Raw genomic sequence first — 144,179 nt, 5'->3', positions numbered from 1 at the left:
CACAGAAGTCCCTGTCCTTCTGCTCAAGACATATGTGAGCATCAGATGCTGCTTCCTGTGAGTCCATTTCCCACAGGATTCTCTCAAATGAAAGAGCTGATCTCTGTGCTACCCCTCAGGGACTGCACACATGTGTATGAAAGTAGAATAACTGGTGTGGTTTCCTTTTTATTCTGTCAGTTTGGAAATACCACTTATCAATTCCAATTGTCTTCTGAAAAACAGATACAAACATAGCTGATCCTCTGGCTATTGGTTCTGCTATTTATTTTCTCCTTTGAGATCTGTAGAGCCAGCTCTGCTCTGCCTTTTCAGTATCACAAATATGAACTGAAGTGTTAATGAAGATGCATCTGCAGGGCCAGATGTTGGCCTCAGCAACAGCTGTACCCAGCTCCTTGCCTCTCTGCCACTGTATATTCTGAAATGATGATCTTTAAGAAGATAAAAATCGATGGGATGTGTTATATATTATCTTCCTCTGGCACCTGTCCACCAGGCAGTGCAAACAGTCTGCCTTTAGCCAGAAATGGTGTTTCCTGGTGAGAGAAAACATACCTCTTGCTTATATTAGCAACATACTTGATCTGTGTTCAGACAGTAAACAAAAAAGGTATTTTTAAGTCCTGCCTTTACAGCCTGTAAGAATCCACCTTGCAAACCCTATACTCTAAAAGTTCCTCTGTTTCTGAAAAGGCAAGAGGACAACACAGCGACAGCTTCTGATAGACTCTAATAACATAAATTAATTATATTTGCAGATGAAATGTTCCAGAAGGTGTGAAAGAGCAGACAATGAATGTAACAGGCCTTTGGATATGAAGCTGGAAAAGAGAATGTCTCAGGCAGAAACCCTGCTTGAGAAATCCCCAGAGTGGTTCACAAGGAGAATGTGAGGCAAAACCAGCATCCCTTGGGAAATACTTCCTTGCATAAAGCTTTTAAAGTCACATTTATTGAGCTAAAAGGCACTCTGAGATGTGATAACTCAGAATGGGGGAAATATATCGCTAAAGATAGACACACTTCAAATGTTGTTAGGTACTACTTGGCATTTCAGCTCTTGGTCCAAATGGCCATATTCTGTGTTTGTACTTACCTAGGTCTACAAGGCATTAACTCCAGAATAGGATTTTTGGGTAAATTCTTCTGCCATAACATAACTACTTCCGCAAATAGTTACTGCTTTTTCCGGTCCAAAGGAAATGCAAATTACTAAGCCATTTTTCAGTGTAATATAAAATTCATATAATTGTTATTTCTAGTTAAGGCAACACAGTTATTTGTTGTGCCGGCTCTGTAAATATTTATTTTGGGAAGCATTTTTTATTATCTCTGAAATAATATATTAACATTACATAATATAATAATATAATTATATTATCTGCTTATCTCTGAAATATCCTGAAAAGCAGCATCTCATCTGGGCTGTCACCATGGTTTTAGCTGGTGTAATCTAAGGTAAAAGGCAATGTACTTTTCGAGTCACTTGTGTACTTTGGCAACTTCTTTACATCACTGCTTGCTGCTTTGTTCGTGTATTTCTTTAAGCCATCTACTCTAAATTAAAAATACAAGAAGTTCAAATACACTCCTGCATCTCTGTACTCTGTTTGGTACAATGATTTTCCAGAAAGCTTCCTATTTGCTAAATAGCAGCTATGAAGCTTTTGTTATACTTTTAATTAACTCCAGTTCCTAGGTCCGTGTGTAATTCCAGCTGATTTTATTCTCTCTGTTTCTATAATATCCGGATGGCCACAGCACACAGGAGAGCTCAAATACAACATGTTCATAAACTAAGCCAGACCAAAGAAATATTATCAACCGATGAAGGTCTTGAAGGAAATTAAATGTGAGGCAAGAGAGTTTAAAACGTATAGCTTAGGGAGAAAGAGATGAGAAAGATGAGATATAAGTCTACAAAAATCAAAAGTGTGCCACCACTGAAGCAAGAAGCAGCAGAGGCACAGGGGTACAGAGCTAAGCATGTGCACAGAGTGGCTTAGGGGAAGATGTAAACAGAATGCCAAGGAACTGTTGGGGTTTATTTACATATAGATCCCTGCAAGTCCAAACATAATCTCCATATAAAAGCACGCTCTAAAATTGATTATAGCAGTTTTTTTGGTGAATATTCTGGAGCGAAATAGAGACCATAAAAGAAAACAATCAGTCTTCTTGACCTACTTGATGATTTGCCTTCTAATACCTTTTCTCCAGCTACATGTTATATTAGAAAAATTTAAAATTTGCAGGGAAGCACCTAAAATTGAAGAGGAATTGCTGTGATTACTGAAATAAATAAGCGTACTTCATATTAAAATTCTGGTTTAAATTTATCCAGCTGTACAAATAGAAGGAAAAATCACGAAATTTTATTTCTGCCTTGTAGTTGTACCTTGTATTATATGTGTCTCTTGTGAAATGATCATCATAATGCAAAGGAATTTTACCTGACCACCTTGTTTTTATCACCACCAAGTCTATAATAGTTTTGAATAAGTTTTTTTTGACCAGGTTGGATAAGAGTTTGACAAAGAGAACATGGCCTGTGACTGCTGAGAAGTAATCATGATATCAGCATAACTGGCAACAGCATTTCAGCCACGTGAGAAACAACAACACCCATGGGAATTACTAAAAAAACGGAATCATTAAAGAAAGTCACTTTTCCCAGGAACAGCTGCTATTATTTTAGAAAACAACACTTGCTGAAGGAAACTGGAATCTTGCCAGATCTGGTACTTAAAAAGAAAGGAAAAAAGAAGATAATAAAAGAAAAAATTAGAGCATTTGAAGATTAGACAACTGTGCAAAATGAGAAAACCTCCTTTGCAGCATCCTGAGGCAAGTACCAAAAAATGGGCCAATATTAGCATATGTATTCAGCACGCTTCTGGAAGCAAGGACGTGTTTAGAAAGATTCATGTGTACTACCTGTCTTTTGTACTAAGGAAAATACAAGACTGAAAAAAATGCAGAAAGGGTAACAGAGGACACCATTAAGCCGACATGGAGCAGGCCAGCTGGACTGTTATGATTTAATTAAGGAGAGCTTGACTCAGTGGGATTCACACATGGGAGGTTATTCCTATCAAATCTGACAGAATTTTTCACAGTGGTAACATACCACAGAGGGAAGCTGTGGACATAAAACCAATTTGACACTGTACTGCACACTGTTAAATTAGAAAGTTAATGATTAGGGTATATACAGCGTGAAAATCTTGCAAAAGGAAAGAGCTGACTTTGAAATCTAATACACGAACTAAAAAGATACAGGGTAGACCACATTTTAATTCATTCAGCTTCATCAAATAGCATGTATCAGCCTACTCCTAATATCTTTTGGTCAACTAACCATAGAGGCATAATACACCACTTCCAGCAAAACATGAACTCCCATCTTCTACCTAAAAATGCATAAATTGTATGCTATCTAAATGTGGCCAATTCTTTCTTTGATTCCAGGCTTGCCTTTTTGTCCTCGGAGCTCACTGTCGAGCACCTTTATCCAGAACCAGTTTTCCTATAATTCACAGAGCCAAAGAATTACTGAGGTTAGAATGGACCGTCTGGAGATCATCACCACATCACACCCACTCCCTCCACCCCCCAAATCCTGGGTAAGTTAGAGCAAATTGCTCAGGTTCTCAGCCAACTGAGTTTTGAACACATCCAGGAATGGAGACCCTGCAATGTCACTGGGTGACCAGTGGTCTTTCATTAGACCATGAAAGATTTTTCCTTATGTTTAGACCTGAATTTACTATATTTCCATTCCTGTCTATTGTCCTGTTGGACAGTCTGTCTGTTTGCTTTTCTTCCTCTTGACTACCCTCCCAGCTATTTGATTGATTTTTAATTCCACCCTGATTCTTCTCTACCAGCACTCTGAGCATCTCCTTTTAATGCTAACTGCTCTCCAGTAGAACTTCCTACCTCTAGTCACAGTCCTTTAAGTCTGGCAGTTTACCTGGTTCTCAGTTCCCATCAGTATCCACTTATCTAGGCCATAATCCATCCATTTGTCTGTAGGAGTATTACAGGATTAAGCACTGAAAGTCTTACTCAAGCCAGGGTAAACAAAATCCACCATTCTTCCCTCATCCAGTGACCTAGTCATGCAATTGTAGAAAGACATCAGGTTGATTAATCATGATTTCCCCTTCACAAAACCATGCTTACTACTCACAATTACTTTTTTTTTCTTCATATGGTTCAAAATGGTTTACAGGGTTATTTGCTCCTCATCCTCACAGGGACTGAGGTGACTCTAATTAGCTCTGGTTCTCAAAATCCTCCTTCTTACCACCTTGCTCTTTGTCACCATCTCCCTCACATCATTCAGCAGTGGGCCCTCAGTGTACTTACCATCCTCTTGCTATCAGCATATGTTGCCTTTCCCACCCTTCATTACATTCAACTCCAGCTGAGCTTTGGCTTTCTTATGCTATACTTGCCTGCATGTTGAACAGCTTCTTTATAATCCTGTGGGGTCACTTGTTCCTTCTTTCACCTTCTTTATACTTATTTTTTATATTAGAGTTGAGCCAGGAGCTTCTTGATCATCTGTGCAGGCTTTTGCCACTCTCATCTGATTTTCTGTACAGTCTGGAGCTTGGAGAAGGTAAAACTTTGAAGTCTCCTGAACTCCTCTCCAGAACCACCTTCTACATGGCTCTTATTTCAGCAGGTCCTGAACGGGGCAAAGCCCACTCTGCTAAAACCAGGGAACTTACTCTGGGGTTCAGAGGCTGCTTTCTGCCCAGTTTCCTCCTCCCAGAATCCTTACCTCCATTGCATAATCCCTAAATCCAAGGCTGATCCAACCTTCACACTCCAGACCAGTTCTTCTTGTTTATAAGCATCAGGTCCAGCAAAGAACTTCCTCTCCTTGATTCCTCAATCACCTGTACCAGGGAGTTACCATTAGTGCACTCCAGAAACTTCCTGGCTTGCTTTCCTGCTCTGCTGCTTTCAGCAAATATCCCAGAATGGTTTGGTTTGGAAGGGACTGTGGGATACCTTCCACTAGACCAGGTTACTCAGAGACCCATTCAGTCTAGTCTTGAACACTTCCAGGGATGAGGAGTCCACAGCATCTCTGGGAAACCTATGCAGTACCTCACCCTCCTCATAGCAAAGCATTTCCTCCTAATAGCTGATCTAAAGCTAGCCCTCCTTCAGTCAGCAAAAAGTCTTTCTTTACCCTCATAGTGCTGCTGTATGGCCCAGAGAGGAAATCAGTCAGCAGCTGCCCTTTATTTTTTCAAATGGTTACTGTGTCAGGGCTTAACAGGTGGGAGCACACCCTATGTTCAGCTGAATGCAGGGTCCTAATTATAACCTACAAGGCTGCTAATTTTCTTATACAATCTCCTGGTGCATTATATTAGCTGAGGCTGCTGTACTACCCAGGAAGTAATTTTAGAGGAACTCCAAGTCATTGCTTGTTGAAAAAATTTAGAGAATGCTTCTAAGCTCCCTACTTGGCTAAGAATGAAAAGTTTGGTGGTTTTGGCCCTGAAATTGTACTTAGCTAATGCTGAAGTTATTTGTGCAAGTCCATAATGTTTCTGGATAAAAGTTTAGGGTTGAAGGCAGTCACTCAAGATAATATCACAAAAATAACAAAGAATGGTGAAGTTAAAGAATGACTCATCTATTTTACCCAGTAATGTTTACAGCAATGTAATCTGTTACAAAGATCACTCTAAAATAGCCTAATATTTGGAAGGAAATTAAATGCAGGCTTTGACAGTTATCTGTTTGGAAGATCAGAGCTGGGGCCACACATATTGATTCTCTGTAATAACATTCTGAGTTCAGTTTGCAGACTCTCAGAACTCCCAGTTTGGCAGCAAGAAAGCAACACATTTATCACTGTCAGGCTGATATTGTGGTTATTTCATAGACAAAAAAATAGAAGATAATAAGCTTCTTACCAATAAAATGTAATAGCATATCTAAGTTAAGTGATGTCTGGAAAGCTGAATCCTTCATATACATTGGAATACATTTTATAACCCACACTCTCATGTGGCATATAGTTACACCCTTTGCAGGGCACATGTGTGAAAGCTGCACCCTGAGTTGGAAGGGACCCACAAGGATCATCCAGTCCAACTTCTGGCCTTGTGACACCCCAACAATCCCACCCTGTGCCTGAGAGCATTGTTCAAATGCTCCTGGAGCTCTGGCAGCCTTGAGGCCGGGACCATTCCCTGGAGAGCCTGGCCAGTGCCTGACCACTCTGTAGGGCAAAAACCTTTTCCTGATATCCAAACTAGACCCCCCCGACACAGCTCCAGCCATTGCCTTGGGTCCTGTCCCAGGTCACAGAGAGCAGAGATTGAAGCTGCCTCTCGTGAGAAAGTTGCAGACCCATGTGAGGTCTGACCTCAGTCTTCTCTTCTCCAGCTGAAGAAGCCAAGTGCCCTGAGCTGCAGCTCCTATGGCTTCCCCTTTAGGCCCTTCACCATCTTTGTACCCCACCTAATAGTTTTATAGGTCTCTGATAACTTTAGATCTCTCCTCTATTGTGGCACCCAAAACTGCCCCCAGGACTCGAGGTATAACCTGCAAGAAGTGCAAGTCCTGCAGCCCTGTGTCAGTATTCCTCCTCAGGGAAGGACATGCATAAATTCTCTTTCTGGAGCGATTTGTGAACGGAGGGAGAAAGCCAGCAGAGGAATGCTTCCATGCCACCGTGTTGTGGAGCACTTCTATACCACAAATGCCTGCAGCTGGTGATTACCTCTTCAGTATTTATGCATATGGCAGTACAGCTATTGCCCAACAGGCCTGAAGAGGGGATTTTGAAGTACTGCATGAAGGACAAAGAGCAAATCCCACAACTGATTGGTGCTGAAGATATCAAACTGTACATGTTTTACTCTGTGGTTACCATAGACCATATTAACCAGGCCATCCTGGGGCAAACCAGTCAGTCACAGTTCTAATGTCTCACAAAACATGAGTCCTGAGTTCTGAAAGGACCTGGGAATTGGGAAGGGGATATATTGTGCATAGGCTGTGAGTATAAGGCAACTAGATTTTAAAATTATCATTCTTATTTTTCTGCAGGCCTAATCCCTAAGCAAAACTTCATCTTGTAAGTGGATATTTTAGTACCTCTCAGTTCTGCTGGTACATCAGCATCTGTGAGCACTGTGAAAAATATAGAAATCTGCTCCACACAGTATCTCACTGTAGCATTTGTTGTTCTCATAACTTCCTGGAGCATGGACTCTGGAATAATTTTGTCAAGCCAGGCCAAATCTCCCCTAGGGACTTGCCTCAGGCTTGTTGTCAGGAATGCCAAGAGTCAGAACTGCCTCATGCCAAAGCTGTACCACTCATTCTCTACACAGAAGTAAGCAACTCCTTAAAACCTTGCAATTTCTGCATCCTCCCCATTACTGTTCTTCACGGCATCTGCATTGGGACATACACCGTGGAGTCAAAAGGCTGCAAAAAACTGCATTTTGGACTCTGGCCACACCATCTCTCCTTGATTAGCCTCTCTTTTTCCTCAAATCTCATTTACTTTATACCTCCCATTGTGGTCTCTACCACAGCCAGCGCCCAGAATAATATCAGGGAAAACTTTCCAGTTGTCCAAAATGTCTTGATGTCTCAGTTGGCCCCTTGTAACATTTCTATAACCACTCCCTTATTTCCCTCTACTTAAAGAACCTTGTGTGCCCTTGTGTATGTGTCTGAAGAGCACCTTTCTAACAGCTACTTACTTATGCACAGAGACTGAGTTTGTGCTGACTGGTGCCCCAGAAAACAGACAAGGACAACCTAAAGGTAGGCTTCACTGAGTGGAAATTAAGATTCAACTCCTTCAGCTCTTAAACATAACTGAACTAGAGTGAAGCATCAAAAAGAAGGAGGATGTATACTTCTTTAAGTAAGAACAAAATGCCCTTGAGCAACAAAACGATGCAGAGTGAAGGAAGCATGAGCAGAACAGAACGATTCACACATGAGAAACACTGGGAACTGCACAGCAAAAGGTGCTTGTTGTGCACAGGAGCATCCCATTACATGGGCACCGTGGGCTTGGCTTACCCCACTGTGCTGTCACCCTGGATTACACAGAATTTACGTGACAGGAAGTGTACAGGGAAATCCCAGACTGCTCTGACACAGAAAGATGGCACACAAAGGAGGGGCTTGCACCATGAGAAGTGGTTACCCAGTAAGTTTTTGGTTCTTTAGACAGACATACAACTTTAAATACTTCTGCTGGCAACGATGCTGACTGGGCTCTTGACAAAGTGGTAAACCAAATACAGCTTCTTCAAGAGTTAAACTCCTTAAAATCTCTAGGGTTTAGCAAGACAGCTTTGAAAAAGCCTGTGTGAGTTAAGCTTGCACTGTGTATAATGCATCTCAATTCCCATGCTTGCTATAGTGAGCAACAACTATTTTTGGAGAAGATAAACAAGTATCTATTCTCTCTTACTGCTCTTTCATCCACATTTTCCATCTCCTCTTAGAACCCCCTCCTGCCATATTATTGAGGTTACTGCCCTGTTTCCTCTGTCCCTCTTCCATCCAAAAGGGATTTCTTTCCATAAGCAAGAGTTGGGGTCTACACCCCAAACACACTTTTGCTTTAGCTCGTGATGTTTAGCAATTCTGCAAGAATTTGTCTTTTGGTAACATGATCTGTCTGCTTTCCAAATTAATGCTGTTCTTCAAATCTGGTCCAGTCCTTACTAAAGAAAGCTGTGTTTCTTTTCACACTTACTTCTCAGCCTGCAGTGTCTGGTAACTGTCTGCTAATATTCCTCTGCTCCTCTTCTTCCAGAAAACCTTTGTGAATCCTTGTCCCTGGCCTCATCTTCTTTTTCTCCAGTACACTTTCTTTTCTTCTCTTTTGTTGACCACTTAGGTTAACAGTCCTTTTAATGACCTTTTCCTCCAAATCTGACTTTTTTCCTTGTCCTCTCTTCAAACTGAAACGTAACTTTTATGTACTTGAATTTGCAGATAGATTTCAAGAAGGAACCTGGTTATACCCTAGAAATGGTGTGGATTAAATTGCCACAATGCTGATAAACAATTGGTTCTGAAGAAAACCCCAAAAAACCAAACCCAACGTTTAAACTATGTTTTCTGTCAATCTGGAATGACTTTTCATGCATACTCCTATAAGGATCTGTCATGCATGCAACACTACAAAATTATTTTACTAGCACCTTATATGCTGCTGCCATGCACACAAAATCTTGGCTGATGCCAAACTAGGACATGAAAGTAGGGAAGCTGTCCAGAATTCAAAAAGAACCTTGTCAATTTGGGAGGGAGAGTTTGAAATACAACAAAATTTCATAATGACACATTCAAAAAGGTACAGTCAGGGAGGGCAGAGCATATAGAGCAAAATGAGGAATTAAATGAGTGAGCAGTACTGCAGAAAATATCTGGGGTTATAGTGGTTCACAGGCCATAAGATGACACTTTCAAAAAACCAGAAAATCTCATTCTGGAGTATATTATCAGAAGTGCTGTGTGTAAGACAAGGGAGGTAATTATTCTGCTCTACTTGTTACTTGTGAGAGCTTGGTTCCTGCTGTGAGTACCACATTTAAAGAAGCAAGAACATAAAGAATATTCAACAGAGAGCAAGAAAGATAAGGTTTTTTCCAAAATCACAGTCCTGAAGATTTGTTTAGATGATAAATAAGGAGGCTGGGGAAAGGTGAGAAGAGTCTTCCAGTTTATCAAAGGTTATTACAAAAAAACCAGTGATCAATTGTTCTCTGTGTCCTCTGATGGAGGGCAAGAAGTAATCTGCTTAATTTGCAGCAAAGAGGATTTACATTACACACCAGAAACACTTGCCACTCTAAGGATAGTTAAGCTCTGGAAGAGGCTAACTGGAGAGTCAGTAGCATCCCTTAAGAACAATTTGGATTGGTGTGTCAGGGGTCGGACCTGCACTCATTTAAAGTTTTGAGTGAGGTAGAAAACCATTTGGTCATCTCTCTCATCTTCACTGTCATTCTACACTGCATCTACACACGCTCTGTGTGTTATGCTACTGGACCAGGCTGTGCCTCTGACCTCACACTGAGCAGCATTTTCATTGCAGACTAAGCAGGAATTCCTGTGAGAGGCTTGCTGAAATGTTCACTAAATTATACCAAGATGTATTCCAACCATCTTTAATATAATTTGTTATTTACACAGATGCTGACAAGGTTCATTAGGAGCACTATTTGATGACAGCATTTCATTATGAACGAGAACAGAAGTCGAGAGTAAATTATTACAGGACAGATCCTGCTAGAGCAGCCTGTGACTGTCAGCAGGTTGCTACAGGATTTTTGACACTGGACATCACTAATTTCCAAAATTCTTTTGTTAAGTAATACCCACAGAGCACTTCATACCCATATTTTGAAGTGAGATGTTTTCACATTTGAAAATTTCAACATATTGCTTTTTATCTATAAAGCTTAGTTGTTTGTGTCTTTTCCTTGGAAATCCTCTCTCTCCCCATGTGACACTGAGTGAGTTCCTAGTTCCTGAGCTGTTTTGACACACAACAACCTTTTCAAATGGCAGAAACCCATTAGCCTGATATTTTCTTTTGGTGACCTGCATGTTGAATTCACCTCCTTCCTAGATATGACAAGACACAATGTTATTCTCTCAACATATAATGTGGTTAGTGGGTTTTATTACACTGAGCCTAGCAGCTTTAGATTTGCAGAGGAATAAAGTATTTTTAAGGACAGAAGATTGCTGGAATTTTACATTTAACAAACTTATAAAACTGTCTAGTGGCCCAAGGTAAGTGCTTTGAGTAAATTCAATTTAGATAAACAGATAAATAATCTGCTTATACTGAGCTGTGATCATGACTTTGCATTTTTAAATTTTCATAATCCTTCACTTGTCTATTTCTGGGACTTGAATTGTTTCATGCCAGTAAGAACTAGAGTTGTAAGAATTTCAAAATATATTACATGTTTTCTTTCTGAAGGATCAATAATTGCTTGAACAACTCCTTTCAAAACCCCAGCTCTCACTTTTGTGCATTATTTTAACAGGCAAGCAGTGAAGCACACTGCAAGGTGAGAGACCTGTACTTCCAATGAATGCATGATCCAGCAACCAAAAGACAAAAGCTGGGAGATAATAGGCAAGAAATAACACCCATCAATTATTATTACACCAGGATAGAAATGCAAGAAAATATTGTTAATGCAGACTTAAGACAGCTACTTATCATAAAACAGATCTATCAGGAAAAAAACCAAAACCCCAACAAATCCCAAATCCCAAGGACTACAAAGCGAAGCAGTCTGAACCAAACGTGCATAAAACATTCTAGAACAAGGGGCTGGCCCAAGCAGAAGCCAGTTAAATTGCTGCAGCAGTTAATGATTGAGGAGCTCAGAATTTTATCCATCTCCATTGTTTTAAGATTGTGAGAAGTCTATCCCTTCAGGGGCTCTCAAAGACCTCAGTAGGAGCAAAGTAAATAAAAATGCTTATCCCCTTCTACTGTAAAAACACTAAAATAAAACAACAACAGCAGAAAACCCCACAAACAAACAAACAACAACAAAAAAACCCCAACAAACTCAAACCCAATAACAAAAATAACAACAAGAAAAACCAAGAAACTCCCTTAAACAGTTTTGTACTTTCCTCTGGGCCTAGGTAGGAAAGGATCCTTTTAAATGCTGGACTAGCCAGGTACTCAACTGCCAGTCTCTTTACTACATCAAGGAACAACCACTTTGTTCCAATCCAAAAGTTTTCCACTTTCACCTAGTATTTAAAACTATTAATTCAGATAAAACCAGCAGTGTCTCAGGAGTAAGAGTGGGACGGGTTGAGATGTGCTCTTTTTACTCTCACGCAATAACAGAGCCAAGTTCCAGTGTATTTGCATGATAAGAGCAGAAGTACACACCAAGATCTGCACAGACCTCAGGAGTCCTGGGAAAGGCAGACTGGGACACTCTGCTCCAGGAGCTGGAATTGCTCTGAGAACCCAAAGGCACTCTAATAGCCTGGTGACAGAGGAGAAAAGAAAAGGGGACAGAAAATGTTCTGCAGTATGTTTTGTCTTTCACTACCTGTACCTTCTTGTCATGCTTACCATAATTTAGATTTAAAGCCAACAGAGGCACCTTGAACCATGTTCCAGATTTGTCCAGCAGGTTAGGGAGATGGTGATGGTGCTGGAATGCACACAAAAGGAACATAACTTTTTTTTTTCCATTGAGTCAGCAACATGCAGCTGGTGTAAACCACTCGTGTTTGTTCCATGCCTTTAATCTGTCTGCAGTCTGTAGAAGAATACATCCCTAGAGTCTTTCCTAGACCTTGAATTTGAGCAGCTGTCACTTTAAATTTATTTCTTCCTCTGTCTGGGAGCTATTTTAGTGCAAATGCAAGCACACGTGCTCTGAGCAAAGCTCCCAAGAGCAGCCACCATGACAGGTACACTCCTACATATCTGTGTTATCTTCTTTCAACAGGCTTGAACCTGATGGCAAATATTTTTCTTTTTAGTGTATTTTTTGTCTTTTGTGTATTTTTTGGCCAGTTGTAGTGGTCCTTTTCCTCACTGCTTCCCAAACCATCTTCTATGGCATAAAGCCTTGGGTACAGCAGCTTTGTAGAGTTTAGGGTGGTACTGGGCTCACAGCAGCCAAAAGATCCTGGGGAAGGAGTGGCACAAGGACCTGTTCTAGGGATCAGACCTATTACAGGTTTTCTCCACTGCAATTTTTTGTGTCTGCATCTCTTGAGGTCCAGCCTGTTCAGTCAATTGTTTTTCAATTATGAGAAAAGGAAATCTTGGATTCAGGAGTCACACTGCCTCATTTCTGGCTTTTTCATTGTTCCCTGAATCCCTTCAACCAACTCTCCAGCTCTGCCTCTTTCTGTGCCTATTTGTCCTGTATTATGAGATAGTGACCTCTGGAAGAGCCTGGATTTCACTCCTTTAGTCATCCTCTCCCTTTACCCAGTATAAAGTGTGTTGTCATCATCCCGTGCTCCCCAGAATAATTCTAGTTTTAGAATTAGGAGGCCAAAGAAACAAGGGAAGCTTTAAACTCTAAGAAGCAACCCCACTTGATTTGTCTGATATTTTCAATAACCCATTAATCCTTTCATCAGCCTAGAAACCTGCATTCCTCCCCCATTCAAACAATACTCTGATGGGATTTGAACTGGGGAGCAGAGCAGGGCATGGCAAGGCTTAGGGAGAAGGGAGACTGGGAACAATTTAACCAGGTGGGAAAAAAAAGTGTAACTCATTTAACTGATTCACTCAAGACTTATTAATGACTAATCAATATCTACTTGACTCCAAACACTGAACTGCTTGAAGAAGATTAGAAATAACAAAAATTTTGCTGGGCTTTCTTGCTCTGTCTAAATCAATATTTTAGTAGCTTTCCCCTGTGGAGAGACAGAAGAGGAACCTCTGGCTAGACAAGCTTCCAGGAGCAGACATCCCTAATAGCCAAAGGGTGAGATTCCCCTGTCAAAATGGAGATGTTAATCGTGCAGACTGTCACCTTGGAGCTCATTGTCTGGGCTCTCTTGACAAAGAGACAGAAATAGGCCTTTCAAGGGTCACCTCATCTCCCTCAGATAGGACAAATGACTAGAATTTCAAAAGAGTTTATTTTCCTCCACTGGATATGGAAGAAGACGTAAAGATTAGATCAGATGCAGTTATCTGTGATGCAGACTTCTCAGATTAGGTGAGAAGAGTCTCACTAGACTTTGTAAACCTTGCCCACCCACTTCACATTTTTCCCATGTAACATGAAATATATAAACACTAGATATAATATTTAAATATTAGATATTTTATTTCTTCATTCTGAAGAAATAAAATTTCTTCTGAAATAAAATTCCTTAGTAGATCCCTTCCCATGCTGCAACTGACTTGAGCTGTACTAATTAGGGAAAAGGACACTGATGTCATAGGAACATTTAGAAGCCAGATAAACAAAGGCAGCTTTAAACTCCAAAAATCAACCCCACTTGACTTGTTAGATATGACACAATTAATGTTTGTTGATACTTACTATTAATTACCATCACCACATAGTCACATAAGTCATTTTAACAAGGTTAAACTTAACCAATTTACCTGTAAGTGGTCAATGCCATGGAAAGGGTGTCATATAGGCAGGGCCAAGAGCTGCAGTCCTTGATGATCCTGGTCCATGAGGTGAAGGTGTTCAGTTTTGAGAAATAATTTCCCCTTTCTTCACAACTGGCAAATCCAATGTTTTCTCCTTTTATAAGTGTTTCATTTTCTAGACAGTTCTAAGCCATCCACTTGTTTGCTGCAGCATGCTGGGGGTGTTACTTCCCCAGGCTACTAAATATATCTTGGCCTGTGACTTGTTTCTTTCTCGGTTGGTGTCAGCATTTATGTGGGTTTTTTTCCTTTTTAATCTCTTGATAAGCTGCTGCACTTGCTGCCCCCACCACCAGCTCACAGCAAAAGCAGTCCTTTCCCAGTTTTTCAGGGTGTGTTTAATCAGCAGTGTCTGATCAGCGATGATCAGTTTATTGCTGGGGGCTCTGCTCCAACCTGTGCCCATATTTTCAAGGCCTTCACTGCTATCCTGTGTTTAAATTGTGTTTATAGCTGGAGACCCCAGTTCAAGTTCACACAAGGTTCTTGTAGGAAGCTGCTGACACATCTAACAGGCAGGGATTGGAGTCTGGCACAGTTCATGTAAAGCCTGTGACCTGTTCCTAGCAACACCATTATTACTTTTACTGGGACACCAGGTACAGAAATGCTTGGAAACTGTTTGATAGCTGTACAATATGAATGTCCTCATGTTTGAATTCAAAACAAAGTGGTATTAATTATACCCTGCCCACAGGGTTCCTACTTCCAGGGGTGCAACAGGTTTCCAATTTGGCTACAGAATTTTTTGAAAGCCTCATCTTCTCCAGAAAGAGCTATCAGTCTCAAGTGCCTTGTCCAAAACCACAAGTACTCATTATACTAATGAAGAAACTGTAGCCTTATTTACAATTAAAGAACATCATTCTTCAAGCTGCTCTGTTTGAATCAGTGGCTTACTCCACTTGTTTTTCAGTGAGACTTCTATGTTTGCTTTAAAAATGAGCATAAAAAGTTCAGGGGTGGTTAAACAAGGCTGTTACAGAAAAGAATAAAGAGCCTCATCTGGAAAGTCTGCTAAGTCTTCAACAGCATAATTTCATATTTATGATTTGGAGTAAAACTATTTATGACAGTTTACAACACTGGGGACTAAGAAAACATGGATAACATTTCACATATTTGAAAACAAGAGATTTTCTTTTAGACTGAGTATACAAAAACAACCAAGATTTTCTTATCTGGTACTGTTCAGAAAAAAAAGAGCTCAAAAGCCAGCATTTAGACCAACATCCAGCTATGTGAGGTCCCATCTTAGAAATGCCCTCCTAAAAACTTTCACAGCGAAAGAAAACAACTGATTTCTTGAAAGAAGTAACTTCTGCATAATAAGTAAGGACCATAACTAACACCAGATACTACTTGATTTTTTCTGCATTAGAGAGTTGGTGCTTTATTGGTAACAATTCCCTGAGTCATCATTGGGAAAAAGTGAATTAGAATAAAAAGGCAAAAAGAGCAGAAAAGTCTGGGTCTCCTAACAAGTGAGAGAGCACCTCCTCCAATGCAACAAGGAAAGTCTAAATACTTTTCCAGCTGTTAAGGGTATGGTTTCATCAGGCTCCACTCAGTCTTCTGGACTTCTTAAGCAGACAACTACCAAAAATTGACAGTTCTGGACCATTTCTCTAACAGCAGTAACACCATTTCTTGCAGGATCTGGTGTGGTCATTGCCCACAGCAGGCACACACGAAGAACAGACGCTTTGTTACTAATGTTGCTCGGGTGGAAAAGGAATAGTGCCTGCTGATGCCTTGAGTCTACATGAGCCTTTTCTTACCCATATTCACAGTAAGCCACGATAATCTTAGATTAGCAGGGGAAAAGAGTGGTCACAGTGACCTTGCTGGATGTATTTGAGAAAGAAGCCCAGCTATGTGGCTGCAGCAGAAAATGTCTTGTACTGACAGAGAAAAGAAGTGTATGTAACAATGCACTTTTTCCAAAACATGCCAGCAAAGACAAACTTGCCCCCAGCTTTTATCGTGGCATGTTACATTTCATTACTGTTAAAACCTAGAGGCTGATGAAAGACCTTGTGCCATTTTCCCACTGCATGACCAAATTCCTATTTTGTTTCTGTTATTTCGTGCTTGTCCTTGTCACACAGAAGACGAACTTGACAGCGTGTCTCCATTTTGAAGGGGTTGTCCTAAGTTGCCAGTCAGCCAGAGAAATGTGAACTGCCACATCTCAAAGGGCTGAAAATCGTGAAATGAAGCATTCATAGTTCAAAAATCAATACCTTTAACTCTTTCATTTTCACAGAAAAGCTCCCTTATCTACAACTCTCTCCCACATTTTTTCATGTGCCGAAAGCTCAAATTCTTTCTTAATAATTTTTGACACTTTCTCTGAGACTGTTTTCTGAGAATAGGACCATCAGGGCTCTGGAGAAAAAAAGAGAAAGTGTGTCACATATGCAATTTCATATTAAAGGAAACAGTTCAGAAGAACTGTACTGATTATGTGAGCAATTGAAAATGAAACCACTGCAAAATTTCTAGTCTTTTGCACCAGGGAACTGTGGAATGAGATACTTGAAAGTAGGATTTAGGACTCTGTTTGCAGCAGCATGTACATGGCCTTGACAATTAGATTTGTGACATTTCCCTATCCTACACTAAACTGCACTTGGCAGTGGCATTATTTTGATTATTACACTTCACTGTGGCCTGAGTAAAAGATTTCATTAGAGTCCAAGCTTCAGTACACCCCACTGTTAATATAAGGGTGACTGCTTATGAGATAAGAAACAGGCCCTGAGAAGCTGTGAGAACATTGAAGGGAATGAGAAATTGCTAGATAAGTATCTGCCAAAAAAGACTGTAAGAAATGAGAACTTTTCTAGACAGGTTTCTTATATGCTGTGCATGGATTTTCAGCAGTGATTGCTATTTTATCAAAGTATTGGCCCAAAGGCTTCACCTAAAATTGTTGTTCTTCTTTGTTAAGTATTAAGTAGACCTTTGCTGCGATGACAATTAAAACAGATAAAATACTACAAAATACAACAAGTGATCATCTCTTTACATGCACTTATATTTTTGCCTAAGAGACCCTGGAGCTGATGGCAGGTGAGATAAATACGTGAGATAGGTGAGAAAAGTTGGGGCTGTTCAGCCTGGAGGAGAGAAGGATGTATGGAAATCTTAGAGCAGCCATCCAGTATCAGAAGGGGCCTACCAAGAAGCCAGAGAGGGACTCTTCATCAGGACCTGGCAAGAAATAGTGGGTTCAAACTGAAAGTGGGGAAATTTAGGTTACATATATGGAAGAAATTCCTCCCTGTGAGGGTGGGGAGGCCCTGGCACAGCTGCCCAGAGAAGCTGTGGCTGCCCCATCCCTGGAGGCATTGAAGGCCAGGCTCGATGGGCCTTGGGGCAACCTGGGCTAGTGGAAGGTGTCCCTGCCCATGGCAGGAGTTTGTAACTGGATGGTCTTTAAGGTCCCTTCTAACCCAAACCATTCCGTGATTCTGTTCTATGATTCTTTATCTTCATTCAAGAACAACACAAGAATTGGCTCAGGTCCCTTCAGTGACTGAGTATTTTTAACACCTCTTGGAACTCTGGAGAGAGACCTGTGAAAGAGGCTGAGCCACGTTGCTAAATTAGTGGGCAAAGGGCCTGAAATTTGTGTCAGGAAAAAAAAATAAGGAAAGACTGGCATAGTAAGTAAACAGTAAAAAGCAAAACCATGGTTTTACAAAAAATGGGTCTTGTCAAATAAGTGCAATACAATTTTTAAATACTCATTGGCCTGATTTATATAGAAAAGTGTGTTAACAAAAAACCCAATCAATTTCTGTGCCTTAGTTTTCTGCAACAGTGATGATACATAATAAAGCTGTAATCAAAGAATCATTGAATATCCTGAGTTGGATGGCACCCACAAGGGTCATTGAAAGAGTCTGGCTACAAAATATCTTACAACAGATAGAATGTGACCAGTGTGAATCTTTGGGATCTTCTGTACATCCCCAGGGGATTCCTTCTTCACCAAATGCTGCTGAATGAATAATGTATAAGAAGATGCAAAATTATTTAAGGGAAAACAAGCAGATGGCACATACTACCAGAAATGGGACACTTAGGTCAATCACACAGACTAAGCTCAACTGGTTTGGAAGGTGGAGAGCAACTGAGACACATCTACTTTACAACATCCAAAGGCATTATCTTATATGATCAAGAATGTAGGTCATGTGTCTGACTGGAGGAATCATATCCATAACAACCATGTACTGAAAAGGGCTTTGGACTAGTCAGTGAATGAGTCCATGGGAGCTTATGCCGAGCATGTCAGCTGGGATTGTCCTGGATGTGTAAGTGTTGCTAGGGAAGGATTGGGTTGGTGGAGTTCGGGGATGTTTGACTTGTTGATTTGTGTCAGCCATTGGCCACTCAAATTTACAAATGGCTAAAAAACCGTGAGCCATCTGTTGCCAGGAAGGAGGGACATAGCATTTCAAAGCATTTAAATGAGTTTTCTGGAACAGAGCTTGGGGTAGGTGGGTGGGTAGGAGAACAGAAGAGAAGCTGACATGATGGGCTTAGACAGGAAGTGTTTGGACAGTTTTGTCATTTTAAGTGTGTGTGTAGACATGGGCAGAAATCCAGTCTTGCTGAATATGCCGAGTTCTGTCCTGTAAGGGAGCTGGAGCAGGGGACGAGAAGGAAGTACATAGAAAATACAGGAAGATGTAGTTTCCTCCATGCATTTGAAAAAGGCCACAGGACTTGTGGTTGAGCTAACTTACCAGAGCAGAGGAAATGACCTCACTCAACTTCACAGGCATGAAGAAACTTGGGATCTTTCAGGATGGGATGAGCCAAATCATTATTTGCCCTGTGGTGAGCATCAGGTCATCTATCCCATTTGCCACCGTAATGCCACCATTGTTTAGCTGCATACATGGATTTTGAAGGCAGCCCTGTGCCTTTACATAGAGCAGGTACCAGCAGCCCAAAGCCCACTGGCACCTACGGCCAACAATATAGACACATATGGTGGAGTGTACAAACGTCCTCACACACACTGAGGTCAGGGAGCGTGGACAAGAGCCCCTGGGGTTAAAGAGGTTTTAGTACAAACCTCTGTGTAGGGGAAGGACAAGACTTTGCATAACATAAATTACCCTGTGGGGCGTGCAGCCCTCCTGTAAGTGCTCACTGCACAATGTAACATCTGGGCTGCACACACACCTGCAGTTTGCCCGTGACCTATTTATTATCCCTCACGGCTGCACGGTTCTGGCAGACACAGCAGCAGCAGTGCTTCACCACAAAACTCACTTGCTCTAGGGGTTCTGCTCTGGAAGTTGATCAATGCAGAGCTAACTGCACCATCAGTATTGATCAGGCTGTGAAGGCTTTGGCATTACAGCACTGCAATATCCTGTTACTTCCAGGCTGCCTTGCAGGAGCCTGTGTGCATATTAATGAATGAACCTACATGGCTTGACAGGTTCAGAGGGGGTGCCCAGCAGGGCACAATAAGGGCCGAAGCGAAGATGCTTCACAGGAATTTTAATTTTTTCTTAGATACTAAAAAAATGGAGCGATAAAACTCACAGGTCAGCGGTTCCTGCCATGAGCCCAACAGCGTATTTGACAGCTTTAAAGATGATATGGGCTGTGCATTTGTGAAAGCCTGCTTGACCCAGGGGGCCATTAGCAAGCTCTGTAAGCTGACTAGCCACTCCCTATGACTGAAAGTAAGTGCATTTAGTGACCTGGGCTGACCTGTCACACTTTGAATCTCTGGTACCTTCTAATGTTGTAAAAGAATTCAGTCACATAACACTCTTAGCCCTTTCTAGCTAATAAACATCTCTTTGCTTGTGCTGCTGGTCAGAATCTGATTCAGTGTAAGGGAGACATATCCTTGTGTGTATGAAGGGAGCCTGAGCATAAAATAAAACTGGTTTCACCTTTTTGTGTCATTTTTTTCCTTGAGAACAGAAGGAGATACTTGTGCCTGCTGTTTTCAGTGCAGTCACCCTTTAGGGTGAGATGCAGCTCATCTTCAGGATTACATTTACATTGTGACTGCATTGAAGCTACACGAAGAGATTGTTACACGTGCCTTTGGAAAGATTAAGGTAGCTTTTGTGATGCTTGGTGACTGCTTATATTTCTACAAAGAACTTTCTGAGTCTACAAGTAGCTGGACTAACTCAATTTACACACCCTTGGGGTTAGGCAGATCCTCTTTATTGTGTAAACACCCATCAGGAGCTTTGTGGATCATTTTCTCAAATGTCAGTACCTAAGAGTTGCATAATCGCCTTTTAAGCATATAAGAGCACAAGCAGATTCTAGGCTAGATTTTTCATTATTTTAGGCTTGTCCCTTATCTAGCAGGCACCTCAGGGCACTTCCACACTGAAGGTGAAAGATGAGAGCAAGTTCAGCAAAGTTAAGCTCCTTATCCTGTCACCACGTGGCCCTGGTGCTGGATGAAACTGCTCACAGTCGGGGTTCACAGCATCTGGGAAGAGCCAGGTTGAAAAAGCTGCTCTAGGCAGGTCCTGAGCCTCTTGTGTCAGCCCACAAGAACAAGCTCCTGGGTCCTCATTGAGCCTAAGGCTGTTTGCACCATAGCTGATGATGAGGAAGTTGGACATCAGTCAGCAAAGGCTTTAAGAGTGTGGATAATTTGGGGGTAGGAGTGGGACTGTATGGAAGGCCTTAAGTCCTAGTGCACAGAGCTGATTTGATTTGTAATTGCTTAGCACACCACTCCACACCTGAGACACTTCAGGTGGGGTTCTTTAAACACATACAGAAGGAAGTTCTTCAGGGTAGGGAGTGATGCATGCCTCCCTCGAGGGGGGCTAAGATACACTAGGGGCTTAGTTAGGATATTTTCAGTCTAGCTTCGCCCAGAACCACGCACATTGTTCCCACTGAAGCTGTGCTGAGTAGAATTTGAGCCCCAGAAAAGCTGAAGGATTTATCTAACAGGAAAACTATTGCAGGGTTAAAAGTCTAGGGTGGCTGTGATTGATGTGTTTTAACAATTACTACGTCAGGCTTGTTGTGCAGCACCATTCCTGTAATTAACGGGCAAGGACTTCCTAATTCTCCTCAGTGCAGCTCAAGTGGTGCCAAGACACTTGAAGTGGCCATAAAATATTGCCAAAGGAGCTGGAATGGGGCTGCCAGGGCCTGCTCTAATGTTATCCCATCTCAGTCCTGAAGCCTGAAATCACGGGTGATGCCCCAGCACTGATGCACTACCCACTACTGAGCTCCCAGGGAGCTCCTCAGGGTCTCACATTTGGTAGGAGGTTCACGTACGGCTCCTGCTGGGACGGCACATCAGTGACATGGCCACCCTTCACCTAACCCTGTGGCCCATAGGTGTGCCCAACTCCCCATTTATGTACCTACTGCCATGGTGTGCCTGGAGGATAGCATTTCCCTCCTGGCAGCATAAATGGGGTTCTCTCTTCAGGCCATGTCCTGCTTCCCACATGTCCCTCCACCACAATGAAGGAACGAGGGAGCTGAGGAGTGGGAGTGACAACAGACCTAGGGCTGCTCTGTTTGGTATGAGGGCCGGGTTAGTACCTCTGACTCTCTGTCAGGGCCCTGGTTTTAAAACTGAGCTTTCAAGCCTAGCATGTCTGTTTTGTAATATGCTTCAGACATCAGTTCTTAAACATGGATGAGCCACTTGCTGTCTTTTTGCAGACAACAGTGACATAGCTCTGGGCACCACTGGAAGGCAAACATTTTTAATATTTTCAAGCTGTGTGGCATTTTGAGAGATGTTTACTTCACCACATCTCTGTCGCCTTTTGATGTTAATACCTGTGTCAGAGTGATTTCCTGGAGGCAGTCCTGGGATATGAAAGAGAATCCACGGCGCAGTGTAAGATAGGCTCTTCTCACCGTGTGGCAGAGATGATTCTCTGGTACTTCATGCTGAAGGATTTCATTCATTAGTTCTCTAAGCCAGCCTAAGGCACCTGATGTACAAACATTCTAGAAGTAGGTGCCTAATGCCAACATAGTAGAACCACTTTGAAAAATCAGGTTTTCATGATACCTAAGCAGTATTATCACTGACAGTGGGTATTGAAGTGTTCTGTACAACAACATAACCACGCCCCAGATTTTTATATATAGAATCATAGAATGCTTTGGGTTGGAAGGTTAAATATGATCTAGCTCCAATCCTTTGTTATGGGCGGGACACCTTCCACTAGCCCAGATTGCTCCAAGCCCTGTCCAGTCTGGCCTTGGACACTTCCAGGGATGGGGCAGCCACAGCTTCTCTGGGCACCCTGTGCCAGGGCCTCACCACCCTCACAGGGAAAGATTTTTTTCTAACATATATCTAAATTGACAATCTCTTGGTTTGAAGCCATTCTCCTTGTCCTGTCACTCCAGGCCCTTGTAAATTGTCTCTCCACGTTTCCTGTTGGCTCCTTCAGGCACTGCAAGGCCACAATGAGGTCACCCCAAAGCTTCTCTTCTTCATGTTGAACAATCCCAACTCTCTCAGCCTTTCCTCCCAGAAGAGCTGCTCCAACCCTCAGATCATCCTGGTGCCTCCTCTGGACTCTCTCCAGCAGCTCCAGGTCCTTCCTGTGCTGGGATCCCAGGATGGGAGGCAGCTCTGCAGGTGGGGTCTCACCTGAGTGGGGCAGAGGGGCAGAATCTCCTCCCTTGATGGCCACACTGTGGGATGAGTCCAGGATATGGTTGTCTTTCTCTGCCAATGCTTGGATACACACACCCCCCACCCTGCAAAGGCAGAGCAGTGTCACTGGATCCTCCAGGGATCCCTCTAGGGATCCACAGGGAGGAGAATGAATCCAGGAAAGTAGAGAGTACAGCATGCCCATATCCAGAGCTAATGGAAAATTAATGTATATGCTATCAATATTGATTCCATAGCATGCTGGCTTAACCTGCACAAGGTCAGTACAATGTGATAATGCATTTATTCTGTTAGAGCTGTGCTATGCATTCTCTGTCTGTTCAGTTTTGGTGCAGCCAAGCCAGCCACTCAGGCATGTGTGAGTCCAACACAGCTTCTGATATGATTCCAGCCACCACATGCAGCCCTTCATATCCAGGATTTACTACTGCTGTGCTTGGAGCCATCAGCTCTACTTTCCAGAGTATCTATTTGCTTCACGCGGATTCAGCTATGTGTGATATCATAACACTGCTCAGCTGTTCACTCTTTTCTCCTTGTAAAGGAAGAAACCAAAGGACTTCAGGGTACACTCACTTACCAAAGCCAAACTTTTGATTAATGTGATATTTCTGCATATTTACAGGAGCCTTAACAGGACTCTTGGCACTGTCTTAAAAAGGTGCCTGTGTCATTTCCAAGCAATTAAATAACAGCAAAACTGAGGAATCTGCTCACTCTTTAGGACTCAAATGAGGATAATGGCTCAGCTCCTTCCTTAATACTTGTCTTACACAAGATCCACAAAACTGCTGCTAGAGGAGAACTGGGTAAGGAAGGAAAATTGTACCTGGTTTATTTTACCCAGTTGTTGACACAAGCAAGTCTTGAAACACATCAAATGAGTGCAGAAGAAGTGGAAATGAAAGAAGATCCTAAAAGGTATCAAAACTACCTGCAGTTAATTCCATGACTGAGCTTCATATATGAAATTCGGGAAATGCATTTTGGGTTCTATGTTCTTCCCCTTATGTGAGATGATTGGAAAACTTTTAATCAGATCCCCTCATATGATGTGCAATGACCCGAGTACTGAGCAGAAAGAAACTGCACAAGACTAAGTCTTAGAAACCTAATGTAAAATGAGATTTTTTTTTAATGACAGGATGTAATTAATACACAACATAACTCAGGTTTATTCTTATAAAAGCCCAGTAGTTTTGATCACTGATCTTGTATGCATAGAAACCAGACTTCCAAAGACAATATGCTCACAGAAAGTATATTTGGATCCTGAAAGACATAAATTGATCGAGTGGTAAAAAGCCCCAAAACTGTAATTTCCTTGTTAGCAAACTCTGCAGTGTATTTTGTCGTGCTCATTCCATTGTCAGCAGGAGGATTAAAGAAATTTTTGTTTCTTAATTTGTGCTGTTACTGGCCAACTCTTGTTCTCAATTTCCATTGTTGTGTGGTGTTAACAGTAATGCCTAAACTGTGGTGGAACGTGCAGATTCTGCCCCCACCTACCCCTGGTCCTCCAAATATATTTCCTGCCAAGGGTTTCTTCTCCTCCTGGATGCCCAAAATCAAGGATGTCAATGGTGTAATATGAAATAGCCAAATTTCGCGGTAGATATCCCAGCATTCCAGTTGTCCTAGAGGGTTCAAATACAGAAAAATCTTGATAAAAACAGGTGAGGTGCCTGACTCAGTCTTCTGAAAACACACGGAATGTGTGGAATGTATATCCTCCTAGTGCAATCCAGCCTCTTTCCAAACAATTCCAGCAAGAGCTCCTCCTCTCCTCTGAGAGTTTTTTTTCTATCAGCTCTCCATACTGGAATGATTCTCATCATTGATAATCATACTGGAATGATTACCTTCAGATTATGTTTTGTCACCGAAGGCACACAAGCATACAGTCCCCCTGCAGTAAGCACCTGCAACAAAGGCAGCGTTGGTAAATGTAATTTTGTGTTAAAACCAGCAAATTGGAGACATACTGCAGCTCTTGGTTCATTCTACTAGATGCAAGCCTTGGAAAACCAGCTGTGTATGGCCACTGATGAAAAATGAATGAATCAGACTGGCTTGCATGGGGGAAAATGCAAGCACTCAAAAGAAAAACAAATATTCAATTAAAATCTAAAAATAATCAAATGTAGAAGATTCCTGCAAGAATTTAATCTCTGTACTGAATTTTTGCCAGAGGCATTGAGAGAACTACTTCATGATGAATACAAAACAACAGTATTCTTCTGTGTGTTTAAGCTACCACTGTAACTACAGTTGATGAACGTTTTGGGAGCTGTTGGATTAGTCACCAAATTAAAAAAAACCACATCTAAATGTACTTGCATAGCACATTTGCATAAAAGAACAGTTCGTCCCCAAAGCTTAAGTTTTTTCCTCTTGTCTAGTCTTTAAAAGTGAATCAAGGATTCTCTTTCTTGAGTAGCACCTTTTTATTGCTAGTAAAACAAGACTGGTAACAAAAGAAAACTCTAAATAGACCACATGAGGCCATTGGTGGTTCATGCTTTGAGATATGAATTCTTTTATTAGAGCTTTTCTGTGATGTTTTAAGACTTGCTGCAGGTTCTCAAAAATGAATAGGAATTGTTCTATTCTGAACTGTCAGCAGTTTGGAAACTTAAAACATCCAGGACATGTCTCAAGAAATCCAGTTGTTCTCTTTGATCCTAGATTAAAGGGCCTGTTAGAAATTTCAGAGCTATGTAGTTTCTTACACAGTTCCAATTAACACGACACTTGAGCTTTATTCTGTGAATGTACAATAACGTAAAAAACTCCTTGGAATTCCCTCATCAGCTATATTCTATTTAAAAATACATGTATTGGTTTTATATCAACATCCTCAACCACATTCAATACTCCATTTATACCCTTAGGTTTAGTAATTCACAGAACTTCAGCTTCACAGATTCTTACCAATAAATCCCAAAATGCATGCATGGCTTGGTTTAAGAAAGATATTTTACTTGTGTTTCATACACAAAAAAACTGATAATCAACAGTGGCTTAAAAAATTAACACTACTCCACTTTTTCACAAGTGTACAAAAAAGAAATAATGAATTTACATTCAACAGTAAAGCTTAAAAGTCCACTCTAATAATAGTTGCATTGACATTCACATACACAAGCACAGAATAAATATTTCAGGATTCTTATAAGAGCATACAGCATACATACAGTACTTGAATTTTACACAAGGAGTGTTAGTAGGATCAGAAATTCATAATCTCATAGAAAAGTAAAACTAAAATCAGAAAAGGTTGTGTGGGAGGTAACACCAAGGTACTGCACAGAGCTAGCAGGTTAATAAATCCATTTGTGTGAGGAGTTTGCTTCTGCTTCTTCATATTAGGACAGTTTGTTCGCAAAGGTGTATTCAAAGTGCAGAATAATGCAAAAAAAAAAAAAAGAAGATAATCTTGTATTTATTAATACATGCAAGAGGCAGCCCCCAAGTCACCCGACAGAATAAAGCTGTTATTGGCAAGTGGCCGATATAATACAGATGTTTCAGGCAATTTTTCTAAAGCACTTTAATAGCAGCAATTGTAATTTATAATGGCTCTAGATTGACTTCTGTTTGGGTTAAAGGGCATCATATTTCTTTAACATTTACAGCTATATTTCTTTATAAATAAATATCTCAAATAACAAATAGCATAGCTAATGTTACTTTTTTCTCTCTTTTGCATAAGTGTCGTGGAAAAACTCTGACCTTTTCAGAGACATAATGTGCAAAATAATGTGGAAATAGGGACACAGAGCATCACAGTTACATTCCTGGGATGTCAGCCCAGCCCTTCTTACACTCTGAGGGCTAGCTTTACCAGGGCAATGCAGGGCTTTAAGGGACAATTTTTCCAATGGCTTGCTTGGTAAAGAGATATAATTTATGTTCTCTTAAAGAGCTGTAAATGTGAGGTTTCATTTGAAGCAGTGTGTACAATACGTCATGTATAGGAGTCAGTATTTCCACACAGTGACTTCTCAAGGTTTGACAAGTCTGCTCATCTCCTTTCAGACATTTTCTCCCCAGCCTGAACATCTCTGAACATTTGTGTTCAATAGGTGTTTCCTCTGTTGCATATTTACCAGCTCTTCTTGCATTTTATAATCTGATCTCATATCACCTAGCTGACATCTGCACACAAATATTTCCAATCAGATAGAGGGTGCACAACATTAAAACTTTTAAACCTGTCCTGTAAGTGTCATCAAGACAGGAGCACAGGAACCACAGTGCAGAGTCCAACCTCTCACTGGCTGTACTGTGAAGATTCTCCTTTTCGGCGTAGGAGAAAGGAAACTTGTGTCTGCTTTTTAGATTCTGAAAACAAGCCAGAGTGGAGAAAAAGAGTTAACACCAGACTTAATAAAGCTTTTAAGACAAAACCTGTTAAGCAATTTAGACAGACACTGAATTTCCTGCTGATTTTCTCAAGTCTGTACATACAGGAAATTTGTTAACAGTAGGAAGAAGTTGGGATTTGCTACATGGGAGAAATCTGCCATTATTACAAAAACTGGCTAAGAGGGTTTTTTCAGTATAACTCCCTCACTGGTCACTGTTCTCAGTGGTGCTGTTGCCCTTTTCTTTTTTCTCCTGAGTCTTGTTTCCCTTCTTCTTTTTCTTCTTTTTCTTGGTCTCTTCTTTCTTGCCAAAGGTTATGAAGTCACTTTTGTCAATTTGGCTGTTTGGTGGCTCCTGCCGGATGGAGATGATTGCAGGAGATCCCGGGATAATGAATTTGTCTGGCAACTCACCAGGACCACCTTGTTTGGAATTGCCGGGTCCAAATTTAAAGGTCCAGCTGTTGCTGTTCACACCAGCTCCCACTGGGGGGGACACCTCTCCTGCCTCAGGTTCTGAAAAAGTCAAAACAGCAAGAAAAGCTTAAAGCATCTTTAAACACAAGCACTCAGTGAGCAGCAGCTTTCTCTTTGAAAGCTCTGGCTTCAGCCTACAGTGACTCCCGGTTGCCGGGCTGCTCATCTGGGGGTTATCCACTGGTTCTTGTCCAGTCTGCTCAGTGTTAGCACACACTGACTCACTCCACGTCCTGCTGGGCCCAACAGGCTCTGGATCCCATTTTGTTCTTTTGGATTTGAAGTGTTTGGAGTAAGAGATCACTGTGATGCAGCCCACTGCAGTGTTCTATAGCAGCAAACACAAGCATGTGCATTACCAAGGGGTATGCTTGAGGGTGTTGAGTCTTTTGGGACAGGGTTAGAAGAGTGGCCAGGGCAGGGTGTGACAGTCTTGGCATTATGCACATCCAGATGGGTATTTTAGCAAACCATCCTATGCTGGATGTGTCCAGGAATCCTCATGTAGGGAAAGAGTATCTGAATGGAGGGTGTCAAGAGGGTGGGATGGAGCCAGGCTCTGCTTGGTGGCGCCGAGCAATAGGACAAGAGGTAACAGGAATGGATGCCCAGGAAGTTCCACCTGAATATGAGGAAGAACTTCTTTACTGTGCAGTGACTGAGCACTGAACAGATTGCCCAGAGAGGTTGTGGGGTTTCCCTCACTGGAGATATTCCAGAACCACCTGGATGCAATCCTGTGCCATGTGCGCTGGGATGACCCTGCTTGAACAGGGAGGTTGGACCAGATAAGCTGCTGTGGTCCCTCCAACCTGACCCATTGCGTGATTCTGAGTTGGTGCACCCCAGAGAGGAACCTGAGGCCAACCAGCACATGTGTTTGTATGTAGGTATGGATGCAATGTGGCTGAGCAGCAGACAGGGCCCTAGAGCAAAACCAGGAGTGAACTGAATTGCCTGGGCAGAGATACTGCAGGACTGCTTCCATCAGGGTGCACAATCTGGTCTCAGAAATATTCATGGTCTTCAGAGAATCATAGAATACCCTGATTATCTCTCTAGATCACAGTATTTTATACAGGCAAATATAAAATGAAGTTCTATCCCCAGTTTTAGGCTTGCAGTATGAAGCAAGTTTTAATTTTATTTCCATTATTTTGATTAGATTGAGTTAATCAGATTGAAATGTTTGCGTGTGTTGCTCTGACAAGGACAATTTTCTAACATAATAAAATGCAACAAAATTAGGTTTTCCTATGAGAGAAAGCCTTAAGACTTGGTTGTTTTCTTCCCTTTTAAACTTTGAACATTTGTTGTAATTTACATAACTCCCAATTTTGAATAGGAACAGCATATCTATTTTAATGTATCATGTCAAGTATTTAAACTGTGATCAGGGGAAAGCTCAATGTTTATGAACTGATGCTAAAGCCCTCAAATCAAATGAAAACCTTCTTATCTACACCCTAAAAGTGCAGTAAGAAAACATGGGGCTCTCACCCTTGTAACACGCCTAGCCACACACAGATCCTCACAATACCACACAAACAATTTCAGTACCACTGATTAAGTCTCAGCATCATGTATCAGAGCTGTCCAGCTGAAGAGGTAAAGATATTTGGGGTAAAGAAGGAGGTGGGAACTGTGTTGGAAAACAATTTCAGAGGGACTCCATGTCCCTTGGAAGAGGAGGCAAGGGCACTGGATGGGGGAGAAGAAATTGAGAAGTCCCAGGTCTCCTGCTGGTTAAAGAGGGCAGGAGGAGAAAACAAAGCAGACAATCTGGAGGGAGATCTCCAATGTTTTGCCAGCAAACATCTGGTACTGACTGCTCTGTACTCCTGCAGCTGTAACGGAGAATGCCATATGAACTTCAGCAGCTCCTGTATTTCCTATTCTTTAATGATTCTTCATCTTCTGTTACGTTTGCAGGATTTTCTATTTTACTAAATAAATGGTGTGTGGTGCATGCAGACATAAGGCTTTCCTTTTAAGTTCAAAAGCTGAAAAAACATGTTTTGCTGCTTGACAACCTTTCTCCTGCCTGGCAGCAAAACAAACAAGGCTGGGAAGCATGATTCCTTCTCTAAGCTTCTCTGTATTGATGCAACACGTCCATGTTACAGAGCCAAAGAAATGTGTATACACAACACATCTCTGAGACTCTCTTTGAAAGAGGTTTGGCACATGGAATCTTTGGCATCTTCGAACCTCCATGGCAAGTGGACATGATGTGACTCCTTTTACAATGCGATGTTTAATCAAGAACCAGAAGAGACTCTGCACTTCTTTTCCCCCTAAGATTGTATTTAATGATGAAGAAGCTTTGACTTTATGTTCTTTCCAGGAACTGCTGACGTTGTTTTAGTGACCTTAGCCTCTCTAGTCTCAAATAGCTTTTTTAAAGTTATTATTAATGTAAAAGTTCCTCTATTTTATCAGTTGTAGCTTTTCTGTAAATTTCCTATGGTTTTAACTATCAACTTCAGATTCTTTACATGTTTCCTGTAAGTAACAACAATGTCCTAGAAAACCCTTTCATAATAAATGCATTAATATGAACCAGCTTTCATTTCTGCTTAATAAATTGTTTTGTTTGGGTACCTTTTATATTACTTTTGTTTCTCTGAGATGATAAATTACACAGGTGGAAACTGTGTGTCTTGGCCTTTTTCCAAATTATTAATCAATTGTCGTTCTACTGCAATACAAAAATGTGAGCTTTCATATTCCACATAATAAATTAAGCCCTATTTGACAAATAAATCCTCTCTTTTTCCCAACAAGCCTGCACGATATGCAATCCAAACACTGGCCCAGACCCAATGCTCTTTTTCTGTTCCTGGCAGGAGAAGGACAGCTGAAGGTGACCTCAAATCATGATTGACCCACCCTTGCTCTGGCTGGGGAGAACCCTGTAGCAGCAAATAGTAGAAAAATCACTTTGAAGAGTACAGGGTGACAACACTGTGGGCTGCAGGGCCAGCACAGCTGAAACAGCAGTGTATGGCTGTGCCATTTGATGTGAGCATAAAAACATAAAATGATAGAACAGCCTGCGGTGGAAGGGACCCCAAAGCTCATCCAGTTCCAGCCCCCTGCCATGGGCAGGGACACCTTCCAGTAGACCAGGTGGCTCCAAGTCCCATCCAACCTGGCTTTAAACACTTCCAGGGATGGGGCAGCCACAGCTTCTCTGGGCAACCTCTGCCAAGGCCTCACCACACTTAACTTATATTCTTCCTAATATCTAATCTAAACCTACTCTCTGTCGGTTTGAAACCATTCCCCTTGTCCTGTCACCCCACGCCCTTGTAAATAGTCTAAATCTTTCTTGTGCACTCCCTTCAGGTACTGGAAGAGGCAATTAGGTCACCCAGAAGCTTCTCTTTTCCAGGCTGGGCAATCCCAATTCTCTCAGCCTTTCCTGGAGAGGTGTTCCAGCCCTCTGATCAACTTATTAGGCTGGACATGGGACAATGACAATGACTTAATGTTATCCATTTTACCATACAAATACAGCAATGTGCAAGAACCCAGAGTATCCCTGAGGTACGGAGTCTCCCGCGTGAAATCTCTCGCCAGACTAATGGGGTGCACAAACACATCTGCGCTACTGAAACTAATTCAGAGCAGGAACCCAACCCTTTAATCCAGTTCTGCCTAGGCAAATCAACTCACCAGATGAAGTCTGTAACATTTGTCACAAAAACATCTGACTTCATGCATCCAAACACAACAAACCCATCACACCTACCCTAGAATCAGGATTCTGTCAGACTACGGGGGTTTGTTTGCACTTATGTGGGGTTTTGTCCCAGACCCTGAATATGTTTGTTGTCCATACATCTAAGCATTTTAATACTCCTTAATACTCGCTCAGCCAAAGGAAACTAATTATCCTTACTGCTGTGTGTAGAGCTTGCATACAAAAACACAGAGACATACAGAATCTAATGAGTTGATAGCCATCATTTCCTATGAGTGGGGCTTCACCAGTCCTCAGGAAATTTCTCTTCTGCGTGATTTACCTGATAACATGTGTGTTTATCTGTATTGGCAGGCTGGAAGGTCACAGTTCAGCTGTACTAACAATGTTGTATGTTTAGGCATTTCAGATCAAGGATAAATGTAATTTATTACCTAGTTTCCAATGCTTCCTTAAACATCACTTCTGTTTCTTATCAGCAGGAATTCAACAACAAAAGCTTTCTATATATGTGTTATTTTACATTTAATGGGATTAGTTGTACTTCTCTTGCATATTTTCTGCATCTTTAATCGAATGCTTCAAATTTTTTTATTCAACTGAGAGGAAAATCTAAATAAAACAAACCCTCTGGTTATATTTAGAACACTTAATGTAAACCATTATATTTCTTTTCTTCCTACAGCTACAGAGAGGGGTTTGCCAGAGTTCATACATAAAAGCTCAGAGTCTGGTGGTTTTCTGGGGCAACTTAGAGGATTACTTTGGACCTTTTCTTTTATTCTCAAGAAATACATCAGACTTCATGTTCAATGACCAAATAATTAAATTTTTAAATGCTTGCATGCAGCAGAACCCAAAATCTAGGCTGCACCTGCAGGTGCTGATGCTTCTTTGCCTGTGTGTCTGCAAGCTAAAACAGGAGATGAACTTTTCACCCCATCCCTTTCCTACTCTCACCGTAATACAAACGTCTCAGTAGACTTTAAATGGAACCCAGAGCAGCAGAGACTCTGCAGTGGAGTAGGTCACATATTTAGCTGGCGTGAAAGGACTTCTAGGCTGTCTTTCCAAATACTTCTTTTTCCATCCCATGACTACTGGCTGAAATGCACAGGCAGACTTACACAGAAAACACCTCCATATCCTCAAAGCACCTATCTTGAAAGCTGGAAGGAATAGGGTGTGGTGCATAGCTAATTTTTTGTTTCTCTTCCAGAGGCATTTACTGGTCATGTATTGTAGCCCTCTGCCTCTCATAGGACTTGAAAAACGTAAAAATCCTGGTCAATAGGAACTTGTTCAACAAGCCCTAATTGCTCTGAAACACCTGATTTCCTACACAATGTCAGATATAGAGGGTCATGTCTGCCTGGAGAAGCTGTGGCTGCCCCATCCCTGGAAGTGTCCAAGGCCAGGTTGGATGTGGCTTGCAGCAACCTGGGACAGTGGAAGGTGTCCCTGCCCATGGCAGGGGGTGGCACTGGATGAGCTTTAAGGTCCCTTCCACCCCAAACCATTCCATGATTCTATGTGGATGTCACAGCCTCTGAGATTCTAGAAAGGGAGCAGGCTGCAGCTGAGTTGTGTCACCTCACTGATCCTCACTTGCGTGCTCCAGGCAGTCCTGCTCTCAGCAAACAGGTTTTCCAGAGGTTCCCATGCTCTGTGCAGGAAGCCCAGACACCTACAAGGAACCAGGTCCCTAGAATTTAACCTGTAGTAACTGCAGGTACCTACATTTGTTTTTCTTAGAGTTAGGCACCCCTTTTCTAAATTCAGCCACCAGAAATGTAGGCATCCAATCTACCATGTCTAATTAAATTCATGCTACGGTCTGTAAAAACACAGGCACCCTCAGAAGGCAGTTCAAGCCACCTGGTTTAAATGCTTGGTTTTAGAGGCATTGGAGACCATATCACTCTCTTTGGAGACCTTCTGGCTTTCTACAACTCCCTGACAGGAGGCTGTAGTCAGGTGGGGATTGGCCTCTTCTCCCTAGCAACCAGGGACAGGACAAGAGGACATGGCCTCAAGCTGCACCAGGAGAGATTCAGGTTGGACATCAGGAAGAATTTCTTCACAGAAAGGGTTGTAAAGAGTTGGGAGGGGCTGCTCAGAGAGGTGGTGGAGTCACCATTCCTGGAGGTGTTCAAGGAATGAGTGGACACGGCACTCAGTGCTCTGGTCTGGTTGACAAGGTGGTGATCAGTCAAAGGTTGGACTCGATGATCTTGGAGGTCTTTTCCAATCTAAATGATTCTGTAAAAAAATTCTGAATTTTCTTTGTTCCTCTCCTCTCTCTGCTGGAGCTGTATTATCTTTGGTTCTTTATAGATAAAGCCCAACCAGACAATTTACACTAGACAGCTAAGTTTTGGGTAGCTAGTGGAAAAGGAGCTGAATTCTACCCTCAGGAGCCAGGTAAGCAGCACCATGGCTCGGCAGGTGTTGTACTAATGACCATGCCAGAGTATTTCAGAAAAAAGAAGTTTGAAACTAATCTCTTTAATGGTGACAGCCACAAAAAATCCTGTGCAACTGTTTGCAACTTCCTCAGCCTTAATCCTTTCATGGGATTTTCACTTGGGTAGGCATTGGCATCTTCTGTCCAGAAATGCCTGAGAGACAACAGCCATATTCTTAAGGTTGCACCATTTCCACCCCTTAAAAGGCCACATTTTAGTTATGACAGCAGTGACACCAGTACAGCTCAGAACCTCTGGTGCAGAACTGCAAAGTACAGGTCTGTCACTGAGATTTAAGGTGCTGTCTTTTCACATGTGGAACTTGCAAATTCACTCAATTGAAGGGCTGGCTTTCATCAGCTTGTAAAACCATCCAAGCTGAAAGGTAATGCTGAGCGATGGGTACAAACAGTCTGAAATTGAGATGTCTTATAAATTTGGGGCAAAATGTTGGTTCACAGAACATATCATCACTCAGCCCAGGAATCAATACCCCATCAGGTCTGGGCTATCCCATCAGTCCTGCAGTTTCTATCTCAGTGACATTTTTCTCGCTTTTGGGGAGGCCACGTGTTTTTTTTCCTGACCCTGTGTAGCCCCACAGCTCCAATCTGGTGTTTACTAAGAACAGGTGGTGCTCACTTCCCATAATGCGAGCTGCCCATATATTCTGAGTGTCATGCACATCGTCTCCACCTCCTATGCCTCTGCTGCTTTCTTAAAGAACCTTTGTCAGAAGAGGGCTAACTCATGTTAGAACAGATGTGCCCCTGCTCAAGGGGGAGAAGAGGAAAGCGTTTCTGTGCAGTCTCTGTCTCCCTGCAGAGACATGTTTGACTGTGTGACATGCTTAGCCAAGACAGCAGCTTGTTTTCACTCTGTTCCACCCCTCCACACTCACCACTTTGTTCTCGTCTCTAAAAATTTGGTAGCTCATGGAATCAGAAAATAAATTAGATAAAAGCTTTCAATCAAAACTTCCATTAATATTAAATTTAAAGGAAACATTTTTCAATGTTCTTTTTCCAGACAGCAGAACATGCAGGCTAAAGCCACTGTAAGACTCAGAATACCCCATCATTAATCACAGCCCCTTCTGTCTGCAGGTCAAAGTAGCAAAACACATTAATTAAATGAATTTATTTAAAACTGAGATCAGGCAATAAGCAGGAAGCAAACTGCAGGGAAAGCTAGTCATTAACCTGATTTCTCTCTTCCCTGCCTCCTCCGTTGATGCTGTACTGACTGCAGCTTCTGCCTCTGGCAGGCTTAATGAATATTCACCATGATAAAGAGTCTGAAACAGCACATCCAGTGCAAACAGCATGCACTGAAAAACCCTCTCTGAGTCATTCGGAGGATCTCTGTGGACATTCTGGCTTCACTGATCATCCCTAAGCCTTTTTGGGATTAAAAAGCCCATTTAATCTTTCTTTTTTTTTTTTTCTGAAAAACAAAACAAAAACTCAAACCCAGAAAAAAAGAAAGTGAATAAAATCCATCATCAGCATGATAAAATGACAGATATAGAACTGAAAGACAGAAAAATCATTCAGTCAGAAAAAACCGGAACCGGTTTAACTATCACTTTGCCAAACAATCCCAACCATCTCTAACGACTTTGTCGAATTGGAGTATCAAACAAAACCCCAAATAATTCTCACTCTCTGTCCTCCCATCTGTTTGACCTGTTCCGCATTAATGAATCAGGAGGAATGAACAAAATGGAAACTTCTCCCCACCAAGGAGCCTGTAGCTTTAATCCAGTGCTTGGGTTTAAAGTCAGTATCATTAAACAGGGCAATTACAGCACACATGTTGTGGGAGATTTGTAACCCCCTACTGCTCCAACATCCAGGCACAAAGCAGGGGGTGGGCACGGAGGTCACTTCCAGCTCACTCTCAGGTTACTGTCCACGATGACACTGACAATTAATTTAAATAGAGATTATTTACCTCATTATGAAAAACCAATCTTACATGGCTGTATTAAAGTAATTGTCTCAGCTATCAAATAGCTCTGCCAGCATATTCTGAGGTAGATGAAAGCATAATTTGATTTGCTTGCTACCACAGCCTGCTGTGACCAGAGCACAGCCCAGGGTAAATGGCTTCTCGCAGCTGTTGAAGGAGCAAACAGAGATGGTGTCTGCAGCTCCTCTCACTCTTCTTTGACTAAAAGAGGCTTTTCCTCCTATAAAAATATCAACTTTCTCAGGTAATATCCTTCTACTGCTGTACTTGTGCCCAGTCCTGCTCCTACAGGTAGAATTTTAACCCTTTCCTCCCCAAACTGAGGTTAATCTGCTGCATCCCTGAGACAGCATGTGCCCACATCCAGGATGCTCCTTATCGCCCTTTTAGCTCTAATCGAATGTTGGACTGGGGGGATGCAGCATTGAATGTTTGTGTCGCAGGCAGAGGTGATTAGAGAGACATTACTCCTGCAATACAAGAGAAAATATCTTTGGGGGGGATATTTTCCCTTGTCTGCAGGCTCACAGTGTTTGTTTTAATTTAAGAGTTCATAGCTGAAAACTGAACAGTCCCCCTCTCACCCCGCCCAAAAAAATCCCCCCAAACCCAAAACCAAATCAACTAAACAAAAAACTCCGAATTATTTTCATCTGGTAAATATGTTCTCAATGCAGTGTGAGCAGTTACAGCACCAGCCATTCTGCTCTTGCTTTAATGCAAACAGTAAGATAAAGAGCAGTGAGTAGTGCAGGAAAACTGAAGTTGGAGCTGGGGGGACTGCTCTGCCCCTCAGTACCTGGGAAGGGTGTGGGCAGTGGCTGAGGACAATATTTCCCTGCAGACCTGTGGTGGGTTGGTCTTGCTACCACAAAGGAAAGGCTTTTCTTTCCTTTCATGTCAAACCAGGTGCTATGCAGCCAAAATGCCCTAATTAAACGTCCTTAAATGCCCTAAACTGAATGACTAGAGCAACAAGCAGCTATCCAGACCTCTGCTGAAGGCTGATTTCAGGAGTGCTTGGTAACACATCCCAAAAAGGTGGACTTTGAGTCTGATCTTAAAAAATTTTAAGGTTTGCCTCCGTTATATAAGGAAATACTGTAAAGAGAGCAAAAGTCACTGCAGAAGACAAAGCTCTGAATGTCGGGAGGACAGAACATGTCTGTGCACTGCTTAATCTATATTATGGAAAGCCAATTCTGGTTACTGTCTTCTGTCTAATTTAAATAAAAAATACTTTTATTCTAACATACGAGCCCTTTTATGTGAGAGACAACAGGCTCACTGAGCATCATAAATCCTGCTGTGAAGGTGAAAAGGAAGAAGCATTTCCTGGCTGCTGCTGGAGCTGTACCAGTGCCCTGCAGCCAGCCAGCCCCCTCCTCCCCTTGCTCTCTGCTAGATGAGCTGTTGAACGGACGCCAAGAGCACAGACGTGCATTCTTTCCAGGCATCTCCTGCCACTGGGGGCCACTCTGCTTCTATGGGGTGATACAGGATCTGCTTGGACTCCTGTCTACAGCCACTGCAGCCACCTTCTGCCTCAGCCCCCATCTCGAAGGCTGGCTGTGATTGATTCCCCAAAGAAGGAAAATTTCAGGTTACTTAATGGGGAGGCAGGATTAAATGTTCTAGTATTGAATTTCTATTTACAAGGGCCTGGAGTGGCAGGACAAGGGGAATGGCTTCAAACTGACAGAGAATAGGTTTAGATTAGATATTAGAAAAAAATCCTTTACTATGAAGGTGGTGAGGCCCTGGCACAGGTTGCCCAGAGAAGCTGTGGCTGCCCCATCCCTGGAAGTGTTTAAAGCCAGGTTGGACGAGACTTGGAGCCACCTGGTCTAGTAGAAGGTGTCCCTGCCCATGGCAGGGGGGTGGAAAGAAGATCTTTAAGGTCCTTTCCAACCCAGGCCATTCCGTGATTCTGTGACTCTATGTTTTCCTGGACAGGCTTAGATTGGTTTCATTTGTGTCCATCTTGGAGAGTGAACACTACTAAGAGAATTGACTTCAATTCAGTCCCTCCCTCCTGCTTACCCTCAACAAAACTTTATCAAGTACCAGTCTCTACAGCTCTGAAAACTTTCCACAGGTACCCTTACCTGAGCACAGTCCACATTACTGCTGGTGCACAAACAGCAGAGAGTCCAGCACAGCTCCCAGATCCGAGTGCTGGTAGGCAAGAGAGAATCCCCACTATTTAACTGAGCACAATTAATAGAAAGACAGTAACTATGGAAACTTGAAGCATCAATTTTAGCCTTTCAAGGCAGAATCTAATTTTAACCAACTAATTGGGTGCTTGAAGTGGTAGTGAAAGAAAAAGGGACACGTTTTTGTCAGTGCTCTTAGAGGCATCTATTTTAAACATGAATGAATGTGTGAGCTTCACCATTTAGAGAGGATAGGACAGTAATGGAAGAGGGACACATGAGAAATGGTCTTAGAGATAATTTTTTCTTTCTTTCTCCATCATCTATGTTTAGCTTACAGACTTCAACCATTCCTCTTGTATATGGCTCTCACCCCAATAGCCCAAACCATTGCAATCTCCAGGCCAGATGATTACAGGGTAAAGCTTTCTGCTTGGATATTCCTTAAAAATCCACAAACACACAAAGCTTCAGAGAGTGGGAAATGCAGTTCCTTGTCTCTAAGAGGCTGAAGGTGGCTCTGAACATCAGAGCTGACACCTGTTCCCTGGCTCCCTCTGGCTCTGATCTCAAATAAAGGGATAATTTTACCAGTATTTTATAGATGAAACCTGAAACTGGCCTTTTCCCTATCTATGAAGAGGAAGAAAGGGTACTACTAATGTTTAATTTAGTTTGGTTTTGTTATCCCCAACTGATTTCACAATATTAAAAGTAAACTGTACCATACAGGTACATAAAATTAATTTAGACCTACAAAATCCTTTAGCTGACCTACTTTGACTAGTTTACCACTGAACCTCTGCAAACTTCTCCTCTGAAAGCCAATTAACTAAGTACTAACCAATGTCTATTTTGATTCTCTCCAACGTGGCTGTTAGCCAGCAACCTGCCCCACAGATGTCTGTCACTGTAATACCTTCCACAAAATGGGGCTGTAAAACTGAAGACATCAAAGGCTGCAAAACAGACTCTGGCAGTCACAGCATTCTTTCCCTTCCACAATATATATGTCACATTAGCAGCTTCCTATCATCTCCTGTTAGGATCACATCCCATTATTATTCCTTTTTACTGATAGGGGATGAATGGAGCTAAGAATATTCCACATCAGTTAAAAAGGAATCTTAATTAAATGTGATGAGTAAGTGCTAATACAATATGATAAGCCCCCTGGATAAGCATGCTACATAATTTCTCTCTTTTTCAGAAACCTTTAAACATTCTTCGAGAAGAAAATGGAGGTGACCTTGCAAAGCCTCCCCACATCCCTTCTCCTAGTGCAGAAATAGTTTTGCTCTTTCAAGTGCTCGCAAGGCCCACATCTGGAGGATTTTTTCTCAGGTTGTAGGTAAATCCAGGTGCTATGATCACTGAGAATCATCTGGGCCTTTAACCCTTTAAAGCAGATTTTTTGGTGCTGATGAAATGAACCTGCCTGACTGCTCTGGAAGTCTGGACCTACTGGATCACAGAGCCAAACCTTCTCTCTGTCCTCTGCTGCAGCTAAAGGTGTCTTCTCAAAATGGAGCCATATGACAAATTAGATTTTCAGCGGACTTTTATAGCTGTAATTCTCCATGCAGATCTATCAAATATCAAAACCCAGCTCTGGATGGTTGTTAAAATTACATTTAAACGTGTTTATGAACCTCCTAACTTGTTCAGTGCTTTATTCGACTTGGTCACACAGATTGAAATCACTGCTAGGTGATATGCTGTAAAGGGCACATAATACTGAAACAAAATAAACTTAACAAAAAGATCACTTGAGGGGGGATAATGCACAATTAGGGAATATTAAGGTATGGTTATCTAAGTAAAGCTAAGATCAAATTTGTTTGATCAAAATGGATGGCAGCACATTGCAAAAGGCACTTTAAGAGTTGCAGCTGTCTTTGTGACTTGTCTCAGACTACACTTTCTTAAATATTCATCAGATGGCAAGTATTAAGTCTGGGAGGCTCTCTGGAGCCTAACACAGAGAAAGTGGGTAGAGCTATTTCACTCGATCACCATAACCACTTCAGAATAGACCACTCATCATCTCAGTGTAAGAGTTAGTAAATTATATGCTTTGTATTTCAATATTTTGATTTTAGTTTTATGGCCCCAGTCACGCTTTAAGCCAAGAATTGTTCCCTCAATGGAACAATTGGAGAAGTGGCTCAGATTTGTCCTTCCACATAAAATGATGCTTTATATTATACTCAGGAACTGCTCATTTGCTAATGAACTCTCTTTCTAGAAAGGCTCAGATAGTTGTAGTAACATATCCAAAACTTATTTATTTAATATTCCTGCCATTTCACTTCTCCAAAGGAAATATTAAAAATGGAAGACCTGGCTCGAAATGAACAGGAAGATCAAATCTGGGAAATTAATTATTACACATAGATCATAATGGATGTAAAATGGGTATCTGAGAGCAAAGAAGGGGAAATTAACTTTGTTTCCACGTTATTGCTTAATGGAGGCTGACTTAGGAAAAAATCCTACCCTGATTAAATTGGAGAAAATTTCTTTTACTTGTGATTCCTTTAAATGAATAGGCAGGGAAAAAATCAAGGACAGACTGTATCTGGATTGATAGCATAGTTATTTTCCTTTCAGGAAATGTGTCATATGCTCAGGTAACTAGGACAAGCTGTCAAAGAATAGAAACATTTAAAAGATCTCAGTGTTCATAAAGGCTAAAAGGTGATGTTATTGCTTCCTGAATCCTTCACTTCAAACGGAATTTTAATTTACCATCTGGTGGAATCTACATGTAGAATATTTTTAAATTATTTTAACATGGAATTAAACTTCACACTTCCATTTTCCTATTGTAATTGTGTGTATTATACGTGTCCATGTTAATATAAAACTGGGTCATTTGTTTTGAGTTTCTGCAATTTTTGAGGTGGTGACTGACTTCTGAATTTTACACATCAGACTCTACTTTCCCAGCATCTTTTTCAATCCCACCACTACCAGGTCAGATCATGGAGGAAAGGGCTTCTTACATTATCAACTCATCTGGAAGTAGCTGAGTGGGTGCTGTCACAGAGTTGTTAGGATTGGAAGGGACCTCTGGAGATCATCCAGTCCAACCCCCCTGCCAAGGCAGGGGCACCTGGGGCAGGTTACATGGGAAGTGTCCGGGTGGGTTTGGAATGTCTCCAGAGAGGGGGACTCCACAACCTCCAGGAGCAGCTGTTCCAGTGCTCTGCCACCTTAACGTAATGAAGTTCTTCCTCGTGTTGAGATGGAAGTTTTCATGGTTTAGCTTATGGCCATTACTCCTTGTCCTGTCGCTGGGCGCCACTGAAAAGAGTCTGGAACCATCCTCTGACACCCCTTGGAGGTAGTTATACGCATTAATGAGATCCCCTCTCAGTCTTCCTTTCTCCAGACTAAACAGGCCCAGCTTCTACAGTCTCTCCTTATAAGAGCAATGCTCCAGACCCCTCATCATCTTTGTGGCCCCCACTGGATCCTCTCCAGTGGCTCCTTGTCTTTCTGTGACTGTGGAGTCATGTCTCAGCTTTGGTGTATGAGTTGGCAACTTTTCACTGCAAAGGTGTGAGACCAGAATGTGTCAGAAGGAGCACAAAGTCAAAAATGCTTCATCCTCAGACTGTGCAACCTGACAGTTCCATAAAAGGGGATTTTTTCAGCTACTTTAATATTTTTCCCTCACCATAAAGGGAAGGGGGGGGTGGGGGGGAGAACCAACTTCTGCAGCAAAATGCCAGTTGCCTGGACAGCAGCAAGAGCTGCCATTCATTAATCTTGATAACACCTTGCCCAACTAAGCACTAGGTGTAAATGGCTGCATTCCTTAAATTGCTTCATATGCTCTCTATGATCCACAACTGCAGCACCAAACATCACTTAAATGCGTTCCCTTTACACCAGACTGGAAGAAGAAATAGCTTGGGGTCGCCAGTGGAAACACAGACCATGACAACAAGGAGAAAAAAGCTCTATTTATATCGCTTCCTGCTGACACATGGAATAGCACACACTTCATTCAAGCATGCACGCAGCTGCTCAGTGGCTGGAATTTCTGCAGCAGCTTCAAGGCTCGAGGAAGCGCAGTCAAAGCAGATATACTCTGCACCGAGGAGGAAAGACAGCAAAAGGATGCTTTGAAATGCTCTGGTTGATCTAGTTCATTCTACTCACCAGGGAGGCACACAATTTGATATTCAAAAACATGTGTGCATATTTCCTGAAACTAGCACGAATATTTAATAGCTCTTCTTGCAAAAAACAGGATAATCATGCCTGCAGATCTTCCACAAGCAGCTATGGACCATTTTTGCCTCAGCAATCATCCAATTTGCATCTCTAGTGAAACAACTCAGTGAAGAGGCAAACAGATTTTTATCTCTGTGCTTGAGCAGATCTGCCAGTTGCTTAAAGCTTAAAGTGTCAATCTTCAGGCAGGGACAATACCTGGAGACAGGACAAATATTTAGGCTCAATATCAAATACCAGAGAGAGACTCTTCATCAGGAACTGTAGTCACAGGACAAGGGGGAATGGATTCAAACTGAAATAGGGGAAATTTAGGTTACAGGAGAAATTCTTTCCTGTGAGGGTGGGCAGGCCCTGGCACAGGGTGCCCAGAGAAGCTGTGGTTGCCCCTGGATCCCTGGAAATGTCCAAGGCCAGGTTGGATGGGGCCTGGAGCAATCTGGGCTAGTGGAAGGTGTCCCTGCCCATGGCAGGGGAGGTGAAACAAGATGATCTTTAAGGTCCCTTCCAACCCAAACCATTCTGTGACTCTATGATTCTACTGAAATGAGCCATGCAGCTTTTAGTACCTGAGGGAATCAATTACACAAAAATTAATTATGATGGCTTTACTCTCTTTTCTTGCAGTGGTCAGAGCTTTCCCTCGGCACATATTTTTTAGAGATACAAACAAAACTTAAAAAAGAAGTGAGAGGGAAAGCCAACAATATGACAACAAAACAACTGTTTGCAATGACTGAAAATATTGTGTTAATTGCTCAGCTGCTCTCTTCAGGGCCTCAGACTTTCACCAAAATATACCAAGTGGGGTGGCTTCACCATTACTGAAGAAGTTCAGATAAACTCATAAATCCACAGACACAGTAGGAATCTTCTGTTTCTCCTTCCACCCAAAGTCTCCTGTTTGCACAAATATGTCTGCAACTGCACCCAGACCTGCAGAGCTTTCTTAAGGCAAAACCCACTCTTCCCCCTCTATAAATAACTCAGGAATCAGTTCATACTCCTCCCAAATATCCTTCCCACTCCTGCCCACAGCTTTGATTTCATGCTTGTCTTCAGAAGCCAGAGTGAATCACCCATTTCCTGCCTCCTAATCCTCACTCTATCACAAGCCTCTCTGCAGGTTTTCTGCTGCTCTTCCAGGTAATTCTGCTTTGGGTTCAATAAGAAAAGCTGCATTAAGATAGAAAAATGCTGAGCAGGTGGCACTACCATAGACTAACAGAAGAGAAAGGAATCAAGCTTGTTCCCTCGTGGCTGCTGTATTTTAAACACAATTAAATAATGAAAGAGCATAAATTGCAGCCTGGATTTTCTCACTTAGTTTTTTCTACCCATGTGGGGTAGCGAACTCCACGTGGGATTTTTGTGTCTCCAGTCTTTGCAATGTGGAATCATGTCATACCCATTCAACCTTGACAGGTCACTTCATCAAAGTATCAGTAGTTTTGTGAGAATCTCAGGTTTCATGTGGGAATAAAGAAACCCCAAACCTTAAAAAAAAGAGTTTCGGCTGTTAATGCACTGGAAAACAAACAAAAGGAAGTCACTTGAGACTTAAGTTTTGAGTGTTTGGAAGTGGCGGCATAGGACTGACCCAATACAATTTCATGGTCTGTTTATCCATCCTGTTCTCTACACCATCATGCATTTCATAACAGGTGCTTTCCCTTACCCAGGCATCTGTGACAAACAGAACATGCTGCAGAGAAAGCAACTGCCTTCATAAATCTAATTCCAGTCAATGAAGAGTTCACTTCTGAGAATCACAGAACTGCGTAATCAATAATCATGGTCTGCAAGATAGAAAAATATCTTCTGATGGCTTCCTTCAAAGCTATGCACTGGATTCTGGATTCTTTTTCAGTATTCCAGGATTGTGCAGCTTCCCTAAAGGCTGTGTGGACCAACACTGGTATCCTGCATAACTGTATCTGGCACTTGACCTGAATATGTTTCTCCCGATTAGGCAGTGACATTCTTATCTGGAAACTCTGTTTGTATGTTCAAATTGTTGTCTCAGCATAAAGGTGTACTGGAGTTATTCTGAAAACCCAAATGTGTGACACTGTCTGTATTTCAAGAACTTTAGTTATTAGCATGATTTGGAAGCTTTCACTCCCAGATCCCAGAATCTGCTGCACCTTATTCCTCCCAGCACACGTGTTATGAAGTGATGAGTCTCTGTCAAGTGGTGATGCCAAACTCAGCAGAGAAACAAAGACTTATTAACACCTAAATAAGAATTAGCCAGGGGCTGCTAGCCTGGATTCTTCCAGGTCACAGATAAAGCAGGTCTGCAAAGGAGGTAGAATTTCTGCCCAGCACCTCTTCTCTGCAGCAAACAGGAGACCTCACTGCCAGGTGCAACAATTTGTTCCCATTCACAAATACTAAATTGACCTCAGCATCCAAATATTGCACTTGCCTTAATTCATGGTGTATATTTGTCATATTTGCCATGAGAATTGCACCGTCTCAGATCACATCTTCTGTATGGAAAAAACCCCGCAACAGCTGCCACTTTGCAGATCAAATAAAGGGCACTCAAACCAAAATCATTTCTTGTCTCCTCAGTTCCCCTGGGAAAGTAGGACTTTGTATCCAGACCAGAAAGCCTAAAACTCAGCATATGGCAGAGCAGAAAGCAAGCTCTGCTGCACAAGAACGTTTATTTGCCAGTTCAAGAGTAATACACTGAGTATCTGAGCTGACCTTAACTATTAATCTAACACAGGATGTGAATAGTTGTGCTTCCAAAAGTCACAAAATGTCCACAAAAATGAATATGGCAGAATTAACACAGCTCCACTTTTTACCGCTAATTACTCTGAAGTGCAAAATGCCCAGTTCTCTCATTTTGTGCATGCTACATGATGGCTGCTAGAGTTTTGAAGGCTCAAAGGCTGCTCCAGCATTACATAATCACAGAATTGAACAAAATCAAGTCTATAATCCCTATGGCTTTAGAAAAAGCTGGGCAAGGGAGGGAAGGAAGAAAAAAATAATCACGACTCTAATGATGTAGAAAAAATAAACAAGAAGTTTAATTTTTTTTAAATTTGATGATCTTTAACTACTGGGCTCTGCACGTGTGGTTGGTAATAATTACTTTTCAAGGATCTGCTCAAGTATAATGCTCTGCACAGCTCAAATGAAAGGTTATTGCCATGAACTCAAAATGGTAGAGCAAATATTTAATTACTGTTTTCTCCAATTCCCAGGCTATATCTTAACAGCAGAGTCCAATACAATCTCGTCCACTTTTGGCAGAATCCATCAGCATCTTTCCTAAATCCCAAGCAGTAGTATCAAAGACTGATTAAAGGTTTGGAAAAAAAATAAATTCTGTGGCTTTCTGGGCACTGTGTATCACTTGGGAAAGATATCAGCTAGGTTGGGTGATTGAGCTAAAAATAAGATTTTAAAAGACACAGATAATTGGGGTCTCCAATTAAGAGTCTCCTCAGAATTTTAGTTTTTTAACACGAGCAGGTGCTGGTGGGAGGATGACTGGTCAGCCCACGTAAGGAGAGAACAATCACTTGAGCAGCCTCACTTTCCACGGAAAGTACTAGATAAACATTCATGGAAGATTCTCCCTCATTTCCAGGCCTCTGGTTGCCTACATACCCCCTTTCTAGTGTATGATATGAGGATTTTTCTCTAGGCTTGCTGCCTTTCCCAGTAAATGGTAATTCAGTGCCACTGGCTGCCATTCAGATGTCTTGGAGTTCCTCTATTGTCTGCATATACCAATAAATTTTTTTTCAAGCCCTAATGCCCTTGAGCACTTACTCCCAGAAATGCCTCCCAAAAGCTGAGGCAAAACCAGACAGCTCGTTCTGTCTGACAGAACAGAGTTCTGGCACCTCAGTCAGGAAATACTGCCTTGGGCTGGACACTTGGTCCTCAGACGGTGGAAATAGCTGACATTGTCATCAATGGGGTGCCAATAATGATTCTCAGCTTACCCACAAGTTTTTAAATAATTATTTAGTTGTGGATTTGCTTTTCTAATTGTAACGAAGATACCAATTTCCTTTCTTCACACACTCTGTTCTTTCTACAGTGGTGCCACTGCATCTGACGGCCACTGCATTTTAGTAGTTTCATGAATGGTGGACTCTGTTCTGACTTCAGCTTGGTTTAAGAAACGTATCATTAGAGGGAATGGAAGGGGAGGAAGAACACAAATGAGTTCTCCCTTCTCTCTTGTGAATATGTTCAGGCAACACTGCAGCCACATGCAAGAGTGACTCTGCCTACTATGATGAATTCCAAGTAATTCTCATGGTTAGTGGGTTTCTTGCCAGCAGCCTGCAACTGCCCACCAGCCACTAAACGTTAATACAATGTTCGGTCACGTTCTCCAATCTAGTATTGCTGCTTATCAGCACTGCTGATTATATTGCAGCTGGCAGCACAATCCATCTGAAATGGAATTGGTCATTGATCAGACTGCCCAGACAGCAGCTGAATGCCTGGCAGCTCTTTGTGGTGAGGATATCTACTGAGGCTGTCTGGGTCTGCAAAATCATGCCATAGGTGTGATCTTCATCCTATGTTTCCACATTACCAGGTGGATTCTTCTACCTGGTTTGTTTAAGACTGGATGGCTGCTGTATCCAGACTTTGAGTAAATCTTCTTCCATACTCAGTATCACTGCTGGTCTTTCCCAGCAAAGGACAAAGGTCTTAAGTGAGAAGTCATGGGTCTGGGTATTTTCACTTCCAGCTGCAAAACAGCATCTCCAGGAGGGATGATAAGACTACTTGAATAATAGTGAAAAAGGGACTTAGTGAACATAGTTCAGCTGATCCTTAACTACCTGCTCAAGGAAATGACAAACTGAGTGTAACACATCACTTCTCTCCACCAGAATTTGCTTGAGCTCACAAGTTTGTGTGACCAACTATCACTGGGATGCTATCATTGAAACCACAGGAGATTGAAGTTCAACCAAAACCTCATCTTCTGGGTTTTTTTCTGATTTTTAGTTTCTCGCTTGTCTAACTTGCTACAGCATAGCTGTAACTCATCTGCATCTCATCTGTAATTTCTAAATTCGATGTATCAAGTGCTGGAGTTCTATATTCCTCAAGCATATTTCTATTCAACATTCTAGTCCATAAATACACTTCAGACACAACATATTTTAGAAGAAATAATTTTTTCAGGGGGTTACTATACTTCTCAAACCCCTTATCAAATGCTTTATTATTCTTAGACATAGTATCTCTTTCATTGTTTGCATTTTTCTTACTCAAATAATGCAGGTCCTTATCTTTCTTTGCTTTTCATTATCTGTTCTGATCAACACTACAACAAGATCAGTTCTTGTTTCCCCTTTCTGCCTTGTTTTCACAAGTCTGATTCTCTACAAGTACAACAGACCTTTGTTCTGAACATGCAGTTCCACGCATTGTCTGTGGTATCCCTAACCCCTTTTGTGCCAGTATGAGTTCTCAGCAGCAGCTAATTGAGTTGAAAATCGAGCCTACACAAGCCTCTTCAGGCAGAGCAGTTCCCTGAACCAGCTAATTCTATAGTCAGGGGAAAAGCAACGCTGATTTGATAGAGGACTGGAATATATGGCAAGAACTAAAAGAAAAGCAGAACAAAAAATCCCAAGATTTCATACAATAGCCTGGATTAGAAGGGACCTTAAACCTCATCTCATTCCAAACCCATGCCATGGGCAGGGACACCTTCCACTACCCCAGGTTGCTCCAAGCCTCGTCCAACCTGGCCTTGAACACTTCCAGGAAGAGACCTAGACAGGTAGAAACTGATAGGGAACTACATAAAGCCATTCTTTTAGTACACATAACCCCCCTGAAATGCATCCAAGCTCTTCCTAAAGTTGAAACACAGCTCTTTCTAAAAAGTAAAATTACTTGCAGGTAGGACTACAGACATCGGGACAGAAATCAGCTTCCTAATGTTTTCTTCAAACTGGTTTGTGCAGCTTCTCTCCATCCTCCACCAAGGAAGGAAAAAAAAAAAAGAGGAAGAGCAGCAAAATTCTGTCATGCTCATGACATCTGTGCGTTACAGACTAGGGATTTTTATTTTGGTTTCCTAGCAACTCTGAAGGCCAATTCAGCAGTGATTTTATACTGAGCACCAGTTACAGGGTTGCTTCAGCTCCTCTCAGAGCGAGCCTTCAGAACCTTTAACTGCCTCCTCCTCTTCTTTAATGCACAAGTGCAATCTTAGGCTGACTGGTAAATTAGTAACACCTACGTTTTATTTTACCTACATTCCATCCTCTGATGATTTTTTATTCCACATGGAAAAATGATGAAGAGCTCTTAAACTAGTACTTAATCAAATTAGTCAGGGGAAATGAACAAATGGAAAGGAGGATCTGCAGATTACAATGGAGCTATCATCAAAGGAGATCAAAGCCAGAGCTGACCTCACATCGTAGCTATGAAGGAGCCAGACACAGTTTCTGCAATGTCTGTTACAAATTCTTGCCATCTGTGAATGGTAAAAGGAGAAAACCCAGGCAAGAATAACGAGGTTAACTGTAGACCTTGATGAGCACTAAGCTTTTAAAATTATATTTGACATATAATTTCAAGATTCATAAAAATGCACCAAGAAGTAAACACTCGGAGCATCAGTATTTATGGCTGGGAATATCTTTTCCACTGAGACCAGCTACAAAGCTGGCAGAAATGCTCCGAGCTTTCCATCACACTGTCTAGCCAACATGCCTCAGAGAAGATCAGAAGTTGACCTGCATGGATTTAGTCTGCACAACCCACTGGCCTCCCTGCTAGGGCTGCCAATTAGTTTCAGCTGTGACAGTGTTTTCTCCGACGTGGCAAATTGCCAGTGGGGAACTGGATTAAGATCACCAAATTACCTTGCCTGTCAGCCCAGAAGTAAGCAGCTCTCTTTGCCATTTACAGGTCTCCTGGCTAGGTCCAGGTGCAGTTTGAAAGCCTGTACACCAGGATGGATGTACTGATTTACAGTGTGGAACAACAGAAATATGCTTTGTTCTGTCTCCAGACTTCACTGCTGAAAATAGTTTTACTGTCTAACTGCACCTGCACTCTTCAGAGGGGAAAAGGCAGGGACCCAGAGCAGTCACCAGCACGTGTGGTCCTTGTGAAACTGCCACCTTTCTTGCCCCACAGAAAATCAGTTCAATTAAAAGCAAAAGGCGATGTTCCTCACGGTGCTTTATTTCCCCTAACTGAAGTCTGGGCATAAATGAAGCAGATAATCTGACACTAATGTTATTAATTTATTTTAATTCTTTGGTTTCCAGCTACGCATGTGGGAGACCCTGCTACCTACTTAGCATAAATTTGCAGCAAGATAATAATCTACTGAGAACAGGTAATTTTCACCATGAAGAGATGACATTATGCATGGTAACTAGAGAGAACAAATCACCTGGAAACCGAATCAGCAGGCTGGTGCTGGCCTACTCCTCTTGCTGATAGTCTATACATGATGCAGTCACAGGTTTTTTTGAGAGAATTTATCCTCTACATGTGACTGAAGACATTTGACTCTGGGCATTTGGAAAGGACACTGTAACCATTGGAGCCTGTCTGTTTATATTGTCAGAGAGGACAACAGGAGCAGTTTGAAATGGAATGGTGTGGACAATTCGGCTGCTGTAGTTATTAATTATGACCACTTAACCACCACTATGGGTGTGCAAATTGATTTACCACTAAAATGTCAGTCTCTTGCTCCTGAGAGCACACTGGATCACAAATGCAGCACGAGATGGTGAAAAGCAGAGAGCAGGAGGGAGAAGAATGTACTCCGCGACCGCAAATCCCGAGATGTGTTTAATGTGTAATGTTCCTTGGTAAAGAAAATTCCAGTTTGGATTTCGGTTCTTAAAAGCAAAGTTGTAAGGTCTAGGCAGGGTTTGAAGGAAAATTGGGGGAGGAATTGTTTATTCTGCATTTTTCGGTCTTATGAAAATATTTTCAATATTTATTTTGCCATTTTTCACTCACTGCCTTTGGTCAAAACTTCTTTCATTTTACTGTGTCTTACAACATTCTTCCTTTAAACTCAGCTACCATATTCAAGTGATTATATGGAACAAAAACATCAGACAATTTAATCAAGGGAACTAAAGAAGGCTCATGGCTTTCCTGATTGTTTTTAAGTGTAGTCTGGGTTCTGGATTTTCAAGTGCCTCTCAATGCATTAAAAATCTGCATATGAAAAAACTGCTGATTTTTCTGCATATGAAAAAACTGCTGAAATACGAAATTACTTGAAGATCAGAGTTTGCATCTTGGAAATAACTAGCTGTTTCTTTTTTCAAGGTTTGAATAATTTAGCTAGAATAAGCCCTCCAAAGGACCAGGCACTAAACCAAGGAGGTGGGGTTACAGGATAAGAAGGCATAACCTACCTAAGGCAAAATCCCTTGGCCAGCTCTAGTAACCACAGGGACAAATGCAGAGACGGAAGGGCAGAGGACCTCTCTTGCCCTTAATTGTCTAAGTGAGCCTAAGGAGATTAGCTGCCCAATTAGGTATCTAATTAGTGCCACTCCCAGCCAGGACAGCAGCCTGTTTTCCGTGCGCTTCAGTATTATACACCTGAGGTCTGACCTATAAATGGAGTTTGAACTCCCTTTGCAGCCCCTCAAATCCCACCTCACTCTATGCTGCAGGATAGCACACACACCACAAGAGAGTCTCTGAATCCATTGGCACAGGATTTGTTTGTCAGGAAACAAATCTTGCTTTTTCAAAGACTCCTTTTCAGAACAGCCCAAAAAGAAGTCACATGAGACAGAACTGGGACACAAACAGCAAATCATAGAAGGGCTTGGGGTGGAAGGGACCTTAAAGCTCAGTTAGTCCCAACCCCTGCCACGGGCAGGGACACTTTCCACTATCCCAGGTTCCTCCAAGCCCCTGGCCTTTAACACTTCCAGGGATGGAGCAGCTGCATTTTCTCTGGGCAACCTGTGTCAGTACCTCACCACCCTTCTTATTAAGAAGAAAGAACTTCTTAACATCCAACCTAAACCTACTCTATGTTTGAAGCCAACCCCCCTTGTCCTGTCACTCCACACCCTTATTCTTTTGAAGTGCTTATCCTGTTCCTAGTAACCAACTCAATAAAAATACAAGCAAGTTAATTTTGTCATATTCACACCACTCTCAGTCAGTTCTGTTCTAGCTCCAGTCTCCACAGCTTTGTTGTGGGATGACCTGCTGCTGTTAACTGGTTTGCTCTGGTCACCTCTTTGTATCTGACCCCAGCACTGCATGCTGAGTGGGGACATTCAGGCTGCACCAGGTCTCCCTTGTGTTCTCTGAACCTGTTCTATCTACCTGTGCAAACAGAAGCAGCACACTCTTTTTCTCAGCATAAGCACATAGGAACAGTTTCCACAAGACCACAAAGGGTTTCTGGTGTGGTTTTTTTTGCTTCCTAATCAACCCATTTATTTTGCTAGTTGCGTGTGCATGCTAAGAGGGGATGCTTTTAGGGATGGCTGACTGTAATTATATAAGACAAGAGCAGAGAAGCTGCATTCAGATTCATTTCCTCCACAGCCAGAGCCTTGATTTTCTGAGAATTAAATCCCCATAATGAAGGGGAAGCCTTTGCATGCTGCTATTGCTGTTCTACATCTCTCATTACACCCTCCGAGTGCACACAAGTAATGACCAAATGAGTTCAGGGTTTAGCTCTTGAAGTAAAATCAGCATCTCTAGGTCAATGTTACATAAATAGCCAGAATGTGTGCTGGAAAAACATCCACGTATTGCTTTCTCTGCCTCGTGCAGCCCTGTTCTGGAGTCTCAACAAAACAAGGGGACGGCCAAGAGATCAGAGAGGTTCAAAAGAGAGAAACATCATTATAAGAATCATAGAATGGCTTGGGTTGGAAGGGGCCTTGAAGACCATGTCATTTTAACCTCCCTGCCATCAGCAGGGACACCGTCCACTAGACCAGGTTGCTCCAAGTCCCATCCAGCCTGGCCTTGGACACTGCCAGGGATCCAGGGGCAGCCACAGCTTCTCTGGGCACCCTGTGCCAGGGCCTCCCCACCCTCAAAGGAAAGAATTTCTTCCTAATATCTAATCTAAACCTACTCTGTCATTGTGAAGCAATTCCCCCTTGTCCTGTCACTCCGTGCTCCTGTAAAAAGTCTCTCTCCAATGGCCCAGAGGAACATGAAGCAGCCTCTGCTTGCCTCTTTAAAAAGCAGGGCTTGGGAGCTGCTAAAGGTCTGACTGCACAAGCACAGGGCCTGTAAGCACTGCAGTGAAACAGGAGGGCTGGAACAATAACTGCACCGTGTTCAGGAAGTCCTGACCTAATGGACTCTCCATGGCTCAGCAGGCTGGAACGGAGCTGGGAGGGAGAGCCCCCAAACAGTCTGACAATGCTGTTATTTTTTGCTCAGTGAGAACATTTTGGGCCAGGTAGATGCTGATCAACAGCCCCATAGAGGACTCTGTGATAAGAGTAATTTTAGTTTTGCTGTACTCTGTTTTTCCTCTTTTTAAACCAGGATAATGAACGTGTCCTTTCCCTTGTGTTCCCAGACTTCGTCTGCCCTGCTCATGTCAGTGGCAAGTTCCTTAAGGCAAGGCTTGTCTTTTGCTATTTGTATGGGCTTTGTGTAGCACCATCTGACCTGAGAGGCACTGCCACACTACAACATTAACAACAGACGCTGAAGCAATGCCTGGTTACAAAAATAAACACATGAAAAATATATTTATGACCCTTGTGTACAGCGAAGTGCTGCACACAGGCAGACATCCATTAAGAGAAGATTCAATATCAGAGAGTGGTCTGGACTCCCTCAACCTCTTTTCTGCTTCCATCACTTGCAATATAAATACATTCCAGATCAGAATTTCTTAGGATTACTTAGAAATGTCCTTATTTTATCCATCTGTTCTCTATCAGATAGTAAAATGTATATTGCAAGAGACAACAGGGTTAAAATTCATCTGGGATCATAAATACCATAGGTTGTTTTAACATTTACTTGAGTATATTTTCTTTAAAAAAAAAAATCAAAATAGAATAAAATTAAGCCCACAGCAGTAGAGGAAGAGATAAAAAACAACCCCCAAACCACGCACACAAAAGCGAGGCACAACAGGGAAAAAATAAAGCAGCTGTAACCTCAAGTGGAAACAATTTGATTACCATCAATTCCCTGAAGTACTGACCAGATAAACACTTGTTTAGTTTATAAGTTCTGACAAGATCACAACCCCAGGTAGTACAGTGGCAAGGGAGTGATTTTTCTATTTATTTATTGAAACTGCTGAGAAAATAATAAAGACAGGAATAAAAATCTATGTCTTCTGTGTAGCTGCAAAATATTACCAGTAGGCAGACAAGGCAAACTCACTGGTATTGTTACCAAGATCACAAAGAAACACGTCTAATGCAAAAGACAGTGAAAAAGTTGCTTAGATTTGAAAATCTCACTTTCTTGTACTTATAAAATAATTTCCTACCAGATGTCGAAGAAGTAATCACATCATCTGGCAAATGTTATATTTGCCCCCCCCCCTTTTATGTTTTTCTCAGTTATGAGAAGTATTTTTATTTTTTAAGTGCAAATTTAACCTCCATTTTGAGGAAGCAAAAAGATTATTACAGGAAAGGAGGAATTAAGTAGACAAGCAGTTATTGCTATTAAACTTTCTCTTAGTGCCTAAACATAGAAATTATAGCCAGATAAACTGCTTATGTAAAATCTCTTTATCAGTTCTTAAAATGACAAAGTCTGGAGCTGCAGCAGCTTTTGTCCACAGTTTCAGAAGACTTTCTTCATGTTGTTCAGTCACAGAAAACCTCTAGCCTTCTGCCTCCTTTACTCTTACTTCATTCCTGGTTTTAGAAAATTTGCAGGTCCCCAGTGTTATTAACATCTCAGCTGCAGCTATCAGTCCTACCTTTAAGAAACCTTCACTGAAACAATCACCCCATGGGGGGATCAGAAGTTGGACTTCATCTCCAGCTGGGAAAATTCAACAACTGGCTCCAGTCAGGGACAAATGTGGCCCCAATCCAAATGGAAAGATGAACATAGACAGGGTCTGGACTAAATGATGAGATGCACAAATGCATTCTGCATTGCCTGGGCCTAATGAGAAAGGTAAATTCTTCTCACAAATATTTGCAGCAGGTGAAATCAAGAACTGGCCATTGTACATGAAGACATAAACTCTTCCAAGACCATTGCTTTGACAGTCAAAATTAACGCAAAGTCTTATTCAAATACATTAAGTCAAAGAGACCACACAATCTAGAAGTTTCCAGCATTAGCCTTTTCCAAATTCTGATGAGTCCTATCTTTTTTTCCTCACACTGAGCCTTCAAGGACTAAGGTATTACACGCTATTAAATCTCTCATCCATGTCATCTCATTTACTTGGTACACGCTGCTGAAAAGTAATGGACCCCTTGATAAAGATCACAAGCACTATTTCAGGTCAGTCATGAGGGTTTTGCAGCTAAGAGGAAGATAAATTAACAGAAAGTAAATTTAACTTTAGCCAAGTCATGACTGCACTTTCTGTATAATATCATCTATCACCCCCTCCTTTCTTTGCTCACTCAGCTGAACAGAACTCTAAACTAACCTATTAATTTACCCAGTCCCAACTCCAAATATTGAAAGACCAAAGTGCTGGCTCAACCACAGTTTGGATGGGGTGAAGCAGATGAGTTTCTGGTCATAACAGTCATCAGCTTTGATCAGTATATCAAGTTGCATCTGTCATAAAAAAATGTACTTTTGACATGCTCTTTTGAAAAAATCCTTTTGATTTCAAAATGCTTTTCTTCAGTCCAAGTAGCATTTGAAATTCTCAGTCCTCTCCAGCTTCCATCAGGCTGTCAAAATGAGAAGCATTTACCCCTGAAAATTCTTAGTTCAGTATGAAATATTGAAAAGGTGATGTGGGGCCAAGCTGGTGATCTACATTTCAACATTCCTGAAATAACAGTACAGAGGGGAGACAGTGGACAGATGAGCAGGAAGAAACCAAAGTCATTAGATGGAAGGAATAAACAAGAAAATTTAGAAAGAGAGAGAGGTACATACTTGGCAAACCAGATAGGTAACAAGAAAGGAGTGAAAATGGAGCAAACAGAAGTGGAAAGCCAAAAAGCAGGAAGTATGCAGGGAATGTCCTGGGAATGAAGTGTTTTGGGAATAGGGGCAAAACTGAGGACTGTACATCATGTCGAAGGTCTCAGCAACTGGCTGGAATTGACTTGAGAATTCAATGACCAAAATCTAAACATAAAAGAAAGGGATGTAGCCCTATATAACCCTTGCAGATCATTTCTATTTCAGTTTGTGTCGTTGCACTGCATCTACCCAAGTAAGCTGGCATGATTTCTTTCCCCAGACTCCACTGAGCTGATAGATACTGCAGCTTCAAACAATTACTTCAGTGTGCTTAGTGGGGATGATTTTTTCCATGATACAAGAGGCTGTGAACAAAAGCTCTGTGGTACTTTCCTATGTAGTCTTAGGAGCTGCTTAGGACGTTCATTTTGGGTATTTATTAAATCACTGATTTGAAGACTAATTATCATGAGAAACAGAAATAACTAGGCTGTTCTGTATTCCCCCTATTCTGTTCTTTAAAATACTACTCATACTATCACAGTGTTTCTTAGACCACTTGAGGTATGGATTTTAGGGCTGATATTTTGCTTTCTATGTATTTCTGGTTTTGAAGGCTGGAATTATGAAATTCCACAGAAAACTGGTTATTAATTTAAAAAATAGGAAGAGGCTTTAGATATGCACAGCTGCATTTTCTAGCTCCTTCCATTTTAAACAGCTGCAGCATCCTGCAACAAACCAAGAACCCAGTTTTGTATTCTGGGTTGCTAATTAGTTATTATCTTTTATAGCTTTAATCAATGAACTGCTAAAGCTAAGCCAGAGCAGTGTACTCTGCTGTTATTTGTAAATTAACCTTTAACAGTCTCAAAGAAACAGCACTTTCAGCCCCTGAACATTCTTTGCAGTGACTGCTTGATGAGTCTTAATCGCACCCTTTTTCTGTAGATGAGGAAGGTCATTTGAAGAAGGAGAATAGAAACTCACTGACATTTAGGAAGAAATTGTCCTCCACTTACAGCCACAGTGTAAAGCTTTATCACATGAAATATGTCACAACTTAGGTCTCATCATCCTCTGAGTTATTTTCTTAGGCTCTTTAAACCTGATTTTCAGAAGACTAATTCAGGGGCCAAGAGCTTTGTGACAGTGCTGTGGGACCCTGTGAGCTTCTACCATAATGCCTGCCTGATTTCAAGACCAGTGTCTGCTCCAACAGTGAGAGTCAACACTCCCCCAGTACTTTTCATTCCTTCTGTGCTGCTGTTACATGAACTCAAAGATGCAGACAATGTCAAATGGGCATTCCATGAAAAGAACAACTGCGGTGCAGCTTTCTGTCCCACTCATCACTATCTATTACCCAGCCCCAGTGTGCCAATCTTTCTTCCAGTGACCTGTGCTCAGTAGTCACTTAAAAATCGACACTGTGCCATTCCCAATGCTATCTGCCTCCTGCAGACCTTCTGGCATCTCTTCCAATTGTTTCTCTCTACCAGATCCTCTGTGCTCACCTTTCTATGCAAGCTTTTTACTGGTGTCCCCTCTCATGCCCTTAGAGATCTGCTCGGATCTCTCCTTACACTATCATCCTATATCTCATCTGGGCCCTTATCACAGTTTCATTGGGACAAAGTATCTCTTTCAGATACCATATTCTTATTCAGGTTGGATTTACTTGCTTGACATCCAAAGTAGTCTGTGAAACAGAGAATTGGGATTGCCACAACTAACAGTGGACAATTATAATGATTTCTTTCCCTATCAAGGCATTCTTGGACATTTTTCTTAAAATCCACACAAGAACCCCTCTCCTTTCTTCACAGTTTTCCCACAGTCATTCTGTTCACAACACCCTACCCCAAACCAGCAGTACAAAACTCACGAGGAAGACTGACTTTACCTTTCAGGCCATTTTGCTTATTTGACATATTTACAGTTGCCTCACATTTAATTTTCAGAATTCATCACTTATTCTGCATCTCATGCCCCATCAATGGAGCTTGCCTGCATTCCAGGTGATTGCAGCAGGAACCATCCTCTGAGAACAATACAAATATTCCAGAGAAACTGTAGTTCCCAGCATAAACCCAAGTCTAGGGGTAAGTGGGCAAGGAACACCCCTAGCTAGCATGGCACATGTGAGAAGGTCACAGTTAGGCAGGAAGTAAGGAACAGCAGGAAAAACTGAATAAAACCAGGAAAAGCTGTGAGACACACAAATTTCAGAGGAAAAACACTGAATTAGTCCGATTTGGGGTGATGGGAGGCAAAGAGCTTTGTATAAAGGGACCTTATAAATCATCTTGTTTCACACCCTTGCCATGGGACACCTTCCACTAGCCCAGGTTGCTCCAAGCCCCATACAAACTGGCCTTGAACACTCCCAGAGATGAGACAGCCAGAGATTCTCTGGGCACCCTGTGCCAGGGCCTCACCACCCTCACAGGGAAAAATTTCTTTCTGCAGTGCTCCCAACCAGTCCATGATGGGCTGTCTGGTGTCCTCGCATCCTTGGGAGAGCCCAGTCAGTGCAGGCAGGCTCTGTTAAAATAATTGCACTGCATCCAACTCTGGGGCCCCAGCACAGGAAGGACAATGATCTGTTGGAGCTTTAAAAAACAGGGTTATCACCTCTCCTCCCCAGCTAATTCCCTGAGAAAAGGAAAAGAAATAGCAGATATATTTAGAAGAATGTTACCACTGCAAAAGCAGAAGTACAAAATTACTGTATTTTAGGATGGCATTTGCCTAGGCAATCTTAATTCAGTCCCTTGTGCATATTTGTAAAGGTAGACACTGAAATCCTAATTTCCTGAAAGTCTGTGGGCTACCTGACATGGACTTCAGAGATGCCAGTATTTCACCCATAGCTTCGCCTACACACTGACAAATTTCAGATGCTGATTTTAGCATGAGATCCTTTCATCTTTTACAGAACTGTCTGAATGGAAGTATTTTATTTTCCCCTCTCTACAAATGGTGTGTGGCCCAGTGTCTTATTTACTGCACACACATAAAGTCTACGTTGAATACAGGATTTGAAATTTCTCATGACTGTTTTTCATCACAAATCCTTATTGTTCTCCTGGGTCTTACTTGTGCTATGAAACCATCTTTAGACTGTTTTTGTGAAGCATTTGCATTACACCAGTTCTGTTTTGTAGATTGGAACCAGCAGCACAGAGAAATACACGCAGATTTGTCTAATGCCTACTAACTCTAAGCTCTGCATTATTCATAAGTCTGATTTATTCAGAAATCTTCAGTGTTTTATGTCTAGAGCAAAATTTCTGTTCATCCTAGTTTCTGTTATGAGCTCTCGCCATTTTTGCCAATCAAGCTCCTTTTATTCTGAGTTAGTGATCAAAAAAACAGAGTTAACTCAGATTAGTGGTCATCCAAAGTCTGATAGAATTGTCAAAACTGTCAAAGGACATAGAGCAGGAACCAGAAATCTGTCTTCATTCCCTGAACTCACTATACAGCATGTGGGGGACTAATAGCACACCCCAGAGAGCTAAACTCAAAGCCAGAGGGAGTTTGAACCTTCCTGTCCCACCTCACCTGGAAGTTTCCCAACTGCAAACCTAAAATCTGTTGGACTGGTGCCTAAGAAGGTGCAAACACAATTAAAAACTGCCAGATCCAAATTCACTGTCCTTTGTATGGATGAAATATTAATAAAGTCAACAGGAATGCTGTCAGTCAAATAAGGACCAGGTTTTGCTTGGGCAACCCATATGTGCTGAAAAACAGGTCATGATGTTCAAGTTCAGCTATATATTAGGAACTAAGGATTTACAGATTTAACACTTGACTTGTTATTACAGGTCTTGAACCTAATAACAAAAAAAGAAAGAACCACTGGAAGAGAGATCTGTGGGAAACTATAGGCAAGATTCTAAATCAGTGGTAGTAATTTGCTAAGTATGTGATGTGCTGAGGCTACCAAAGCTAATTAATCCTGACGTTTCTCCATTAAACACCTGTTTGCTATTAAGGATCAGGGATATCTACAGCTTTTGGGTACAAAGAGAGGAGAAGAATATTATCTGAAACCCACTACCAAAAAAAAAGTCTAATTAATGTAATATCAGGGTCACTAATCCCTTGGGAGTGGACAAAGACAAAATAATCTTTGTGCAGGGACGCATTCATTGCACAAGTGCCTCACAAGTCACGGAGGGGAGCAGCATTAGAGCCAAGGGTTACTTCTGCTCAAACAAAGAGATGTTCAGGTTCCCCAAGGAAGTCTAAAATGATAAGACCCAAAAAAGAAGAGCAAGAAGGACTCCAGATAATGGAACAGGGCTCTGGAACCCAAATGTCAATGGACCTTCTCGGATGACAGAACCATCCTACCTTTGCCCTTACATTCAGGTGCCTGGAAATTGGCAGTACCAGCAAGCAAACATCTGGGGAATGTTTGTATCCATATTGAACTGGTGTAAGGCAATACACTGAGTGCTCAGTCAAGGATGATTAGTGCAGCTGAAAGCCTGAGGGAACCCCTTGCAAAGGTTAGAGTGTACTTGTGGTGACATTTTCAAATGCAAGCTCAATAGTCACACACCCCTCATATTCTGCAAAGGCTGTGTCTTCCTGCAAAGCCTGCAAGAGAAGGAAGGGCACACAAGCCCCAGGTGATAGCCCAGGGGCCCATTATATACTAAATTAATTTTCAAATCTGTTTCTGCAAACAGCCCTTCTCCAACACAAGTGCAGGTTTTGCTGGGCACCATTAATTTGTGGATGTTGTAACTGTGATTGCAAATCCTCGAGTTGTTCCTCAGCCCCTTATTCAGGTGAAATTCCCCTTTAAGTAAAAAGAAAAGTATGCACCAAAAAGATTAAACAAAGCAACTATCATATTTTTCTCCTAGAGACCCCACTTCCCAGCATTTGAGCTGCCTCTGTGATATGAGCATCACTCCTCATTTGAATTCCTGACTGGCAGTGCTCACAGAGCTGCCATCCAGGGCTCTTCACCCTACATAGGGCATCCACTGAGTTTACAGTTTAGTTTGGACACAGCTGAAAACAGTGACTGACTGCTCCTCTATGTCTCTACACTGTTCCTGCTCCAAAATCAAAAGTGAGAATATTTTTTTTGTCTGTACTGCAAAACATCCAGGTGATTTTTTTTCTAAACTCCATGAGAACCCTCTGTCAATTCTTATTGACTGCTGTGAAGTCATCAGTCAGTGACAGAGTAAATAAAGCTGCATTCTAAACCATGCTTTTAGTAATTTATTTTGACAAATAAATAACGTTTTAGTTTCCATCATCGTGTATTAGTGAATGAAAACAGCTAGCAAAAAAATTAGGTCTGATTTCACCACAGGAAAGTAAAATGAGAAGAGACATTCAAAGAGATTTACTGGCTTTGTAAAAATAACAAAAGGAAAACTGATAAGCTCCTAGCCCAGTTTTACTGCTCTTTTGAAATGGAGGGCAAATCAGCTCTGGAATACACACACCTGAATACACACATCAGAACTGAACCATTATTCCATCATTCCATTACACAAACCAGTAACCTCCAAAAGCAGGGTGAAAGCTGGGATCAGGGACTCTTATCTCCAGTGCTCATCTGAGACTGAGTAAAGAAAAAGATGGATTTTATGCTTTGTTGTTCCACTCTATTTAGATTCCACAGATTAATTTACAAGAACTTTATATCCAGATCACAGAATATTCGGAGTTGGAAGGGATCCACAAGGATCATCAAGTCCAAGTCCTAAGTGAATGGCTCCTATCTCATACAGGGATTGAGCCCACAGCCTTGGGGTTATTAGCACCATGCTCTGACCAGCTGAGCTCACCTGAGGGTCTTCACTCAGAGATATCAAACAGAGGAAAAATTAACTAGAAGCATTAGGAGGTCTACTGCAGTTAACATTAGTTCTTCACAAATATTCTGGATTTTCACATCCTTACCTGCTGTAGCACTGGAGACTGTTGGCCACTGCTGATCAGGCCCTGCTGGTCCTCCACGCAGGACTCCTGCCTCCTCCATATGCACAGCACTGGATAAGCAAATATCACAGTTGGATTATACAGTTCCCTTCTGCCCTGGACTTCACAGCATTTCCCTTTCCTGCCACTCTTCAAAGTTCACAACTATTTATCACTGTGCAGCTACTCCTACAGTATTACATGATGTTAGCAGCACGAGAACCAGCTGTTTTGACTTGCAAAAAATACCTTTGATTATTTACTAAAACACAGTTGTGGAGTAACTTATAAAACAAACACCTGCAGGACACTTTCCTCTCATTGACTGGGAGTCACTAACAAGGAAGTGACACATCTTTGCTATTAGGCAAATGATTAAAAAGTTGGTGGAGTTAGTTCTGATCTTCTGTCATTGTGCCATTTTAACAGATCCCACCTTCCTGGGTCACTGCACGTTTCTCGTGAGCAATTCAGGAAGAGAAATACATTTTCTCAAATGCAAAATCTAACACAGCAAATTTTACAGTGTCACATCACGAGCACTGGGCGTTGAAAGCACCAATTTGCACCTTACATGGAAGGAAAAGAAAAAATCTGCTATTTTTAATGCAAAACTAAGCATTATACTTATATGCAGTTCCTTAAGAGAAACAGGATTCTGTGACTGTGTCCCTGTCTCTGCTTATTGGCTTTGCACTCCCTTTCACACTTCCAGCTGAACTCAAGGGGCCGTTTCATCCAAATGTGGCAGACATCAAGGGTACCAAATTTCTACAAGTTTTATGAAAAATCAGCATTTTATGAAAACCATCAGCTGGGCAGGGCACACAGGCTCAGAACCTGAGGTTTCAGGTAAGGACAGGGGCTGCTGATATGAGAGAGCAGAGGAACATCTACAATCTCCCAGAAAGGCCCCATTAGTCTTGTGGGATGAATGGTTTTAAATAAGCTCTTACTTTTCATTAATTGTTCAAGCAGCTTCAGACAAGATCTTGAACTTTGTATAGAAAGGAATGTGGATCCCCAAGAGCATGCCTGACTCAGGACCAGCAGATAAGGTGCTCAGGTAGGCAGAATTCCTTCTTCAGGATCCTGCTCCCCAGACTGTTCATTGATTTTGCAGTTATGGATTACAGAAAAAATTGAAAGTCACAGCAGGAATATAAAAGAAAGAAAACAGCTTGCCCAGTAGGCCACAAAGTCAAGCTTGCTCTGTCTTCCTTTGCTTTTGGTCCTTGAGGTTTAGATTCCTTTTCATACAGCATCTCAAAGTCAGTTGGGAGTCACTCTGTGTCCTCACCCACATGAAGCACAGTGTGACTCTGAATTTAGGACTTGATTCTTATAAAAACCCTTCTGCCCTGTGGATAATGGACAAAGGCACAGTACCACTGCACCAACAATTCTGAGGAATTCATACCACCCTCACTTTGTGATGCCACTAAGAATGACTGCAGCCTTATGACTGCATCCAAACCTGTATGGGAATCTTACTAATCACATCAGATTGCAACTGAATTTAGAACCAGTTTTGTAGTCTGCTTAGGGAGAGCAAAAATACTGTTTGATTTAGGCTCTACAGAAACAATTTTAGTATAATTCTCTTTTTCCAAGTGTACTGAGTAGAAAATGATAGCAGACTGCTTGCGATATAAGGCAGCAGATTTTCAAAGATGTCTAAAGAGATTTGGACAAAACCCCCACTTTTCCTTCTTTGAAAATTCATCTCATATCTTCAAGAAGTCCTTTCAACTGTATTAATCTTCTTGATTGCACCATGTGGTTAATAAACCTGCTGCAGGAGCAGCTACTTTTATGGTAATGAGAAACAAGAAGATGGAAATGCAGACTGACTATTGAAACATCAGCACTGATGATTACAGGGAGCTTTAAAATGAACAAAAAGTATATAATGACAATTAAATGATTCAATAATTGGAACAATTATGCCTTGACAGTCAACAGATACAAAAGCAGAAGGTAAAAAGAGAGAACAGCACAGCTCTACAGGAGCACAATAACAGCCTAAGATGCAAGTCAGACTGAATCTGTAGCATGTGGAGATTGGAAGTGACAGCAGCAGAACTCAGGTGCTTTCCATCTAAGCATAGATATCATCAATCTAGGGCATCAGAAGAAACTCTGTCCTTTTCACAGAGGAACAAAACACAGAATTCCCCTTCTCCGGAGAAACACCACACATACCTTTGCATTCCTGCCCTCAGGGACGCAGAGTAGCGCCAGTCCGGATTGGGGTGTTTTGGCTGTAGAAACATAAGCCCAGGACAATGCTGTTAGTGTCAGTAAAACACGCTAAAAATCATATGCATTGGCTAATTTTGTCAGAAAAGCCTATATGGATATACCCAATTTTTGTGAATTGCCAAATCTTTCTACAAATCTAAAGAAACTTTCAAATGGGCACACAGGGAGTGTCTCTGTAATAAACTTGTCTGCATGCCAAGGCCTTTGGCTAGAGATGATCTCTGTGGAACATTTAATGCTGCAAACTGGTGGAAAGTTATCTCACACATTTATCAACATTTTGGGCATAGGATGAAAAACCAACATCATAAATCCAGAAGTACATTGTTTGTTTACCTGATAAGGTGAGAAAACGGGAACTTCTGCACTGAATAGTAAAAATGTAGCTCCCTGTGAGGGGGACATGTGGGGCAGCGAGGTTTCTGCTGGAATTCAGTGTACTGCAGAGGACTGCAATGGATGGTATCAGATTTGCAGACTGCAGCAAGTCTTTTATTAAGGACAGACATGTTCATAATACCAAAACCTATTAGATTTTCCATATTCATGAGAGGGCATAAGAGGTAGAAGGGGAAAACAGCCAGCAATACCCTCTGACCAACAAACCTCAGCATATGCTGATGTGCTGCAGCATGACTTGCGAAATAAGGAGATAATTAAGAAATCCTCTGTTGATCAAAAATTGCTCCAGAAAATAGTTTTTGCATTGTCAGGGGATCGTCACTATAATTTTCAACTACAGCCAAGCTCAGGTCCCTTAAAATTAAGCCCTAAGGACATACCAAGGTTATTTCTCAAGGTACTAGAAACATTATTCTGGAGGTGATAGTGTAGTGAGTGCTTAAGTTCAGGCACTGGAATTCACAGACAGAACTTATGTCCAAAAACATAATGGACTACATTCATTCCTGATGTGTCTTGCACTGTGCCAAACACACAAATAATAAATGACAGTAATGGTTTAATTCTCTTCAAATTATTGGAGGCAAATCAGAAATGAATTTGACCCCATTACTTGAAAGAGAAAAAGAAAGTGTTGAATGTTCTGAATTATTTAAAGCCAACTCTGTTGTTCCTCTTGAGGTTTGGCGTATGCTTTTCCTTGGATCAATAGGTATTATTCAAACAAAAATGGAGCAATTACAACTTACAGTATTGCTCTATCACCATACTTCTCAGGTCCAGCATCACTCAAGACTGAGATGCTCCTGGATGATGCACACACGAGTATTCTTTAGTCTGAGTTACACAAAAGGGAGGAGGCTGCTATTTGCAACCACACATTAAACATCTGTGCTAGCAATTTCCTTCCCATTTAGCCCCCTATTCTCTGTCATGCTCAGGTTCTGCTGAGTTTAGCAGAAAGTGGTTTGACAAGAAGCCCATTATGCATGGTTCTAGTCTTTTCTGATTAATTCCATTTTGGCCCCAGTCCCAGGGATGTCAAAGCAACTCTAAAGTCAACCACGTAGTAACAGTCAATGAAAGAGGATAGAGAACACACACTGATCAGATCCTCTCCTGAGCTTGCCTTTCTCGAGTATGAAGGGTGCTGACAGCAGAAGATTTGGCTTTTCTTCTGCTGGGGATTTTTTTTATTGCAGGGGAGCTGCTGGACTGGAGGAAAGCCCCTTTGTTCTATTTTGCAATTTGAGAGGTGCAGGTAACTAACTTGCACAGGCTTGTAGGCAACATGAGGAGGAGGAATCTTACCACAGTCCCAGGCAAAACACAGATAAAGTGAGATTACATCAAAGCACTGACAAAGTCTGACACCAATTGGGTAGGAGTGAGAAAAGAGGAAAACGACCACTCACTCACAGTACGTAGATTTTTGGTTTTCGGATGAGAGCTTTCCAACTCTTGGATAGAAGACAAAAACTTACGTTCTGTTTGCAATGGGGCATCAGATCTTAAATGGGTGATGATGTCAGGAGAAACTAATTAATTAGAAATTCATTATTTATTCACTTCATATGCAGGGACCAAGACTCCCCATGTCAATATAAGAGAAATTAGGAGACTGGTATTTTCAAGGGTTACTATCTAGAATCTCTGGCATCTTGTGGCTATTCTCTCTTTGCTATGACTCTTCAGGTAGGGCTGTAGTGCTGTTTCCAGAGGAGCAGAAGAAGCAAGCAGGGAAAAGGATGAGAAAAATATACTCTGGAGGTGGAAAGATCTATTGCCACAGTTGACTGTCAAGGGCTGGGGTTTTTTTTAACTGTGAAAAAAATCAATATCTGTGACTTCCTTTTGAAGTCCTTACAGGAAGAACAAGAGCACAAGGCAGTTGGGCAGCATTCTATCTTTGTGCAGACCTATTTTCACCCAGTTTTACCATGTGCTTGCTGCTTGACTGGGTAGTTTCAGAGCTCAGCAAGAGGCACATTTGTCCCCCACTTGTGTTACCACAGGTTGGTGTTCTGCAACTGACAAAATCAGCGAAATTTCTATTTTGTCAGCATAATTGGCTTCTCCTTTTGTTCTGCTACAGACTGTGGTTCTTTCAGTTTCTCTGGCCATAAGAGGAAAGTCGTTCCAATACATCTCTAAATGAGACTGGACTAGAAAAGCAATAAAGCATGACCAGTAATAGAACTGGAGCACAGTAGAAGCAAACCTATTCAGCAATATCTCTCCCCAGCTCAGATGCACTAGTGTTGCTTCTTAGAAATCCACCAGGAATTCACAGTCCACACACTTGGGTTGGTTTATATCTCTGGCTATGAACAGTCCACCTTCACCAGACCACTCCCTGAAATCTGCCACGCAGCTAAGTGTGTCCCACAGCACTGTGCCAGTACACCATGTGGCCCATCTCAAAGTACAGCTGAGCCCTCAGGCAGTCCCAGGGGACAGGGGGCTGCACAGCAGCTCTCCATGGGCTGTGAAAGCCCCATCGTCTGCTTGGCTGTGAGATGTGCAGCTGTGTCCTAAACCAACACCACCAGGACAAGGTGCAGCTGACCAGGAAGCGTGAGTACAGAGAGGAAGCACAAAGAGGAATACAGGCTCTGAACTGGTCCCGATGCTTCCCAGTTGTACATCCCCACACTCTCACTGTGTCACACAATGCTGATGAAGACAATATTGTTCCTTTTACCTCCCCAGCTCCCAATTCATCACAAGACCCTGTTTCTCACAATCCAGCACATTCTATTAGGTTTAAGGTAATTTCAACTTGCCACTTCCCTCAGAGATTTTTGGAGGTCCTGTAGCAAGTCCAGCAGTCCTGTCAGGAGGTGAAAGAAATCCCACAATCCAGCACAAAAGTAATCAACCATTCCCTGTTTCACCAATTAGCTGCTTTTTCTGATTCAGTTACAGCACACATCACCATAGTGTGAGATGAGTCAAAATCTATCCAGGTGCCTACAGAAGTGGTTGTCACTGCACCAGGTGAACACCTCATGCCACCAGCTTGCTCCTGCTGATTCTTCCAGGCACCAGGGTTTATTCTGCCAACCACATAACCACAACCATTAATGTCACTAGTCATGAATAATGTGAATGTAGAGTTAAAGCAGAGCCATCTTAGGAGCAAGAAAGCTCATGCAAAATGCCACACAGTCGTTTTCAAGTGGGTTAACTGAAGAATCATTTCATTGGTTCAGGAAGAATAAATTTAGTTGAAAATGTATCATTACAAACATTTCCCTCAGCTCTCTTTTTTACCTAATACCTCGACACAGTAAGAACTTGTCCCCGGGAAAGGAGAAATTTCTAATTTTTAAAATATTGTCCTGATCCCATCATCAATGGATCAATGCACACACTAACTTTCACTTCAGTGCTTGCTAGAACAAAACCTGCTTGAAGTAGAGAAGTGTGAATCTAATATTTACAAACAGTTACCAGATGCTGAGACTCCTAAAAACATCCTGCTTCATTCTGATTTCCACACAAATGCACAACAGAATGACATAAGGTATGTTTATCAAATGTATCTGCTTTGAAGCAATAATAAAAGGCTTTTAGAACCTCTGACCGCATAAGGCTCTGCTTATTTTCAAGTGAGACAATGCTGACAGCTGTGAGGAAACAGACTTCTATTCCTGCTTTCCTTCTGAGAATGTTTAGAATTAAGTTGATGTGGAGAACAAACTATTTAAATATGTTTTTATCATTCAATAAATCAAAAAGGAAACTGGAAAAGGTTGTAATTCAAAAGCCCAAATTCTGGGAACGTTCATTTGCATTCCTAACTCTGAGAAAACTGAGGTGAAGGGAACAGACAAGTGTTTCTGTAAAGTACATTTAACAAGTTCCAAGAGAAGGAAAACACCTCTGCTTAATCTTGGATGCAAATTTCTGCTGGCACAGCAGAAGCCTCAAGCCTGAGTGCCCTGAAGCACAGAGCACTGTCCCTGCTCAGCCCAGCAGGTTCAGACACTGCCATTAAACAAAAGAACAAACATTTATAGTTAACCTTTTCAATGTCAGTAGGGCTGGCGAATTTCTTAAAGGCTTAAGTTCTTGCACTGAGATTGTAAGATATTCCACCACTAATACCTTTAAATCCTCTGAGAGAAATCTCTTGGACAGACTGCTACAAGCAGTGCTGTGAGGTTACTATTTAGACACTTCAAAACATGCTTGCATTTAAAGTAGTATCGAAATGTGTTCAACTCAAGTGTTGCTTTCTTTTTACCATGTGTTTAGCAAGCTGGTTTTGAAGTGAAAAATACAGAAAAAGAGCCAGAAAAAAAGCAAACAGCTGTAAACCTCCAATGGATCTTGTGGGCCTTACTACCACCAATGTGCAGTTTTTTCACTTTCTTTACAAGCGTCCATAGAGCAACACGCTCTATTTCTGAACATCACATGAAACATCATGGTTTGTCAGCCACATGTGTCACCACACAAAAGAAAGGGCACAAGGAAATGTATAATATAAAGAGTTTATATCTAGTTCTAGCAAGTATCCAGACTGTCCACTCCTCATTAGGAATGTGCCAGGCTGCCTTCTGGGACAGAAAACTCCTGTTAAAACATTTTGGTTTGATTGTTATTTCCTGCGTTGAAGGGAAAAGGCTGTCAAGAGATGCAAGACATAAGAAATGAGCTTAACTGCACAGGATGTAAGAACAAGACAGGAAAGAAGAAAAGAAAAACCAAGGACCAGACACTACCCAGACATCATTCAGGATCTTCACAGGAATATGAGGAAACAGACTCCAGACTAAAGCACTGAAACCCTTCCTGAAAATGACGGATCATCACTGCAGCACTGCCCAGTAACAAAATCACAACTTCACATAAAATCTCTTCACAAAATAGCGTGTGCACCCCTGTTTCAAAAGACAGGAATCCAGGCTGCCCACAACCTCACACAGTGCCAGAAATGAAGCCACAGTATTTTTTTTCCCCCTTATATTTTGCCTACACTGCCTGCCTGGTCCCCCTGCAGTAGTTATCTGATGAGAGAGCAATATCCATTAACCCCGCATCGCTACCCTTATCACCACCAGCCTCCTGACAGCAATAACCGTGTCCAAGATTTCCTGTGCAGCTGCATTAGTACATTTCTTCTTTGACAAAACACCTTTGGTCTGAGTCATCCTTATAAACCTACAAAGGACTGTGCAGGTAAGCAGGGCGAACACAGAAGCAGCGGTTATCTTGCAGAAAAAAGCTTCCATTCCACCATCACAACACTGCCAGTAAAAAAGGAATAGCCACACAGGAGTCAGAGCTTCACCAGGTACTAAAAATTCCCTGCCTAATCTTATTGCACTTGTTTTCACTCCTACTGTATCCTTCTAATGACCCAATAAAGTCAGTCACAACTTAGTGTAAGCATTAACATCTTTGACCTTACCAGTAAATATGAAAAGAACCAAGACCTTATTGCCCCAAATGTTACTGAGATTAATCCCAAATAACTTGGAAATATTTTTCCTCTCACTGGATAAACAATATTTTCAAAATAATAGCCACTGTGAAACCAGTGTATCCAGTGAAACTAGGTGTATCTGTGCTTAGAAAACCCGTTCACCTCATCCCATCCTCATCAATGAACAACCAGTAGAAAATCCATTTCCAAAAACTGTGTGGAAGAAAAAAAAGAAAGGACCTGTTCACACCATCCAAAAGCAAAACACAGATCAGAGACTGACTTTGTAAATTGGTGCATGGACAATACTGCCTGTTGCTGTGCCTCACAAGTGAAGGCCCAGGCTCTTAAAGGCTGATTCAAAGTTCACTTTAACTAAAAAGAGAAACACAGTTCCCTGAAAATCTAATAATACAAAGATCATTATCATTAAAAAGTAGAATTCAGTGTTGCTAAGCAATTGATGGCATCTTCAGTGCAAATGCTGAGCTTGAAACAGTAGAAAGACAAGATTTTTAGTATGTAATTAGCCCGGAACTAGTAATTAGTGAATGCCATTACATTCAGCCATTTACTCATGTGCTCATGGCATTGATACATCTTCATAGAATGCCCTACCACAGGACAGGTTAAGAAGCAGAGGCCTAAGAAAAGAACTTGTGATGAGAAAAACTTGTCAGAACTTCACCTCTGTTTAAATCATACAGAGCTAGTTGAATAACTGATTCCCCTTTAGGATGACAACTCCACACAGGCAGCATTCCTTAGTTTGTTCTACACAACTCTCTGCTTTTGTACTCCAAGTTTGGGCTGGCTTTGCTGCCACTGCCTGATCTGCACTGGTAATCAAAACTTGCTAATTCATTGCATTCAATGGAGCAAGTCTCAAAATGTGATAGGAATCTGTTAAACTGATTTCCTACTGGTCTTACATCCACAGTGAAGTAATTTCCAGTTATTGCTTTTCTTCTTGCACATCCCCCCACCCCAAAGATCAGCTCTAAAGTGTGTATTTCACTCTTTGATTCTTCAGCATACATGCTCATAGAGCATGTCTCATAGTCCCTCCTATATCAAACACATTCCAGGCATTTTATTTAATTTTAAGGTACAAAAACTGCACAGAAAGAGAAAAAAGCACCTCCCCTGTACCCTGCCACTGTGATTTACAGAAAAACAGTGCATTCATTTTAAATGGATTAATGTTGAATGGATGATCATTACTCTCTAAAAGCATTTTTATGGAAGACTTGCTGGCTCTTAAGATATGGGCATCTCTGTTCAACAAAAAAACAGTTGCAAAAGATGCTAACATCTTCATATGTGAAAAAGTATAAAGAAAGAAATAAACTAGTTCTATTTCTGTGGCAACAATACACAAATAAGGCTCCTTTCTATCCCACCAGTTATTTCCCCGACTTTCCCACACCTGGGGCACAGCACATATTAATGCACAAGCTGATCTTACGCCTGCCACAATTATGGGATACAAACAACACACAGTAATTGCAATATTTTCGTTTGTGCACCAGAATTAGTCTCTCCTGTGAGCGCTTCTGAGTTCAGTCCCAACATGAGTAAAAAGCAAACTGCACAGATCATGCAAACTACACACCAACTGCAGGCTTCCTGCAAGCCAGCATAAAGCAACCATTAATTCTTCTCTGTGGGAAAACATTGCAAAGGTTAACACATGGCTGGTGGAACCATAGGTATTAAAAAATTTTCAATAGCAACCCAGCAGGTTAGAAGTTGCCACTCTGGAGCTTAATGATGGTGACTTGCTGTAATGCTCTGCAAAGATGTCACTGGGTTGTCACAGGCCAGAAAGCAAAAAATGCAGCACTGGGTAGAACAAACATTATCAAAGGAGGGATTGCAGTTTTCAGACAACTTAAAACATGCTCACATTAGTAAGATCACTGCAATAATATGCTTTGCTAAATTCAACAGATTTACTTAGGTATGAAGACAGCAAAGCAGCAAACATCCATAACTGCCATAAAGTAACCTTTTGATTTCAAGGCTAATCACTGATTATTTTTTCTCCTGCAATATGAGTTTTACCATCAAAACTGTAAGACTAGATGTGTCATTCCCTAGCAGTCTGTAGCAGCAGGCAATTTTAGACCTGTAAGAGAAAAGGGAAGGATGCAGTACTCAATACAGCATATGCTGCAAAAATGAGGTGAATCTCGAGCAACAGACGCATATACTGAACTTACCAACTGGACCCTGAAAGTCTCAGTATTTACCTAGAAACAAAATGCATGGCATAGATCAGATTCATTATAACCAAGTTTCATAGCTGAGTGTCAGCAAGCCCCTAAGGGAATATGCTTCATCTGAGTTTTCCAGTTGGACCCTCTGCTTGAGTAAAGATTTGCTCAGAGCTCTGTGCAGACCATTTACCAAGGGAGCCTCACCTCATTAGGAGTAATGGAGTCATTTCTAAGTATGATCAGGTTTTGTGCACTCTGCCCACTTTGTCCTGTCAGATGCCTCTCAGTCACCACTGCAGAGGGACCAGTAGTTCCTGTTGGGCCACAGGTATTGTAAAACATGAAAGTGTCACTTCCTGATCCTGCAGTCAGGCATGCCTTATAGCAGTAAGTCTTAGTGAGAGACCCATTGCCCCTCACTTCAATGAAATGGGGCTGTACTTTTAAACCTTGGGGCAGTCTAGCATCAATGTTGTTGTTGGCCTGCTTGTACAGATCAGCAGGGCTCCGTTCTCTGACCGTACAGCACCCTGCACAGCAGGAGCTCCCATACAGACTGTATCTGTAGCACTTGATAATAGTCAGCCCAATGATTGTGAAAAGGAAAACGAAGGAGATGGCGCTCAAAGCGATAATGAGATAAAGAGTGACCTCTGAGTAATTGCTTGGACTTTTAAAGTGTCTTCTTCTATCAGGGATGATTTTGGAAACTCTGTCCACCACAGCAACAGTGATGGCTACTGATGAGGACATCGATGGCTCTCCATTGTCTCTCACCTCCACCGTCAGGTTGAAAGTAGGTGTGCTGTCCTCCCCCAGTTTGCGAGTAGTCCTAATCTCCCCAGTGTGGAGCTCTATCCTGAACAAACCTGGATCTGAGGTTTGCACCAGGTAGAAGAACAACCAGGCATTTTGTCCTGAGTCCCCATCAATGGCTATAATTTTGGTTACCAAATATCCAGCATATGCCGAGCGTGGGATCATCTCCAGGGCTGCTGAAGTGTTGGTTGAGGTAGGATACAGAATCTGTGGAGCATGGTCATTCTCATCTACCACGTAGATGTAGACAGTGACAGTGCTGCTCAGTGGTGGAATCCCAGCATCCTGAGCCTGGACAATCACCTGGAACTCCCTTAGTGTCTCATAGTCAAAGGACCTGACAGCATACATGTTGCCACTATCGGATTTAATGGAGACATAGGAAGCAACCGGTAGCCCTTCAATCTCTCCATCTACTAGAGAATAGGACACATAGGCATTTTTGGCAACATCTGGGTCAGTGGCTTTAATAGCGCACAGGAAGGCTCCAAGGGGGTTGTTCTCAGGGATGTAAACTGAGTACACAGGTTCCTCGAAGCGTGGAGGATTGTCATTGATGTCGGAGATCTCCACATGGATCACCTTCTGGGAGGACAGAGGGGGGCTCCCAGAATCAGTAGCAGTAACTGTGATGTTGTAGGCTGCTGCTTTCTCGTGGTCCAGTTTGCCCTGGGTGACCAAGGTGTAGGAGTTCTTGAAGGAGTTGAGAGTGAAGGGGAGGCCGGGTGGAATGCGCAGGCTCACCTGCTTGTTCAGCCCTGAGTCCTGGTCAGTGACACTCATCAGGGCCACCACAGTTCCTGACCTCGCATCCTCTGGCACTGGGCTGTACAGGGAGGTCAGCTCCACTTCAGGAACATTATCATTGGCATCCACAATGTTGACCAGCACCTTGCAGTGCCCAGCCATAGAGACAGGGCCCTGATCAGTGGCTTGTACATAGATCTCATAGGAGGATGCCTCCTCATAGTCCAAAGTGCCATTAACCCGCACCTCCCCTGAATGTGGGTCCACGCTAAAGAGCTGTCTCACCTTCTGGGGGGTGTAGCTGCTGAAGGAATAGATCACATCCCCATTAGAGCCCTCATCAGGGTCTGAGGCATTGAGTTTGACCACTAGCGTGCCAGGCAGGGAGTTCTCCAGAAGGCTCACGGTGTAGGTGGAGCGGTCAAAGGCAGGTGGGTTGTCATTGGTATCCACAACTCGCACAGAGATCTGGGCCGTACCAGACTTGGGGGGATCCCCACCATCCACAGCAGTCAGCACCAGCTGCTGCAGGGCAGTCTGCTCCCGGTCCAGTGGCTGCTGCAGCACCAGCTCCAGGAGTTTGCTGCCACTCTGGAAGCCTTTAAGGTCCAGGGCAAAGTGGCGACTGGGGCTGAGCAGATAGTTCTGCACGGAGTTGGTGCCCACATCAGGGTCCTGGGCACTTTCAATGTGGAAACGGGCCCCGGGCACGGCAGACTCACTGATCTCCAGCCGGTAATCCTGGCGGGGGAACCGCGGCGCGTTGTCATTGATGTCCAGCACCTCCACCTCCACGTTGTGCACCTCAATGGGCTGCTCGATGACCAACTCCAGGCTGAGGAAGCAGGAGGGGCTCAGCTCGCAGAGCGCCTCGCGGTCCATACGCTCCCGCACCAGCAGCGCCCCGCGGCCCAGCTCCAACTCCAGGTACTGCCGGCCGCTGCCCGAGGTGATCCGCGCCCCCCTCGCCGCCAGCCGCCGCGGATCCACGCCCAGGTCGCTCGCCACGCTGCCCACGAAGGCGCCGTGCGGCAGCTCCTCCCGCACCGAGTAGCGGAGCGGCCCGCCCGCCGCCCGCCCGGCGCACAGCCCCAGCAGCAGCAGCGGGCCCAGCACCGCCGCCCCGCCGCGGCTCCGCCGAGCAGCCGCCGCCATGGCCGGGGCGGGGGGGTGGGTGCGGGAGCAGCCGGAGCCCGGAGCCGCCGAGCCCGGCCCCGGCCCGGCCTCACTCCCCGCCGCCGCCCGGCCGCCTCATGCAAGCGGCGAGCAGCAGCCGCCGGCCGCCTCCGGCCCCGCCGCCGCCCGGTCCATGCCCGCCGGCTGCGCGAAGCGGCGGCTCCGACCTCTCTCCCTCCGGCGGCTCTCGGGAGGATGAGGAGGAGGAGGAAGGAGGAGGGACCGGGACTTGCCGGATCCGCTTTCTCCTGCTCCAGCTGCTGCGCGGGAGGAGGCGGGGGTGGACGCTAAGCCGCGGCTGGCGCCGGTTCAGCACCTGGGCCGGGAACAGCGGCGCGGCGGGCGCCGCCCCCGCGCCCCGCCCGCGCCCACGTGTTGCGGCCCCGCGGAGCTCCGCGACCCTCGGCGCCCGTGGCCGCGGGCTCTGGCCGCGGAGGCTGGAGGGGCGCGGCTCCTGTGCCGTCCTCGCCGCTCCTTGTCTCCGCCCTGGCTTCGCTGCTGAAGCTTTAGGGGCGCGGAGAGGCGGCTGGGGGAGCTGACAACTGCATTCACTTGTGGACCTGCTGCTGCAGCGCTAAAGTACGTCCGCTTGAGAGGGTTAAATCAGCGCAGAGCTCCGAACAAAATGGGCTTCCAGCCAGGTCTGGTGCCGTTTGTGTGTTGCTGCAGTGGGTTTGACGACCTCTTTCTTGGAGACCTGCCCCTGTGCTCCCTCGGAGATTCATTCTTGCTGCAGCACTATCCCCCTGCCCAACCTCTGTGGGCACCTCTGCGCTGCTTCCACCCACCTCCGCTCGGCTGAGACAATTCTGCAAGTCACACCCATGAGTTATGAGCATTTAAGGTGAGCCTCAGTTTCTCATCCAATGCAATACACAGGCTCAAGGTGATCAGGTGCAGCTGCAGAGAAGATGGAACATGATCTGTTTTCCAGTTACAGTTTTTTCCTCCTCTACCCTTGTGACAGAGAACTGACAAAAAAACAGTCATGAAATTGAACAAACTCAGCAGTGGGGTTGAGGATGCTGCACCTGCAATGAGTTTTACCCCAATGTCACAAGTCCCAGCAAAGATAATAAACTTAAGCTCTCATTCGTACACCACCTAAGTCACAAAGCTGAGAGATTTAACAAGACAAACCACAGGCTGTAGTCCTCCAGCTGTGCAACTATGTTGTACCTACTACCCAATGCAGAAACTATTTCTCTACAAGTGTTTCTTTCCCTGTTGGTTTTTTCCCTTTCATTCCCCACAAAGTCTTTTTGAACATCCAAAAAAATCCTCTCTGGATCGGGCTGGTCTATCAAGGGGAGGGGGTGACCCCAACATTCAGCTAAAACCTCTTTCATTGCACCCCTCACCATGTTGGTTGATTTTTGAGAACACTATAAATATCTGAAGTTTTTGCTCTAATGTATCTGATGCACAAACCCTGGAGCACAACTGCCCTCATTCTGACTCAGCACCACTAAGAATTACTACCATCTATCAGCTTTTATCTGTGGCCACCTCTACCAAAAGAGACAGTATCACCCCATTGTGGCTGATGGTTCCTTTATTCTCCACCCATTTTTGTGGCCCAAATATTTATTCTCATATTTATTCTAATATGCCCAATATCCCAGTGTCTGCAATTACTACTGTCCAATCACCCAACCCTGTTTAATATTTTTAAGTAGGATAAATGTAGGTCTGTGCAGACCAACACGGGAAGATAGAGATGCCAAGTGCCTAGAACACCTGGAAAATTGCCTATTTCAACCAGTTGCCAGGAGCCAAACACTTAGAAAAAAATTAACTTCAATTTTTTGGCTAGGTACCCACCTTCAAGATCACAACAGTCACAGAACAAAATAGTTTTTGACAGTCTCACAAACAAACAAAAAAAAACCCAACCAAACAAAAGAAGTCCAACATCAAAAAACCCCATGAAAACCTAACCAACAAAACAAAGAATGAAAACCCCACCCATCAAAGAACCCAATACCCTGCTGAATGCAATAAAAATAAAAGTTACAGCAGCACTAACATACTTGGACTGTACAGCCATGTGTCAAAGCAACTTGCAGCCAACATGTAAGACAGAAGCCTGAAGAGAGACACCCTCAGTTTTCCAAATAATCACACAGTGATTTCATCCAGACAGTCCACAGACCACCTCTGCCCCACACCTCCAGGTGTACACTCACAAAGTTCCCTAACAAACCTACAAAACAACAGTAAAAGGCCAAAAGCCCCAGCAACACTGGCAACATCTAAGGCCCTGCCTTAAAGATGTTAATGAAGACTCTCCAGGAATGGACAATGCCCATGGGTAGGAGGTGGTGGGAAGATAAAACACGTCTCTGTAGGCAAGAGCTTTCTAGCCACAAGTTGACTTTACCCAGTGTTTGAATGAAACACACTGATCACACATCCAGGGGGTTTAATACAAGCAAGGAAGATTTCACACTGTTTCTGGACCTCAGTGAGTTACTAGTGATGGACATTCAGGCTCTGCTCTAGTGTATTTCAACAAGGAAGGGCTGATGAACCCTCAAACCCTCACCCACCCCACTATTTACACATTACCTCAGTTCATCTTTCCTCACACCCCGTGTCTCAGTGGTCAGCTAAGACTCTGCACAGCCAAAGTTTTGTAAAACACCACAGAACATAAACCCCAATAGAGACGATACACACATGTTCCATAATATTTTCATTCCCATCAAAGATGTCACTAAACCTCAGGTTCTTAAGAAAATTTTTCTCCTGTTTCCAGAATTTTAAGATCTAGGATTTTCTGGTTTCTTGCCTTTTTTGTAAGTTTTATAAACTTAAATAATTATTACTCTGATAATCACTGTATAAATTGATACTATAACTTGGCTTATTTACAGTAACATTGCACAAATGTCACAGTCTTCCTCAAAAATGCTTGCTTTATGAAGTTAATGCTGACTACAGAGTGGATAAGTGATATACCAAAATGTGTTCTGTTCTGATTAAATGTTCCTCAAGTCCTTTAAAATCTATATAAAATTCATCAATGGTCATAATAATTTTAGTTATTTCTATCAGCTTCAGTGTTAATGCTGAGTCAGTCCTGCAGACCATGATTTTTAATTCAGGAAAATCTTCAATTGAGAAAACACTTCAGGATCTGGTCTGTAGTAATACTGATTTTTCTAGTAATAGACAAAAGTTGAAACACAGAAAAATGTAATTTCAGTTTCAATTGAATCAAGGCTTAGGGGCTTCCTAGTTTTCTTTTTTCCAGAGTTTTCCTTCTCAGTAATTTCTTGAAATTTCACCTAAGCATTAAAATTTTGAAACACCTTCAAATCTCACCAAAGAAAAATGTGCCCATTGAGTTCAGAACAATGCACACAAGCAAGAGAATCAGAATTCATCCCTGCAGCAAAAACAGCTGATAAACCTGATAACCCCTGGAGTGATTGGATACTGCCTGTATGCAGTGTCTATATACACAGGCCTCTGGTATCTGCTGACATACAAAAACTGCACTGCTTTAATTAGCTTGGCTAAATTAAATGGCACAAGTACAAACATACAGGTGGAGCAAAGAATACTGATTTTATCAAGTCCTGCACAAGAAAAGCAAGTATGTTTCAAGATAGTCATACATTGATATGTATCTACCCCAACAACCATAGTAATAGAACTATTTTAGTATGGAAAATCCTCACATTTCTCTGCAAGTCTTCCTTGAAACAGTTCTACATATAGATATGTCTGAATTAGCAGCAGCCTGATGCAGTGCCACAGAAACATGTCTGTGCAGATTTTTCTCTTGGTAATGATACAATTATATACAGATACAGTTCTGTACGTATTTAGGCCCTTGAAAAGTTCATCCACTTCAAATCACACTTATACAAGCAATTTTTTTCTATAAAGTTGTGACAGGGATCTCATAAACTTGCTTGGGCAGCAATAAATTTATGTTCAATTTGCTTCATTGCAGAACACTACGCAAAGTCCCTCCTCTGGCTATTTCTGAGTCTCATACAGCAAAAGGGAGAGAAAGACGTACCAGAAACAAGAAAGATGTGAAAGTACAACATGTAAACTGAAGAACTCCAAGGTATTCTGACATCTGAAAAGACATTTCACTTCTTTGTAAATAATTTCGCGTTCAGTAACTCATATCCCTCAAACATTAGATTCAATGACTCAGTGTCATGATGTAACTCCTTTCTAAACTGGTGGGAAGACACCAGCTCCAAGCACTGGACTTCAAATTTCTGCACAGGATTTTAGTAGCAATGAGTTTGCTTGAATCCTGTATAAAAAAAAGACATTGTTTCAGCCTACTGATAAAACTGTGTGCAAAAAATATGGAGACAAGTCCACAAAATCCATAGTTTAGCCATTAACAAACAGGTAAGTGCTGTCATTCTCTAGAAAAAACTAGATTTCCTCTATGTGCCTGCTTGTATTTGGTGCCTGCAATTTGTCTGCCTTACTTAGAATTAAATCAAGTCCAGAGAAAGGAACATCCATCAGTCCTAGGCCAGATTACATCAACCAAAGTGGAAAACAATACCAATAAATTGTAAGGGAATGATGAGTTTGTGCAGTTTCTTATACACAGTTTTTTCCTGTGATGTGGGCAACTAGCACCATCTTCTAGTCCATGGGTATTTATGAGGTCTATGGAAAAAAAATATTTTGGTATTTTAAGGGGGGGCCTCACACTACTTCTCAGTTCAACCCCATCTTTCACTTCATGTTCTCAGGATTCCTGCAATCTTCTGCAACCCTACTTACTTCAGTGAGGTCCCCCCTCCACCATTCTCTGAAGGAGACTGTACAGGGTGTTTCCTGGTGAATTCCCATGCCTCAAGGACTATCTGAGCAGGAGGATACTGCCTAGAGATATGGCAACATAAAGGCAGGTTATGGTCTGCCTTCTGTATGGAATTTCTTGGGGATTTGGGATTCCCACTTTTCCTAAAAATGCTGCAAAACGCCTCCCTGAGGGAATGTGAACTACGTATTTCTATGCCCAATTTCTTTGCTCCTATGTCCCAGTCGTCTTCCACACTTGAATTACTTCTTGAACAGTCATCTTTTCATTTGGAACCTGCCTCTCCCATGTTTGAAATAGACAGGTTCTGTGCCAAATTGCTCAGTTGGATTGGCTCTGTTCTTTCGTGTCTTTCCTTAAATCCATTTTCCCATTGGTAGGAATTTAGTGAGAACTTCTTTTCGTATCACAAGCATCTGAAGCCAGGCTATTTAAAACGTTGCTGTTATGGGAACCAAGGCTGCTAAACAGCCAGGAAAAATCCTGTTTGTATTTAGGTCACAATTTCTTTGCAGTAATGTACTTGCTTGTTCTAGAAAATGGCACGTAAAGAAATTGGAGATGGGTATGGAGAGAGATTGGTGTTATAAATTTCAATTGAGATAAACCACAAAGATATACAGAAAAAAAATTATTTTCTTCTCCTGATCGCCAGAGTACATTCAATTATTTCTCACTTCTAGTCTAAATTTTAAGGATGGATATGTCTGACTCATTCTGTCTTCTGCTATATTTTTCTGATGACTTAAAAATGCTTTCGTAATTTATTGCACATAATGTCACATTCTGAATGGAAGGACATTAACAACTTGGACACCAACAAAATAACTTTCACCTTTCTAAAGTCACCACCAAGCCTGTAACTGTTATTTTACTGCCAAGTACTTTCTTGAAGGTTTTTGTTGGTGTGTTTTCCTTCATCACCATTGTCTCTCTTCAGAGACACAGTCTTTACCACTCTTCCATGCAGGCTGTGATTCTCCAGCTCAAGCAATCACCACTAAATTTCAGCTCAGTGAACTGGTCATGAGACACACTGGAGGCAAACAAGTCTCTTCCAGGTGATTATAATCTGATCTGTTTCTCAGCTCTGGCTACTGCCTTACTCCATACTCATATTCACATGTGTTTCACACCCCTCTTTAGAGTTTGAGAACTGGGATAAGGTTACAAGGTAACTCTGACCCTCCTGAAATTATCTGAATGTTTAACTGAATATGTACATATGAAATCAGAAACGAGTAGACAACTGCCTGGAAACTGAAGACTCAGTTTAGTTTTCTGCTTTAAGGAGTTCTAACTGCTGTGCTCAATTCCCTAAGATGTACCTTCATCATAAGCCACAGGATGTCCACTCACTTTCTCTCTTTCTGTTGCTTTTCCACATTTTTCTCCCCTCAGCCTCCTAGGAGCTTTGCATTTGTCCTTGTGGCTGTGCAAGAAATACACTGTGTTCCAAAATGATGCTGATAAGGTATGCTGATATCTCCTTTTCCCTTCATTTTTGTCTACACAATTCAGATAAAGTAGGAAGCTAAGCACCAAGCAGTGGTGATGGAACCAATGGAAATGGAGACCTAGGTATAAAAATAGAGGGCAAGAATCAAAAGTACAGGCAAGGAGTAATATGAGGAACAGTCACCTTCTTCACTGCTGAGAAAGACCAAAGGCATTTTCTTTAGAGCCTGCCCATGCCTCTCTTTAATAGAGAAAAGAGATCAGGTTTGTATTATTAAAGTATGCAAGTACCCAAGTACTGTGGATTCCCTCTCTTGAAAACACATGCTGAGTTACACCTCTTAGCTTTGTTTATCCTCCCTGCTTACTCCTAAGTGTCTCTTAGAAGTTAACAACCTCAACCTCAATCTGCCTGGTTTGGATCTAACAAGGAACTGGCAATCCTGTAGGTTTGAAATCACAATTTTACTGATGACCTGAGTTTGTCTTTGAGGCCGTTAGAAGTATTGACTGTCAAAGCCCTAACTGTAACCTGCACGCCTTGTGCTGGATCAGATTTTGCTTTTTGGGAGGTTGGTGTTCTCTCCTCCTTCATTTGCACTTTTCTTTCTCGCTCTTCTGCTCACTAATGACTTTTCCAGGTTTGTTGCATTTCCTAATAGCATCTCCATGAATTCTCCTAATCCATGAAAGTACATCAAGCTACAGAATGATAAACTTAAGTCATAGAAGCATATTTTATGTTTTGATTTCAATGCTTAATTTATTGAGCCCTGTATTTGGGCAATCATATTCGGTTCAGAGACACAAAACAACAATGTGAAAATCCCCTTTCCTCAGCAGCTGCCCTGCTAAGGTACTAACAGGATTACCCCTTGTACCTAATGGTTAACTCACGCTTTTGTTATTCACAGATACTTTCACTGCAACTTCCTTTTACAAGCCTGCCTAATCCATCCTCAACACTTCTAAAATGTTGCAGACCTTTCACTGAGAGAGGGAGGGAGCACCCAGCCCAGACTCACTAGTCTTACACCTGCTACCACTCTGCTTCCTGGTATTTTCAAAACACCAGCTGAAGCAGGCATTAACCTATTAACCGATAACTGGGTTGTAATATCAGGTGCATTCTCTCACCAAAGCAGACCTACCTGCAACTTCAGTCCCGTGTGACAATTTAAATGTGACTTAAGAGTTTTGTGCATATTCCCTAGGCAGGAATGCCTTCCAATATACATTCACTGCAGCCACTCCAGGCAGCCCAAGACACAGGTAGAAATCTAAGATGCACAACTGGAAGATGGCTGGATCATGCAGTGGATACACCTAAGCTATGTTCTTGTTGCTCAAAATTTTTTCCAGCAGCTGAGTCACAGTTCTGTCCTTTCTTTCTCTGTGACTCTTAGAATGGTTTGGGTTGGAAGTGGCTTTAAAGCTCATCTCATTCCAGCCCCTGCCATAGGCAGGGACACCTTCCACTAGCCCAGGTTGCTCCAAGCCCTGTCCAACCTGGCCTTGGACACTTCCAGGGATGAGGCAGTCACAGCTTCTCTGGGCAACCTGTGCCAGGGCCTCACCACCCTCACAGGGAAGAATTTCTTCCTACTCTTTCCACATCTCTACTCCAAAGCTGTATGGGAGGTTAGCTCTGAACTACAAGGCTCTGTTTCAAACCACCAAGATATTCTTACACAGCACCAAGCTACAACTTGCTCCTGAAGTTAAATATGTAAAGCAGCACAGAAGTGATGGACAGATTTTCTCAATCTAAAATCAGACCCAAAATGCTCTTATACTGAATAGTACAGAGCTGCCCTAAATTTCTCAAATTAATAGAACAAGTTCTACTTAATCAGACTTAAAAGTGTAGTGATGACTTTCCCTTTCAAGGTTATATTTTAGAATTAACTGCTTGATTGCTCTTCTCTTGATGTTGGACAAAGTCAATGTCAACTTTGCCAGGAAATTAAATCATTACAGCTATGCTTTTTAAAACATAGAAGTGAAGCAAATCATGACCTCTACCCCTGGCTGGTGCAGTCAGACAAAAGTCCCAAGCTTTCTGCAGCCAGAGGCTCAGCCACCACCAAGCCAGAAAAGGAAGATCTGCCTATGTATCATGGAAATTCCTTGCTGTAGAATGGATGGGCAACCAAAAGAACAATGAAGGTGGTGCTCTGGACTTCTGGAGTTCACCAGCAGAAACACAGGTTGGGTATAGGGTGTACCCACCACAGCTGCCATGACAGACAAGCCAGATACGGCGTAGAGTGAACCTCTGCATGTCTGGTTCCAGCCCTTTATGGGAGGCTCAGCATCAGTCACCGTTTAGATTTGCAATTCTCTATATGGGGGGAAGGAAGAAACTTGACCCCAAGGACAAATAGAATCATGGAATATCCTGAGCTAGAAGGGACCCATAAGGATCACTGAAGTCTAACTCCTGGCCCTGAACAGGACACCCCAATAATCCCACCCTGTGCCTAAGAGCCCTGTCCAAACACTTCTTGAATTCTGGCAGGTTTGGTGCCATGACCATTCCCTGGGGAGCCTGTTCAGTGCCCAACCACTCCCTCTGTGAAGAACCTTTTCCTAAACCTCCCCTCCTGTCACTGGTCACCAGAGAGCAGAGAGCAGTGCCTGTCCCCCATGAGGAAATTGTAGGCTGCCATGAGGTTTGCCCTCAGTCTCCTCTTCCCCTGTTTTCTCCTCTTGAGGAAAATCTCCATCACAGAATCCAGGCAGATTTTAGCACAAATGGGAAAGGCTTTGCTGAGCAACATGGGCAAATACCCAAGAACCTTCTACTCTTACCCCCCTTGCAGTTCCACTTCCAGTTGCAGGTCTTTGCCTACAGTTCTGATACACGTGCCAAGTCTCATGCAGCCACACAGAAAATTAAACTACTTCAACTATTTTAAAGAGCAGCTGAGAGCCATAAAGGAGGCAGGAGGGGATTGGAGCACAGACCCCATAAAACATACTGAATATGTGAGGATTTTTTAATAAGACCAGTATTCTGCTCCACAGCTCTCTGTATTTCATGTGTCTGCACAGGAATGGCTAAGCAAGGAAAGTAGGGCAGGAAAATATTTCATTTTGTTTGTTAATTCTCAGCAGGCATTTCTGAGCTTAGAAGATCTTTACTTCAAATCCTATTACAAAAATCCTTCTGCCCAAACTGTGCTGTTCTTGGACTATTTATAACCTATAGTCACGTATATGATGGGCAAAATGTTAATACTGCAGATTCTGCTGATATTATCTGACCTCAGGACACGTCCCATTGATTTCCTTATTCAGCAGAACCAGGAGCAGCATTTGACCCTGACTTACACTCTCTGCTAAATGATTTTGGTTTATATTTGTGTTTCTCTGCAGGGTGCTGGCACACAGTGGGATTCCACACCCTCCTTGCTCCCAACCCTAACAGACACACAAAACTTTGGGGTTTTCTCTCTGTTGACTTAGAATCTACATTCCAGCCACTTTATGCCCTTTACTGTACTTTACAATCTCAGTCATATTTAACAAGGTTATCAGAACAGCACAGAGAATTGGATTCCAACTGTATGCTTCCAAGTAGTACCTGATAATGTACCAAAATAATCTGATAATAATTCTATGCAAAAGAAGCCCCAGCAACAATTTATCTTCCTCATTTCTTGTGAACACTTTATCAATAGTTTGAGTTCATTACATGTAACTAACCTGAATTTTTCCTGTCTGTAATCCATGGTATTTGATTTGCACCCATTTACTTTCTTTCCTTTTGCATGCAGAGATTTGCAAAAAAATATATATTTAGGATTAGTATAAAGGCAGTATAACTCTAAGTGTGTGCATATGTGCAAACACACAAAGAAAGTACAAATAAGGAATAACAGGAAAATAATGCATTAATTGCTACAGAGGACCCTATATGAGGTTTTAATCCATATGAATGAAGAGAAGGGAAATGACCTAAAATAAAGTGTCAAGAAGATGGAGAAGAAAACTGGAGCCTTAAGATGCACAGTGGGGAATACAAGGGAACCGTGAAATTAAAGAATTTTACTGAAGACTATAGAAGGTGAAACAAAACAATGATACAAAAGATCCCAAACAGCACCCATGGCTAATGGGGATCAAAGTCCCAGACCAGTCTCTTGTCACAACAGAATGGGCCTGTGAGCCATGACAGCCAATGTCCCTTGTCCCAAAGCACTGCACACAAGTGATCCTGGTCACCAGTGACCATCAGGCACTGATGCTTGGGAGTTTGTGCGTGTGAGTGTACAAAATCTAGCAAGAAAATAAGTGAGAGTGGGAAACTTCAGAGATTTTGCAGAAGAAAATCATTTTCCCTGCCACAAGATCTTACACACTCTTCTGTAATCCTGATTTCCTACATAGTAATTCCAGATTCTTCTTCACAAAACTGAATTTGCACACAGGGTCAGACCCTGAGAGGAGTAAGAGTTCAGTCTGAAAGGTTGAGATTGCAATAGCCATAAGATGCTGTGAGCAACCAAGTTAAAACAAAAACACAGACAACACTGCATGGAGGGGTCCAGAGAAGGAAAAGCAATAATGGTTTTTACAACCCAGAGAGACTTTAAGAAAGGGATGAGGCACTGCTGTATGAGGTCTCTGCTCCAAGTCCACCTCCCTATCTACATACAGACACCAGCAGCAGCTCCTGCATCCTTCTTCATGGCTCCTCAGGCTCTAGCACTCACTGCTGTTATTGCTGCTGGAGAACAGGACTAGCTCCAGGCAGCTGGAGGGGTTGCAAGGAGCAGAGCAGGAGGGAGATGAGATGGGAGCAGTCAGCAACATCTCTCAACTCATTCCCTGGATGGGTACAGCAGCAGAGAATGAGGCAGTGCTGAACAGACTTTAGGAAATACAAGAACTGTCATGTCACACACAGTATTAAAAAGGATTTGGCAGCATGGCATGAAAAATGTCCTGTGTTGTACAGGCTGACAGGCACACCTCGGGGTGAAACAGTGGCCAAGGTATTAAGATGATGATGGAAAGCCACTGATCACAGCTGTCCAGTTCAGGACCTGTATGCCCAGCTTCAACACTGCTGTGGTAGCTCTGTCAGATTCACCAGTGCAACAAGTTCACCTCTAATTTATGGCATCTGAGAGTACTTGGAAGGGGAAGCAAAGAAAAAGGGAAATGCAATGTATGAGGTGGGGCAGATTATGATCAGAAGCCCAGAGGAAGGCCTGAGAAGCAGTGGCACTCATGCAGTATCAAGAAGGGGAAAAAAGTACCCTGGAGCTAAACTGGTGCTTTAGAAATCAGGACAAGACAGAAACGAGACGGAGGCAGAAGCAGTTGATCTCATGCCATAAAAGCAGGAAGTCAGTGGAGCTGGGTTCTGTTCACTGTTACATCAGGGACTTCATGATTTTTGGCAAGTATCTTAATTGGTTCATACAATGTCAGCAATATCTGGGCTCAAATGGCCATGGCAGGGTTTAAAGCACTACTGGAAAGGATACTTGGGTAGTCTCAAGCAATAAGGTACATATGCACGTGTATAATTTATTACTTGCACTAGGTGCTGAAGGGAGAGAAGTGTTTGGGGATTTTTAAGTAAATATTAAGCAAATCTGTTTTCAAACTTCCCTTTGGAATTCTTAAAACCTCAGTGACACAAAATATTTATGGTTTGAATTTAGTAAGACTTCAATATTTGTTTCTTTGAGCATGGGAGTTCTTACTGAATAGATCATCATGATGGACCTAATAAGATATTCCTTTAAAAGCTGGACTATACCCGGTGTTTAGCACGAGTTAGTGCTGTAGTATTAATGCAGAACTACCTTATGCATTTTGCATGGATCATACACGTGGCAAAACTAAACATTTTTGTGTGCTGAGGGAAACCCACACTGTTTGTACCTCTTCCTGCAACAGCAGGCAGTGGCTGTGGGATGCAGAGGACAGGGTATCCTGCCTGGTCCTCAGCTGCTCCTTCCAGAAAGGCACAGATCTCCCAGCCTTAGAGAATATATCTGCTAGCCCTGGTACACCTCAAATGACACCAGGCTTCCAGCTTGTAACAACTCAGCTGAGCTCAGCCTATTTCTTCCGTCGTTGAACAGAGAAACCACAGCAGGACATGTGAGACTCTGAGTGATAAGCAGGGAGGATGATATCAAATGTACCCACTGAAATCAATCCCCTCTCCTTGTACTAATCAAAACATTGTCCTCCACAACCAGATAAACCTGCAGTGTCTCAGCATGATTCTTTGCATTTGAAATTCCTAGCAAAGTGAGCTCTTTGGGGACAGATTTTAGGATTGCACATTTGGAGTACAAACTATTACTGGCCACATGGTAAGGAAAAAAAACTAAAGTAATGTCCAGCAACACCAGTGTACCTCCTGGGCTTCTTTATCACACTGAACAGTGGTTAAAGACAAAGTTTAGAGGACTCCAAATCCAGTTCACTGAGAAGGACATATCCCCCCAAGCCACTACCACAGTGGTCAGGGGAGGCATTTCTATGGAAACAGAGCCAGTCTTCAGCCAGCAAAGTCAAGGTTTATAAGAGCACAAAAAGCAGTGAGTTTCTGCATGCTGGTTCAGTAAAAACAGGAGACTGGGTCTGGTCCCTCTCTCAGGGGTTTATGTATTTTAAATCAGAGTGAAATCTGAAAACATTTCTGAGAATAGGAACTGGACCTCAAGAGAAGGTAAGGAAAAAGGGACAAGCATGGGTGAGGACAAAATAAAAACAGAGAGAAAAAGAGGTTTTGAAAGACAGGGAGGTGCAAATCAATCCATATTGCTTTCATTTGGGCACCTGATCCTTCAACCATGAACACCATAGTTATCTTTCTGCTGTACAAACACTGGGAGCAATCTTAACATAGTATTTTCACCAAAGACTTTCAGTTCTCCTTTAGTCCTTCATTCAAGAATCCTGGCACTTAAATTCACCCACAACGGGAACGCTGCCAAATTTTAACACTGATGAGTTATTTTCTGGGCTTTTTTAATACTGCTGCAATACAAAAGCCTGTACAATCTTCAGCGTTGCTAGAGTCTCTCTGAAACAAAGCATCTTTACTCCAGGTAAAAGTAGGAGAAGAAAGAAGCTATTAGATTGCTGAGGTATCAGATGTTTTATCTATTATCTTCCATTGTGTTACTTCTGTTTAATTGCTGTATTGTTGCATCATGCAATTAGTTAAGCTGTCTATTTATGCTCATCTTTGATACTTATTTGTTCACTTCTCTTAGTTCCTTACACTCCTTGAATATGTTTTTAGTGGCACTGTGAAACAAGCTGCCACAGACAAGGTGCTGCCTTCAATGTCACCCACATACAGGACTCACATTTCTAAACCATCTGTGCTGAAATTAGGGACCCTCCTCTTCCTTACACCCTGGTCCAGGACTGGGCACTGCGTTCATTTGTTGCTTTTTTTTTCCTCCCTATCCTCTGTCCTCAGTTCCAGCCCCAGCCTCAATTTTGGTCTGGGCCCCAGTCATACAACTGCAATTACCAGAAGGTCCTGCCAGCTCTTGGCTGGATCAGGGCTCCCTGCTGGCAGGACTCAGAGGGAACTGAGCTCTCCAGCTCTTGTGATTATCTACCAAGTAGAGTGAACAATAATTTCTCAAAAGCTTGTAACTCAGCCAACCTTAGCAGCTCTTAATGGCTATCAAGCATGATATAAAGACCACTCTGCAACAAATACCGAGCCCTTTTTCCAAAACTTCAGCAAGATATTTAAAGGAAAGATCAGACACATTCCACATCAAAAGCAGCGTAGGCAGCAGGTCAGAGGAGGGGATTCTGCCTCTCTTCTCAGCTCTGGTGAGACCCCACCTGCAGAGCTGCCTCCAGCCCTTGGGTCTCCAGCAGAGAAAGGTCAAGGACCTGTTGGAGTGAGTCCAGAGGAGGCCACCAAGTTGCTCAGAGGGATGGAGCACCTCTCCTATGAGGAAAGTCTGAGAGAATTGGGATTGTTCAACCTGGAGAAGAGAAGCTTCACGGTGACCTAATTGTGGCCTTCCAGTACCTGAAGGGAGTCTAAAAGGAAGATGAAGAGCCTATTTGCAAGAGTATGGAGTTATAGAACAAGGGGGAATGGCTTCCCAATGCCAGAGGGCAGGGCTAGATGGAATATTAGGAAGAAATTCTTCCCTGTGAGGGTGATGTGGCCCTGACACAGGTTGCCCAGAGAAGCTGTGGCTGCCCCATCCCTGGGAGCGTCCAAGGCCAGGTTGGAGCAACCTGGGGTAGTGGAAGGTGCCCCTGCCAAGGGCAGAAGGGTTCAAACTGGATGACCTTTTAAGGTCCCTCCCAATCCAGGCCATTCTACAATACAATTCTGTGATACTTTCATTATAGACAAAAAGACTGTTTTCCACTACCCTCAGTCTGAGAAATGACCAAAATGTTCGGTCAAACTTGTCTAGGAGGTAATCCCCACCTATCACAGGTAATTCACACCTATCATCACCCTGAGGGACTTGAGGGTTTCTGTGATGACAGGGTTTCTATGCATCAGACCATTTTTGTAGCAGGTAACAGTATGAACCCAGCCTAAGATGCTGGAAAGGTTTTGTTCATTCAGTAGTGGACAGAGCCGAAAATACAGAAGCCTATGGCTCCAAGGCCACCAATTGCAATTGCTTTCATTCAATGAAATAGAACAACTTTAAAGTTGCTCATACTGCTGAATTTCCTTTCATCTGTTACTGAGGTGTGAGTTCTCTTCAGATGACACATTAACCTATCCTTTGGTTTAAGCAAAATAGCCCCCTATAAACAATATAGAGTTGCAATATAGGAAGCAAATTTAGATTGGATCTTTGGATACGAGATGCTACTGTTGACAATAACTGCTGCTGGTCCATTTCTCCTCTGTTAAAGTATTTTGAAAACCAATTCTTTTGGAAGAATTATTGCTACATTAAAAATGCATGATATTAAGTGACTCAACACAATTTATAATAGTAACTAAAAAGTGTTTTTCAGGCAGAACACTTTTATATATAAAATTCTAGCAGCTTTATTGGAAGCAAACCAGGCTTGAGCATTAGCAATAGCCAAATATAGACCAGGAACATTCTAAATATACAGCATTATGGCTGATAAAGAGAATAATTCTGCTACCTTTGAGGTGACTGGAAACCCTGGGTACAGAGATGTAAACCTACATTTGTTTGAGATTGTTAATGTGTTTGAAATGGCCACAAATTATGGAGATTTTCCAGACTGCACACTTCTGCATAGAATAAAACACTTATGCCAAGACTATGATTAATTTAGAGCCAATATATTTTTTTACAAAGGAGAAAAAATGTGTCGGTGTTTTCAGGGGGGAAAAACCTACAACAAAATCATAGCTATTGTAACGCCATCCTTCTGCTACTTCTGTTCTAACATGATCTCTGTCCTACAGACACAGTCAGGAGGGAGTAGGAACATTTAAAGTCATCTTTGGCTTTTTAAATGTTTTGGGCAGCCACTATGTTTCTTTTTTTTCCCCACCCAATCCAGTTTAATCCAATACTGTCATTTTTACAAGTTTTCCAGGAGCCTCAATTACCTACATTACCCACATTTGCCCCATATCCTAGATGAGAATACAAACAAAACAGAAGAGAAACACTTGGTGATGAACTATTAATTCATAGAATGGTGGCAGCTTGATGGTTTGGGATTTTATTCAAAAACATCTGGATGCTCTTTGAGCAGGTTGAGTGAAGAAAACCTTTTTTCATAAAACACAGCATGACAGTGGTAAAGGGCCCCACCACACTAAGAGCTCCAAACTGATCATATTTTTGAGTGCACATTTGTATTCTGCAGTTCTGTTCTGACCACGATCAAACTGGCATCTTTCCATGTTCTATATTAGCTGAGGTTAATTTTTCCTGTAGTTTTTTAATAAGGTGACAGGCATTAAAGAGGTGGAATGCCTTGTAGAGCAGCACAGTGCTGTAAAAGTGAAGACAGGAACTTGCTTATTCTAATCCCTCGACAAATATATAATAAGATTAAAACAAATGAAAGTGCAAATAGCAGTCCTAAACCAACAACCCCAGATCCTTTGAAGCTATTCCAGCTGGCAACTTTGACCACACAAGTTATTTGCTAGGGTGATTTTACTTCATCAGCCCCAAAAAGGTGAAATAAGGCAGCAGTTCTATCTCCTCTGACTAGAGGGAAGAAATCACTTCCTTTTTCCACTAAATCTCCTTCCTACCAATATGATATTAAAAACAAATAGCTTTAGAGTTTGATTATCTTTAAGGTACTCATGACTGTTCAATAAAAAACAAAACCAAACACACACACAGAGTAAAGCAAAAGCAAACAAGTGAAGGATTCACTTGGAGGAATATATATAGACAATAGAATTGACATAGGCCATATTCCACAAGATTAATATTCTACAAAGAAGAAGACTGAGTCAACTTCTCCATTAAGGACAACACAGAGTCACAGAGTGGTTGAGGTTGGAAGGGATCTCTGGAGACTGTCCTGTCCAACCCTACTACCTCAGCAAGGTCAAGTAAAGCAGGTTGTCTGAGACCATGGCCAGATGGCTTTTGAACCTCTGCAAGGATGGAGACTTCACAATCTCCCTGGGCAACCTGTGCCAGGGTTCAGCATCCTCATAGTGGAAAAAACCCCAAGCAACAAAACAAATAAATTACTTAAGCTTTGACAGAGCCTCCTCCTCTTTTCCTCTCACTGGACACCCCTGAAAAGGGCCTGGCTCTGTTTTCCTACATTAATAAGAACCCCCCAACCCCACAGCCTTCTCTTTTATGGGCTAAAAAGTCCTGGCTCTCTGTCTTTCCACATATGAGAGATGCTTCAATCCCTTGGTTATCTTAAGGGCCCATGATTGGCCTGTCTCCAGTAGCTCCACATCTGTCTTTTATTGAAATCACCAAGCTGGAAGACTGAATTCAGGCTTACATTGAAATGTCTTCATACTACAGGTATGAATACAATCCTGAGGATTTAAAATCATGTAAGGAAAGCTGCTTTAACCATAAGGATATTGCACTGATCTCCATATAACTATTGGCTACAAAGCAGAACCTAAAAGCTGTCTAAAATACATTCCTAAGACACAGAGCAAAGAGCTGTGTAGTTCAAAAGATGAAGGGCCCACTCAGCTGTAAGACTTCCCTGCTCCCTTGCTTCTGACCCCAACAAAGGAATTGGAAAAGGTTGAGAAGTAACACCACAGAACCTTTTGGAATCAATACCCTCAGGTTTTGTGAGAGAACATGTTGTACTTTGATTTTGCAGACTGGTGGTGCAAAGATGCTTGACTTTTGCAGAGTAAGAAAGAAATAAAAAGCCACAGTGCCAAGACCCATCAGACTGGGCCCAGCCATGGGGGAGATGGAAGAACTAACAGATCAAAACATAAAAATCATTCCTTTGGAGAAGAAAGAATCCAAAGTACAAAAATGTGTTCATTTTCCTTAGAGAGACTGCTTAAAGACTAGAGGCTACAAACCTCTTTTTTTTAATGTACCGTCCTTCTCTGATATTTAACTTCCACTTGCCTTATTGGTCAAATTTGCTTTTATTCTCCAAATGCCTCTGATAGCACCAAATCCTTGAGCTATTGCCCTCCCTGTTTCTTTGCCTTACAAATCCTCAACTAAATGCCTTCATTCCCATGTGCCTGCTTGCCCCCCTTTTCAGTTCAGATGCTGGATTTTGTTACCGTTCTTTTGATTAATTGCAATTTTAAACAGTCCTCAGCAAGTCACAACTCCTTATTTTGAAACAAGCTAGCTGTAATCCCAGAAATCCACAGCATTAACACAGTTATACTGAGCCACACTAAAATCCAGCAGCTTCTCTGCAGTGGAAAGCAGAGGATGCACAGGCCATTGGTACAAACACACAGCACACATGGACCAATGACCCCCTAAAGCCACCATCCCATTTTATGACAATTAATCTGTATTTTCCTCTGTTTTCAGTATCTTGAGTGTGACACTGAATATGTGACAAATTACTCAGGGGAACGGAAATTGCTGTCACCAAGGAAGAACCAAAATGCTGAGAATTAAACATCCTCAATTCCCCACTACCTGATTTTCATCACAGATTTCTAAAAGAACTGATAAATAAAAGCATAGGACTGAAGAGAATTTGTTTTGGCTTAGTTTTTTTGGTTTTTTAATATGAACCTGTCAAGTCTGAAGTAGAATAATCTCTTTGGAGAAAAACAACTGCAGACAGTGACTCAAAATGGTGAAATTCAGCCTGTGTGACCACAGGCCCATTACCCTGTCAGTTTGGATACAAATTTGGATGAAAGACTAAAAGAGAAATGAAGGTACACTGAAAAGAAAGGAAAATAGTCATAGATTTATCAAAGATAACAATTTGCTAGACTGGTTTCCAATTCTCCTCAATAGAAACAAACGGAAATTCATCTCATCTATTCTGATTTTAGTAAAACATTGAATACAGTGCAGCATTGAAAAGTTTAAGACACAAGAAGTTGGGCTATTCTAACAACAATTGCAGAAGATGATCGTATGGAATCATTCACTTCAAAATCTTGCTATCTGTCAAGATAAAAGTCATTCATTTACTCTCAGTGCTCTCTGTAGACTTCGTCTAAACTCATATAACAAAGATGAACAGCATGATTTGCTCTGAGCAGGTGACTAAGACTTTTTAACATCTAAGACTCAGACACAGAGCATTTAGAGGGATGAATTTGGGTGGAAGAACCATCTTGGGAATTAATCTTTACCCATCCACCTCTACCCCCAAAGAAGTTCTGCAACAATACTTCTGTGACTGATTAATCAACTTATTAAAACTATGGAGAAGGTAATTGGCTTCCCAAGAAGAATCAGGTGATGTATTCCCTATGATCTGGGCAAGGAAGTATTCCTAGCTACATAGGAAGTCCTTTCTCTGAAATATATATGTCTGGTCACACATTTGCAAGAAATGCAAAAAATATGTATCCAAAAATTAAAAACTGATGCTGAGAAGGGTTATCAGCATAATCAGATAAGTGCAGAGGTGACCATAGGAAAAAAAGACTGAAAAGGATCAACTTGTTTAGCTTGGTAAAACAAAGGCTGAGAAAGGATGTGGTTGCTTTCTAAGCTGTGGGTAAAGCAAGATGCAAAGAGGGAAAGAACTACTCACACTAAAAGGGAATTGCTGGCACAAAATCAAAAGTCTACAAATTCATTGCAAAGAACAGCTGGCAGGATGTCAGAACAGCATTTCAAAGCCTTACAGGAATAACTTTCCAATAGGAATAATGGGCACAGCCTAGTGAATTTTGTAATTAAAATGATTATTTTTACAATTAGAATTTAAATCTTTGAATTTCAATATTTAAGATTAAATGGTGACTGGTACAGGAAAGGACTAGTCTTGATCTAAATTTTGTTTTCTTGTTTTATGATTTCATACAAGGATTACCCTTCCTCAGCCCACGTCACCATTCAACCTCATCTTTCCCTTCACCTTATCCATCTCCAAATACAATCCTATTACTCTCCACATCCCCTCAAGCCCTTTGTCTCAACCAACTCCTCCTGTCACTCTCCCTTCCCCTACTTCTAAAAATAACTCTCCAGGACAGGCATCAGACAAGCAAAGTTTCAGCCCAGGTATTTGTAGCCTTTACAGGGCTCAGAGCTCTTTTGCTGAACACATCCTTCTTTGTGAAAGGGAATTGGAGTGGTCAGAAGGATGCACTTCCCCTTGCTGAATTTTCTTTGGTCATCACTCCTTCCAGAATTTTCTTGGCTGGACCTCAAGAGTAACCTTTGCAGCCAAGAAATCTTCCTAAGAACTTAATTCTTGTAATGTGGACATAAGACTGCTGGTTTGAGACAGGTTGTTATTAGCACTGACAGAAAGAATTGGGAAGGTGCTTCACTCTTACATTTGACTGTTATTCCCATCAGAATGAGACACAGGGAGGGTTTGCACACACATCTGGTCTTCACTTGTGTGAGGAAGCCACTGACGCTTAGCCCGCAGCAGCTCAGCCTCAATTGGCAGCCTGTCTCAATGTAAGTGGATCCATTTTTGTCACTGGAAATGCATGCCATGTTGTGCAAAATTATTCCACTCCCATTACAGTATAGAGAGAAATATTCTCCATTGCAAGGTTTGCATCTATTTTTTTGGGTGTAACCTAAATACTGAATGCCAAGTCACAGAGAGGTCAGTATGCTCTGAATGTAGAAATATCTCACAGGCCTTTTGTGTAGCACAATGGCCAACACAAGCAAACAAAAGAACTGTAGCAATCCATGGCTACATCACAATCCCAGAAATCAGTCAGTGAACCACTGCTTACTTTAGTAACCACTCGTGCCTTTGTCTCTCTCACAGCACAGCAGCCTACCATGCTTTTCACTCAGCTGCCATCTATGCCATGCTGCAGAAAGACACAACAAAATACTGAAAAAGATACAATTACAGTTTACTCTACTGCTCTTATGGCCATACATAGAGCTATTTATAGCTCCAACCCAAACAGAAAATATAGAAGCACAAATGGGGCTCATGCGTCTGCATATGTAAACACATCCAAGCCTATCGTTTCATTCAGTAGCAAAAGCAGAACAAGGATAAAGAAATCAACCTAAATTTTGAAATACATCTAAATTTCTGGGAATTCAATTAACTTTTCATATTTGCCAGCCTTTTTCTATCCCACATGTATTGAAAATTAGAATCACCTCCTCAATTTAAAAAAACCCAACAAAATAAAAATCAGGTTATTTAAGTCCTGCTAAAATTGTAATTTTTAAATACTTTTCAGTGCTTTGAAGGATAACTATGAAGTTGCTCCTACTTCCTTTTAAATATTTGTTACTTTCTTTTTGGTACATTCGTATTCTTAGGAAGCAATAACATCACCCCTCCTCAAAAGCTCAAAGGGTCATGTAGGTTTGTTTCTAAGTCCAAATGAATCAGTGCGAAAGCACTTTTGGACTACATTTAGTCAACATCCAAAATTAAACTGTAAATTTTCAACCCAAAATTTCTAATGGTAAATATATATATATGTGTAGTTAATTCTCCAGCTCGAATGCCACTGGAATGATCAGCACCAAATTAATAATAACCAGCATGATTTTGGTTTCAAGGGTAGATGGATTTTTACAGTCCCTGCCCCTGCTCCCCTACTCAGCTCAATTAAATTAAAGCCTTTGGACTTTCCACATAAGCCATATCTATGGTTACACCTCTGAGTATTAGAAGCCAAGGAAATAAAATTGCCAAAGATGACATCTGGGATTTCTTTTTCCCCACTATCAAAAGCTCCTAAAAAGGTGTCTTATGTTACAAGTTTAAAAATTCACCTGAATGACTGAAATACAGTGAGATGTAATGAGACACATTTTAGTTGTTCTGATTATGGAGATAAGGGATACTTCTTCATTTTTCTTATTACTTGGTTCTTTAATGTGTTGGTTACCTGAGTTTCCAGATCTTGCTCAACTGAAACAAAGAAATGAGTTGTGACAGTTTTTTGAGGTTTTTTGTTTGGTTTTGTTGTTATATATATATGTCATCATTATTATTAGTTTTGCAATTATGAACTACTCTCCAGCCAAAGTTACACTCCCCAGACACTGTCAGAGTTCTTGCAGACACCTTCTGAGTTAAGATATTGCCAAAAAGTTTTTTAACTTCCCATTACAAAAGTTCTAGCTCAACTTTTTTGTTTTTCAGATCCTCAAATAATCAATGACATTCCCAAAGTATCCAGTGCATTAGGTACAGATTCTTCTTTACATACTGCCAACTGCCTTTTTCCTAGACTCTACACTTTCTTATGGAAGGACACCAACCCTTTTCCTTTTGCAAGATCTAGGTATTCCACATACCCCTCTCTGAACAGTGAGAAACCCACAACACCTGCAACCCTCTGCTGCTACAGAGAACAGAATTTAAAACTGATTGTGACTTTGATTAAATACTAGGAAAACCATCATGTGTAAATCAAACCTGGTCAACACATAAATAAGGGAAGGTGTGATGAACTAATTGCATAGTGAAGAGCAAATTGGGACCTTTTTAGAAGGGAATATTTACAAAAACTCACTACTTGGAAATTCAAGAGTTTTAAACCGAAGTGTTACATAGTTGAATGTATATTTGATTATCCAAAGAAGTTATTGAAGCTACCCTTACATCAAGGTTCAAAAAGGAGCTGGGCTTTTGCATATATTTAAAGATACAATAAAGATTTCAAAGGTGAAAATAAACATAATGGCTCCAGATTTAAGACAGCCTCTAATAATTGTAAACTAGAATAAAAAACAACAGCAGGAAGCAGATTACACCATGTCTGTCTAACCTGAGTTCTTACATTTCCCTTGGAAACATCTGGAGCAGCTCTTACCAGACACAGAGCACTGGCCTGGACAGAACCAACAGTGGTTAGTTACTGTTATGCACACCAAGGAATTTGACAATCTGCAGGCAAAACATCTCAAAACATCATAAAAATATAAAGATGACTCCCAGGACCTATTAAAAATACATATAGAATCTTGGACAAGTAAAGCAGCAACACCCAGGAGATCAGGCCTGCAGCCCACCTTGTAGCCCTACATTGTGATCACAAAAAGATTTTTTTCCTGCAAAATCACTCATCACACTACTGAGAAGAACCCAGCTTGGTGAGAGGCTTAGAAGAGAATTATTTAAGGTTCACAAAACCTATGGATTGCTTGGAAAGTGAGAGGAACACTACAAATCACATTTCTTAAAGAGGTGCTGGATATTGAATTATTGCTATTCCACCGCAGACTTACCTTGGGCATTGCAAACCAGCACCTTGGCTCCACAAACTATTCCCCCTCAATGAAAAAAAGCTCAGGAATGTCAGGGTGGGGATAAAGAAAAATATTTAAAAAAATAAAATCACAGACTCTACACAGTGCATCTTAGAACCACCATTGATTAGAAACTCGCATGGACTCTTATCATGCCCCTGCTTAGCTCTCTGAAGACAATGGCTTGGCTTGCAAGAAATTTAGTTTTCACTTACACCTTTACCATCAGTTGTTTCTGAAAGCCCTTAATGTCTGCAGCAGAAAAAAAAAAAATCTCTTCTGCCACCCCATGACAATATTTCAGCCAAAGAGATTCTTGGCTTTAGGAAACATATAAAAGAAACTGAAATTTCCTCCAGGTGCCATGAATCGAAACCTGTTTTCCTGCAAATGCCCACAGTATGTTCTGCACTGAACAACCTAGAGCAGACACAAGGCCATGTGTCTGGGAGAAAAAAAGTGAAAGGAAGAAGTACTTACCACGAGGACAGCACTCAAACGGTCACTTTGGACCTGCTGCACTTGGATGCAGGGCCCTGGCACCTGTAACCTTGAGCCACTAGGAACATTCCCAGCATCACCATTTGGGATGCTGCTGCTACTAGGCCCAAGACCTACAGATGCCCTGTACAAGTAGGTGTGAGTCAGTTTACCCACACCAGTGACCTCCAGCATGTCCGGTGGGAGGTGGGAGCTGGGCAGCATGTGCACACTGTAGCAATACTTTTTATAGTCATCGGCTGGGCAGCAGCAGCCATTGCAGCAGCAAGTCCGGCAGCGGCACAGCCGGATAATGGCAAGGAAGAAGATGAATGCTGCAAAGATGAACGAGACACAGGAAAGGGAAACGATCAAGTAGATGTTTGTAGCGTTGAGTAGGGGTGGTGGTTCCCCGCTGTCATCAAAGTCTGGCAGCGCCTGGGGCAGGGTGTCAGCCAGCAGGATGCCCACGGTCACGGTGGAGGAGAGCGGTGGATCCCCGTGGTCCCGCACCACCACAACCACCTTGTGCTTGAGGAAGTCAGTGGAGCGCATGGAGCGCGTGGTGCGCAGCTCACCGGTGTGCGGTGACAACTGGAACAGGGTAGAGTCGGAGGAATGGGCAAGGTGATAGGAAAGCCAGGCATTCTGTGCATTGTCCTCATCATCTGCCACCACTTTGGTCACCAGGTAGTCCTCATCAGCCAGGCGGGGCACAACTTCCACAGCTACAGAGCCATTCTGGCTGGTGGGGTACAGGATGGCTGGGGCATTGTCATTCTGGTCTGAGATGTAAACATTCACTGTTATGGAAGCACTCAAGGCTGGTGACCCGTTGTCCTTGGCTTCCACTTGGAAATAGAAGCTCCTAAGCTGCTCAAAATCAAAGGCACGTTTTGCATAGATGCTCCCATTGGCCAAGTTCATAGACAAAAAGCTGGTCAGGGCACTGCCCGCAACTGTGGAATTCCTGAGTGTGTAAGAGACCCGTCCGTTCTCCCCTATATCAGGGTCAGATGCCGAGACCTGGTAGAGAAAAGCACCAAGTGGATTGTTCTCTTCCACAAACACATCGAATGTGTCAGCACTGAAGACAGGGGGGTTATCATTCACGTCAGAAATCTGCACCCAAACAGTCTTCTGAGTGGTGATAGGAGGAGAACCCAAGTCTGTGGCAGTAATGGTGATGTTGTACTCACTGATCAGCTCTCGGTCCAGAAGCTCACTGGTGACAAGGCTGTAGTAGTTTTGAAGGGAAGGCTTTAACTGGAAGGGAAGGTTTTCAGAGATCTGGCAGGTTACTTTCCCATTCTCCCCAGGGTCTTTATCCAAAATACTCAGCAGAGCTATCACCGTGCCAGGAACAGCATCCTCAGGAATGGGACTGGAAAGGGATGTAATTGTAATCTCTGGGCCATGATTGTTCACGTCAGTGATTTCCACCAGCAGCTTAGCTGTGCTGGACATGCCAAATACCCCATTATCCCTTGCCTCAATAAGCATCTCGAGAAGGGGTCTCTGAACAGCTAAAACGCCACTGACTGTCACCTCCCCAGTGTGCGGGTGAATTGAGAACATTCGCTGTAAGTCAGCAGAAGTTGTATTGCTAAAAGAATACCTGACCTCTCCATTTGGACCTTCATCCAAGTCCGTGGCGTGCACTTGGACTACCAAAGTGCCACTGGGGGAGTTTTCCAAGATACTCGCCCTGTAGACCGAGTGCTCAAATTCTGGTGCATTGTCATTGGTATCCAGCACAGTCACAATTACCGGGACATCACCAGACTTTGGAGGATTCCCACCATCTTTGGCTGTAAGCACAAGTCTGTGAGTGGCTTGCTGCTCCCTGTCTAAGGCTTTCTTCAGCACCAGTTCGGGATATTTACTCCCATCCCCGCGTATCTGCATTTCCAAATAGAAATGTTCATCGGGGCTCAGAGTATAATTCTGGACACTGTTAGCACCTTCATCAAGATCTTGGGCGTTGGGGAGTGTAAACCGTGCCCCAGGTGACAGGAACTCAGGCATGTTTATATGATATTCACTTAAGGGAAAGCTGGGGGAGTTGTCATTTATGTCCAAGACTTTGAATTCCATCCTATAAAGCTCTAGAGGGTTTTCTAACACGAGTTCATAATTCAGAACACAGACAGACTTTAATTCACAAAGCTGTTCTCTGTCTATGGGCTCATTAACAGACAAAGCCCCCGTGCTGGCATTTATATTAAAATATTGCTTACTTGAACCGGTGATCATGCGAAATTTCCGAGCTGAAAGTGTAGCTGCATCTATTCCTAAATCCTTTGCTATGTTCCCAACAGACGCTCCACGCTCTGTTTCCTCGGCGATGGAATACACTATTTGCCCGTCCGCGGTGCAGCAAATAAGGCAGAAGACCATTAAGTAGCCCCGCATGCTTCCTCCCCTGGCTCAGCTCCCCGCAGACCGGCTCAGCAGGAACATAATCCAGAATTTCAGCAAACACCCCAAGTTCCCGGCGCGAAGCGAACGGGCACCGGGGCGCACCGGCGGCAAGGCGAGAAGTTCGGTGCAGGCGCGGGAGGCTCCGCGGCGGCTCCGCTCCCCCCCCCTCCCCTCGCCGTGCCGCCGGCTGCCGTGCGGGGCCAGGCGGCAGCTCCGCAGCGCTGCGCCCGCCGCCGCCGCTCGCTGTGACCGGCGCGCCGACCCCGCGCGGTTCTTAGGCGGGCAGCGGCGGCGGCGCCGCCCAGAGGCCGCGGCGACACCGGCGCCACCGGGGGAGGGGGCTGCGCTCCCCCCGCCGCCGCTGTCCCGCCGGCCGGCGGCTGCTTCTCCTCCCGCTCCTCTTTCTTCCCCCCTCTTCTTTAACGCCCCGACGGAGATGGAGCGGGGGGGCTGCGCGCAGCCGAGTCCGCGTCATGGATGTGTTTCCGTGAAAAAGAGATGCGGAGCAGACCCCCCTCCGCGCCTTGCGGGAGAGTCAGCGAGAGGATGTGCTGCCGCACGCTGTCAGAGTACCGCGGTGGAAGGGAAAGGTGGATGAGAAGTGACAGGCATCGGCTAAACATGGGTCAGCACAGCCCAGGCACGCTCCGGCTGAGCACAACATTTCCCAGAGGGGTTTTAAGAGCACAATTAAAGGAGGCAGTCGACTCTACCCCTGTTAAACTTTACAGGGAAAAAAAAAAAAAAAAAAAAAGGCCATGAGAAAAAGAGAATATGCAAAAGGAAAAAGAAAAAGGCTCTTTGCTGCTTCACCTTTTGAACAAGGTAAATTAACACGGATTATTGGAGAGAAAGGTCTCTGCTCTGACAGTCAGATCACCCCCAGCCACAGATAAGCTCCCATCCAGCCTGCCAAAGCAGGATGGGGATGGCTCGGGTGGCAGGAGAATATGGGAGGCTGCAGCAGTTCAATTACTCGTAGAGAAATAAATATCAGCACCAAAGAGGTTTTGCATTTAGGACATGCCCAGGAATTGTGGGGAGAGACGAACTGATACCACACAGAGACTGCAGATCATGAGTGGAAAAAAATAACATCAAAGCTCTCTGCTCCCCCAGCTTTCCACACGGAGGGAACTGCTACCAACTGCACCCCAAAGCGGGTACGAGAGGGGAGAAAATCATTTCAAAATACCCTCCTGGAAAACCTTCCTGGAATGATCTTCAGTAGCAGTTTATACAGATGGGCCCTGGCAGCACCTCCATCTCCTCTGCTTCCAGCTTCTTTCTGTGAGAGCTTGTTATGGTGAGATCCTGATCAATCAAAAGCAAGAGGCTATAAATGTGGGACAAGGACAGATCTTAACCCTTCTCATACTCATTGCATTTCTTTCTACAGCTGAGAATTTCCAGGCAAGTGAAACAGAACGTTTCAATTATACATAGTATATATAGGGCCTTTCAAAAAGGGAGAAAAAATGGAGCACAGCCAAAAATTGTACATTAAATTAAAAAAAAAAAAAAGTCAATACATCTGTTTGCATCTTCACAACTCAGCAAAGCCTCATAGTGAGGTTCTCATCCTGGCACACTGGAACAGATCTTGGTCTGCTCCAGCACAACTGTCTGCAAATATGATTTTTTAACTCCAGGAGGTCCTGGCAGTACCTGAGTGTTGCATTTTATGTCTGCTGCACTGATGCTACAGAATCTCTTACAGCTTGGGGGGAAGCAGGCGTGGTGGCAGAAGGCTGAGAGAAAGCTACAGAGCTGCTGCTGGGCACCCACCTTAATTCACACAGGACATAAATCTGTTCAGTAACCCACTGCACACAGTATACAATACAATTACTCATGGTATGCTGCTTACCCCTTTTTCTTTTCTTGATTGCTAAGTGCAGAAATACCCAATTCCTACCCAATCACCACAGAATTGTCATCCAGACTCCCCCCGCTCCCAATCTGCCCTAGATTCCTATTCTGCGACAATGTCATCTACAATACCTGAGAAGTTGCTGGGTTTACTGCTCTGTAGTGATGCACAGTCATTATAAACACCCTGAACCAGTGCAATAACACCTATTAAAGTCACAGGAAAGAATTATATATTTCCTTAACACTGACCTGGATAAATCCATCTGTCCGGGAAGAGCTGGAAAGCCACATGTTGATGCCTCAGGTGCACACACAAGTAAAACACACAGCCTCTATCCACCCATCTGTGACTCGGTTTACAATGAAGAAACCCAAGAATTTTGGACTCAACATCCTTCTGTTGAGCAGACAAGCCCCCTCAAAGGCAGATTTTCCTCAAATATAATATTGGAATGACAAGCTGTAGTTATTCATTTTGATTGCTCGACATACTTGCAGCGCTAGCAGAAACTGATCAATGAATGGCCAAAATCAAAGCAATTGCACATTTTCCTGTAAGATGTACTCACCTTTGGAGAAATATCCAGCAGCCTACAATGGTATTAGTCTTTATTCCATTCATTTACTACTCATTAACCATGAAATAAGTTCTTCATCTTTCTGCTACATCTCTTTGATTTTGCAGCATTGCCCCGTGCTTGTTTACAGGACTCTAAGTGAACCTGCCTTCACTTTGCTTTGTTTCTAACAATTTTAAACCTTACCACCCTACTTTAGTATTTTGGCGTAGCTTGTCCTCTTGTCATTTTCCGCTGTGGACAGTGATGTGTCAGGCAGCTTTGCTCACCAGAATGTGCATGTTGCCAGCACCCTCTCGACACCCAGATCCTACCATGCTGCCTTCCCAATCCAATGCATGAGTGTCTGATCCACACACCACTCAGGTAGACAGCTCTGGGTCACAGCCAAGATCCAGCGCTTAAAAATATTAAATATCGAGGGCCAGTTACAACACGGACACTGCTGCCATGAAGGGAGTAACACAGTTGTGTCACAGGGGCAGAATCCAGCCTTGCCCATTGTGTGAAGCCACTGCTCTGCTTGGCTGAGTCCCAGGCATGTTCCTCCCTGCCTGTTTGTGCTTTCCCTTCCACATCCAGCTCACGGCAGTCTCAAGTGTGCCTTCATACACAGTGTCCCTACTCACACTCTTTTGGGGCCACCCTTCCACCTAATCCTTCTTTTCAGGGTCTCCAATCTCAAAAGTCTCCTCTCCATTTCAAGTCACTTACCCTAATTACATTATTATGCTGTATTAAAGTATTGCGTTGTATTAAACACTTTTAACATAGACATTTCCCTTGGTATCACAGCAGACAATCCAACCTCTGTTTAAGCCCCCTCATCTTACATTTGCCTTCAGTTTCCCATATCCAAACCATTCCCTATTCCCTTCCCTCTGCTGGACCCATTCTTAGAGCAAATTTGACCCGACTCATGGAGGAATTCACGTTTGTGATCCTTCTGAGGTATCATCCACTTCTACACGACCCCTCATCGTGTCTCACTCCCTAACGTGTTCAGAGAGCTCTTCCTCCACGTTCCTCTGCCCGCCAGGCACTTGCACTTACACCGCCTGGGAGCGTACTCATTCTCCCTCCCTGTCTTACATTTTCAGCCAACCCTCCCCTTTTCCTGCAATTAGACCTCGCTACTCCAGCCATGCACGCTGTGCTCAGAACAATGGTGGCTGCCAGAAGAAACTGTTAAACCAGCAAAGGCGAAAACTAAAGGCGAAGAGCAGAACCGGTTTGCGTCGTGGCTGCGGAGCACACAGCTGCACCACACGAAGGGACGGACACTCGTGTTTGAACATCATCATTTCGTCAGCGATGATTTAAAGGCGCTGTTTCCGCGGGCAATGCATCTAAGGCGGTGACTTCGACGGAGGTTTGCAGGACACGTCCTGCTCGGTACTGGGGCTTGGGAAAATCCCAGGGGCGCTCACCAGAACTGAGGGGCGCCCATTGGTGCTAAATTAGGGCACAGCACTTCAGCGGGAGACAGCAGGGGAATCCGTGAAGGAGAACGGACAGAACAACAGCTCTGCTGCTTCTCCTCCCAAGGAAATCGATAAGCTCCGTGCGGCGGCAGCTGTCCCCGGAGGGCAGCTCCAGCCCTCACCGCCGCCTGGAAGGACCACATGAAAAGCTCGCACAGTAATGAGAACCCGACAATAAAGAGGATCTGCCTGCGAACGAAGGACGACCGGACTTCGGACCGAGCCAAATCAGCAGCGCGGAGCCGCCGACGGAGGTGCAAGGACCCCGTTATCACCTTTCACACGAGAGGAAGGACGGTGGTGCCCCGGCGACCCGAAACACCGGGCTCCTCCTGCTCGGGAGCTGCGGCAGGCATCCCGGCTGAACCCTGCGGGCGCCCCCCACCCCACGCTCGCTCTCAGCCCCGCGCTTCTCCCGACGGACGGGACGGACAGAACTTTTGGCAGCACCGCCGGGCTGATCTGCTCTTTTCCCGGCAGCTCTGAGCCCCTCTTCTTTGCCCAGGCAGGCTGTGCCTGCTGGCAGAGCGAGCAGTGATGTCAGGATGCCCTTCAAAAACCTCGCAGCTGCTCCTTGGGGACGCGGGAGCAGAGACGACTTTTAGCTATCAGGAGCTCGGAATAACAACCTCCCTCATATGCAGACGATTTCTAGATTCTCACTAAAATCCTCATTGCCGGCATCAAGCCACAGAAACAGGGACCCCACTACATGCTGCTCAGTATATCGCAGGCAAGAACTCGTCTCTTTAACACGAGGACGCAGATCGGTCTCTTGACCCCCAGTCAGAGACCACCGGACTTGACGGAAGCTGCCGGGGAGGACACCAGCGACAGCGGGTGCGGGGGCTCAGTCCCGCTCGTGCGGCAGAGCGGCTCCGAGCCGAGCACTCGGAGTCTCTGACAACTCCTCCGAGGCAGCCGTGCCGGGCATTTCCCTGTCTGTAAAATCCCGTTCGGATGCTGCAAAACAGCCTCCGGCCACCACGGCGGAGCAGGCGCTGCAGCCGCTTCCCCTCCGCCTCTCCCGCTCCCGGAACCACCGCAGAAGCGCTCGGCAGCGCTCCCGGCTGCCAGCCCCGCCTCTGCTGCCAGGATTGCACTGTGTCTGATAACATCGCGTTAATCAGCATCACTCTCCAGAACGATGTGCGGCGGCAAGCAGAGCCTGCGCTTGCAGCGACTGCCAGCTCTGTACGAAATTGGCATCGTTTATTCTAGAGCCTTCTGTTAACGACTCCTGCCCAGACTATACCACGAAGTAAAAGCATCCACGAGCTGTTTTTAAAGTTAAGAGTGCTTTATGTTTCTAACAGAAATATTAAAATGCTTTCTTGACTGTGTACGTCTATAACAAACCCCGAAAAGATCTTCAGTTCTTTACTACAGTCAGAGAACCCAAGGGGAAGCGAACAGAAGCCAAATCCTCCCCTGCCCCAAACGATCGGCACTAAGAGACCCCACATCGCCCTTAATCATAATCCAAAGAAACGAGTCGCTTCCCACACCTGGACAACCAGCAAATGCTGTTTCTCCGTCTTCTACAGAGATCGTTAAATCTGTTTATAAGCTTAAAATAGAAGTTTTGCCTTTAGAAAATCGTGGTTCCATCACATCCATGTGAATAAAGGAAAGAAGTGACATTTCTACAGCGCTGGGGTAAACCTTGCTACTCTCAAGTGAAGGTGGTTCACACATAGTTAAGTGATGATGACCCACTCCCCTTCAGCACACGACTCCCGTTCCCGATCAAAGGAGACTAAATAAACAATCCCCAGCAAATACACAAAGAACTCAAACGTAAAGCCGGTACCAAGGGATCTAAGAGAAGAAAAGAGAAAATAATGGGATTTTCAATTCAAATTTTCATTCAAATGCTTTTCTATGGCTCAACGAGAGATAACCCCTTCCTACGATACTTTCCGAAAAGGACATGAAGTTTTCAAATTTCGTTGCTGTTTTCGGTACACCTATAAGAACCATCCTCGTAGTTTTGGAAATAACGACTTGTCATTTAAGTTCTTCAGTCCGTGTCCTTCCTCTGGAGAGCTCTATCAGCTCAAAACCCAACCAAGTGTACGCTGTCAAAATAAAAACACCGCGTTTGCAGACATCACTGTGTCTTAAAAATATGGGGGTTAACCAGTTGAATTGAATGCATAACACGAAATTATATGAGTACTGTTTGTTCTTATTACCGCGGCAGCTTTACACACTTCACTTTTAAACTATAGAGAAAATTAAATGAGATAGAATAGATCTTCTCTTTTTCCTTTAAAAATTGCTTTAATTTTCTGACACTGAACAAGAAACACTGAACATGACCCTAATGTCTTATCTCAAAGAGTGCTTTGAAGCCGGCCGAGATGAGAACCGAGTCAATTCAGTGCCATCAGCGCATGGACAAGATCAGCTTAAAAATAATTTTGAAAACAACCTGGTAATTAAACCATCGCTCCCCGCGCCGGGAAATCGCTGAAGAAACTACTGTGGAAACTGTGTTCTATTGGTTTTTTCTGCTCTACTGCTGGGAGAGCCAAAAGCTTTCAACCTACCATCCCTGAACTATTGAACACCACACATAGAAATTTTCTGTTATAATTTTCCCTTAACCAATTTCCTGCCTCTCTCCACTCCTACCAAGTTTGGACTCTTCTTTCCACAGCGCACTTCTGTACAGATGGGATAAAAGAGACGCCACATCACTGCAAAGACTGAGATCAGGTCGTGGGAATGGCCGATGAGCACCCCCTCCCTGAAACAGTTCTAAATTTGTTCACAAAGCATCCTGGATTTTACTTAATTCCACCCCCACACAGGCACACATTTTCCAGATGGACTTCCAGAGACAGAACAACGCTCACAACCTCCACCAAAATTTCATCCGTTCACTCCACCCCATAATTATCAACTCATGCATTTCACCTTCTCAAGAGTGGCGAGTCCCACCAATCAGAAAGCTGCTAAATCAAAAAACCAACGAGTGTCTCGGCGCAAATGAACACATCAAATCAGGAGTAAACACACCTGGCTCAAAGATAGAATTACATTCATCTTGAGGGAGGTATTAAACTACTGAATAACGCACAGGTTGAAAGGCGCCTAAAACAGGAAAATAAAATATCCCCTAACACCTAGGATTGTAATTTGACGACTAGTCGGCATTAAAAAAAAAATAATAATAATAACGAGGAAAAAAGAAAAAAAAAAAGACCTGGAAATTTTGAGAGGCATCCACGTACTGAGACAATGAAATTTCAAAATATGAACACGCATGTCTAAAGCAGATCATTACGTCTACATCCACCACACTACAAAGCTAGGAATTCATCCTAAAACTCTTGCCACAGTAAAGGTGTTTTAACCCATCGAAGATCCATGTATTACATAAATAGTACGACGGAAGAGACAGAAATTAAAACAGAAGTTTTCGAAGACTCTTACCAGGCTTGAAGCAAGAGGGGAGAGAGATGGCCCCTTTCCAGCAGAACCGTTTTCTGCAGCGGGGCCGGGCGGCGGCGGAGGGAAGTTGGGGCTGAAAACCATGAGGTCGCTCTTGCCCGCGCCGTCCGCCACGCACAGGCTCCGGCTGTGGCGCTGCGAGTACGACCAGCTGCCCACTTCGCTGGCGCACACGAGCGTCGTGGGCCCGGGCCCCGACAGCACGGCCGCCCGCGGCGCCCAGCGCGACGCCCCGTACAGCACCACGGCCAGCAGGAACAGGCTCGACACCGCGCAGATGGCCACCACCAGCCACACGTTCGTCGCCGCACTCGCCGCACCAGCGCCCATCTCCGCGCCCGCCGCCGACCGCGACGACGACGACGACGACGATCCCGCGGCCGCGGCCAGCGCCGCCTCGGCGGCCTCCACCAGCGACACGCTGAGCGTGGCCGTGGCCGAGCGCGCCGGCTCGCCGTGGTCGCGCACCACGATCAGCAGCCGCTGGCGAGGGCCGTCCGCCTCCTCCAGCGCCCGCGCCGTGCTCACCTCGCCGCTGTAGAGCCCCACGCGGAACGGGCCCTTGCCCCGCGGCTCCCACAGCTCGTAGCGCAGCCACGCGTTGTAGCCCGAGTCGGCGTCCACGGCGCGGATCTTCGCCACCACCTGCCCCGCCGGCGCCCCCCACGCCGCCCACGCCCACAGCGTGCCCGACACCGAACCCGAGCCCGCCGCCGCCGCCGCCGCCGCCGCCTCGCCCGCCACGCCGCCCGCCTCCGGCGCCGAGCCCGCAGGCGGCAGCAGCGCCGGCGCGTTGTCGTTCTCGTCCAGCACGAACAGCTGCACCGTGGCGTTGCCGCACAGCGGCGGCTCGCCCGCGTCCACCGCACGCACCTCGAACTGCAGCACCTGCAGCTCCTCGTAGTCCAAGGGCTGCAGCGCCCACAGACGCCCGCTCTCCGCGTCCACCGACACGTAGCTCGACGCCGGACGCCACCCGCCGCCCACGCCGCCCTCCCACACCGAGTAGCTCACGCGCCCGTTGCCCGCCTCGTCCGGGTCCCGCGCCCACAGCCGCGCCAGCTCCGCGCCCGCCGCGTTGTTCTCCCGCGCCAGCACCGTGTACACGGCCTGCGCGAACGCCGGCGCGTTGTCGTTCACGTCCGACACCGCCACCCGCAGCCCGCGCCTGCCGCGCAGCGCTGGCGCCCCGCCGTCCTCCGCACGCACCTCCACCTCGTACTCCGACACCCGCTCCCGGTCCAGCGCCTCGCGCAGCACCAGCGAGTACGAGCCCGCGAACGTCGCCTCCAGACCGAACGGCGACGCCGGCCACACCCAGCACCGCACGCGACCGTTCGCCCCCGAGTCCCGGTCCGACACGCTCAGCAGGGCCACCACCGTCCCCACCGACGCGTCCTCCGGCACCGGCACCGACAGCGACGTCACCCACACCTCCGGCGCGTTGTCGTTCACGTCCAGAACCTCCAGCACCACCTTGCAGTGGCCTGACAGCGGGGGGGAGCCTTTGTCTCTTGCTTCTACAGGGATCTCGTAACTATCTATTTCTTCATAGTCTAACTTGCCTTGAAGACTGATTTCTCCTTTGTTTTCATCGATAGTGAACATTTCTTTAACTTTTGTACTGACATGTCTACTAAATAAATATATAATATCGCTATTGATCCCTTCGTCAGGATCTGTGGCACTAAGCGTAACTAATAGAGTCCCGAGCTCTGAACCCTCTAAGATTTTAACTTTATACACTGACTGGTTGAACTGGGGCGCGTTGTCGTTTGCATCCAGCACCGAGATCACCAGCTCCATCGTGCCCGTCAGAGACGGCCGGCCCCCGTCACTCGCCGTCAGCACCAACCGGTGAACGGGAATCGTCTCGCGGTCCAAAGCTTTCGTTAAAATAAGACCTAAAGATGCGCTCTTGTCATTATTCCCCTGATGGTCGAGACTGAAATACTCGCTGGGGCTGAGTGTATAGGAGAGCTGCGCGTTCGCTCCGATATCCGCATCCAACGCGCCCTCCAGCGGGAAACGAGACCCCGGCAGAGATGACTCCGCGATGTTAAGGGCTTCCTCGTTCACACGGAAGACGGGGGCATTATCATTGATGTCGGTGACCTCCAGCTGCACATGGAAGACGCGCAGCGGCCGCTCCACCAGCACCTCCAGCCGCAGCGCGCACGGCGCGCTCTTGCCGCACAGCTCCTCCCGGTCGAGCCGCGAGCTCACCAGCAGCGCGCCGCTCGCCCCGCTCACCTCCACGCTCGCCCGCTGGCCCTGCGCCACCAGCCGCAGCCGCCGCGCCTCCGCCTCGCCCGCCTCCAGGCCCAGGTCCTGCGCCAGACGGCCCACCACCGTGCCGGCCTTGGCTTCCTCCGGCACCGAGTACCGCACCTGCCCGCCCGACAGCGCCCAGGCCGCCTGCAGCACCAGCACCCGCACCACCGCACAACAACGCTCCCCCATCGCTATCGCCTCTGGCCCCGCACAGGTCCCTGCCCGGCTCCCCGCCGCCGCCCGGACTGTCGCCTTAAGGGTTCCGTGGCAGGAGCGGGACGCCGCTCCGCTTTCTCGGCGCCCCGCCCGGGCCGGTCCACCGCATCCTTCCTCCCGCTGACGGCACAGTGACCGCGAGTCGGGGAGGAGCTGCCGCACTCCTGTGTCTCACGGCGCCTTCGCGGCCAACAGCGGCATCTGGTGTCCGGCCGCGGCTCCTTCCGTGAGCGGCCGCTCGCAGCCCTCCTCCCGCCGCCGCAGCGGCTCCGTGCGGGGATGGACTTGCCGTGGCTCCGCCCGCTCGGCCGACGCGCTCCGCGATTTCCCTTCCGAACATTGCCTTCCTCCGCAGCGGTAATAGTTGGTTCTTTTGTCTCCTCCCCTTCTCCTCCTCTTCTCCTTCTCCTCTCCTCTTCCTTTTCTCCTTCCTTAAGGCACTTTAATTGAGAAGTACACTTGCCAAAATGTACATAATAATTGAACGCCTGTATTAATCCAGGAATCGTACCTAGGAGTATCTTCACTGCATAAAGCCTACCCCACTTCTCATCTCCGGACTTTATCTTCCCGTATTCCTGAGGAGCCATAACTCAATTCCCTCATTTATGTTTTCTTCTTGAAGATATTTCAGCTCTTTCCTCTACAGCAGAAGACTATATCCTCGATCTTCCATCTGCAGAAAGTATTCAGGTCTTCGGAAGACACAGATTCACATGTAATATATTTGGGTCTAGTCCAGGAATGCTAGAAACTAACAGAAATTGCTTACCTTTTCATGGCTTCGTGACAGGGATGTAGCTGAGCAATCCCACACACTCTCCTTGGATTTTGTAGAGTAAATAATACAGTAAACCCATCACGTTACAAAGAGTACCTGTGTCTGTCCATAGCAGGACTGTTTTGCCTTCTGAAGTATAGTTCCAACCGAGTAAAGCATCAGCACATACCAATTCCAAAGAGTTTTAACTCCATCAGCGACTCCCTAACTCGATATTCTAAACATAACCAGAAATTAACAGAGCAGAAATCAACTCACAAGGGTGAAATAGCTCAGGGAACCTGAACTCTCTCATCTTTACGTATCAGTAAAGTATTTCTCATAAGTTTTATCCCCCACGTGTAGCTGCACAATGAAGATCGAGGTCTTGGTTATCATTTTTAGGCAGGTAGGCACTCACAGTATGGCAAAATAATGTGTCCATTACCGATGGAGATGAGCTGCTGCAGGACACAGCACAGTCATCCAGCCATGACACAACTGAAGACAAGACAAGAGGTTTGCACCACTGTTCTGGCAAGCCACAGTTCATTTTGTAACATGTTCCCAGGCTCCCACCTCATCTACTGACATAAATACATCAGAGCCTCTTCTCTGCACAGCTATAGCATTTTCTGCTACCCTGCCATGTAGGCCAGGCAGTAGCACAAATCGGATGATTTCACACAGTAGTGAGTTGCTGGCTCTACCATAGGAAGAATTAATTATGCACCCCGAGGTAAAATAATGGAACACACCAAATGCTAAAAAAGTCCATGTAGGTGCCTCAGTAGATAAATTTTAACTACACCTGTTGCTATTCTAACAGCTATCTTGATTTATTTCTAGGTATCCGTTGTCAGGCCCATGTTCAAGGATCACTCTTCAAAATTTCAGGGAAGCAGGACTGAGAAAGCAAACAGGGTTTTTTCCATCCTCTCAAATCCCAGCTGTATTGCCAGTATTTCTGTGTCCATTTCTACGAAGGCAGAAACAAATGAAACCTGAAGCTTCACAGCATTCTCTCGAAGTAAAATTGACCTTAAGAGGCTACAAGGCAGTGAACCACAGTGATGGCAAGAGGCACAGATCCTGAATTATTTGCATTATTTGGCAGCATGGCTTTCACTCACAATTGCCAACACATCTCCTGACAAAGACAAGCTAAATCACTCTGTGTGGAAATCGGGACTTTCAAGCGTCATCCATGTTCATATTCACATGATCATCATAAGGAAAGCACAAATTGAAACAAAAAAAAATCAGTTTATTTTTTAAAGTATTCTCAGGGAAGGGAATAATAAAATTAAATTAAGTAAACACAAATAAATTAATGTTAAAACCCCACAACATCCTAGAAATACAACGCCTACAACTGCTGGATACATGGAACTACCCAAGTCAGAAACCAAACAGAGGTGCTTCTACAAATACATTAATCCATGAAAACCAAGTCCTCTACCAATATGTCTTTCTTGGTCTAGCACTATGGCTGCACATTTTGACATCTACTTTGGTTCGTGTTCTTCTGCAATTAAGTACCTTACATTAGAAAGTGCATTTAAATCATACTTAGAAGGGGGAAACATGAAATGCATCTGTCTTTTTCATGTCCTTAGTAATTCTGTAGTACCTCACAAACTAATATATGCCATGCAAGGTGAAGAGGCAAGAACGTTACATGATTTCTGTTTCAGAGGTGAATCAAAAAGGAGGTCAGACTTCTGAGTAAGAAAAGACAGGAAAACAGCAACTTACAGCAGTCAAAAGCAAGAAATTCATTAGAACTGCCCCACCTGTACGACAGGGAAATGTAGGCAAGTGAAGATACTCCCTTCAAAATGAAAGTAGACTGGAAGAGGCACTCAGAGTTGTGATTAACTACACAGATGACAGGAAAACCAGACCTAATGACACCAGCAAGGTAAGGTAAACACTGCAGACAGGCAGAGACCTTTATCAGGAATTGTTCCATTTAATAACTCATGAGGGGATCCAGAAAGTCATGGACAGTGATGTACCAAAGATTACAGGAGATATCACCCTATGGAGCAGAGTTAAAATACAGGTCTGCTGAAAAGAACTGCAGAAAGAATTGATGACTCTGAAGACCTAGTCAGGAAAATGGCAAAATATTTTCAATGCAGGGGACTACAAGGCTGAGTAGACAAGAAAAGAGATGAGGCTTCAAGACAGAATGTGACTGAGTCTGAAACAGCCACTGAAGGTTCTAAAATTACGTAATAGAGAACAAAGTGACATATATATATACTCCATTCCCAGTGGCAAGCAAAAAGGAATGACTCGCGATATGCTGCAAGACAAAAATATTCCATTCAACTTTCCAGAAATACAGAGTGCACCAAGATTCAAGTATTTTGTAGAGCTCCGGTCCTTAATACAGTAAGAAGAGAGAAGATAACACTGACATGAAAAATCGTCAGCGGTGACCATTAAAGACCATGAAAACGAGGAATAATGCAACCAGCAGTCAAAGGGTAAAGGAACACGAAGCACGGACCGCCCCCGCACCGCGAGGGCGGAGCCCGATTTTAAACAGCAACTGCCCAGAGGAGGCTGAGAAGGGGCAGAGCGAGAAAGGAAGAGCCACTGACCGTGTCCAGGAGAGCGGAGGGCTCCGGCTGCGTGTCCTTGGCCGCGGGGCCGGGCGGCGGCGGAGGGAAGTTGGGGCTGAAAACCATGAGGTCGCTCTTGCCCGCGCCGTCCGCCACGCACAGGCTCCGGCTGTGGCGCTGCGAGTACGACCAGCTGCCCACTTCGCTGGCGCACACGAGCGTCGTGGGCCCGGGCCCCGACAGCACGGCCGCCCGCGGCGCCCAGCGCGACGCCCCGTACAGCACCACGGCCAGCAGGAACAGGCTCGACACCGCGCAGATGGCCACCACCAGCCACACGTTCGTCGCCGCACTCGCCGCACCAGCGCCCATCTCCGCGCCCGCCGCCGACCGCGACGACGACGACGACGATCCCGCGGCCGCGGCCAGCGCCGCCTCGGCGGCCTCCACCAGCGACACGCTGAGCGTGGCCGTGGCCGAGCGCGCCGGCTCGCCGTGGTCGCGCACCACGATCAGCAGCCGCTGGCGAGGGCCGTCCGCCTCCTCCAGCGCCCGCGCCGTGCTCACCTCGCCGCTGTAGAGCCCCACGCGGAACGGGCCCTTGCCCCGCGGCTCCCACAGCTCGTAGCGCAGCCACGCGTTGTAGCCCGAGTCGGCGTCCACGGCGCGGATCTTCGCCACCACCTGCCCCGCCGGCGCCCCCCACGCCGCCCACGCCCACAGCGTGCCCGACACCGACACCGAGCCCGCCGCCGCCGCCGCCTCGCCCGCCGCGCCGCCCGCCTCCGGCGCCGAGCCCGCAGGCGGCAGCAGCGCCGGCGCGTTGTCGTTCTCGTCCAGCACGAACAGCTGCACCGTGGCGTTGCCGCACAGCGGCGGCTCGCCCGCGTCCACCGCACGCACCTCGAACTGCAGCACCTGCAGCTCCTCGTAGTCCAAGGGCTGCAGCGCCCACAGACGCCCGCTCTCCGCGTCCACCGACACGTAGCTCGACGCCGGACGCCACCCGCCGCCCACGCCGCCCTCCCACACCGAGTAGCTCACGCGCCCGTTGCCCGCCTCGTCCGGGTCCCGCGCCCACAGCCGCGCCAGCTCCGCGCCCGCCGCGTTGTTCTCCCGCGCCAGCACCGTGTACACGGCCTGCGCGAACGCCGGCGCGTTGTCGTTCACGTCCGACACCGCCACCCGCAGCCCGCGCCTGCCGCGCAGCGCCGGCGCCCCGCCGTCCTCCGCACGCACCTCCACCTCGTACTCCGACACCCGCTCCCGGTCCAGCGCCTCGCGCAGCACCAGCGAGTACGAGCCCGCGAACGTCGCCTCCAGACCGAACGGCGACGCCGGCCACACCCAGCACCGCACGCGACCGTTCGCCCCCGAGTCCCGGTCCGACACGCTCAGCAGGGCCACCACCGTCCCCACCGACGCGTCCTCCGGCACCGGCACCGACAGCGACGTCACCCACACCTCCGGCGCGTTGTCGTTCACATCCAGCACCTCCAGTTCCACGCTGCAGTGACCTGACAGCGGGGGTGTCCCTTTATCTGTCGCTTCGATTTGCAGTTCGTGTAAACGAACGTTTTCGAAGTCCAAAGTACCCGTCAGTCTGATCTCGCCCGTCTTGGTGTCAATGGTAAAGAGTCCTTTGTTACCGATAGGAATCGAACTCAAGATGCTGTAAGAAAACTCCTTATTGCTGCCTTCGTCCGCATCCGTGGCGTTCACACGCGCCACAAACGTCCCCACCTCAGCACTCTCCGGTAGCTTCACTTTATACACTGACTGGTTGAACTGGGGCGCGTTGTCGTTTGCATCCAGCACCGAGATCACCAGCTCCGTGGTGCCCGTCAGAGACGGCCGGCCCCCGTCACTCGCCGTCAGCAACAACCGGTGAACGGGAATCGTCTCGCGGTCCAACGACTTTGCGAGCACCAGAAACAGAGACTTCCTGTTTTCATCAGAGGATTTAACATCCAGTGTAAAATGCTCGCTGGGGCTGAGTGTATAGGAGAGCTGCGCGTTCGCTCCGATATCCGCATCCGACGCGCCCTCCAGCGGGAAACGAGACCCCGGCAGAGATGACTCCGCGATGCTGAGGTTTTTCCGGGCGGCGGGGAAGATGGGGGCATTGTCGTTGATGTCGGTGACCTCCAGCTGCACATGGAAGACGCGCAGCGGCCGCTCCACCAGCACCTCCAGCCGCAGCGCGCACGGCGCGCTCTTGCCGCACAGCTCCTCCCGGTCGAGCCGCGAGCTCACCAGCAGCGCGCCGCTCGCCCCGCTCACCTCCACGCTCGCCCGCCGGCCCTGCGCCACCAGCCGCAGCCGCCGCGCCTCCGCCTCGCCCGCCTCCAGGCCCAGGTCCTGCGCCAGACGGCCCACCACCGTGCCGGCCTTGGCTTCCTCCGGCACCGAGTACCGCACCTGCCCGCCCGACAGCGCCCAGGCCGCCTGCAGCACCAGCACCCGCACCACCGCACAACAACGCTCCCCCATCGCCGCCGCCGCCGCCGCCTCTGCCGCTCTGGCTGCCGGCCCCGGCACGGGCCCCGCACGGCTCCCCGCCGCCGCCCGGACGCACCGGCTCTGCTGCCCGGCCCGCGCCGCCCCCCCGCGCTCACAGCCGGGCTCTCCGCCGCACCGGGGCGGAGCCGCCGACACGCCGTTCCTGAGCCTGCAGCGACACCGTGCGCTGCTCCGCCGCCTCACACGCTCCGCCACAGCGCCCGCGCCTCCGCTCCGTCATGGCCATCTCCTCTGCCGTCCGTTGCTCCCCTGACACTCCTTCATTTTTTTTCTTTGGGCCTTTTCCATTGTTCTCTTCTTCATCTCTTCTGCTGACTCGCGAGTCGCCTCCGGAGCCTCACTGCTGACAGAACAAGGCGGATTTACCAAGTCTCCGGCGCCACCATCAGCTCCCGAGTGCGTAATATTCTAATCGAGGCAGTCGCTGTTGGGAACCAAGTCCGACCGGCAATTAGAGGTAAGGTCAATGCGTACTACTCCTATCCTCTGCCGTTTTTTTCTTTCTCTTTTTGTCATCTCCCATTCTTAATTACCTCCTTGTGTCATTCCTCTTCTCTCCGTTTTTCTTTCTCTTCTCTTTTTTCTTATTTTCTTTTTCTCCTTTCTCTCCTTCCACCCTTTCTGTATACAGCGGTAGTGTCAGTGACATGCCATTTATGGATACTCCCTTTCCCTTTCCTTTTTCTACTGCTGCCTGCCTTCCTTCCTTCCTTCCTTCCTTCTCTTCACTGTCCTTATGCACACACATACTCTCTTCTCTCTTTGCTTCTTCTTCGTCTCCTTGATCAATGTATTTTTCCATATGATTACATCACCCTCCCCCATGAAGCACGCACATGCCAGACAAACTTCAATGAGCATGAACAACCCAGGGGAATCTTCTTCAGGAACTCAAAGCCATCACAGCCCAGCACTCCAATCCTTCTAGAACGCTGAAAAAAATATGGAGCAACCACAGTTCCCAAACACTCTTCATATACCTCGATGAAGAACTATTCTTCAAGCCTCATTTGCCACCTGTGTAATGAGTGTAAAGTTCTGGCTTCAGATTTCAGGCAGGCCAGCACAGTCAGAAACGTACAGCAAGAACATCCATCCCCAGGGGCATTACTCCCCGTGGAATGCCTCTGCGTAGCCTGATCCACAGGGCAAAGGCAACAAAGTCATGTTATCTGTGTCATTTTCTCTGAGAACACATCCCCGACTCCCAACACATCCACTCTGAGAAATTTGTTAGGGTTCCTCCTTCATCTGTGCTTCCTGCCGTTTGCTCATACTGTGTCTGGAAGCAGCAAGATAGGAATGAGAGGAGGCAGTGGTGCTCTGCTGGTCCAATAAAGGACTCATAGAACATTTCAAACTGGAAGGCACCCATAGCGATCATCAAGTCCGATTCCAAATCCAGGCACATTCGGTCAATCCAAAATGAAGATACCCTGACTAAAGACGTATAAAGGTACAATTGTCTTTCAGACTCATCTTTAGGTAGCAGCAACTTACCTGAAGCATCCCTGGCTCCTTCTTCAGGAAAGAGATACTTTCAATGGAAGTGGTTCTGAAGCACATTTTCTTGTAATGTTATCAGAGATTTCTGGGGGAGATGAATAGGGGAAAACGACCCACATTCTGCAAAAGCCTCTAAATCACTGAACAGAGCGCTAATGCTCCCTCATGCACTTTTATCACACGCAAACTCAGAGAGATCCTGCAAATCTAAGGACACTCTCCCAATGTCAACGTCAGCTTAGAAGACTGGAAAATCCATCCCTCATACTGACGGTCAGCTGCTGGAAACTCTGCTACCTGACAGCTGCCAAGACTCAGCAGTTTGCATCTCATCCACTGTTACCAACGCATTGCCAATGCAAAAGAAGAAAAAAAAAAAGATAGAACTTTTTAGTAAAAAGAGAAGAAAATTAGAAGGTCCCATTCCACCATATCAAAATGCCAGGTTTGGCAGCTTCTTGATTATGGACAGAACTTTTTCCACTGCCTATCAAGACAAGAGCAGAGATGTAAACAAGGAGAGCTTCAGAGAAGGTTGACCAAGCAAGACTGATATTTGGAAAAGCTGCTGTTTCACCAACGCTGTGATTTCAAAAGCAAGTGATCCAAGTTGTGTATGGTAGATGTCTTCATATCTGGCAGGAGCAGCATGGAGAATACAAAGGATACACAGGACTTCAGAGGATCCCAGGCAAACAACCCCAAGTGACAGGTGTCTTCACAAGGTTTTCCAGTGGAATCCTCTATACCAAGCTCGGGGAAAGGAATCTCCAGCTAAGCAGCTGGAGCTTTTCTTCCCCAATGATACTGCTTATGCCACACAGCATCTCAATCTCCTCAGTGAAGAAACTTCCCCACTCAAAGTCACCCTCCCCGTGACAGAGGGCCCAAGCAATACTCCATGCCACTTGGAAGATTCCAGCTGCAGCAGCCAAACTGCCCCACCAAAACAGCATGGCCCAGCAATAAAACCCACTCTGAGCACGACCCAGGCCTTTGCACATCCCCACCTTCCCCCACAACTGGCACAAAGAATTTATGAAGGGATGCAAAGCCACAGAACGTCTGTCAGGCTCTGTGAAATTCACCCGGAATGTTCTGTGCTTTTTCAGCAATCTCAGATGGAAACACCCCAGAACTACACATTTAGAGATGTTTAAAATTCTGTGATCAGAGTGACAGCTGTGATCCTGGTCCAGATTCATTTTGTTTTGAGAGAACCACACCAAATGCTGAAGCACAAGCACAGTCACAATATAAACTGTGGGGGAGAATTTCTATGATATAACATCAGAGCTGGGCTGCTCTGGAAGGTTTGGTGTGGCCATGCAGGTATCAGGGTTAAGTATGGCAAGGGGACACCCCATTTCTACTGAGGCTGACCCTGCAAGTACTCAAGTAGGAGAAATAAGGCACACACGGATTATACCCCCCTCCTCATCACATCCTCTTATGAATCCCACTTGACAAGCAGCAAGGTACCACCATGGCAAAATCAACAGATGAGGAAGCTACTACAGACGTCCACCCCTACACAAGGACTCCAACAAGATGAAGTGCTATCCTCACACAACGCTTTTCTCCAAATAAGAGGGAAGTGGTTCATCAAACAATATTCAGCATTGCATTTCTGCTTACCAACATCTTTGGTACAGTAATGGTGTATCAGCACAAATCTCTTTCTGTTGTGGGAGATCTTCATAATCTCAAAGGACTTCATGGCCATTTCAATATCACACAGCATCTCAAGATCCAAAAGGCCTCCAGCTCCAGAACCTTAGACCCTTGGAAATGATCCCAGGCAGAAATACTCTGCGCCCATCCTGCCTCACAGTTTTTTCCAGGCATCCTTCATTGCTCACTCTGGGACATGAGTTCTCAAGACAACCACATCATCACTTACTCTTGTCATCAGACATGGCCTTCCCAATGAATCCCACCTTCCTTGGACAAGTCTTCCCTCTGCTCAAGGTCACATCAAGAAATATCTGGGCCTTACTCTGTCGCTGCCACACTCACTTTCATAAACAGGCTACAGTTTCCTTCCACCTCACCTTTTGTGAACCCCTTCATCAATGAGAGCACCACAGAAAAACGTACAGATGTACCATATACACAGGGTCCAGCAGACTCTGCTGCTGACCTGTCATGTTTTGCAATGCTTCAGCTATCTCAGATGGAAATGGGGAAAACTGGGGAGCAATACTCTTTCTAAAGGCGATGTTGGGGCAGCTCTGAATCACAATGGCATTGATTTCATGCTCTAAGAGTGAAACCAAAATCTTGATAAGCGGGAAGACTTAGGTTTTGTTGGGGAATTATGCTTCCCTCTGGGGTTTGTTTGTTTGGGCTTTCCATTTTTTTCTTTTTCTGTTCAGAAAGTATTTCCTGGGCTCTTGAAATGACATGATTTTTAATACTTATTGTGATAGAACATCAAAAGAGGCCAGCATATTTCATGCCATTTCTATGGCCAAGAATACAAATCCACAATGGAGAGGCAGAGCATCGCAAGGACAAGAAAACTGAATTCTAACACTTACCTTGGGTCACACTCCTCTGCCTAAACAGGTAATAAGTAGAGCCAAAAGATACAGAGGAAAAGATTATAGTAAAATTCCATACTGCTTTTCCTACGTTCTTAATGAGTGTGATGATAGAACCTAAATGCAGAATTGTTATTTCCACAGGGAGCCAAAAATCTGAAGTCCCGAGTGTAATTTTGTGTCACATCTCTTGCAATGAAAATGAAAGAGGATAGTGTTCAATAATAATCCAGACCTAATACCAATATGGTCAGAAGCCAGCAAAGGCATTAAGTCAATACATAGTGATTGGGGGACTGTCGCCACCACAGTGTCTCTTGTATTCCTGCACCAAGCTCACACTGAAACCCTACACGCCAGCAAGCAAGAAAGTTGCCTGCAAAGCTGGAACATCGGGGCACCGCTCATTGTAATCAACAGTAATTTAATTCTCGAGTACTGCCCAACGCAGCAACACTCAGCTGCGGATGGTAAGTGATCTGGGGTGCCATAATAATCTTATTTCGGCTTCCACACACCAAGAAATTGCCAGGAGGGACACGGCGGTGGATGGAAAGGTCCCTTTAATATCCTTCAACACCCACTGCCCTCAGGCTGCGGGGGCGGAGCCCAGCTACAAGTAGCAACTACACAGGGGTGGCAGACAATAGGCAGAGGAGAAAAGAGGCGGCGGACGAAAGGGTGAGAGCAAGGGAGGGCCACTGACCGTGTCCAGGAGAGCGGAGGGCTCCGGCTGCGTGTCCTTGGCCGCGGGGCCGGGCGGCGGCGGAGGGAAGTTGGGGCTGAAAACCATGAGGTCGCTCTTGCCCGCGCCGTCCGCCACGCACAGGCTCCGGCTGTGGCGCTGCGAGTACGACCAGCTGCCCACTTCGCTGGCGCACACGAGCGTCGTGGGCCCGGGCCCCGACAGCACGGCCGCCCGCGGCGCCCAGCGCGACGCCCCGTACAGCACCACGGCCAGCAGGAACAGGCTCGACACCGCGCAGATGGCCACCACCAGCCACACGTTCGTCGCCGCACTCGCCGCACCAGCGCCCATCTCCGCGCCCGCCGCCGACCGCGACGACGACGACGACGACGATCCCGCGGCCGCGGCCAGCGCCGCCTCGGCGGCCTCCACCAGCGACACGCTGAGCGTGGCCGTGGCCGAGCGCGCCGGCTCGCCGTGGTCGCGCACCACGATCAGCAGCCGCTGGCGAGGGCCGTCCGCCTCCTCCAGCGCCCGCGCCGTGCTCACCTCGCCGCTGTAGAGCCCCACGCGGAACGGGCCCTTGCCCCGCGGCTCCCACAGCTCGTAGCGCAGCCACGCGTTGTAGCCCGAGTCGGCGTCCACGGCGCGGATCTTCGCCACCACCTGCCCCGCCGGCGCCCCCCACGCCGCCCACGCCCACAGCGTGCCCGACACCGAACCCGAGCCCGCCGCCGCCGCCGCCGCCGCCGCCTCGCCCGCCACGCCGCCCGCCTCCGGCGCCGAGCCCGCAGGCGGCAGCAGCGCCGGCGCGTTGTCGTTCTCGTCCAGCACGAACAGCTGCACCGTGGCGTTGCCGCACAGCGGCGGCTCGCCCGCGTCCACCGCACGCACCTCGAACTGCAGCACCTGCAGCTCCTCGTAGTCCAAGGGCTGCAGCGCCCACAGACGCCCGCTCTCCGCGTCCACCGACACGTAGCTCGACGCCGGACGCCACCCGCCGCCCACGCCGCCCTCCCACACCGAGTAGCTCACGCGCCCGTTGCCCGCCTCGTCCGGGTCCCGCGCCCACAGCCGCGCCAGCTCCGCGCCCGCCGCGTTGTTCTCCCGCGCCAGCACCGTGTACACGGCCTGCGCGAACGCCGGCGCGTTGTCGTTCACGTCCGACACCGCCACCCGCAGCCCGCGCCTGCCGCGCAGCGCCGGCGCCCCGCCGTCCTCCGCACGCACCTCCACCTCGTACTCCGACACCCGCTCCCGGTCCAGCGCCTCGCGCAGCACCAGCGAGTACGAGCCCGCGAACGTCGCCTCCAGACCGAACGGCGACGCCGGCCACACCCAGCACCGCACGCGACCGTTCGCCCCCGAGTCCCGGTCCGACACGCTCAGCAGGGCCACCACCGTCCCCACCGACGCGTCCTCCGGCACCGGCACCGACAGCGACGTCACCCACACCTCCGGCGCGTTGTCGTTCACGTCCAGCACCTCCAACACCACCTTGCAGTGACCCGACAGTGGGGGTGTCCCCTTATCTATCGCGTCCACTTGCATGCGGTAGAGACCAACATTCTCAAAGTCTAAGTCATCCCTAAGCCGGATCTCTCCGCTTTTTCTGTCAATTCTGAAAACGTCTCTTCCGTCCTGCGGGGACAGGATCTGGAGCGAATAGGAGATATTACTGTTCGATCCTTCATCCAAATCTGTGGCATTTAGTCTGATCACCAAAGTGCCGAGTTCTGCATTTTCCGGCAGCTGCACTTTATACACTGACTGGTTGAACTGAGGAGCATTGTCGTTAGTGTCCAGCACCGAGATCACCAGCTCCATGGTGCCCGTCAGAGACGGCCGGCCCCCGTCACTCGCCGTCAGCACCAACCGGTGAACGGGAATCGTCTCGCGGTCCAGAGATTTCCGGAGCACCAGGAATAAGGACTCACCGTCCTCCTCGGTTCTCTGTAAATCCAGGGAGAAGTGCTCGCTGGGACTGAGTGTATAGGAGAGCTGCGCGTTCGCTCCGATATCCGCATCCGACGCGCCCTCCAGCGGGAAACGAGACCCCGGCAGAGTGGTCCATTCCGCGATGCTGAGGTTTTTTCGGGCGGCGGGGAAGATGGGGGCATTGTCGTTGATGTCGGTGACCTCCAGCTGCACATGGAAGACGCGCAGCGGCCGCTCCACCAGCACCTCCAGCCGCAGCGCGCACGGCGCGCTCTTGCCGCACAGCTCCTCCCGGTCGAGCCGCGAGCTCACCAGCAGCGCGCCGCTCGCCCCGCTCACCTCCACGCTCGCCCGCCGGCCCTGCGCCACCAGCCGCAGCCGCCGCGCCTCCGCCTCGCCCGCCTCCAGGCCCAGGTCCTGCGCCAGACGGCCCACCACCGTGCCGGCCTTGGCTTCCTCCGGCACCGAGTACCGCACCTGCCCGCCCGACAGCGCCCAGGCCGCCTGCAGCACCAGCACCCGCACCACCGCACAACAACGCTCCCCCATCGCCGCCGCCGCCGCCGCCTCTGCCGCTCTGGCTGCCGGCCCCGGCACGGGCCCCGCACGGCTCCCCGCCGCCGCCCGGACGCACCGGCTCTGCTGCCCGGCCCGCGCCGCCCCCCCGCGCTCACAGCCGGGCTCTCCGCCGCACCGGGGCGGAGCCGCCGACACGCCGTTCCTGAGCCTGCAGCGACACCGTGCGCTGCTCCGCCGCCTCACACGCTCCGCCACAGCGCCCGCGCCTCCGCTCCGTCATGGCCATCTCCTCTGCCGTCCGTTGCTCCCCTGACACTCCTTCATTTTTTTTCTTTGGGCCTTTTCCATTGTTCTCTTCTTCATCTCTTCTGCTGACTCGCGAGTCGCCTCCGGAGCCTCACTGCTGACAGAACAAGGCGGATTTACCAAGTCTCCGGCGCCACCATCAGCTCCCGAGTGCGTAATATTCTAATCGAGGCAGTCGCTGTCGGGAACCAAGTCCGACCGGCAATTAGAGGTAAGGTCAATGCGTACTACTCCTATCCTCTGCCGTTTTTTTCTTTCTCTTTTTGTCATCTCCCATTCTTAATTACCTCCTTGTGTCATTCCTCTTCTCTCCGTTTTTCTTTCTCTTCTCTTTTTTCTTATTTTCTTTTTCTCCTTTCTCTCCTTCCACCCTTTCTGTATACAGCGGTAGTGTCAGTGACATGCCATTTATGGATACTCCCTTTCCCTTTCCTTTTTCTACTGCTGCCTGCCTGCCTTCCTTCCTTCCTTCCTTCTCTTCACTGTCCTTATGCACACACATACTCTCTTCTCTCTTTGCTTCTTCTTCGTCTCCTTGATCAATGTATTTTTCCATATGATTACATCACCCTCCCCCATGAAGCACGCACATGCCAGACAAACTTCAATGAGCATGAACAACCCAGGGGAATCTTCTTCAGGAACTCAAAGCCATCACAGCCCAGCACTCCAATCCTTCTAGAACGCTGAAAAAAATATGGAGCAACCACAGTTCCCAAACACTCTTCATATACCTCGATGAAGAACTATTCTTCAAGCCTCATTTGCCACCTGTGTAATGAGTGTAAAGTTCTGGCTTCAGATTTCAGGCAGGCCAGCACAGTCAGAAACGTACAGCAAGAACATCCATCCCCAGGGGCATTACTCCCCGTGGAATGCCTCTGCGTAGCCTGATCCACAGGGCAAAGGCAACAAAGTCATGTTATCTGTGTCATTTTCTCTGAGAACACATCCCCGACTCCCAACACATCCACTCTGAGAAATTTGTTAGGGTTCCTCCTTCATCTGTGCTTCCTGCCGTTTGCTCATACTGTGTCTGGAAGCAGCAAGATAGGAATGAGAGGAGGCAGTGGTGCTCTGCTGGTCCAATAAAGGACTCATAGAACATTTCAAACTGGAAGGCACCCATAGCGATCATCAAGTCCGATTCCAAATCCAAGCACATTCGGTCAATCCAAAATGAAGATACCATGACTAAAGACGTATAAAGGTACAATTGTCTTTCAGACTCATCTTTAGGTAGCAGCAACTTACCTGAAGCATCCCTGGCTCCTTCTTCAGGAAAGAGATACTTTCAATGGAAGTGGTTCTGAAGCACATTTTCTTGTAATGTTATCAGAGATTTCTGGGGGAGATGAATAGGGGAAAACGACCCACATTCTGCAAAAGCCTCTAAATCACTGAACAGAGCGCTAATGCTCCCTCATGCACTTTTATCACACGCAAACTCAGAGAGATCCTGCAAATCTAAGGACACTCTCCCAATGTCAACGTCAGCTTAGAAGACTGGAAAATCCATCCCTCATACTGACGGTCAGCTGCTGGAAACTCTGCTACCTGACAGCTGCCAAGACTCAGCAGTTTGCATCTCATCCACTGTTACCAACGCATTGCCAATGCAAAAGAAGAAAAAAAAAAAAAGATAGAACTTTTTAGTAAAAAGAGAGAAGAAAACTAGAAGGTCCCATTCCACCATATCAAAATGCCAGGTTTGGCAGCTTCTTGATTATGGACAGAACTTTTTCCACTGCCTATCAAGACAAGAGCAGAGATGTAAACAAGGAGAGCTTCAGAGAAGGTTGACCAAGCAAGACTGATATTTGGAAAAGCTGCTGTTTCACCAACGCTGTGTTTTCAAAAGCAAGTGATCCAAGTTGTGTATGGTAGATGTCTTCATATCTGGCAGGAGCAGCATGGAGAATACAAAGGATACACAGGACTTCAGAAGGACCTGAGAGGATCCCAGGCAAACAACCCCAAGTGACAGGTGTCTTCACAAGGTTTTCCAGTGGAATCCTCTATACCAAGCTCGGGGAAAGGAATCTCCAGCTAAGCAGCTGGAGCTTTTCTTCCCCAATGACACTGCTTATGCCACACAGCATCTCAATCTCCTCAGTGAAGAAACTTCCCCACTCAAAGTCACCCTCCCCGTGACAGAGGGCCCAAGCAATACTCCATGCCGCTTGGAAGATTCCAGCTGCAGCAGCCAAACTGCCCCACCAAAACAGCATGGCCCAGCAATAAAACCCACTCTGAGCACGACCCAGGCCTTTGCACATCCCCACCTTCCCCCACAACTGGCACAAAGAATTTATGAAGGGATGCAAAGCCACAGAATGTCTGTCAGGCTCTGTGAAATTCACCCGGAATGTTCTGTGCTTTTTCAGCAATCTCAGATGGAAACACCCCAGAACTACACATTTAGAGATGTTTAAAATTCTGTGATCAGAGTGACAGCTGTGATCCTGGTCCAGATTCATTTTGTTTTGAGAGAACCACACCAAATGCTGAAGCACAAGCACAGTCACAATATAAACTGTGGGGGAGAATTTCTATGATATAACATCAGAGCTGGGCTGCTCTGGAAGGTTTGGTGTGGCCATGCAGGTATCAGGGTTAAGCATGGCAAGGGGACACCCCATTTCTACTGAGGCTGACCCTGCAAGTACTCAAGTAGGAGAAATAAGGCACACACGGATTATACCCCCCTCCTCATCACATCCTCTTATGAATCCCACTTGACAAGCAGCAAGGTACCACCATGGCAAAATCAACAGATGAGGAAGCTACTACAGATGTCCACCCCTACACAAGGACTCCAACAAGATGAAGTGCTATCCTCACACAACGCTTTTCTCCAAATAAGAGGGAAGTGGTTCATCAAACAATATTCAGCATTGCATTTCTGCTTACCAACATCTTTGGTACAGTAATGGTGTATCAGCACAAATCTCTTTCTGTTGTGGGAGATCTTCATAATCTCAAAGGACTTCATGGCCATTTCAATATCACACAGCATCTCAAGATCCAAAAGGCCTCCAGCTCCAGAACCTTAGACCCTTGGAAATGATCCCAGGCAGAAATACTCTGCGCCCATCCTGCCTCACAGTTTTTTCCAGGCATCCTTCATTGCTCACTCTGGGACATGAGTTCTCAAGACAACCACATCATCACTTACTCTTGTCATCAGACATGGCCTTCCCAATGAATCCCACCTTCCTTGGACAAGTCTTCCCTCTGCTCAAGGTCACATCAAGAAATATCTGGGCCTTACTCTGTCGCTGCCACACTCACTTTCATAAACAGGCTACAGTTTCCTTCCACTTCACCTTTTGTGAACCCCTTCATCAATGAGAGCACCACAGAAAAACGTACAGATGTACCATATACACAGGGTCCAGCAGACTCTGCTGCTGACCTGTCATGTTTTGCAATGCTTCAGCTATCTCAGATGGAAATGGGGAAAACTGGGGAGCAATACTCTTTCTAAAGGCGATGTTGGGGCAGCTCTGAATCACAATGGCATTGATTTCATGCTCTAAGAGTGAAACCAAAATCTTGATAAGCGGGAAGATTTAGGTTTTGTTGGGGAATTATGCTTCCCTCTGGGGTTTGTTTGTTTGGGCTTTCCATTTTTTTCTTTTTCTGTTCAGAAAGTATTTCCTGGGCTCTTGAAATGACATGATTTTTAATACTTATTGTGATAGAACATCAAAAGAGGCCAGCATATTTCATGCCATTTCTATGGCCAAGAATACAAATCCACAATGGAGAGGCAGAGCATCGCAAGGACAAGAAAACTGAATTCTAACACTTACCTTGGGTCACACTCCTCTGCCTAAACAGGTAATAAGTAGAGCCAAAAGATACAGAGGAAAAGATTATAGTAAAATTCCATACTGCTTTTCCTACGTTCTTAATGAGTGTGATGATAGAACCTAAATGCAGAATTGTTATTTCCACAGGGAGCCAAAAATCTGAAGTCCCGAGTGTAATTTTGTGTCACATCTCTTGCAATGAAAATGAAAGAGGATAGTGTTCAATAATAATCCAGACCTAATACCAATATGGTCAGAAGCCAGCAAAGGCATTAAGTCAATACATAGTGATTGGGGGACTGTCGCCACCACAGTGTCTCTTGTATTCCTGCACCAAGCTCACACTGAAACCCTACACGCCAGCAAGCAAGAAAGTTGCCTGCAAAGCTGGCACCTCGGGGCACCGCTCATTGTAATCAGCAGTAATTTAATTCTCGAGTACTGCCCAACGCAGCAACACTCAGCTGCGGATGGTAAGTGATCTGGGGTGCCATAATAATCTTATTTCGGCTTCCACACACCAAGAAATTGCCAGGAAGGACACGGCGGTGGATGGAAAGGTCCCTTTAATATCCTTCAACACCCACTGCCCTCAGGCTGCGGGGGCGGAGCCCAGCTACAAGTAGCAACTACACAGGGGTGGCAGACAATAGGCAGAGGAGAAAAGAGGCGGCGGACGAAAGGGTGAGAGCAAGGGAGGGGCACTGACCGTGTCCAGGAGAGCGGAGGGCTCCGGCTGCGTGTCCTTGGCCGCGGGGCCGGGCGGCGGCGGAGGGAAGTTGGGGCTGAAAACCATGAGGTCGCTCTTGCCCGCGCCGTCCGCCACGCACAGGCTCCGGCTGTGGCGCTGCGAGTACGACCAGCTGCCCACTTCGCTGGCGCACACGAGCGTCGTGGGCCCGGGCCCCGACAGCACGGCCGCCCGCGGCGCCCAGCGCGACGCCCCGTACAGCACCACGGCCAGCAGGAACAGGCTCGACACCGCGCAGATGGCCACCACCAGCCACACGTTCGTCGCCGCACTCGCCGCACCAGCGCCCATCTCCGCGCCCGCCGCCGACCGCGACGACGACGACGACGATCCCGCGGCCGCGGCCAGCGCCGCCTCGGCGGCCTCCACCAGCGACACGCTGAGCGTGGCCGTGGCCGAGCGCGCCGGCTCGCCGTGGTCGCGCACCACGATCAGCAGCCGCTGGCGAGGGCCGTCCGCCTCCTCCAGCGCCCGCGCCGTGCTCACCTCGCCGCTGTAGAGCCCCACGCGGAACGGGCCCTTGCCCCGCGGCTCCCACAGCTCGTAGCGCAGCCACGCGTTGTAGCCCGAGTCGGCGTCCACGGCGCGGATCTTCGCCACCACCTGCCCCGCCGGCGCCCCCCACGCCGCCCACGCCCACAGCGTGCCCGACACCGAACCCGAGCCCGCCGCCGCCGCCTCGCCCGCCACGCCGCCCGCCTCCGGCGCCGAGCCCGCAGGCGGCAGCAGCGCCGGCGCGTTGTCGTTCTCGTCCAGCACGAACAGCTGCACCGTGGCGTTGCCGCACAGCGGCGGCTCGCCCGCGTCCACCGCACGCACCTCGAACTGCAGCACCTGCAGCTCCTCGTAGTCCAAGGGCTGCAGCGCCCACAGACGCCCGCTCTCCGCGTCCACCGACACGTAGCTCGACGCCGGACGCCACCCGCCGCCCACGCCGCCCTCCCACACCGAGTAGCTCACGCGCCCGTTGCCCGCCTCGTCCGGGTCCCGCGCCCACAGCCGCGCCAGCTCCGCGCCCGCCGCGTTGTTCTCCCGCGCCAGCACCGTGTACACGGCCTGCGCGAACGCCGGCGCGTTGTCGTTCACGTCCGACACCGCCACCCGCAGCCCGCGCCTGCCGCGCAGCGCCGGCGCCCCGCCGTCCTCCGCACGCACCTCCACCTCGTACTCCGACACCCGCTCCCGGTCCAGCGCCTCGCGCAGCACCAGCGAGTACGAGCCCGCGAACGTCGCCTCCAGACCGAACGGCGACGCCGGCCACACCCAGCACCGCACGCGACCGTTCGCCCCCGAGTCCCGGTCCGACACGCTCAGCAGGGCCACCACCGTCCCCACCGACGCGTCCTCCGGCACCGGCACCGACAGCGACGTCACCCACACCTCCGGCGCGTTGTCGTTCACGTCCAGCACCTCCAGCACCACCTTGCAGTGACCCGGCAGTGGAGGCGTCCCCTTATCAGTCACCTTAATGTGTAGGTCATATAAAGTAACTGTCTCGAAGTCCAGGGCGCCCATCAGTCTGATCTCCCCAGTATTTGCATCGATGGCGAATAAATCTGTGGCCGACGGTGGAACAACAGAATCAATTTCATAAATCATTTCCCCATATATTCCCAAGTCCGGGTCTGTGGCGTTCACACGCGCTACAAGCGTCATCTGTAATGCATCCTCGGGCAAACGTACGTTATACACTGACTGGTTGAATTGAGGTGCGTTGTCGTTCACATCCAGCACCAAGATCATCAGCTCCATCGTGCCCGTCAGAGACGGCCGGCCCCCGTCACTTGCCGTCAGCACCAACCGGTGAACGGGAATCGTCTCGCGGTCCAAAGGTTTCGTGAGTACCAGAAACAAGGATTTACTGCGAGAGTTACTGTTTTCTTCCTCTATTCTAAAATGCTCGCTGGGGCTGAGTGTGTAGGAGAGCTGCGCGTTCGCTCCGATATCCGCATCCGACGCGCCCTCCAGCGGGAAACGAGACCCCGGCAGAGACAGTTCCGCGATGCTGAGGTTTTTCCGGGCGGCGGGGAAGATGGGGGCATTGTCGTTGATGTCGGTGACCTCCAGCTGCACATGGAAGACGCGCAGCGGCCGCTCCACCAGCACCTCCAGCCGCAGCGCGCACGGCGCGCTCTTGCCGCACAGCTCCTCCCGGTCGAGCCGCGAGCTCACCAGCAGCGCGCCGCTCGCCCCGCTCACCTCCACGCTCGCCCGCCGGCCCTGCGCCACCAGCCGCAGCCGCCGCGCCTCCGCCTCGCCCGCCTCCAGGCCCAGGTCCTGCGCCAGACGGCCCACCACCGTGCCGGCCTTGGCTTCCTCCGGCACCGAGTACCGCACCTGCCCGCCCGACAGCGCCCAGGCCGCCTGCAGCACCAGCACCCGCACCACCGCACAACAACGCTCCCCCATCGCCGCCGCCGCCGCCGCCTCTGCCGCTCTGGCTGCCGGCCCCGGCACGGGCCCCGCACGGCTCCCCGCCGCCGCCCGGACGCACCGGCTCTGCTGCCCGGCCCGCGCCGCCCCCCCGCGCTCACAGCCGGGCTCTCCGCCGCACCGGGGCGGAGCCGCCGAGACGCCGTTCCTGAGCCTGCAGCGACACCGTGCGCTGCTCCGCCGCCTCACACGCTCCGCCACAGCGCCCGCGCCTCCGCTCCGTCATGGCCATCTCCTCGGCTTTTTCGTCTTACGGTACTTCCTTTTTCTTTTACTTCTTTTTCTTTGTCGCCTACTGTTTCCTTGTAAACATTTCTTTCTTCCTTCCTCTTTCTCGTCTGCATTTCTTTCCATATTTTTTCCCTTCAATTTTCTCTATTGAATAATTTTTATTTCCCCTCCTCTTTTCTGCCTCTTTCCTTCTTTCTTCTCTGTCTTCTTTCCTCCCCTTCCGTTTTCATTCTTACCTTTGCCTTCTTCTTCCATCCTTCTCTCTTCTTTACCCCTGCTGGCAGCTCTCCAGACGCCTCCGGTGCTCCTTCTGAGACCATAAAATTCGGAGTCATCAGCGATAATTACGGGGCTTCAGCTCCAGAACGCGCTGCTCTCACCAAAGGAGGAGGCTTTTGGGGACCAGCTCCGTTCAGCGTCTAGAGACAAACTCGGTGCATGCTGGTCAGGTCTTTTATAATCTCTACTGTTCTTTATTTCTTTCTTCGGACTTGCATGGAATCCTTCTTTTCTTCCTAATTTGTTCTACGTTTCCTTATGCTATACTCTTTATACACTTTACCTCTTCCCTTTTCTTTTTTTTCTTCCTTTTATCTTTCCTTGTTCTCCTTCACTTTATCTTCTCTTTCCTGCTCTATTTTCTTCATGTCCTTTTCCATTCCCATCCTGGTCTCTCTATTCTTATTTTCTACCTGTATCAAAATACTTTCCAAATGTCTACAGCATGCTTGCAATGAAGGATGTAAATGCCTTTTCGAAAGGCTCTATTCCTCTTGTTTGCCTTGATTCCTCCATTTTTTTTTCTTTTTCTCTGTCATGGTTCTACCATCTGGAACACAATCTCAAACCCCAGCTACCGAGATATCTAATTAAAAAGTACACCGAAGATTGCAAACAACCCAAGCGAGTTTCTCATTCGGAAATTCAAAGCCATCACAGCCCAGCACACCAATCCTCCAAGAATGCTGCAAAAACTCTAGGCAACCACAGCACCCGAGCATTTCTCATATACCTTGATGGTATATTCTTCCAGTATAACCAAGGGTTATTTTTCATGACTCATGTTCTGTCTCCCTAGCCATCAAAAAGCCACCAGGGGAACATCACGGCCTTGCCACTGAGAACATCTGCTGCATGCCAAACACATCTAATCCAAGAAAGCCATTAAGGTAATTTCTCCATCTGTCCTTGCTTCCACGTGCTCACCCTGTGCCAGGAAGCAACAGGAAAGGAATGAGAGCAGGCAGTGGTGCTCCAAACCTACAGACATTTCAATCCAGGCAACATTCAGTCGATCCAACATGAAGATACCACGGCTGAACAGGCACCAAAGTACACCTGTCTCTCACACACAGCCTCTTCAGGTACAGGCAACTTACCTGTAGCATCACTGGTGTCATCTTCAGAAAAAGAAACATTTGCAGAACAGGAGAATGGGTTTTAAGGGACATGGTCCCCTAATGGTATGAGCAGTTTTGTCGCATGCTGGACAGAAAAAAAATACTCACATTCATCAAGAGCTTTGAAAAACAGGGAAAGTGAGTAGTACTTCCTTTTGCACTTCTGTCACAGGTGAAGCAGGAAGGACACCTCAAAGTTAGTGATAGTCTCTCAACAGCAGCCTCAGCTCGAGAGAGTGGAAAAATTTTCCCAAGTCCAATGGATTACTGTCTAAACACCTGCCACCTGGCAGCTGCCAATATTTCACCATCTGCATCTCATCCACTGTTGCCAACACATTGCCAATGTGAGAGAAGAAAAAAGGGTGAGTGTTCTCTCTCAGACAAGAGAAGAAAACAGAGGAACCCATCCCACTGTACTGAAATGCCAGGTCTGATAATATCTTGAATATGGACACAGTTTCTTCCCCTCCCTAGCAACACCAAGATCAGAGAAATTATTCGGGCAACGTTCTGAGAAAGCTGACACAATTACACAAATTTCAAAAAGCTTTTGTTTGTCCAACTGATGCCTTTTCCTGGTCTTAAAATCAAGAGTCATACATGGTTAGAAGGGGAAAAGGGATTTTACCTTGGTATTTATTTTAAGGATCCTTAGGTGTACACGTCCAGGTCATATGCATTGAGATCCACCCCGCCGAGTCTATCTCTGTCCCCCCCCAACATTGGGTATAACATTATAGGTGTTACTAATTAGCAGATCTATCAAAGATTCTCCAATGAGAGGCTCAAGTGAGCCCCCCTCCCCAAGGAACCTTCCCCTGGATGGCTCTATCTTGGTTTACAGAATATGTTCTGGAGAGGACCTTGGGCTCTGGGGCACACTGATCCCCGGCTACGAAGCTTCTAAAATGTTGAGTCTCTCAGCTTGACAAACAAGTCCAAGAACGTAGGAGAAAAACACTAGGAATACAGAAGTTGTAAAAAGGTATAACAGGGGTATAAAAGAAAAGGCAAAAATCTTCATGGCATCACAACGACATTCCACAACAAAGACAAGCAATTAAAGGCATGTATTGCAGGTAACTTTACAGGCAGTAACACTACAGAGAACAGAGCACGAGGATATGCAGAACTGCTGGAGTCCTGAGAAGATCCCAGAAGAGCAGCCCTGTGTGCTGGGCTTTTCCTCAATGTTTTCCACTGGCATCCTCTATCCTGTGCCATGGGTAAACGAGACTTTTACAGCTAAGCAAACCTTCTCCATTTCATCCACAATGACACAGACTATGTTCTACCCTGCGCCTCCATTCCCCTGAGGCAACGCTCTTCCCCACTCAAATTCCCCCTCCCCATCATACAGGTCCAGGCCCTACTTGTTGCCATTCGAAGAATCACTGCCAAAATATCAAACATTTCTCAACTCCAGCAATATGTCCCATCTGTAAATCCCACTTTGCACAGGATCTAGGCCTTGGCACCTCTTCACCTTCCCTCATGATCACCACAAAGGACATACAAAATTCCTCAAAGCTACACAGCCTTCAGCAGGCTCTTCCCACCTGCATGAACCTCACCATGAACACTTTGCTTCATTTCAGCAATCTCACATGGAAATAGCACAGAGCTGCATATTAGAGCTCTTAGATTCTGTGATCAGAACAGGATTGGAATCAGCATACATGGATTTTGTTCTTCAAGATAACCACTCCAAATATCATAGCACAAGCGCTCAAACAAGTTCAACACAGAGAGTTTGTACTGCAGAAATCTTGAGCTGGGACGCTCTGCAGGGCTCGCCCTGTACCTGCACATATCAGTACAAGCCGTGTGTGACAACAGGACACACCATCTCTACCAGGTTCAAGTGCACAAGCAGAGGAAGTCGAGTGGACAAACATTGCACTCACCACCTCATTACAAGCACTGAGATAAGAACCAAAACGCTGACAAGCACAACACCATAATGGATTATATTGAGTGTGTAGGAGAAATTGGTTAGGGTTTTGTTGGTAGGGGTTATTTGCTGGATTGTTTGTTTACTTTCTTTTTATAAAAGATTATTTCCACGGTGTTTGAAGTGATACTGCTGCCCATATAAATTTTGATACAACATCAAAAGACTACACCCTATTTCATACTACTTTTCTGGCCAGGAAAGCGCATTCACAACCCAGGGAACAGCGGAGCAAGGAAAAGAAAATTCCACTTTCTAACACTTACCCTTGGAGAAAACTCCTCACTTGGAACACATAATAATTCTAAGCAGAGATTCTTGGGAATAGATCATAGGAAAGGCACATCACATCTTCCCGTTTCATAATGTCTCTAGCGTTAGAACCAAATGTGGCAGCTTATCCTTCCATGGACTGCAAAACGCTGAAGTCCCAACCTTGTGTAACATTGTTAGAGAGCAGAATCAAAGAGGAGGAAGTCAATTTTTGTTGGGAAAAATCTAAACACAAGACTGTCCAGAAAAGGCCTGGCAACTGTGAACACCACAGCCGGCATGTCTTTGCACTCATGAAATAAGGTCCAGTGAAAATGCTACCCATCAGAGAGCATGTGCATGTCCTGCAAAGCTGACACCTCAGGGCACCTCTAATCGCAATGCACAATGATTTCACTCTAAGGGAAAATTCACACCTACAACAGAAAACCACACCTACGGATAATAGCTGCCGCGGAGTGCCCTAATTGATTTATTTCCATTCTACCACCTTCACCACCTCAGTACACGAGCAAGAGCCGAGTGGCTCCGGCGGCAGAGGCAGAGGTACGGTTCACATCCTTAAGAACTCGTCATGCATCGATCGACCCGTGGCCGCGGGGGCGGAGCCCGGCTCCAAACAGCAGCTGTAAGGGGGGCGGGAGAGAAGGGGCAGAGAGGGGAAGAGGCGTCAGTGAACGGGCAAAGGAGAGCAAGGGAACGCCACTGACCGTGTCCAGGAGAGCGGAGGGCTCCGGCTGCGTGTCCTTGGCCGCGGGGCCGGGCGGCGGCGGAGGGAAGTTGGGGCTGAAAACCATGAGGTCGCTCTTGCCCGCGCCGTCCGCCACGCACAGGCTCCGGCTGTGGCGCTGCGAGTACGACCAGCTGCCCACTTCGCTGGCGCACACGAGCGTCGTGGGCCCGGGCCCCGACAGCACGGCCGCCCGCGGCGCCCAGCGCGACGCCCCGTACAGCACCACGGCCAGCAGGAACAGGCTCGACACCGCGCAGATGGCCACCACCAGCCACACGTTCGTCGCCGCACTCGCCGCACCAGCGCCCATCTCCGCGCCCGCCGCCGACCGCGACGACGACGACGACGACGATCCCGCGGCCGCGGCCAGCGCCGCCTCGGCGGCCTCCACCAGCGACACGCTGAGCGTGGCCGTGGCCGAGCGCGCCGGCTCGCCGTGGTCGCGCACCACGATCAGCAGCCGCTGGCGAGGGCCGTCCGCCTCCTCCAGCGCCCGCGCCGTGCTCACCTCGCCGCTGTAGAGCCCCACGCGGAACGGGCCCTTGCCCCGCGGCTCCCACAGCTCGTAGCGCAGCCACGCGTTGTAGCCCGAGTCGGCGTCCACGGCGCGGATCTTCGCCACCACCTGCCCCGCCGGCGCCCCCCACGCCGCCCACGCCCACAGCGTGCCCGACACCGAACCCGAGCCCGCCGCCGCCGCCGCCGCCTCGCCCGCCACGCCGCCCGCCTCCGGCGCCGAGCCCGCAGGCGGCAGCAGCGCCGGCGCGTTGTCGTTCTCGTCCAGCACGAACAGCTGCACCGTGGCGTTGCCGCACAGCGGCGGCTCGCCCGCGTCCACCGCACGCACCTCGAACTGCAGCACCTGCAGCTCCTCGTAGTCCAAGGGCTGCAGCGCCCACAGACGCCCGCTCTCCGCGTCCACCGACACGTAGCTCGACGCCGGACGCCACCCGCCGCCCACGCCGCCCTCCCACACCGAGTAGCTCACGCGCCCGTTGCCCGCCTCGTCCGGGTCCCGCGCCCACAGCCGCGCCAGCTCCGCGCCCGCCGCGTTGTTCTCCCGCGCCAGCACCGTGTACACGGCCTGCGCGAACGCCGGCGCGTTGTCGTTCACGTCCGACACCGCCACCCGCAGCCCGCGCCTGCCGCGCAGCGCCGGCGCCCCGCCGTCCTCCGCACGCACCTCCACCTCGTACTCCGACACCCGCTCCCGGTCCAGCGCCTCGCGCAGCACCAGCGAGTACGAGCCCGCGAACGTCGCCTCCAGACCGAACGGCGACGCCGGCCACACCCAGCACCGCACGCGACCGTTCGCCCCCGAGTCCCGGTCCGACACGCTCAGCAGGGCCACCACCGTCCCCACCGACGCGTCCTCCGGCACCGGCACCGACAGCGACGTCACCCACACCTCCGGCGCGTTGTCGTTCACGTCCAGAACCTCCAGCACCACCTTGCAGTGACCCGGCAGTGGAGGCGTCCCCTTATCAGTCACCTTAATGTGTAGGTCATATAAAGTAACTGTCTCGAAGTCCAGGGCGCCCATCAGTCTGATCTCCCCAGTATTTGCATCGATGGTGAATAAATCTGTGGCCGACGGTGGAACAACAGAATCAATTTCATAAATCATTTCCCCATATATTCCCAAGTCCGGGTCTGTGGCGTTCACACGCGCTACAAGCGTCATCTGTAATGCATCCTCGGGCAAACGTACGTTATACACTGACTGGTTGAATTGAGGTGCGTTGTCGTTCACATCCAGCACCGAGATCACCAGCTCCATCGTGCCCGTCAGAGACGGCCGGCCCCCGTCACTTGCCGTCAGCACCAACCGGTGAACGGGAATCGTCTCGCGGTCCAAAGGTTTCGTGAGTACCAGAAACAAGGATTTACTGCGAGAGTTACTGTTTTCTTCCTCTATTCTAAAATACTCGCTGGGGCTGAGTGTGTAGGAGAGCTGCGCGTTCGCTCCGATATCCGCATCCGACGCGCCCTCCAGCGGGAAACGAGACCCCGGCAGAGATGGTGAATTCCGCGATGCTGAGGTTTCTGCGGGCAGCGGGGAAGATGGGGGCATTGTCGTTGATGTCGGTGACCTCCAGCTGCACATGGAAGACGCGCAGCGGCCGCTCCACCAGCACCTCCAGCCGCAGCGCGCACGGCGCGCTCTTGCCGCACAGCTCCTCCCGGTCGAGCCGCGAGCTCACCAGCAGCGCGCCGCTCGCCCCGCTCACCTCCACGCTCGCCCGCCGGCCCTGCGCCACCAGCCGCAGCCGCCGCGCCTCCGCCTCGCCCGCCTCCAGGCCCAGGTCCTGCGCCAGACGGCCCACCACCGTGCCGGCCTTGGCTTCCTCCGGCACCGAGTACCGCACCTGCCCGCCCGACAGCGCCCAGGCCGCCTGCAGCACCAGCACCCGCACCACCGCACAACAACGCTCCCCCATCGCCGCCGCCGCCGCCGCCTCTGCCGCTCTGGCTGCCGGCCCCGGCACGGGCCCCGCACGGCTCCCCGCCGCCGCCCGGACGCACCGGCTCTGCTGCCCGGCCCGCGCCGCCCCCCCGCGCTCACAGCCGGGCTCTCCGCCGCACCGGGGCGGAGCCGCCGACACGCCGTTCCTGAGCCTGCAGCGACACCGTGCGCTGCTCCGCCGCCTCACACGCTCCGCCACAGCGCCCGCGCCTCCGCTCCGTCATGGCCATCTCCTCTGCCGTCTCTTCCAAAAGTGCTCCTTTTTTATTTTATCCTTTGGGCTTTTTTTCACTGCTCTCTTCTTTATCCCTTCTGGTATCTCGCCTATCGCCTCCGGCGCCGCGTCGTAAACAAAAGAATTCGGATCCACCAACTCTAATTACGTGGCATCAACGCCGGAGCACCGGATTCTAATCCAGGCGGAGGCTGGTGGGAACCAGCTCCGGTCGGGAGTTAGAGGCATCCTCGGTGCGTAATCCCGTTTTTTAATTTCTTCTCTTCGGCATTTTCCATTCTTAATCACCTCCTTTTGTCATTCCTTCCTAGCATCTTCTTTCTGGTTTTCTTTCTCTTCTTCCTTTCCTTTTTTTCCTCCTTTATCCCCTTCCTCCCTTTTTGTGTAGAGTAGAAGTGTCGGTGACATGCCAGTAAACTCAGTTACAGTTTCTCCCTTGCTCTCTATCTACTCCTTTCTTGCTTGCTTCCAATTTTCTTCCATTTCCATCCTCTCTTCATTTTTCCCTTACCAAGAAGGGAGTAATCTTACCATGTCTATGACATTCTCGACTTGGTGTAGAGACATATTCTTTGGCAAAGGCTCTCCTTCCTCTTCCCTTCTGCCCTCCATCTCTTCAGAGAAGTAAAAATCTTCCTGCTTTCCTCCTGTCCATGCACTCACAACTTCCCCATTTTCCAGGATAAAGGCCACACTTTTCAGCCTCCAGTACTCTTAAGGATGCAGCAATAACACAGCAAGGCAATCACACGCCAAAGAACAGCTCCTGTGTATCAGAACAGGTTCCACCACTCTCTGACACAAAAGGTGAAGCCACAGCTACTGAGACATCTGTGCAAGCAAGCCTGAAAGAGTCCAAACAACTCAGGGGAGTTTCTCCTTCAGGAACTCAAAGCTATCACAGCCCAGCACGACAATGCTCCATAAGAACTTTAAAAAGCATTGGGCAACCACTGGTCCTGAGCACTCTTCATGTATCTCGATGCTTCCTGACTCGTTTTCTACCTGTCAGGTTTATGCCTTCCCTTTAAGGCACGAATGCACTGCCACAACAACACACCCAGAACCTCAGGATCTACGAGCATTGCTCCCCGCAGAAAAACTCCCAACCATTCGCAGGATGCCCCTGTCACACAGTCAAACAAAATGCACCGAGGTAACACCACGGCATTGGCACTAAGAACATCCCCGTGACTCCCAACACAGCCACTCCCTGAGGTGGAGTGCGGTCCCTCCTCCATTCCCAGTGGCTGCCACCCACCCACCTGTGCCTGGAAGCTGCAGGGAAAGTACAAAAGGAGACAATGATGCTTTGTTTGTCCCATAGGGTCAACATTGTGATGATTCAACATGAAGATGGCACAACTGAAGAGGAGCTGAAGAACACCTGTCTCAGACACATCCACTTCAGGTGAGTGACTTACCTGTGGCATGACTGGTTCCTTCTTCAGAAGAGAAACATCCTCAGTGAGGGAAATTGGTTTAAAGGGATATTTGCCCTTAACATTATCAGTATTTCTGGGGAAGCTGGACATAAAAAAAAAATTACTCAGGTTTTGCAAAAACTGAACAGAATGCAGTGCCCATTATGTATTTCTATCAGAATGGTGGCTGGAAGCTGACTTCTGAACTGCAGACAATTCTCTCAAAATTAAACTTAGCTCACGCAGAAAAAGCAGTTCCCTGCTGATGGAAAACCACTCAGCATCTGACACCTGACAGCTGCCAAAATTCAGCAGTCTGCGTTTCATACACAGTTACCAAAACATAGCCACTATGAAAGGAAAAAAAGCCAAACAATAAAAAGCCTACCCAAAAAATTAAAAGGTTGGGCAGGTCTGACTAGAGAGGAGAAAAGGAAAACAAAATGTTCCATTCCACTTTATTGAAATGCAAGTTAAGGCAACATCTTGAATACAAGACCAATCCTTCCCCTCTCTAGCAAGACTAAGAGCAAAGGTAATCAAGGAAACGCTCACAGAAGGCACGGCAGCATGATCCAAATTTCAAAAGCTTCTCTTTGACCAACAACATTCCACATCAAACCCAAGTAATTCAAGGCACGCAGGGCAGATGTCTCCACAAGCAGCAATACCAGAAAGAACAACACTGCCCTAAGATATGCAGAACTTCTGGGTGTCCTGAGAGGATCCCAGGAGAGCAGCACTGTGTGGTGGGACCCTCCTCGTGATATTCCACTGTAATCATCTGTCTTACACCCTGGGAACTGGGATCTCCTCTATTAAGCAGACATTCTCCATTTCCTCCCCAATGATGTACTCAAATCCTCCCCTTCCCTCATGCCTGGCACAGAGAATATGATGTAGAGTGCTGCAAATCCATTCTGTGACTCTTGGACTCTTCCCACATGCCAGGATGCTTTGTGTCTTTTCAGCAACTTCAAATACAAATCGAGTTCTTAAAGGTTTTGTGATTAGAGTCATGAACAGTTCTCATCCCAGTCCCCACAGATCTTCTCCTTCAAGAGCTCACACCAAAAGATGAAGCACAAGTGCACTCAAAATGCCAACTGGGTGGGAGAATTTCTGCAATAGAACCCAGGGCTGGGCTGCTCTGTAGATGAGGATGTTTGGTGTGTACAATCCAGACACCAGAATGGGCCGTGTGTGATAACAGCACACACCATCTCTACCCACACTGACTCTGCAAGAGCACAGGAAGGGGAAGAAAAGCTCAACAAGATCACACCCATCTCCTCAACTGCCATGAAAATCGTGTCTGAAGAGGAGCACAGACCCACCATGGCAAGAGCTGTGGGAGCTGGTATAAACGCCCTACAATACACATGGAAAGCAGTTTGAAGTGCTACCCTCCCACAACAACACTCCCAAAGCAGCAGCAGCAGCAAAAACCTTCAGGAGTCTGAATGTTACCAACTCTTATCCAGCACATTCCACATGTCAGGCCAGTGGCAGCACAAGGAACTGTCTCTGATGGGAGATATTCATAACCTCAAAGGACTCTGTGGCCATTTCAATAGCACATATTATCTCAAGATCCAGAAGGCCTCCAACTTCACACCCTTGGAACTTGGGAAAGGATCCTGCGCAGAAACACTCTGTGCCCATCCTGGCTCCTGCTTTCCTCTAAGCATCCTCCATTCCCCAGTCTGAAACAGTTATTCTCCAGAAAAGGACATCATTTCCATTCCTCTCCTCTTACAACATGACCCATTCTCTTAAAAATTATTCCAGGTTCCCTCAGACAAGTCCTCCCAGTGCTCAAGGTCACCATTCACATCAGGACATAGCCGGACCCTACTCAGTGTCACTGCCACATTCACCTCTGTGACAAGGCATAATTTGCTTCCCCTACCTCAGGAATCAATTTGACTTCTGCTTACCCTTCCCACCAATGAGAGCACTGTAAAACCCACACAGGTGGCATCACATACATGGTCTGGCAGACTCTGCAGCTGCACCTTGAGCTCTGGCAGTGTTACAGATCTGACACCAATATTTTCTATACAGGACTGCTCTCATGGCAAGGGACATTGATGTCTTGCTGAGAGAGACCAAACAACGTGGTGATGAACACACCAATACAACAGATATTTACTGTGTAGAAAAAATTGGTAGTAGATTTTTTGTCGTTGTTGTTTAGAAGAGGAATTGCAAGGAAATTGTAAAGGTGTTCCAAATGTAAATATTGAAAAAACATGTCAACACAAGGTCAGGGTCCATCAAGCCACCTCTCCAGCCAGGAATGCAAGTTAACAACTGCAGCTAACAAAAACTGGGCGCGAAACAAAACATGAAAAGACCACAATGCCTTCCCAGTTTTAATAATGACGTGGGAACACAAGTCCAATTGGTCACATTGCCTTGCATCGCTTGTAGAGGACACATGACAGAACATGAGGGCACAGAAGAAACCACATGTGATACCACCACAGTCAGCAAAGGCAATGAGGAGGTACACAGCACTTGGGGGACTGTCACAGTCACAGCCTGTCCTGCACAGCTTCAGCAAGCTCGGGTGGAAAATCTACACAACCAGCAAGCAGGAGCGTTGTCTCCAAAACGGAAACCTCCAGGCATCACAGGACAGCTCCCATGGCAACCAGCAGTGATTTCATTCTAGGGCGGAACAATTCACATCCACACCAGCAAATCTCAGGGGTCTACACAAAGAGGTTACCGCACTACCCTTACCCTGCAAGGACGAGGCAGCAGATACAAAGGTGCAATTAACACCCAATACAATTAACTTAAGCACCCATCGCCCTCAGGCCGAGAAGGCGGAGCCCGGCTAATAGCAGAGCCAGGTTAGGAAATGAGAGAGAAGGGACAAAGGGAAAGAGAAAGAGTAGAGGCGAGCAAGGCGGTGCCACTGACCGTGTCCAGGAGAGCGGAGGGCTCCGGCTGCGTGTCCTTGGCCGCGGGGCCGGGCGGCGGCGGAGGGAAGTTGGGGCTGAAAACCATGAGGTCGCTCTTGCCCGCGCCGTCCGCCACGCACAGGCTCCGGCTGTGGCGCTGCGAGTACGACCAGCTGCCCACTTCGCTGGCGCACACGAGCGTCGTGGGCCCGGGCCCCGACAGCACGGCCGCCCGCGGCGCCCAGCGCGACGCCCCGTACAGCACCACGGCCAGCAGGAACAGGCTCGACACCGCGCAGATGGCCACCACCAGCCACACGTTCGTCGCCGCACTCGCCGCACCAGCGCCCATCTCCGCGCCCGCCGCCGACCGCGACGACGACGACGACGATCCCGCGGCCGCGGCCAGCGCCGCCTCGGCGGCCTCCACCAGCGACACGCTGAGCGTGGCCGTGGCCGAGCGCGCCGGCTCGCCGTGGTCGCGCACCACGATCAGCAGCCGCTGGCGAGGGCCGTCCGCCTCCTCCAGCGCCCGCGCCGTGCTCACCTCGCCGCTGTAGAGCCCCACGCGGAACGGGCCCTTGCCCCGCGGCTCCCACAGCTCGTAGCGCAGCCACGCGTTGTAGCCCGAGTCGGCGTCCACGGCGCGGATCTTCGCCACCACCTGCCCCGCCGGCGCCCCCCACGCCGCCCACGCCCACAGCGTGCCCGACACCGACACCGAGCCCGCCGCCGCCGCCGCCGCCTCGCCCGCCACGCCGCCCGCCTCCGGCGCCGAGCCCGCAGGCGGCAGCAGCGCCGGCGCGTTGTCGTTCTCGTCCAGCACGAACAGCTGCACCGTGGCGTTGCCGCACAGCGGCGGCTCGCCCGCGTCCACCGCACGCACCTCGAACTGCAGCACCTGCAGCTCCTCGTAGTCCAAGGGCTGCAGCGCCCACAGACGCCCGCTCTCCGCGTCCACCGACACGTAGCTCGACGCCGGACGCCACCCGCCGCCCACGCCGCCCTCCCACACCGAGTAGCTCACGCGCCCGTTGCCCGCCTCGTCCGGGTCCCGCGCCCACAGCCGCGCCAGCTCCGCGCCCGCCGCGTTGTTCTCCCGCGCCAGCACCGTGTACACGGCCTGCGCGAACGCCGGCGCGTTGTCGTTCACGTCCGACACCGCCACCCGCAGCCCGCGCCTGCCGCGCAGCGCCGGCGCCCCGCCGTCCTCCGCACGCACCTCCACCTCGTACTCCGACACCCGCTCCCGGTCCAGCGCCTCGCGCAGCACCAGCGAGTACGAGCCCGCGAACGTCGCCTCCAGACCGAACGGCGACGCCGGCCACACCCAGCACCGCACGCGACCGTTCGCCCCCGAGTCCCGGTCCGACACGCTCAGCAGGGCCACCACCGTCCCCACCGACGCGTCCTCCGGCACCGGCACCGACAGCGACGTCACCCACACCTCCGGCGCGTTGTCATTCACATCCAGCACCTCCAACACCACCTTGCAGTGACCCGACAGCGGGGGTGTCCCCTTATCTGTCGCCTTAACATTTAGGTCATATAAATTAACTGCCTCAAAGTCCAGGCCGCCCGTCAGTCTGATCTCCCCAGTATTTGCATCGATGCTGAATACATCTGAGGCAGAGGGAGGAACAATAGTATCGATTTCATATCTCACTTCCCTGTTAGTTCCTTCGTCCGCATCCGTGGCATTCATCCGCGCCACTAGCGTGCCTTGTATAGCGTCCTCGGGCAAATATACATTGAACACCGACTGGTTGAACTGGGGCGCGTTATCGTTCGCATCCAGCACCGAGATCACCAGCTCCA

At 46.1% G+C, this 144,179-nt stretch overlaps 5 protein-coding genes across 8 annotated transcripts in view; all 5 read right to left on the bottom strand.

Moving 5' to 3' along the window:
• Positions 1-24,009: 24,009 nt before the first annotated feature.
• On the bottom strand, positions 24,010-116,274 carry LOC116451295 (protocadherin alpha-C1-like). Of its 4 annotated transcripts, none has more exons than XM_032124537.1 (5): positions 113,738-116,272; positions 63,595-63,653; positions 61,372-61,460; positions 27,677-27,778; positions 24,010-27,239 (listed from the first exon to the last, which is right to left on the bottom strand). In XM_032124537.1, the coding sequence occupies exons 1-5, from the start codon at positions 116,189-116,191 to the stop codon at positions 27,169-27,171; spliced, it is 2,775 nt and encodes a 924-aa protein (XP_031980428.1). In that variant the 5' UTR covers positions 116,192-116,272; the 3' UTR covers positions 24,010-27,168. The 4 variants fall into 4 exon arrangements, with proteins under 4 accessions (XP_031980428.1, XP_031980426.1, XP_031980427.1 ...); XM_032124538.1 differs by lacking the exons at positions 24,010-27,239; positions 27,677-27,778 and adding exons at positions 58,054-58,067; positions 60,003-60,014 and having other exon boundaries at positions 113,738-116,274; XM_032124535.1 differs by having other exon boundaries at positions 24,010-27,778; positions 113,738-116,269.
• A 4,547-nt stretch (positions 116,275-120,821) lies between these two features.
• LOC116451297 (protocadherin alpha-6-like) lies at positions 120,822-123,535 on the bottom strand. The gene has a single exon (XM_032124539.1). It carries the CDS (start codon positions 123,446-123,448, stop codon positions 120,887-120,889), a length of 2,562 nt encoding a protein of 853 aa, XP_031980430.1. The 5' UTR covers positions 123,449-123,535; the 3' UTR covers positions 120,822-120,886.
• A 4,558-nt stretch (positions 123,536-128,093) lies between these two features.
• Positions 128,094-131,037, bottom strand: LOC116451294 (protocadherin alpha-13-like). The gene has a single exon (XM_032124534.1). It carries the CDS (start codon positions 130,700-130,702, stop codon positions 128,159-128,161), a length of 2,544 nt encoding a protein of 847 aa, XP_031980425.1. The 5' UTR covers positions 130,703-131,037; the 3' UTR covers positions 128,094-128,158.
• A 724-nt stretch (positions 131,038-131,761) lies between these two features.
• On the bottom strand, positions 131,762-137,848 carry LOC116451521 (protocadherin alpha-13-like). The gene is given in 2 exon segments (XM_032125101.1): positions 131,762-137,340; positions 137,342-137,848. Coding segments are annotated over 2 exon segments (2,601 nt in total). The 5' UTR covers positions 137,762-137,848; the 3' UTR covers positions 131,762-135,159.
• Positions 137,849-139,887: 2,039 nt separating this feature from the next.
• LOC116451523 (protocadherin alpha-6-like) overlaps positions 139,888-144,179 on the bottom strand; it is a 5,008-nt gene continuing 716 nt past the window's right edge. The window contains exon 1 of the mRNA XM_032125104.1: positions 139,888-144,179. This exon is cut by the window's right edge and continues 716 nt beyond it. Within this exon, the coding sequence (XP_031980995.1) occupies positions 142,312-144,179 (1,868 nt within the window). The 3' untranslated portion in view covers positions 139,888-142,311.

The sequence above is a fragment of the Corvus moneduloides genome, chromosome 15 (assembly GCF_009650955.1).
Source record: "Corvus moneduloides isolate bCorMon1 chromosome 15, bCorMon1.pri, whole genome shotgun sequence".
In the NCBI taxonomy this organism is placed as follows: Eukaryota; Metazoa; Chordata; class Aves; order Passeriformes; family Corvidae; genus Corvus; species Corvus moneduloides.
The sequence above is the reverse complement of the archived record's forward strand: the minus strand, read 5'-3'. Positions and strand labels throughout refer to the sequence as shown.

Coding starts and splice junctions, on each gene's coding strand:
- LOC116451294 (XM_032124534.1), bottom strand. CDS start 130,702: ATGGGGGAGCGTTGTTGTGCGGTGGTGCGGGTGCTGGTGCTGCAGGCG.
- LOC116451295 (XM_032124535.1), bottom strand. CDS start 116,191: ATGGGGGAGCGTTGTTGTGCGGTGGTGCGGGTGCTGGTGCTGCAGGCG. Junction 61,461..63,594: donor CTGAGGGCAGGAATGCAAAG/GTATGTGTGGTG, acceptor TTGCTTATCCAG/TGCTGTGCATATGGAGGAGG. Junction 27,779..61,371: donor AGTCTCCAGTGCTACAGCAG/GTAAGGATGTGA, acceptor TGACTTTTTCAG/AACCTGAGGCAGGAGAGGTG.
- LOC116451297 (XM_032124539.1), bottom strand. CDS start 123,448: ATGGGGGAGCGTTGTTGTGCGGTGGTGCGGGTGCTGGTGCTGCAGGCG.